Consider the following 118,451-nt stretch of genomic DNA (forward strand, 5'->3'; position numbering starts at 1 on the left):
TGCATTTTCAGTTAAATGCCAGAGGCTGTCTCTTTGGGCATCAGCCTCCCTAGCCAATACTTTAAAGCAATTCTTCTTTGTGAAATCAATGAAATCACTAATAATCAATTCAGATCCATTGCTTTCAGGTGAACTTAGCTATAACTAACTTAAGCTGAACTGAGGACACTGTTCTTTATAAGAAGTACTACAATGCAGAGTATTTTTAAAATGATTTAAGGGCATTTCCAGATTCCTCTAGCAATAGAAATAGAACAAGAAGTACCTCAAAACAAAAGTTTTTTTACAGTGGGCAATTTTTGATGGTTTGACATGATTGTGGTTTGCTAGCAAATCTGGATTAGCCTTAACTATGCAGTTTCTGGATATGGAAACCCCCTATATTAAAGAAGACACACTGATTCCCTTTATTTAAGGCAGGGATGGACACCTGCAGTCCTAGGGCCATGCACAGCCTTGACCAAATTTAATATGAGCCTTAGCTTAATTTAAAATACTCTTTGCAAGCAAGCCATTCAGACTTCTACCCAATATAGAAGAAAGAGAGAAAAGAAAGGTCTTAGCAAGACAGGAAGAGAAGAGATGCTAGAAAGAACAGGGGGGAGGGGATGTTGTAATTGCTGACAGACAATGTAAGATTTGAGAAAGGAGAGAGATGGAAGTCATAGGAAGAATCAAAGCAGCAGCAAAGGAAATGGAAAATAAACCTACAACCAGATACATGCCCCATACTATTTATCCAGCAGCAGCTTGATGAATGAATAAGCCCAGAGAATAGCAGGCTGAGGTTGACACTTGCATACAGTTCAGGGCTGTATAAAAAAAAAAAAAGCTAAGGCAACAAACAAATGGCTTTTCAAACAAATCAATCCAGAGTTCTCACATGAGGCACAAATGACCAGGCTCAAATTGTCATACTCTGGACATGTCATGCAAAGGCCTAGTTCTCTGGAGATGTCTATAATGCTGGTAAAGGTGGAAGGAAAGAGAGGGAGATGACCAGCAATGAGGTAGATTGACTCAATAGCAGCAATAATGGGTGCACCATTGGAAGACCTGAAGGGCCAGGTTGGAGATGGATTTTTTTCCAGATGTGGTTGCTAAGAGTTGACACCATCTTGATGGCATGCATATAATCGTTGTAATAATCAGTTTATAGTACTGGGCCTAAGCAATGGGGATAACAGTTTGTTTAGAATTGCCAGCTAAGTTAAATTATTGAATCTTTTACAACTTCTGATTCACTGTCTGACACACATCTGTTTTGATATATAACCTAATTCACTGCTACTAATTTTTACCACATTATTTCCCCTCTGTAGTTACTCTATAATTTCAACATGGCTATTTCTGAAGGGAGCAAAGCATGTTTATCTCTTTCACTCTAAGCTGAAAATATCTATGCAAATGTGTGATCAGGCATGTGAAAAGCAAAAGTAATTTTTATCTTCCGGTCATTAAGTGTATCTTTAAACAGACTTTTGTTTTATACTATTCCTTGTTCCTGAATTGTCAAATGTGTATTGAACATTACCTAAAGTGCTTTGGTTTGAGAAGCTGGGACTCTCCTGATAATAATTTCTTAATTATGAAGTGTAATTTGTAGCACTGAGAACAATTATTAGAAATCTTAATGTTGGCATATCCATAGGAAAAGGTTGGTTAAACACAGCCCATTATTACTTATGTAAATCTCTTTGTCTCTCTGCTGCTGTTTTTAGAAGATCTGGACCATCAAATCAAGGATTTGAATGCAATGATTGATGCAAATGGAGAAACCTGAGCAAATACAGGAAACAGTTCCTCTTTGTTGCTAGAATTTTCCATTGATTCTCCTTTTAGAAATATATAAGGAAGTTGGACTGCAGAGGTAATTAATGCAGATCTTTCCAGTTTTCTTAGTTCATTGTTACCTGTGAAAAATGTGTTGCTCCTCAGCAGTTTAGGGAGTTTTCCAAATACATTTGGGGTTTTCTTATTTTCAAGACTCCCTACTGCTTCCAGCCCTAGCATTACACAGAACAGGTAGCAAATGTGAAAACATGCTTCATCTTGTTATAACACAAACTCCAACTCCTCTTATATGCTTGTGTGTGATATCATGATGCAAATATGAGGGTGGGGCTTGTCTTGTAGTGTTGCAATGAACACATCCTTATGTTGGTATCATTATGGCTAGCTGCAGATGCCTCTGGTCTGACTTATCATTTTGGCTATAGAGGTGTTCTTTGTTAAAGTTAGCCCTACGATTAGATACCATGCAGAAGCATCTCGATCAACAGATGATGAGGGCAGCGCTGAGGTCTAAGGGGACAGCTGTATGCACCAGGCCACCTTCCTTATAAGTTAGCTTGATATTCTCAGGCATCATGGAGAATGTTGTCCTATCACTAATGTAGAGTAAAATTTAGTCACCATTGTAATTGGCTTCTGGATGGGAATGAAGAGTGGTGGTTCCATTTTGTTCTGCCTGGCCCTCTTATGAAACCTTCTAACTGAAAATTTTTATATATTTACAAACTATTGTAGTATAGCATGTGCAAGTATGGGCTGCAAATCAGATAACTGCCGTTTCAAATCTTGCTTCAACTACAGTTTTAGGCATGCTTAGGCAAGCTTGTTGTATGCTAATGATATTCTGGACCTTTTCAATTATTATCAAAGATCTTTACTGTGGAGATGTTATAGTGATGTCGTAAATACGCTAGATATACAATAAATTGGAATAAATCTCATATTCTGTCAGTTGGTAATAATTCTTGGTTTTAGTTTTTGTTCAGATTCTATTAAATACTTGGTGATAATTATTTTTAGGAAGAATATCCTATTTAGTAGATACTGCATGAATATTTCAAATTGCATAGTGCAAATTAATGGGGATATTAATAGGTAGTTGAAAAGAATTTCTGAAATCTTATGAATTTCTGAAGAATAAATGTAGTGAAAATGAGTTTTGTCTCAAGACGGATAATACATTAACCAGGATGGTTAATATCCACTGGATATTTTAAACAAATTGACAAAATATTGATTAAATTCCCATTGAATGGTAAATAGCAAGGATTTCCCTTTCAAAAGTATGAAAATAGAAGCTTTAAATTTCCTGACTTTAAATTATCTAACTTAGCATATTTATTAGCTTCTATAATGTATTCAGATGAAAACGATACTGAATATGTATGGCTCATGGCCCATTTGGAAAGTCAATCTTTGGGACTGTTGAAATCTTGGTATATATGTGCTTCTAACTATAGTAGGAATTCTATATAATTTCCAATTACACATATTTAAGATAGTTAAATATATTTAGGCATTATTGGATAAGAAATTGAAATCTGACTATAGTTTTCGTGAGAAATTAAGTCTTTGTAATAATCTTTATTTTATAATGTAAGGGAAATTTTGGGGGGAGGAAGTGGGAGGAAAATAGTGTTGTTACTCTTAATCAGTTTGTCAATGATACTTTAAACACTTTTAAAAGAGTACCCAAAAATATCATTTACCAGAAACAGTCAGTTAAAGCCTTTGTTATATTCCCATTTTGTTCCAGATGCCTTGCCTGCCTCCAAAACTCCTGGGTTTTGAATTATTATAGAAGGTTTCTATCAACACTAAAGTAGTAATCCAACATTACCAAAATTTAAAAAGTTTGCAAAAATAAATTTAGATAATGTGCAACAAAACTAGAATAGAGAATTCAAGTTTCCTTATTACAAAATCAGTGGTTTCCGGTCTTAATTTATGTAAAATATGTTTTTTATGATTAAAAAAATAATTTTTTTCAAGTTTATTTGACTCTTTAATGAATGTTCAAATGAGGCTGGTTGCTGTCCTTATGTTGGAGATGCAATACACTTCATTTATTTATTTATTTATTTATTTATTTATTTATTAAATTTATATATGCCGCCCATCTCACTTTGGTTGTATCCATTAGTAATCCTTATTGGTTCTATTTTTTAATGCGGTGAACCAGGGTTTGGGAAGGAAGTTAAAGACATTGATGTGCTGTTACATTATATTTAAACAATCTGGAATGTATCCATTTATTAACAGCTTTGATTCTATCATGCTTGAATAGTTGCCAAAAACATTATGTGCTCCTGGAAAGTTGCTTAAATATTAGATACTAAAAACTGGCTCAAAAATTTTTGCTCTCAGCCTTTGAAGTGGTTCTTTAACAGCAAAAAGAAAACAGCGGACAATGTGCTTCTGTGTGGTCGAGTTTGGTTTAAAACTTGAGTTACAGTAATTTTTATACAGATGTAATTATTCTTGTAGTACTATAGAACAACTCAAATTTTCTTTTTTAATATTTATGTTTAATTGTTTATATTTTGTTTTGTTTGAATGGTTTTTTTTAGAAAAAAGTTTGTAGTTATAAAAAAAGCAATAAAACATATTTTTAAAAAACCTTAGGCAAACTACTACCTCTCAGCTTCAATCTTTCTCTCTGTATTTTGCATGGTTGAGTGAAAGTAAAACTAACAGTAAAATCCTGGGACTTTCTAAAAATGTCACACATTGAGAGCATGACTTGAACCTTGTGTTCCCAACATGAGATAAGCAGTATGTTGAGGTTACAGCCCTGTTTATTTGTTTCAGAAATTTTTATGTTAGCGAGGCAGAGATGAAGTTTTTCACGTTATAAAGGATTCACAAGGCAGCTGGACCCTTGTAAGTTCTGTAACCCCTTTCCTTTAGCAACTGCATATGTGACAAGTATATGAATATATTCATGTAGGATTCATCTACAAGGTGGGTGTGAGTAGGGGAAATGCTCATGTGGAATTCCATATGTATAGATTTATTTTAGTCATCTAACCTGGTAATGTGCCAACTCTCTCTCTCAGTGCTTTACCAGAAAAACAAAGTTAAGTCTGAAGCATTAAACACTGTTTAACTGTGTTCTTAATTCAAACAGACAAGTAACAATAACTGAAATTAACAGATCAAATCAAGAGTTAAAAATTTGTACAAAAAGAGGTATTGTAAGGGCATTTTTCAAAAGCTAATAAAGATATTGGGCCCATCAACTCTGCAGGAAGTACGTTCCAAAGACCTGAGGTGGTAAAGAGAAGGCTCAGTCCTGTGTCACTATGAGATGTCTCATGGCAACCAGGGTTCTCTCCAAAGTGAAGTCAAAAAAGTCAATATGGCAGCCACAAGGGCATTTTATATGCATTGCATCTAAGAAAACTTTTTGACTTTTTTGATCATACCCTGCAGATATCCCTGATGGCAACTCTAGATAAGCCTCTTCAGTTGATCCCAAGCAGCATGGAAGTTCAGAGAAAAAAGGGTGTTCCCTTAGGCAGCCTGGATGTAAGCCATTTAGGGCTTTAAAAGTAATGAACAGATTTTGTGTGTTGCCTAAAAAGGAACAGGGAGCCAGCACTTTAAACAAAGGTGTAATAAGGTCCCTTTTGTTCTTCTCACGATTAGCCCAGCTGCCAAGGTTTATACTAATTGAAGTTTCTAGTAAAGACACAAAGGCAGCCCCACATAGCAAGCGTTACTGGAGGTGATCCTGGGGGTTATCAGCAGGTGCATCATAGCATAACTATCATTGCCTTCCAAAAAGGGATACCCTGGGCAAGTCAACCAAAGCTGATAATAGGTACCCCTAGCCTTGTCTTGATCTGGATAACAGAATGAAAAAATGGGGTCCCAAAGCACTCCCAAAACGGTGTACTTGCTCTTTCTGGTAAAGTGTAATCTACTCAGGTTGATATGCTACCTTGCTGGAATTATGGCCCCTCCCAAGGAATATAATGACCATCTTGCCTGGATGTAGTTTCCCACCCAGCCCTTTACTGGTTTAAATTGGGCCCTAAACGATTTATCACCCCATCAATTGTTTTATAATTAACAACAGAAGTGTCTGCAGGGTGGAGGGGGGAAGGAAAGTAGCATCGCCCCACATTTTTTGTACGTGTGGCATTACATGCACATAAGAAAAGGACAGAGATTGCGGTGCCCGCAAAGAGCTCTGATTAAGAGGGATTATGTTATTAAAAGAAAATATACTACCTGTATTACTGGCTTTTCCACTGTTTAACCCAGAAACTTTGTAAGGGAATAATTGCTTAAGTTCGTTAAGGAGTCAACAAAAGTTCATTAACAGTTTAGCAACTGATTTAATTGTAAATGTATGTGAAAGTAAACATTATAAAGTTGAGCCAGCTGTAATGTTTTTGCTTTGAGTCTCTCCAATATATGATGTAGTACAGCTCCCCCTTGTGTTTTGAATTATATTCAGATTCCAGGTCATATTCCTATGTTTTTTTAGAAATGATGAAAACTGCATTTTATCATGGAAATTGAGAGCATTATTTATTCAGTTAAAATTTATCTTGTTGCTCACCATCTAGTTTTTATTAACACATCCAATGTTCATTCAGCAAAGAATATTCAGAACTAACCAAAACATAACATTATCATTAAAATAGACTCGGATATTCCTATTTACCATGCAGGCTTGAAGCATGACTCTCAACAGGAATATCTGAGATGGTTTCAATCAAATACAGGTTAAAATAATTTTAGGGACTATTTTGTGATTTTGGAGGAGGGGGATAGAGCCTTGACTCTCCTCTGAAATGTTAAAAAATACATTAAAATTGTCATGTTTTAATTAAGTCTTTGATAGCTGCTGATTAATTTTTATTGTTTGTATTTATTGTATTGTGCTTTGAGGGAGATGGGAAGTAAAGCCATATAGCATAGAGCAACAGTAAAGGGGCAGAAAGCTTGAGTTTAAATAAATAAATAATAAATAAAGTTTACTAGTAATAGTAGTTTTCTTGCTTATAGCTTTTGTGATAGCTGTTCCCATTTGTAAAGATACTAAAAGCAAAAGAATCTTATGAAAAATCAGCAAGAAAAGCATTGTCTATTTTTGCACAAGAACAATGGGAATGGCTTTCAACAAAATATATAATGTTCTTATCTTTACAGAGACTGCTACTCTCTAGAAAATATTATTTAAAAGTATTCTCTACTGATTCATACAAAAGTGTAATATTTTGCATACAAACCAGAATGGAAAGGGGGGAAAACCAAATTCTTTTCAACACAACATATTAAAAAAAGTATACGCTGCTTTGACTCTGCAGTAAAAATGGATGCCCATGGGAGAAAATAAACAAGTGCCAACTCAGAGTACATTCCAAAAAGGAACCGGCTGCATAGTATGATTACAGTGAATTATTTCCAGCTGGCTTGAGCTGTTATTTCTAATTGCAAGTTCAATATGTGTCTGTGATTATACTTAGAAACTTTTTGTGATCACATTTGGTGCTTGTATATTGCAGAATATATTCTGTGATTATCATAGAGGTTCTACATTTTATAAATACAGAACAATTGGAAAATCTCAGAAGAAATGGGATTCTGCTCATTTCTACCTCAACCACCTTTCATTTCATCAGCTATAATATCCTTCTATTAAGAGGCATTAAGCTTCAATCATTCTGTTCTAGTAGGTAAAGGCACCAGGCCAGAAACTGGGAGACTGAGTTCTAATCCTACCTTAGGCATGAAAGCCTAGATGACTTTGGGCCAGTCACTCTCTCAGCCCTAGGAAGAAGGCAAACCACTTCTGAATTTTTTTGCCAAGAAAACTGCATGGACTTGTCCAGTTATTCAAAAGATTCAAAACTTACTTGATGGCAGGAAAAAAAACCCCCACACATAACCTACTTAGTTGTTTCCCGAAGATGGTTTGGAAAAGTGTAGACCAGCATATCTAGAAGGCATCAAAATAGGGAAGGCTGCACTAATGCAATCCATTGTGTTGTAGGCTGCCTCTGAAGAAAGTTTAATTAACTTGAAAATTTCTAAGACTCATTGAATAAATACTATGGGGCAGCAATAAAGCATGCATAAGAGACTCATGCTTCCTGTATGATGGCCAGAGCAGAAAATCATAAAGTTCCCTTGAAAAAAGTGTGAATTGTTAAAAGATCCTTATTAATACTGTGCAACATCTGTTATTATCTTTAAGCAAAGGCTTCTGATGTATTGTTTTATGTATGAATTGAGTTTTCTGCTTGAAAAAAATCTGAAATACAGAGAAATACATGGTTCTTACTTCCCAAAGAGACAATACAGGTAGTCCTTGACTTATGACAATTGGGACCAGAACTTCTGTTGCTAAGCGATGCAGTCATTAAGTGAGTTGTGACTGATTTTACGACTTTTGCTGCAGTCGTTAAGCAAATCACACAGTCATTAAGTGAATATGGCTTCCCCCATTGACTTTGCTTGTCAGAAGCCCCCTGGGAAGGTCGCAAATGGTAGTCACGTGACCCCAGGATGCTGCAACTGTTGTAAATACATGCCAGTTTCCAAGTGCCCAAATTTTGATCACGTGACCGCAGGGATGCTGCGACAGTTGTAAGTGTGAGTACTGGTCACAAGTCACTTTTTTCAGCGCCATCATAACTTTGAATGGTCGTTAAACAAATTGTTGTAAGTCGAGGACTCCCTGTATGTTCACTCACGCTATTTCAAGTACAGTTTATGCTTACTGTAGCAACAAGTGCAATCATAATAGATGATTTTGAATTTTATATTTAATTGTGAAATTAGAACAATTTAGGGATTGAAACCTAGTTTTCTTTTTAGATTGGTAAGTTCAGATTTGATTAAGTCTTTCAGTACACATACAACTCCACTATTTGCAAATACTTCCAATTTACACAGGTAAAATCAATGCATATTTACAGTGAATTCTTTGCAATGCCAGCATTCATATCTTTTACTGTTGTACTGCTTGCTTTTAAACACAGTCAGGTTTCAAGCACAATTATAGTGAATAACTGCCTGCATTTCAACGTCAAAATTCAGTTACCAGAAGATGCTATTTGGGGCTAAAACCAAAAATTAAACAGCCATATTTCACTCCTGTAAATTGTACTGTGTCTTCACTATTAAGCACGTCTACTTTTACAGCGGAAAAGCTTTCTCTACACTGACACAGTCACAGCCTTGTTATTTTGTAGCATTTGTGTGTAATTTACCAGTACTGATTTCACCAATTGGTTTAGGAAGCCAAACTTTACATTAATGATTGTAACAGTGGGAAGTATTTCTTCCTTAAATAATAATAATAATAATAATAATAATAATAATAATAATAATAATAATAGCAGCAGCAGCAGCAGCAGCAGCAAGAACTGGTGGGACCACAAAACAGACAAAGTAATAGAAAATGAAGAAGCTAAAGTGTTCTGGGACTTCAGAATACAGACAAGCACCTGCCACACAACACCCCAGACTTAACAAATGTTGATAAGAAAGACAAAAAAGTCTGGATAGTGGATATTGCAATACTTGGAGACAGTAGAATAAAAGAGAAAGAACTGGAGAAAAACACAAAATATAAAGACCTGAAAATAGAAGTAGAATGACTCTGGCAAAAGAAAGCAAAGATAGTACCAATAGTAATAGGTGCCTTAGGTGCAATCCCAAAAAGACTGGAGCACCACTTGAACACCATTGGCATTGACAAAATCACCATCAGTCAATTGCAAAAGGCATCTTTACTTGGAACAGCTTATATCCTGTGATGGTACCTTTAACACCATGAAACAACAATATCTGTCTATCCCAGATCCTTGGGAAGGATTTGATAAGTGGATAAAAATGCCAAATCCAGTCTAAACATCTGGCTGACTGTGCAACCAACCATAATAATAATAATAATAATTTATGGATTAGCCATTAGGCCATGTCAGTATACAAAATATAAAATACAGAACAGTAATAAGACCATATGTTAGAAAATAGAGTAAAAGACATAAGTAAAAGAAATGCAAATATATTTCTGTGTCACCCCTACAATTTACCCCAATCAGATCCACATATGCAGTTCTCAATTGTACTGCTTTGTTCAGATAAAGGGCCATTTTATATGTAAGTTTTGGTTACGTGCATGAAATAAGTTGTTTTAATGTAAGGACCCCAATAGGCCATGTGTCTAATTTGCGGTCCAAGATATTGATCTCTCTCTCTTAAACAATTGACATTCAAATAATATATGTGCTATGTCCTCTGTCTCTGGGGCTCCATAAATACAAGTATGTTCATCATAAGGGACTTTTTTTTTTTATCTGCGCTCAATCGTTACCGACTCTGCAGTGACTGCTTGGACGAGTTCTTGCAGTTTTCAAGGCAAGGTGTTTCGGAAGTGGTTTTGCCAGAGCCTCCTTCCTAGAGCAGAGCCCAGCTGGCGAGCGCAGGAGACGGGGTTTCCGTTGCTTCATGCCCTTTTCGGGCGAGCGCGGTTTCGTGCTTACCTGCAACTGCTCCCGACTCCTTTTGCAAGGCGCTGCCAGCATTTTTCCTCCCACTGGAGTGAGAGTCCCCATTTATCTACTCACATGAGTTTTCGAACTGTTGGGTTGACAGGAACTGGGGAGGAAACAGGAGCTCACCATGTTAACGCGAAGGCTGGACTCGAACTGCTGAAGCGTCGACCATTGCATCCAGCTGTTCAAATCTTGCTCAAGTAAATACCTCCCTAAGATGTTTTTGCATTTGTGCTTAAATACGTAGCAATTTGGAAAGTGTGTTCACTCATCTATTTCAATGTGCCAGCCTTACTTAGCTATATCTCTCTAAGCTTCTACAGTCAGGTCCAGAAATATTGGGACATCGACACAATTCTAACATCTTTGGCTCTATACACCACCACAATGGATTTGGAATGAAACAAACACAATGTGCGTTAACTGCAGACTGTCAGCTTTAATTTGAGGGTATGTACATCCAACTCAGGTGAACGGTGTAGGAAGTACAACAGTTTGCATATGTGCCTCCCACTTGTTAAGGGACCAAAAGTAATGGGACAGAATAATAATCATACATCAAACTTTCCCTTTTTAATACTTGGTTGCAAATCCGTTGCAGTCAATCACAGCCTGAAGCCTGGAACGCATAGACATCACCAGACGCTGGGTTTCATCCCTGGTGATGCTCTGCCAGGCCTCTACTGCAACTGTCTTCAGTTCCTGCTTGTTCGTGGGGCATTTCCCCTTCAGTTTTGTCTTCAGCAAGTGAAATGCATGCTCAATGGGATTCAGGTCAGGTGATTGACTTGGCCATTGCATAACATTCCACTTCTGTCCCTTCAAAAACTCTTTGGTTGCTTTTGCAGTATGCTTTGGGTCATTGTCCATCTGTACTGTGAAGCGCCGTCCAATGAGTTCTGCAGCATTTGGCTGAATGTGAGCAGATAATATTGCCCGAAACACTGCAGAATTCATCCTGCTGCTTTTGTCAGCAGTCACATCATCAATAAATACAAGAGAACCAGTTCCATTGGCAGCCATACATGCCCACGCCATGACACTACCACCACCATGCTTCACTGATGAGGTGGTATGCTTAGGATCATGAGCAGTTCCTTTCCTTCTCCATACTCTTCTCTTCCCATCACTCTGGTACAAGTTGATCTTGGTCTCATCTGTCCATAGGATGTTGTTCCAGAACTGTGAAGGCTTTTTTAGATGTTGTTTGGCAAACTCTAATCTGGCCTTCCTGTTTTTGAGGCTCACCAATGGTTTACAATGTGTGGTGAACCCTCTGTATTCACTCTGGTGAAGTCTTCTTTTGATTGTTGACTTTGACACACATACACCTACCTCCTGGAGAGTGTTCTTGATCTGGCCAACTGTTGTGAAGGGTGTTTTCTTCACCAGGGAAAGGATTCTTCGGTCATCCACCACAGTTGTTTTCCGTTGACTCCCGGGTCTTTTGATGTTGCTGAGCTCACCGGTGCGTTCCTTCTTTTTGAGAATGTTCCAAACAGTTGTTTTGGCCACGCCTAATCTTCTTGCTATCTCTCTGATGGGTTTGTTTTGTTTCTTCAGCCTAATGATGGCTTGCTTCACTGATAGTGACAGCTCTTTGGATCTCATCTTGAGAGTTGACAGCAACAGATTCCAAATGCACATAGCACACTTGAAATGAACTCTGGGCCTTTTATCTGCACATTGTACTTGGGGTACTGAGGGAATATCACACACCTGGCCATGGAACAGCTGAGAAGCCAATTGTCCCATTACTTTTGGTCCCTTAACAAGTGGGAGGCACATAGGCAAACTGTTGTAATTCCTACACCGTTCACCTGAGTTGGATGTACATACCCTCAAATTAAAGCTGACAGTCTGCAGTTAGGGCACATTGTGTTTGTTTCATTCCAAATCCATTGTGGTGGTGTATAGAACCAAAGATGTTAGAATTGTGTCGATGTCCCAATATTTCTGGACCTGACTGTATATCCAAAATTGATGGTAGCTATATACTGATGGTAGCTATATCTCTCTAACCTTCTATATCCAAAATTCTTTCTGCAGCAATTTTTTAAACTTGTTTTCCAAAATCAGTTGGACAAGAAACAGGGAGACCACAGCTCCTGATATAATTTGTCAGTTGTACAATCCAAGAGGTCTCTGAGATTTTGTCTGTTCTATCAGACAGAGTTTTGGGAGTCTCTCAGTTTCCATAGCACTGATTTTGCACCAATAAGTGTATGCCCTGATTTTAGACCAATTTTCTTTATATATTTCCTTTCCAGGAGTTACATAGCTGTTGTATTTATAATTTAGTAAATTAAATAGAACATTTGTCACAATTTGGATGTTTCTTTGGTAAATATTTGCACCTTAAACACTTCTGGTAAATATATCCTAACAGCAGAGTCTCCAGATAACATGCAAATATATATAGTGTTTTATTCATCTTTGTTGTTTCCAAGGACTTTCACTGGGGAAAAAAAAACCCCAAGAGTCTGCTTGAACTGACACAAACACATGTTCTTACGCAGTCCGATAGAAGAATCAAGCCAGCTTTTCACGAGATTATAAAGCCAGAGATGGATACTTTGTCATATTAAAGAAGCCTTTGCGTTTGAATGCCCTTATTAGTGAAAGAATCAAATATCTTTGCAGCAAGCAGGGAAGCAGGGAAACACACTGAAATCTGTGCTAGGTGCATGTTCATCATGTTTCAGTTTCAGAAGAAACTTCCAAACTGTAATGAAACTGATTACCAGATGTGTTAATCACGGAGAGACAGGAAGTGGAACTTAAATTACAAGACGCGCCTGCGTTTGTGATAGGGAAGCCCTGCTGAAAGACGTGTACATTTGGACTGACCGTCTCAAAACGATCTTTTTCCGATAAGAACACCTGTGCGCGTCGACCTAATCCCTTGGCCACCAGGGTGGAGAAAGAGAGCCGAGTCTGCGTCCCGGGGAAGCAAAGAACAAACGTGACCAGCGTTTCCCCTCCCCCGATCCTCGCCCAACTACTCCGCTGCTCGCCATCCACCGGCTTCCTCCCCCGCGCAAAATGGAGAAGTCCTCCACTGCACAGGAAATGTGAGGGTGGAATCTCTTTTCCTCCGTTCTAGCCTTTCTCTGTGGTCCTTCCGCAAAGCTAAAACGTCACCTCCGGTTTTTCCTACGGGCTCTGACCAATCGCGGCGTCCTCTGCCCCGAATTTCTCCGCCCCCTTTTTCCACCAGTGCTGAGTTGCCGTCCGGAGGCAAACAGGGCTCGCTCCCTCCTTCGAGTTGTATGCGTCCCTGGCTCGCTCTTTCTCTTTCTTCCCCCCCGCCCCCCCTTCCTTTCCACCGCCAGACGCCGACGTAGCAGAGGAAAAGAGATGGCGTCGGCTAAAAAAGCCGCGACGGGAAGAGCGCGAGACACCCGCAAGGTTAAGGCAACGTCGCGAGGGCGCCGTCTCGAGCTGTAACCGTTCTTTCCCCTCCCCACGCCCCCCCCTCCCCGCAGCTTCAGCCCGCCAGAAAGGCAGCTCCGACTCCCTTCCTCTTCCGAGCACCTCTCAGTCTTGAGAGGGGCGACGCCGGCCCGCCGAGGACCTTCCATCCCTTCGCTATTATGCCGGTACCTCTCGGGAGCTCCGAGAACGACCCAGCCGCCCGAGACAGATGTTGAAAACCCGTCTGGCTCCGGCCGCCGTTTCTGCCTGCTAGGACGGCGCCGGGACAGGACGCTGGGCTGCTCTCTAGCCATGTATTTCCTAAGTGGCTGGCCCAAGAGGTTGCTCTGCCCCATAGAGGCGCAGGAGCCCCCGCTTGGTATTCAGGCTGACCCTCAAAGGACTTTGTTCGCCGTCTTGTCCCCGTCCCAGCTCAGCATCTGGTACAACAGGGTGAGTAAAACTGCCTCACGGCGTTGTCATCTTATAATCATTTCCCTTTTTGCTACTAGCTCCTCCAGAGGCTTTTTTCTTTTTTTCATCCAGCCAGATTGCTCCTTACGAGGCTTCGGCGAGGCTCTCTTCCCCCTCTCATTTTTGAGTAGCGAGAAAATTGGATATAACATGCCTCATAGGGATGCTGAATTGGGTAATACCTTAGAAAACGTGGCTACTACAAAACTTGTGGGTTTGATTTGTGGCATGGCTATGCCAAATGTATGTTAGTGTTATCCTTTAAAATGTGGGTTCCTTGCCTCTAGCCTCATCTCTTAAATCTTCAAATTCACCACGTAGTTTAAAGGTATTTTTAGTTACTCAGTCATCTTTAGATGTGTGAGAAAGTTGAATGGAAAGGGATGCTTACTTGTGTATCTTCCTTGGAATTCTAATTTTTTTGAGCTTTAAAGTACTGGTATTTCATTGCCTTCAGGTGCAAAGTTGTACTGGCTTGGACACAGGAAAAAATTCCAATAAGCTGTTCACCACTTTTAAAAGGAGTAGCAGAATTGCTTTTCTCAACAGCAGTGCCCCATGTGTACAGGCCCTCCTTATTTTGTTAATAATGAAAATCCATTCAGTGTTTGATATTGTCGAAACTTATACCTACATTTTATGCAGAATGATGATACCTCCTCTTCAATATCCATTTTGTATACAACTGACAGTCACAAAAGGCCACTTAAGTGTTGCATCTGAAGTTTTCATGAATTTGAGTTTATTCATTTCATACCTTTGTAATTCTGTTGGATAGCAGAATCTGTGGAAGGAGCAGGCTGATGATGGTTATGTAAGTAAGTTATATAGAGGTGTGTTTAGAAAGAGCCAACTAATAGTAATGATGAAGGTAAGTTGTTTAAATTTTGCATAAGAGTGTTATGCTTTTCAGTAACAATTTAGTAATGACATTTCTAACATACAGTATACTCAGTTACTAGATACACCATATGGTGTTTATGACTTAACAAATATTTCTGTAGTTGAATTTCAGTGTTTTTTTTTCACATGATATTCTAATACCTCATGAATCTGTTGGTCTAAATTTAAGATCAACACTTTGCTGATTTTGTAAAGTTCAGACAGGAAGTTGAATTCTAATTGTTCCATATCACAAACAATTGCTTAGCTTCTATTTCAGTTGATGTCTATGATGCAACATTGTCTTGCAGAGGCACTCTGTTACTTTCATTAGTAATATCTTTGAGAACATTGGTTTCAAAACAGAAACAGCCGACTAAGTTAGTGTAAGTCTATAATCCCCTGCAAAGTTGAATGTTACCATTCAAGATAGTAACCTTAAACATGTTAATGTGTTTTTATGTTCTGGTTCTATAGAAAACACATTCTAATACTGGAAGGAAATTCAGAAAATAGTGATTAAAATGAAGGTGATTGGAGAACCTCCTCTTGGGATTTCTTAATTTAGAAAAAAGGTAGAGGTGGAGTAATATGGAAGAGAATTTTAAAAAGTGAATATGAAAAGACAATACCAGATATAATACTGGAACTGAAAATTAGTGGAGCAAATGTAATGGAAGGATGAAAAAGAAAATACTAATGTATCATATAATTACTTTAAACAATTTAGAGTGCAGTTCTATATGTACTCTATATGAGAATAAACTTTGAATTAAATACCAGGGTACCAATTTCCAAATGAACAGGGATAAGATTATGTCATTACATAGCCTGTGAATGGCTGCTAGTTGTAAAGTTGAATATAATTTATCTTTGATTTTCATTTTTATGGTGGGGAGGGCAGGCTTATAATCAATTTGCAAACATGCAAAACATATTTATCTAGTACATATAAGGACCTTTGATCTAATAAGACTGTCTTATTTTCTGATAATGTAATATGTACTTGTGATTAAGTTCTTTGTGCGAATACAGATAGCCTTTGTTATCTTCAGTCTTGTTCCAGTATTTCACATACGTATAATTTTTGAGCGTTTTTCTGTATTTTACATGTCCAAAATGGCAGACAGGTTTTTATATATACATTAGGGATTTTTTTTTTCATGATTTCATTATTCCAATGTTTCTGTATGGTGTGCACTGAAAATGTTACCTAGCCGGGTAACGAAACATTTGCAGGAAAACAACCAAGCTCAGAGAACCCCAAGGACTTTACAGTTTCTGTATATGATACCAACTTTTATTAGTGTACTTCATCCTGTTCTGATGTCTTCAGATTTGAATGAGGGGGATGAGCTGATGCTTATCAAGTTAGCAAATAACAAAAGCTGGGAGAGGTAGCTGATACTTTAGAGAGGGAGAAGTTTAAAAAAGATCTAAGGCTTTGTAGCAGTGGGTTGAAATGAATAGTATGGAAATTAGAGGGAGAAACAAATTCTGCATCTGTGTAGAAAACATGAAAAGCACAGTTATAGGATGGGGGAGATCTGGCTTGGTGGTAGGAAATGTGAAAGGCATCTTAGTCTCTGTGTCAACTGAATTAAACATGAGCCAGCAGTGTGATAAAACTGCTAAAAAGGCAAATGCTATCTTGGAGTTCATTAACAGGAACATGGGAACTAACTGTTTCACTGTGCTCTGCCCTGGTCAAGCCCCACTTGATGTACTGTGTCCAGTTCTGACAACTGACAAGTTGCAGCAATTTCAGAGGAAGGCTACAAAAATAAGGGGTCTTAAAAACCCCATGAGAAGGTTAAAGGATCTGGGTATGTTTAGCCTACAGAAGCGACAACTGAGGGAGATTCAATAGCAGTCTTCAAATACAGTGGAACCTTGGGTTACGAACGCTTCTGTTAACGAACTTTTCGGGTTACGACCAGCTCCGGCCGCAAAATTTTGCTTCGGTTTGCGAACTCTGCCTCGGGGTACGAACAGGATACACGGCCATTTTTCCGCCCCTGACACGTGGTCCGCGGCCATTTTCCGCCCCTGACACGTGGTCCGCGGCCATTTTCCGCCCCTGACACGTGGTCCGCGGCCATTTTTCCGCCCCTGACACGTGGTCCGCGGCCATTTTTCTGCCCCTGACACGTGGTCCGTGGCCATTTTCCGCCCCTGACACGTGGTCGTAGGGAGGGGGACTCTCCCTCCAAGCAATAGCCGCCTCCCTGTCCTCCACACCAGAACAGATTAACGGTAATTACATTGAACCTTATGGGGAAATTTGCTTCAGGTTGCGACCAGTTCAGGTTGCGGCCAGAGTCACGGAACGAATTAAGTTCGTAAACCGAGGTTCCACTGTATATGAAGAGTTGTCAACAGAAGAGAGATTAAATGTATTCTCTATTGCCTCAGAAAGCAGGACCAGAACTAGTGGGTTAAAACTACAAAGAAGTAGATTCAGGTTAGACATCATGAGGAACTTCCTAGCTGCCTGTATGAGCTGTCATCCTGTGGAGCTGGCTGCCACATGAAGTTGTGAGTTTTCCTTTGATGGAGTCTTCAAACAGAAGTTAGATGGTTATTAACAGAGTTGTTATAGTAGATACTGCTCTGAGAAGGGGTTGGACTAGATGACAACTAAGGCTCTTTCCAACTCTGATTCCATGACTAGATTGCCAGCTTGTGTAGATAAAATATTTTTAGTGAGACAAATGTGTAGTTTCATGCATGTGTCTATAAACATCAATGCCATTAATAATTATTTGTAACAACTTGTGTAAATTTAGTATCAAAATTGTAAATAATTTTCAATATTAACAAGCATTCCCATTAAAAAAAAATGTAGTTTGGAAACTAATTTTTTCAATCCCCTGCTATCAAACTGGAAAATTCCCTTTTTTATTGCAGTTGGGCTTTTATTATTAACAGTTTGAGCTATTTTATGCATGTGCTTGGTTGTATCTACTTAATAAAATGCCACTGAAATGATTTTGATCCAGAGGCTTTTGTCATTGAAGCAATATTTAATAATGCCTTGTTCTCACTGCAGCCAAATCTATTCTGTGTAGTTGAGAGACCCATTGAACAGTTTGTGGGATAGAAGGATTGCAAGGAGGAGGAGGAGGAGGAGGATCAGTTCAGTGTAGCAGCTAAGAAGCTGGGCTAGAAACTAGGAGATGTGAGTTTTAGTCTTCCCTTAGACATGAGAGCTGGCTGGGTGATTTTGAGCCATTCACTCTCTCAGCTCAACCCTCATAGGACTGTCATTGTAGGGGAAAGAGGATGTGGGAGCATTAGATATGAACGCTGCCTTGAGTTGAACCAAAAAAGGTGGGATTTAAAAAAATTGAATAGAGGAACCTCTTCCATCTCTATTACTGCTAACAATATTTTCTACTGAATCAAAGCATTCCATCAACAGTGTGATTCCAGTTGGTAGCAACAGTTTGCAAACATGTTTTCACTTGTAAATTGCAGTCCAGTTTTATACTTCTAATATTATGTAAACCAGTTTTTCTGAAATTATACTTAGGCATACATACACTATTTTGTTATATACTCTACAATTGGATGAAGAATTGGGTGTCCTTTGTTTGCATTTTTGGAAAAGGCAATAGGATTATGATTCTTTAACTATTAAAAACAAAAGGCAGCAGAGGGAAGGGAATAGGGACAGTGTAGGAGCTAAGTTAAGATACCTAATATGGCTTCCAGGTTTCGGTTTCCAACTCTTTTGGGCCAGTAGGCAGATTTGGAACTGTGCCATAGTTGGACTCAATAAAATGGCTAACATGGGAGAGCTCTTGCCAGTTCACTAAATACTGTTGTAATTAGCATGGCATGTGGCCATTTTTTGAAGACAAGGTAGTCAGGCTAAAGATAATTTTAGCAGAATGGTCCTAAACTGTATGAGTCACAACTGTAGATATGGAAAAAGATGATATAATGAAAAGCTTTTTAATAATCAGTAGCATCTTTGGATAGCTATAGCTATTAAGGGAAAAAGTTTGTTTGTTAGGCTTATATTCCATCTTTCCTTCAGGAACTTATATCTGTTTCAGGCTGCTATATTCTGAGTTATTACAGAAGTGATTCCCCTTATCGAACAAAGGGGTTCAATGAGCTCCTAGGTCCTATACTGTGGTGTCTGTATTTTAATTAATTGCTGCTGCTAAGTCTTGTATAAGGCAAGAGCCCCTTAATTCATGGTTCTTATTTAGCTACGGTTTAGAGCTACTTGGTACAGGGATCAAATTGGGATTCTTGAACCTATCTACATATCCTTCAGAATTCCTCCACTTTACCAAGGGTTCTGCACCTGTTTCCCCCAGGTTTTATATAGTGAGAAGATTTCTTCCTATGAGCATGCCTGTTTCTGGGATGCCAGTGACTAGGGCTACTACTTCCAAAGCTGTGGTTAAACAAGACACTGTTGCCCTATTTAGAGATTTAGCCATAAGAGGAGGTCATTTCAGGGGGTGAGTTTCAACAATCAAGTCATTTTCAGACCAAAGAGTAGCTGCTTTCATAGCACCTTGCCTTTATTTAACAATTTAAAATTCCTGTTCAACAGAGCCTTTTATCATTGAAGAAAAAAAATAATTCTCACAATATGTATGTCATCCTACTGAAGACCGGTTGGATTTGAGAGGCATATAAATTAAAACAGGATCCCTGAAAGATCCTGTTGGTCTTACATAATTTTTTTCTTCCCTACAAAAACCACTGCTTACATTTTTCTTTCCCAATATTCTGTATTATTAATAATTTACAAAACAAAGAAAACATGTCACATATACTCACACACGTAAGGCAAAATATCACAGCAATACATTTAATAGGCCAAATATTTTCTTGTATTGATTATAGGCACTCCTGTGTATTCTCTGCTACCCTAGCTTTTTTTTCTGTAAAATGTACAGAAGGCCATTTGCTAAATATATATTACATATACACACATGAATCAAGAAAAACAAGAAAGGGTGGTAGCATCAGAGGAAACAACCTCTATGTCCACATGCTTTATAAGCTCTTCTTTCTGATTTTAAAAATCTAATGTGAGCTTGATTTTTTTTAATTGACACATAAGAGAATTGGTTGGTATATAACATTATATGATTATATAGGTAGTCTGTTTGTAGGCTTATTACAGTGTTCTGCTACCACTCTGGACTTTCCTGCCATTGATAATACATATTTAATGAATTGTACAATTCATGGAACAAAACAGAAGAATGGGAAAGCTTTTTATTTGTTCTCCAGAATTCACTTGCAGCAAACAGTGGTTTCTGAAATTGTGATAAAGTTTTGTATGTAGCAAATGGGATCAAGGCTTACAGTCTGTCATCCTTACTTTTACAAATGTCTGAAAGTCCTTTAACCCACTGAGTTGAGATGATATGCAACATTTATAATCAACAGGATAGCCTTCAGAATCCAATACATAAGGTGTATGTCCCTTACAGAAAGCTTTTATGCTTCATAGAAACATCAGTGTAACAGTTCTGGCTAATGGTGCCAAGTTTGGGTCAGAGGAGAGATTACCTTGTTGGCAAACTAAGTTATATCTGTGTCATGTGACTTTAAAAAAAAAATCTAGGATTGCTTATAAAGCTACTGAAACCAGGTTGTTAATTTCAGTGCCTATTTCATTTTTTATGACACACAACTATGTTAAAATATTTTAATTTTCTGAGTCTCCAATTAAAGAATTTATTTTAAAAGTGTGAAATACTGTACTTCTGGCATATCTTTCAGCAAGGTCAGAAGACTGAAAATTTAATTATCTTTTAAAACCAGTCAGTATTTATAATTGATAGTAATGTGCTTCAGTGCTATATGATATTCTCTTTCAAACGTTTAAGCCCTTGTGTAAATGATGGAGAAAAATTGCACTTGAAATGATAATGCATAAGGAAAATTAATATTTCCATGTGGTAAATTGAGAATGTTTGAAAGAACTGAAATAATTTTACTGAAGGGCTGAAGTCAAGAGCAATATTGATTTGAGATAGGAACTTGCTTATTGTTCACAGAAAAATGGTTTTGGAAGGCTCTGTCTTCTGTGGAAGGGAACATTTTTGAAATAGCTCTTTCAGCCCCAGTCTTGACACAGTCAACTTCTTTTGTGCCTGCCCCTTGCTGTCCTCTTCCATTTTCTTGAATTCTAAGTTATTTTCCCAGTACATAAAATAAGATTAGTTGGTATTAATACTTCTATACATGTCTATTCAGAAGTAAGATTACAGTAGAATTTTCTCTGAGGTAAATACATATAGGCTTCCATGTAAATAAGTACTTCATCCATAAAAATACTTTCTTGCATCCTTGATACGCAGTGAATTTTTTTTACAAATGTTTATATTAAAATTATAAGACATATTTATAGTAAATTTAAGTCTTGATTATATCCTATATTGTGGAAGAGCAACATTTCAAAATTAATGAATGATCATGGTTCTTGCTGATGCCTGTCTGAAACAAAACAGGATGACTACTGTTTCAGCATGTTACTTACTTGCAGTGGCTTCCTTGTTGACTCTAGCTACTGTGCTTGTGTCCAACATGGTGCATTTGCTTCCATACAATTCTCAGTTTTCCTTGTGTGAAAAAGAGTAGGCATTCTTTCTGTTGAGTCTATGATATTTAAAAGTACATATATTCTTTGAACTTAATGTTTAACTGAATCCTTCTTGAAAAGAACTTGTTAAATGTCCAGATACCACTTTTAGTGTAGAAAGTTTCTGTAAATATGAATAAACTATCTGGTTAAAACGATTTGTATAAGCAGGTATGTTCCCAGGGTGATTATCATATACATTTTAAAAAGTGGTTCTTTCCATGGGGTTCTTATAAGATTATTATAATTCATTGTTTTGTATGGTAAAATATATCTCCTTAATAATACAGATAATGAACAATCTGAGAAGGAAAAAGATTACAGTAGGCCATTCCCATTTTCTTTCAATTTATACAACATTTCCGAGTTAAATGCAGAATATGTATAATAAAATAAATTATAAATATATTTATATAAAATTGCTTTGGAAGATAAGAGAGTTCTAATGTTAGAACTCAAGCTTGCATTCTACTATAATTTCCATTGAAAGAGAAAATAGAGAAATGAAGTACAAGTGTCTCTGATTAGGGGGAAATCAGTACTATTGGCAGTAATCTATACTCCTCTTAGCTGCTGCAACCTTCTTTTCCCATTATGCTGCTTTCCTCAGGAGCACAGCTTCTGCAACAAGTTGCAGTTATCTACTGCCAAATGTTATAGACAAGATTGTGCTCTAAACTCTGTATCAGCCTTTCCCAACTGGTGCCTTCCAGGTGTTTTGGATTATAGTTACCATCATTCATGACTGCAGGCAATAAATGGCAATAGAAGTAGAAGAAATGGAAATTGTAACTTAAAACATCTGGAGGGGCGTCAGATTGAAACAGTTTGAAATAATATTACACTAATATTAGTGGATGCCAAAATACCAGTATCATAATATTCCATAGCATCATTTTAAGATATGACCTTTCAGCTGAATTCCTATCATTATTTAAATATGTTTGAAGTATAAAGATAAGGGAGGATTTATTCATTTTTAATGATGTACTGCTATATTATAATAGTTTTGAGTTGCTTTGGGTTTGACAGGGTTTAAAAACTAAAATTCTCCAAACCGTGCTAAATTTCATGTGTTACAATATGAATGTAAATGTATTATTATTATTATTATTTTATTTATTTAAATTTATTGGCCTCCCAACTCCAGTGGACTCTGGGCAGCGTACAAAACTGGCAAACAAAACTTAAAAACAGCTAAGAAGATTAAATCAGATGGACAGCCCAAACAAAAATGATCTAATAAACAACAAAATCAACAAAACAAAACGGACTTTGGACAAATAATAAACCCCAGGGGTATCCAAAGCCAGGTTTTCAAAGCTTTCCTAGGAGAAAAGGTACTGTCCTTATCTCTGAGGGGATGCTGTTCCAGAGGGTGGGGGCCACAACAGAGAAGGCACGCTTCCTAGGCCCCACAGGGTAACGTTTAATGGAGGGGACATACCCACTCTGCTGGAACATACTGGGCTGGCAGAAACTATTGGAGACAAGGAGTCTCTCAGATATCCATTTAGAAGATTAAGCATGCAAATATTACTCAAGTTGGCTTATTTGAATATATTAAAAACCAGCTTTAGAACAAAATTAATAGTTGAATAATTATTACAGCTTTTCTGTTTTTATTGATTGTGGAATCTGTGCCAGAAATGTATAACACTCTACTAGTTTTTGTTTAGGGAAGTAGCACTGGAAAACCATAAATCTTTTCAGATGTGTCTAAAAACAGTGCAATAATTTGAAAAGTTCAGGAAATTATTGTTTTGGAATCAAAGCAAGTTCTTGAATGGTATTCTAGATTTTTATTCAGATATTCATAAATGAAAAAAGCATAGCTTTGGCATATGTACTATATTTGTTTTACAATCTTTTAATATAAGCCTGGGACCTAACCTGCATTCCCACCAAATTGCTTCTGGAAATATATTTTGTTACTATGGGAAATTTACAAATTAGCATCTTGTTGAACCGCCAACTCACTTCCCAATGTTTCAGAAATGTTTCTAGTATCTTCCAGTGCATTGATTTGAAACTTTATGCTGCAAGTGATAGAAATCAAACCTCATTATAAAACAAATTCCTGAACAAATGCTTAGTCATTTGTTAAACACTTCCAAGCAAGAGCGAATGTTCTGATCTTTTCAAGCCTGGAATTGTGGTGCAACATTAGTTTTTATTAATAGATTGCCCACTTTTGAATGATTGACTATGCTACCTAATTAAATTGTTTTGCTGTATCTTGAATAAGTGTTTGAAACTGGTAATAGTCCATGAGCCATATTTATGAAGTAGAACATTTTAAAGCATTATGCTCAATTTGTTACTTGCCAAGATTATATTTTTGAGGTTTTGAAATATGAAGTCTTAGATTTTCCCAGCCTTAATTCTTAACTCTTTCGCTAAGAGGGAGCTTCTTAAACATGTTAGTGTATACTTTTTGGTATAAAGCCTTGACTCTAGGTATAGAACATCTTAGAAAATAAAAATGAACAATGCTTTTTAAAGCCTGCACTGTAGTCTTCTTTGAAAAGTGTTAGACAGGTGTACTATCACTTAAAGTCTCTACAGATATTTGAAAAAGTTGAATTTGTAAAAGTAATAGCTAGTAGATTTAGGCTTTTTTAAAGGTAACATTGAAATATAAAAGAATGTAACTGTTGTGTACTATCCTTTCTCCATACTCCAGCCCAGTGTGCTAATTGTAAGCTACGAAGAAACACTAAAAGCTGTGTCGCAATTTGGACATTATGACCAAGCTGAATGGAGACCTGATAGTACCATGATAGCTGTTTCGGTAAGTAAAGAAACTTGGACAGTATAGGGATATTTTACGATTCTAATAGAGAAACATTTCCCATAACTTTTTACTGAAATAGATATGAAATTAATTTAAAAGTAAATTTAAAATGTGGATGGAGTTGGTAGCTGTATTTTTCCATACATTTCTTGCTTAGAGCAGCCATGATCTGAGGATCAGATGTCATCTCTTTAAGCTGTCATCTGTTAGGTGCTATTCCACAAGGCTAACACAGAGTCTTTTGGGCACTCTTTATTTCTCCCTTTCTTCCAAATATGTTGGATAAAGAATTTCAGTGTCCTATATTCTCATGGTTCCAGCAACAGCTTAAAGACAATGCAAGTCTATGAATCTGGGGATGCACTGTCTTTCCAAGAATGTTTCTTTTCTTTTTTCTTTTCTTTTTTGCAGCACCTTATGCTTCATAAATCCATTATTATTCATAAAGACATACATTCTGAATTTTTGGTATATCATTCAAAAGTGTATTCACATCTTTAAACTGTATTAATCTTTGTAACATCATATTAGACCTAAATGCAGCAATAGCAGGACAGCCTGTTAGAGGTTTAAACATGCCTAATTCATTTTCTACTAAGATTTGCAACTCTTACTTTCGTTGTTTGGTATATTGCTGGAATTCGGCAGTGCATTCTTGGGGTTTTCCTGGATGGGGGGTTGTGAGGCCACAGTCACCCACCCGTGTTTATGTGTTTGACAGGCTAGTTTTATTTAGAAACATAGTTAGCCATTAGTTATTTTTTGCTCATTACATTCCAAAGCACTATTTTAAAGGCAGTTTTTATATATATTTGTGGCAATGTGTGAAAACATTTTTTTTTTTTTTTACAAAAACAGCTTTATAATTTGATAACAGTTTTTATTCAAGAAATGTGATAAAGTAGATTTTTGTAACATAATTAACCATAATTGTTACTCATTATCTCTCCCTGTATCATAAAAGGAGTTTTTAATGACCAGCCAATTAAAGAAAGCAAACCATATTGATAAACTAATTTGCTTTGAACATTTCTTTATACTTGCATGTGAATTTAAATGTGAGTTTGGATTGAATTGGTATCTATAATTTATCATAATGTGGTTACAAATAGTAATTTAGGGGAGTTGTCTTTATTTTCAAGTTTTAAGTCATTAAAATGGTAAATCCTGACTCTGGTTTTATTATCTTGCTATTGATCTGTTGCTACCATTTTTTCAAAAACTCAACAGATACTGTAAGTTGCAGATTTTGTTATCCAATGTAGCAAATTCTGTTTAAAAAAAAAAAAGTCCTTTCTTATTTAATTGCCTGTTGTTTTGTATTCTTACAAATAATATTTAATTTTTATTTTATAGCATAAAATAGTAAGTTTGGTGTTCTTGTCAGGTCAAAATACATTTTGGAGATAATACATATTCCAGTTAGCATTAACTTACTTGAATATGAATATAAAACACTGATGAATCTGGTAAAGGAGTATAACATTGTGATCTTATGCATATGAGTTGAAACACTGGTGGAACATGAGAAGATGGTCTTTAACCAATCTAGTATTTAAGCAGTTTGTTTCAATGATGTTAAGATTAGTTCCTTTAATTCCTTGGAAGGTAAAGAGAAGCAAGATCCAATGCTGAAATAATCATGTAATTGTAATATGTTTTTGATGATTCATCTCTATCATGAGTTGAAGTACTGGAGCAATCAACTATAATTGGCAATTATCTTTAAATTTTAGTGACACATAAATGTGAAGGGGAGGCATGGGTTTTTTGGTTCTGCTGAAGAGCACTCTGACTAAAGTTTATTGTTGTTTGACCAAGCTAAATTATTATCTGGAAGTTTCAAAACAGAGTGGCATATAGCTTGGACCTTGCTCAGAGAAGATGAGTTGACATTAAGGAACCCTGCAGAAACAAATGTTCCAAGGACATGCAGCACTGAAGCTGTAATCTTCTTTGCTTTTGTTGTGGCCAAATAACAGATGGATACTGGAACAGTGTCACATTTATTAATTATAATAGCACGATATTTACTAGTGAAAGAATGGGGGAGAAAGAAGTCTATTTCTCATTTCTGTGTTTCCTTTCAAACTGGAGAAGTCCAAGATTATATCTGTTCTTAACTTCATTCCCTCCATCAAGTCCAAGAGTAATGCCAGGTACAGGGGCATGAGGCTTTGCTTCATCCTAAATACCTCCTTGAAATCTGTTATAAGATTGGTATCCTGAACCTCATGAGACTTCAGTTTTTCTGTCTAGAGTAGCCTGGATCTTTTACTTGCAGGACTAGGTTTGGAGAGCTCAAAAATCTTGGCATCACTCTTCTGGGTTGCTGTAGCCTTCTATAATAATAATTGCTGTTCAATGTATTGTCGAAGGCTTTCACGGCTGGAATACGATGGCTGGTGTGGGTCTTCCGGGCTGTGTGGCCGTGTTCTGGAAGTTTTGTTTCCTAACGTTTCGCCAGCATCTGTGACCGGCATCTTCAGAGAGCAGGAGCACAGACAGGAGCAGTTCTCTCTGTGCCCAGGATGATGTGACCCTTTTGTGGTTATTTATAGAGATCTGAAGTGGGGGGATTGGGGGTGTGTGGTGGGGGGGGTTACGGGGTGTGTGGGGGTGTGTGGGGTTTGGGTTAACGAGTGGCTGCTTGTTTTGGTGTCAGAATATGTGTGTATCTTCCTGGGGATTAGGCAGGGTTTTTTCTTCTTAACAACTCAAGAGAAGAAAAAACCCCGCCTAATCCCCAGGAAGATACACACATATTCTGACACCAAAACAAGCAGCCACTCGTTAACCCAAACCCCACACACCCCCACACACCCCCACATCCCCTAACCCCCCACCACACACCCCCAATCCCCCCCTCTTCAGATCTCTATAAATAACCACAAAGGGGTCACATCATCCTGGGCACAGAGAGAACTGCTCCTGTCTGTGCTCCTGCTCTCTGAAGATGCCGGTCACAGATGCTGGCGAAATGTTAGGAAACAAAACTTCCAGAACACGGCCACAGAGCCCGGAAGACCCACACCAGCCATCAATAATTGCTGTTGTTTGGAAGAATGTGTATCTAAATCTGTATCCATTTACTTGACACAAATTCCAGTGAAAGTTAATAATAGCTTCTTAAAATTATACAACTTAATATAAAATAGGAGCAAGTTGGAATAATAATTGTTATAGAAAAATGTAAGTTAAGTATGACTAATTCTGTCAGGCCTAGCCCAAGGAACTCCTGGAGACCGTGCAGGTTCAATCAGCAAGGTTTATTAGCTAGCACTTATTTACAGAATCTTCTCAGACTGACCAGTAGTTCCCAGGCACAAGTCTCTACTATCTTCTGGAATGTTTAGGGATGCGCCAGCTTTCTCCGCTTATCTCCAGAGCGTTGCTCTGGAGACGAGAGCACCGTTTTCACCCCCCTTCCTCCATTCCAGTCCATCACAAATTCCAACTTTTTTTGATGTCAGTATATACAGAAACGAGTCTTGTAACATCAACTTGTGTGGGAAATGGAACTCAAGAATGCGCTTCTATGCTGATGTTAGGATGATAGTTCCACATAGTGTTGACTTACAGTTTCTGCCGGTATAACATAGCAAATGAATAAATTATTTAAAGACAGGTAACAGTAAAGAATGCAAGATTAAACAGTGTTATCTTATACCTTTTGTTTGTTCCACAAATATTGAATTTAATTAGAAAATAATCTGGAAATTGTAATATATACTTAAATATATAAAGGCATCTGTTTGTCTTTGGATTTATAATAGTTTTGCTTCAAAAATTGAAGAAGAAAATATCACTAGGTGGAGCAGCTGTGGAAATATACTTTCCTTCTCCCTCATATTATTAACTGAAAAACAGGAAACCATGCTTGGAAAGAAATCTGAAACCTTTATTTTTTTCCTCCTGTCTTTGAGAAGTATATTTAAATAATATTAAATTATTTAAAAGAAGGAATCTAGTTAACATTTTCAAGTGTCTGCTTTTCATTTAGAGTCCATTTTAGTTTTAATACAGAAGGGGACATTTTTGAAAAAAATATTTTCTTATTAATATCTTGGGTAGTTAGTATTCATCTGGTAAACTCAAACTCTATTGAATGGGGACAGTAGGACTAAATGAATAAAACAATATAATGAAACTAAAGAGTGAAAATTAAAAAATCAGGTGCTTGAACTGTGTTGTTCTTTTTTTTTAAACTCTGCCTTTCTCTCTTCAGTCCTTTTCTTAATCTTTCTTTTCTGCCATTAATTTGGTTAAAAATATAAAACTTCAGTATGTCATGGACAAAAAGTATTTCCTGGTTAAAAATAAAACACAGATATTGTTGCTTATCAAGTTTGTTTACTCTAGGAATATGTATTATGGGTAACTTGGAAGACAATGTTGTAAGTTCTGATATATTGTTTTTGTTTTCATAAATGTAAGACTCAATTCAGGGAGAAAAGGGAGAAACCATTGTTTCTTACTTCATGAGTGAACCATGATCAGCTTTAGGTTTTTGTACTTTCTTCTTTTTTCTTTTTAATACAGCAGAGGAGACAATCAGAAGCTTTCTTTCATTTAAAAACAAATGGTTATTCCCCACTAAGTAAGACTTAAGATTGTTTGAATATTGGGGAAAAATTAACAAATTCCACATGTGTTTAGGATTAAGTTAAACTAAGTTAATTTATTTTGTGTGTGTATGTTCAACAGAATTAAAAAAAAAATGTGTTTGATTTATGCTAGTCTATGACCATAATAAATATTTGATTTGATTTGTGAGTTTGATTTTCCTTGAGTACAGTATTCCATATGTTGAAATTTATTTATTTATTTTATTTATTTATTGTGAGAACTTTTAAACCTATGCATTTTTGATTTTGAATATCTTATCTTTCAGACTGCAAATGGATATATATTATTTTTCAATCTTCTTTCTGCAAGAGACAAATACCTGTATGAGCCAGTCTATCCCAAGTAAGTTTTGCTATAAATGCTTTATTTGTTCCACTGTACGGGGCTACATGTAACACCACAGAAGCAAACTTCTAGTCACACAACAGGAATTTTCCTTACTTTTCTTCTCCCCACTTTCCTCCCTGATCTATTTCAATGCTTTAATATTTTATTGAGATTATTACTTCTGAATCCAGAAAGCTATTCATAACGGAAAATATGGGAAAAATAACTGCTTTTTGCATGACATAAAAATATGGTATTCAATTACATTTTACTTCATAATATGAAATTATATCCATTTTAGCTGCAGGAGCTTGAAAATACTATTTAATAAGCGTAAATAAGAAAGAATACATATCTGGATCCATTGTCAAGAGAAGGGATGAGCAGATTTAAGGCCTGTTCAGAAGTGTTATCCAAATTAAGCAACATCTGGTTACTACAACAATTTGTCATGTTAGCCCTTCAAACTGAGAAATATCAACGTTAATTAGGACACAGCAGTGCATCTTCTAAAAAGCTGTATTATTTCAACAAAAATAAAAATATAAAAACATAATAATGCCAATAAGTTGGGGGTTCTCAAACTTTGCAGTGTCATGAAGAAATAAAATTTCAAATAGGATTGACTCTTCTCATCATCTTGATAGAATAAAAGCAAGAATCTGTCCTAAATAATACAGTTTAATTAAAATTAGAAGGAAGTCCTTGGAAAATGAAGTGGTTTGGGAAAGTAAGACTGACAGAAAAAATGTACCGTATAAAGAATTTCCTTTGAACTGGATGGCATTTCTTAATAATAAAAGGAGAGAAAACTTGGTTGTACTTGTTTTTTTCAAATAACTGAAGGCATAAGGAGAAATAGCTTGATATCCCTCTTGAGTAAGGATGGTGAAAATACAAGTGATTAGAAAGATTTTTTTCTTTATTTTACTCCTACCCTATTTTTAAATCTTTGCCAATATATGCCCAGTTAGATAACTAAAACATTTAAAAAGGTTTAGCTAGTTAGGCAGCATCAGCTGAAATTCTAAATTCACTAGCCACACGTCTGCTTAGAACTGGAATGATGTAATACAGTTTTATACCTAAAGTTCTACTGAATTAAATAGGTATGCTTCATCCATAAACCCTAAGTATGTACACAGAGTTCTTTTAAAAAGAATCAGTAGAAGCTATATGCTTCATTATGTGCTTAGCTATCAATGTTTTCAATGCAATTAGAACAGTTAAGCCCAGACTTCACCTTTTTCCTATTCCACCTGTCTGGAAATTCTGAAGCATGATAATGTTGCGGCTGTGGCCTCTGCATGCTCATACATGCTTTGGGCTTTGCTTCTTACTTTGCCTGGTCTAACAGGGAACGTGAGGTTTTGGCTTAGCTCTGCTAATATCTGAAAAAAAATTAACAACTGGTTCTTACACATAGGACCAAACTGGTTAGATAACATCCCCCCAGCCTGTTAGATGCAATAGTTTCCCCCACTCCTGAATCCCGGGTCCATCAAATTGAAGAATAGTAGCATATGTAGAATGAAACACATGTATTTCAGATTAAGGAATATGGCATCTTAAACCATATGCTAAAGTCAGGAATTTGTTTAGTATATAATAGCGTTAAAGTCTTTTCAATCACAAGCTTCTATTAACGGTGGTGGTGGAGTGCTACTGTTAATAGGAAGACAAGAAACTCTTAAAGTTCTGCTGCAAATTGCTAGAAACATATCAGTAGAACACAGTCTACTGTTGGTACATTCCTGTTCTTGAAGTATACATGTACAGTTATCTTAGTGACTGAATAGCCAAACTGCTTTGTGCTTTACATTACACTAAGGCCTCCTTAGTTCAGTGCTTCCGCTTTCAAAGCTAAGATGGCTTTAATGGCGTAGTAATGATACTAAAACACTGTTTTGAAGCAGCTGCATCTAAGACAAAAATTAATCAAAGCAGGGATGTACAAGACTCACCAGTTTGGAAATAGTACTTTCTGGAGAACTTTGGAACATTCTATAATTCCTCCAGATCAGGCTAAACTTCTTCCAGGATCATGCTGTTCCAGGGAAATGGAACATTTAGGAGTTTTCTGGAACTGTTCCTGAAGCAGGTGTGCTTTCAGCATCCTTATCATCACTTGATATTACTTGAATATTTTAATTAATATTTACCACTAAATTCCTTAAATTGTATGAAAACAAGAGAGGTAATAAAGTTTTAGAAATCAATGTGCATTAAAAAATATTACATTTCCATATAATAAGAATTTGACCATTATATTTTGACCTTTTTGTGTCTATTTCATGTTAACTAACAGAATTCTATTAATTTTCTTCAGTCGCTATGTTAAGAGATTACTTAATTGTCAGGGAAGTGGGCTACGATAAATAATGTGAGTATGTAGCAAATACAATAAAGATATTCCTTCCCCATATGTCAAGTTGTGTCCTGTGGTTTTGAAAAAGAGTTAGTTTTCAGCCAAAACATTAAATGCTATTTTCTTTATGCTTTTGATTAAAAAAAACTGTATTCATCTCCAGAAACTCTTCCCATCTCTGCTGTTTCTAGTAGTAATATTCTGTCAATGTTGAAAAAAATAACTTGTAAATCTGTTGTGGAAAAACGGCTATCAACTTGGGAGATAATAATTGTTTGGAAAGGCTTTTGGACTATATATGAAACATACATATTTATGTTTGTGAGAGAGGGAGAGATACACATATAGTTCAGAAAAGTACTCAGGCTTGACAGATAAATTGATTTCCAAGAGTATTATGAAACATTCCTGCTGTCAATCCTAGCTAAGCCTTATTATATCTCCTTGCAATAGAATTATAATTTTTATACATCCCAGCAGTCTTATTGATATGAAACATGTTATTTGGGATCTTTTGTTTTTGCATACTGTGGCCCACTTGTTCTTTAGGAGTTCATCCTCTTCATCTCTCCCAGTTTTTAGACATCTGTGTTAAGAGGCTGCAGAAATATAGCAGTCGTTGATGCAAATGAAGCATTCTTTCCTGCTTCTGTCACCAACTTACACTCAGAGATTAAAGGTCAAAGCTATTGAAGTACTAAAATAAGTTCACAAGGCTATTCTGTGTTTCTGATTGTTTTAAATGAGTGTGATCATTTTATATCTCTAACTTTTTTCCAGTGGCTGTCAAGAAAGGAAAAAGAGTAATTGTGGAACCGTATCTCTTAGTCTAAAAGTATTTAGCATTGCATGGCCTGAATTCTGGCTTGATTCCCCTTGTAATTAGACTGAACAGAAAGCATTTAGATTTAGGCATCTACTGTAGAACAGTATCAAATTATATTAGACATTTGAGATTTTTTTTTCTTAAGACTTAAATATAATGTTTGTAAATGAATTTAAGTGAATTTAATATAAGGCATATGATTGATTGGATTTGTGGCAGGAGGAAAAGAAGATGGAGAGGGTATGGGAATGGAGGTATGTGTAGACAGAGCAGGAAAGAATGATGGATATGACAGCATTGATTAGTTGATCAGCTCAGGAGGCAAAGAAATGAGACTAGGAGGAAGTTTGTGGGGTCGGATTTTAGTTCAATCCTGTTAGTCCTAGAGATACCGTCCTCAGCTTTCTATCTCCCTTGTCTAACTAGATGCTGCAATCCGCAAGCAAATTGTTTGGCAGAACTAGAAATGGATGTGTCCATTTGAAGCTGTAGTGAGCATTATTGGGGTGAGACTTACATGGAGGAAAGTAAAGTTGACAAATATAGAACTAAATAAAGAGAACCCAATTAAGCAAATGAGTCAAAAAGATTATACTTGTTGATTTATTTATTGAGGAAAATGATCCAAAGCTACATGTTTGTTTTAAGATTTCTGTGGAGAACAGATCATGTTTTAGGTCATATTTATGTAGAAATATTGAACATTCAAAAGAGTTCACAAACTTTTAAACACCACTGTACATGTACTGCCTTTTCACTGCTTAGGTGTACAAAATAGCTTACAAATATATACTTATTGCCTCATTCCTTTCATGTCTGGGAATATATATTTAGCAGATTAATTCTGTCTCTCACTATCACACTAAAACCAAGATGAGTAAGAAGTATCAAATGTACAAGGTACCTCATGTTTATCTAGGATTCCATTGGACAGGGATTGCTGCTTGATCTACACAGTGCATCATTTCATAACTTGCTGACATGTTGTTGTTTTTTTTCTGCGGTGCACCCAACATCTTAATTAAGCTTGTCAAGTGTTTTAAAATGAGGTTACCAAGATTTACTACTATAGGTGACTTTGACATGTTTCAGCTCTATTTTTTTCCTTACATCTTATATATAGTTGGCATGTTGCACAGTATGTGTTAATTTAGTCTTTTGTATTGAGTAAAACTAAGATGCTTTTAAGGTGCTAATATTCTGACTATTCAGAGACTAGAGTTTTATCTCAGATTATTTGAAAACCGTGTGCTTATTGCAATGTTCTATAAAATTAAGCAGCTGACTCTATTCATAACTATTTTAACTACTGATTTTTGACTGCTTCTTAGATTATCTCACACATACAGCACTTGCTTTGGCCAAAATGTGAGATAAACTAAAAAAAAAGAAAAAGAAAAGAAATCTGTGGAATAGATCACCAGTGTTCATTTCCTAAGGGATGTAGCTTAGCATACTTATTAAGAAATTAATATCTCTGTGGCTTCTGGCAGTCTTCAGGTGACATTAATTCATTTCATTTTATCGTTGACTTTTTTTTTCCTTTCCAGGTTCTTAAATAACTCTGTAATTTAGCCAGAAAATAAATAAATAAATAAATAAATATCTCCTAGCCTGCTGTAATGACTTTTCTATTTAAAAATCCAATGTAGTAAACTGAAGAGGTGGTACATATTTTGGAATGAATATCTTTCAGAAGTCATTACACATCCCTATTTAATGTAACAATATAGACAATGTTCATCCGAAGAGCAGTGTTTGGTGTCTTAACTATTATGATAGCATTATAATCAAATGTGATAAATCGAATGAGTACAGTTGTCTTAATTACAATCTCTGCTGTCTAGGGAGAGAGTTGGAGTAGCAGACTGCTCTTGGTCTAGATGTTTCTGTTATTTTCCATGCAAATGTTTGATAATGCGAGATAGGAATGAAATTTAGAGTAGGGGGGAGTAGAAAGGGAACAGAATGCTTTCTGATTACAGGAATCCTCTTCCACCTTAAAAAATGCTCTTTAGCTTCTACTGAAACATTATTATTCAGTATTTGTGCTGTGATTGCATTGCCTTATCCATTTGGCTTCATTTTTTTGTTTGATTTATACATTTAAATTTCATACATAATTTGACTTTAATACAAAGCATTAATACATTGTACTTCAAAGTGGTCAATTCTTATGATTTGATTATCTGACAAATAATCAGTGCATGAGAAGAAATTATTACAGTTCACAGTTAATTGTAATGGTTTTTCTACTGAAACAGCTTTCTTCATAAATTATTTACAAGTACGATTGGTATGGTGTGTCAAAGGAATGTGGTATCTGAGAAGTGGGATGACAAGCCTTCCATGCTCTGTCTAGCAGACCTTAGTTTATATGTGGGGCAACTGTAACTTAGGTTTTTTGTGTTATTTGAACGTTTCTCACAGTGTTGTAAATCTTTTCAGTATAGAATATTTTATACATTAAGAGTTATTGTACTTTATACTTAATGTAGATGAAACATTTTAATATCTCAGGGACAACAAAATATCCCTGTTTTCCTGATAAATATTTAAATATAATTTTGTCTATCAAGCAAACATAATCTCAGATACACTTTTAACAAAGCGTTTGCATTTCAGACAGTCTGAATAAAGAGAGAAAAATACAGACAAAGTTAATTTAGAGCCCATTCCAGCTGGACTGACTCTTCTCCCTGAAAGGATCTTTCCCATTACTCTGTGGGAGGAGTCCTGAACATTTGTTAATTTTTGAAAATACTGTATTTTTTCATCTTTATTTTATTTGTAAAAAGTGTGCCTTTGATGGTTTTGTATCATGAAAGTCATGATATAAATAATTGAAATAAACAAATGTACACAGATAAGCTTTTCTTGATGAAAATCTGAGCTCTTTCAGATTGCAACACACAACTATTGTTGATTAGATAGTATCTTTCTTAGCATAAACTAAGTCTTCAGCTTTTGTCATTTATAACTAGATTGTGATCTAGTTATAAAAACTGTGGGAGCTATTTCACATAAAACAACTCATTCTCACGAAGATAATCTTTCTGGGAAGCTATGAATATTTGGTTGACTTAGTACCATGTATTTGATTATTTCTGTGGTCAAAATCATTTTTAAGAATTTTGCACAGAAATATATCTCCATTGGTAGAGGAATCTCTCAATGGCATACAGCAATTTGGGGTTGAAGAGCATTTCCTATAGCTTGTTTTGTGGCTGGAGGAAAAGTGTGAATTAGACTGAGTATTGGTGTCCTCATGCCCTTTTTGTACAGAATTGTTGTCAGGACCACAGCTTGTAATATAAATGTGGATGTTCAGAATGTTTTATTTTATCATGTATCTTCCTTTCAGGTCAGATAGGATTTATTTTAAGAACAGACCAAATTAGTATGTTAATATTCAGAACTTGAAAAAAAATGAATTAAGTGCTCTTGATTCTTTTTTTAAAAGAGGAAGTCCCCATCTGAAAGGAACACCACATTATAAGGAAGAACAGTGCATTCCATCATTAAATCTAGAGAAGAAACAAGTGCTAGACTTACAAGCACCTATTACCAGGTACAGTGACTAATAATTTATATATTTAGATTCCTTACCAGAACATCAGGAAATAAGGTGATTAATAATGCAGCATTATGGAATTATACTATAATTAAGAGCAGAAGGTGAATAATGTCATCTTAGAATATTAACTTTCATAGCAGTTCCTCAGTATCTTAGGTGGTAGGCATTCTCATCATTTGCTACTTAATCCTTTTAATTAGAAACTCTAAGGATGCCCCCATTGAACAATTTTTAGAAAGAAGCTTACATATTTTATTTATCAGCTTGACTGCCATCTCATTCAGGAAGTGACTCACAGTGATTACAGAATAAGATTAAAACACCAAAAAATGTTGCTATATTATTTCTAGGCAATGAATTTTTATACTAAGTGTACCGCACATATTTTGGTTTTAGGGATGCATAAATACCTTTTATAATAATCATTTTTATGGTTATATGCCTAGCTCAAATATACCTATTTTTATTGTTAGATAACATGAAACTTTATTTTAAAATGTGGATTATTCATCTTGATTTTTCATTGAAAATAATATACAGAAGTTCACTCTGTGCAAGAGATACAAGATTGCAAAATAGCTTCCTTAATAGTAAGTAGAGTTATATTTTAGTGGAATAGGATTGAATAGTAGTAGCATTAGGATGATAAACAATAAAAAAAAAGATGGCAACATTTAGGATTTTTAAGTTTCTACCATTAAATCATTTCTCTGCCTATAACTGCTAGATGCAAATGCTGCAGCAATGAAGTAATGTGTTATTGTAGAATGGAGTGAATTAAAGAACTTCCCAGTTTCATCGTAAATATGAATTTTCTGCACTATGTATTGAAATTGAATTGTTGTGCAATACATTTCAAATGCACCTAGAATGTCTATTTTCAGACCGTCTGTTTCTTTTTTGGATTTTCAAATCACTCTGAATTCATGAAATTATTTTCAGGCAAATTTAACTGGCCACTTTTTTCTTATTTCCAATTTTCTGTTTAATTGGGAAATTGTGATTTTTTAATTCTGGTAGTTCTGTTCAATGTATTTGTAATGAGAAGTAGTGTAGAAACATTTTTAATAAATAATAAAATAAAAATTGGAATAAATGTTTCCATTTATTCCTTTCATCCCAATGCAATATTTTTTTCTATTATTAAATTGTTTTACCTTGGAAATTCAGAACTAATTCTCCAAATATCTCCAGTCATTCTTGACATATTGAGGTGAATAATTGTATGGTTGGTAGCAGTGGTATCCATAAAGAGAGTAAAAATAGTCAAAATGGCAGTTGTGCCCCCCACCCAGATGCTACTGGTTGGTTGATAGTTAACTAAAATAAAAGGAAGGGTGTTCACAGATTGGCATCAATTGCCAGGAGCTCTAGTTTGCCTAGAAATAAGCATGGGATTGCTTATTAACAGTCAGGGCACCACTGATGCCAGCAATAATACTTTTGTAGTCTAGTACTGGCTGCAGTTTGGAACAATATCACCTCTTCCGTTTTGTCCTGTGCAGTTTAAATTCTATAAGCATACTATTACAGAACTACTACAAATTTTTGTTATCTTTCAAGCATTGTAGTTCCATATCATTTCACACATTTTAACATTGCAACAAATTCATAACAAAAATAGCTAGTAGTTTTGGTTTAGAATGTATGTAATTTTAAACTAAGTTTTTTTTCTATATGTTTTCATCATGGCATTTCCTGAAATAAGGTCAATATATTTGGTGGGTTTAAGAATGTCCCATCAATATTCAAAGTACCTAAAGAGAATTCTGAATCTGCAAGTAATGTAGATTCTTCAAGAAAGAATTTTTTGAACTTCTGAATGTTATTTCATGTTAATGTTTTTATTTATATATATATATTTTCCACTATTACTTGCTACCATGAGCAGATATTTAGATCATTTGGTATTAAAAAAAAATCTATTATCTAATAATGGTACAATATAGAAATACTTACATTTCTAAGTGTATAAAGGACTCTGAGAGCTTAAGGACAGGTGGGCTGTATATACTATTTTGACAGATTCTGTATATCCCTTCCTACAACACAACTGAGTGCCAGGATGTGGGTACTCGTAAAGCTATTGCACTGTACAGGTAGTCCTCCTTTACCAACCACAATTGGGACTGGCAGCTCCGTTAAGCGAATCACTGCGGGTCATTAAGAGCGATGTCACGTGCCTGTCACTTGGGACTTCCTGCCAGCTTCCCCATTGATTTTACTTGTCGGAAGCTGGCTGTAAAGGTTGCAAATGGCAATTACATGACCATAAGATGCTGCAACCATTGTAAATGCACACCGGTTGCCAAGCACCCAAATTGTGATGACTTGACTGGGGGGTCGGTGTGATGGCCACAGCTTTGAGAACCGGTCAAAGTCTTGTTTTACAGCAGGATCGTAACTTTGAACGGTCACTGAACAAGTGGTCGGTAAGCGTGGACTACCTGTATATAGTCTGTATATATAGCCATCTCAAGTGCAAAGGTCCATGAGTTCAGTTGCCAATAGAGGGTTTGAACCCCATACAATACCAACTGGCTACCTTTGTCTGACAAGTCCCAATAGGACAAACCTGGTCATGTAGTGCCTTCTAGTGGTGATCAATGTAACTGAAAACTATACACTGTATAAAAATAGAAAATTTTCCTTTTCCCTTGGAGTAAAGGGGGGTAGAAATCATGTAAAACCTTGTACTTGCAGGCATGAAATAATGTAACATCTGTATCTCTCTCTGTTCTGAGAACTTAAGAGAAGGTGGACTGTGTATACTGTTCTGATAGATTTCAGATATTTGGGAAACTCTACAATAGTGCTCAAAGGCTTATTTCTGATTTATTCTGCTTTTATTAGCAGAATGGCAGGGACTCCTTTCAACAGTCCTTGTCCTTCCATCTCCACATCCTGCTCCAGAGGGTTGGAGAATTATTTAGAGCAGATCTAGTGGAAGGAGGTATGGGGTCATATGAACAAAAATGTTAAAAGTTCTAAAAAGAATTTATATATTGATAAGATTGACATCTCATTTGCATTAAGTGTCTGGTGAAATATTATGCTTGCTTATAGTTTACAGTCCATGCTAGAGGATCTGATCGTTGCTACAGCTGATGGACTTCTCCATCTAATTCACTGGGATGGTATGATGAATGGAAGGAAAGCCATAAATCTCTGTACAGTACCATTTTCAGTGGATCTACATTCATCTAGAGGTATTTCTTATATGTATATAGGGTTGGAAAGAAGGGGATTGTAAATTAAAAGTTAGTTGAAAAATGCTGTTTATTAATTCATAGCAATAATCCCCATTTCTTGTAGTATTATGTGAAAATAGAACTGATGAAGAGAGCTTGCACTGTAATAATGGCAGCTTTTAATAATTGTGTTCATTACCAGGTTCTTTTTTGGGTTTTGAAAATGTACACATAAGAAATATGGAATACTGTGCTACTCTTGATGGATTTGCTGTAGTGTTTAACGACGGTAGAGTTGGTTTTATTACACCAATGTCAAGTGGATTCACAGCAGAGGTAAGATTTCTCAGCAGTTCATTAGTAGTTTGCATGGCTTTTCCAAGATATATCAAAATCTTTGCTCATCTGTCATAAATTATTTAATTAATAATATTTACATATGCCAGAGAAATTGTGGAAATTTACAGAGTTAGCTTTGTTTACTAGAAAACAGAGTTGTTTTATAGAAAGATTCTAAATAAAATGAGTTATTCACTTTTTTTGCAATAGGATATTAATGCCAGGTTATCTCTTGCAAGTAGAATGTCTTTTCCAGTCACAGAATGTTCCTAACCAAGGGGCATATTTCTGCTAGATGAATAGATGATAAGGCAATCTTAAGCTATTCAACCTTCACTTTCATTTCTCCTGAAAATCTATTTCAGAAGAATAGTAAATTCTTCAGCATTGTGTGGGAGATTCTGCTGAGGGCTATAGAGGAAGGGGAAAATAGACAAGTATTATTTCTAGAATATCACCTTGTTTCCTAATCTCATACTATTATATTTTGCTAATAAATTTGAGCTATATTATTTTGTTCCTGTAGATTTATTTCCTTAAAAATATGTTGTTTCCTTGTGTATCATTTATATATTCTTTCTTTAAAAAGGATTGTCATTTAGCACTATATAAAACACAAATATTTTAAAATGCATGATATTTTTTTCTGTTTATTATACAATAAAAACTCAGTTTAATGGCCATTGTAAGAAATGGGTATCCATTAAACCCAAATGCCTGTTAAATTTGAATTTACCTAATTTGTATCATTTTCGTAGTTACTTAATTGACACTTCTGCACAAAAGATTTGAATTGTTCCAAATTATGTAAAATATCAATTAGGACATAGCAGAAATAATGTAAATTATATCAGTATTCTGGCCAGACTTTGGAAACAGTAGATTTATACATTTCTTTGGAGTTAAATCCAAGAGCAGATTTGATCTGTTGCATCTGAAGTCTATTAAATCAAACGTTCACAGTAATCTGTTAGCAGTTTCTTTTCAGTACATATTTAACATTTAGAAAATTGCTAAATTTCATATAAATTAAGAATAAGAATCACGGTGTGCATTGATTATGCCTTGAACATACTGTTCAAAGGAATCCTAAACAATTCAGTGTGTTGTGAGATTTTTCAACCAAAATATGATTTTGATTAAGATTTGGAAGCTTTGTCACAGACATCAGTGTAAGTAGGCTTCCCATTACATCTATATGAGTGTTGAGGATCACTTTGAAAATACCTGTTAGACTGTATTTCCAGTAGTTTACAGTATTGGTAAATTAAAGAGGGTATGAAGGCCACGCCTCATTTTAAGGTGTAACACAGTGTGTTGAAAGCTAAACAGATAACTTGGATAAAATTCTCCTTGCAGCAGCTCCATGGTGTTTGGGCACAGGAAGTTTTGGATGGGACCTGTGTGGCTGTAAACAACAAATACAGATTAATGGCATTTGGATGTGCAAAGTAAGTTGAATATATTAACTCAGAATTTGGGTATATTCTTTGTAGATTATCTGAGAATAAAACTGCTGCTGCACTAAAGTCCCTGAATTCCTAATTATCATTCCTTCTGTAGGAGGGCATTACATGAGTTTTTAAATCCAAATCCTAAGCTTACCATATCTTGGGGAAAACTATATTTTGTTAATAAAGTCATTAATTAATTAAGTAGTTATTGATGATGTTAGCTGGAAGTAAATGTTTTTAAATTCTGCTATTTTTAAATTCTTTGATGGAAGTTAATGGGTTCTATCATTGTGCTTCCATTTGTTGCTATAATGTCAAATGTTCAGGTTGCCAAATGCAACAAATCTGTTGTCTTCATTGAGTGATATTAGATGCAAAGCTTGTACCGTACAAGCATGGTCTTAGAAAAAAGCCTCAAACCAGTAACTATAGAAGTGTATTTTTGCTGCTGTTGTAGTAAAAATAGACTTGAGTTGAAGCGAATCCATCCAATATTACTTCTCAGTTCTATGGCTGTTTGCCCAGACCAACCAGGCTTAGTCTGTAAAAACTGTGGTTAACCATTGTATCCATTGTTTATTATGGAATTAAAATTATCATCATCATCCCTGCAGCTAAGATGTGTGGTAAATAGCACTCAAAATGGATTATCAGCCCATGTTTTTATGCTTAAGGATGAAAAACAAAGGAGCAAAAGGCTTGCTCTGAATTGCTTTTTTTCCCCTGTGGTAGAATGCTCAAAATATTTTAGAGTGATATTATTGAAATATAGCGTGTTGCTCTGACATTTGGACAGGTTTTCCTTACAAGTTGCCTTGCTATAAGTTAAACTGATTATTATATGCCTTATATTCTGCACTGATGTGGAACATGTTTTGACCTTCATCCTTCCAGATATTTGAAGAGGATTGTCATATTCCCTTCATTCACCTCAAGGCTAAATGTGCCAAACTTCTTCAATCCCTCTTCATAAGACTTAATTTTTAGTGCATTAAATACCCTTGTTGCCCTTTCCTAAATGATTCAAGTTTTCTGAATCATTCATAAAGTGTCGTGCCCAAAACTGGACTCAAGGTGGAGTGTGGCCCAACATAAGAATGTTTTTTCCAGTATTGTAATATGAAATGGCAGTGTGGAAGTAATTGTACCAGATCTTATATCTTTCTGCTTTGTTATAATTCTGTTGGCATCTAAAAGATTTTCATATTAATTGCATTTCTAAGTTATCTGCTGCATGGTATAAAAGTGGTGATCCTTGAAGAATGTATCACTGCCAATGGTTAATTGTGGTCTTTTGTATTTTGGGCTGAATTTGTTTTATTTTTATGATTATTTTAAATTTGGTTCATTCGTTAGAACAGTGCTTCTCAACACTGTTGAGGTTGGTTTCAGAGGTGTGGACTTCAACTCCCAGAATTCCCCAGCCAGCTAGGAGTTGGACTTCTGGGAGTTGAAGTCCATACCTTTGAAATGTGCCAAGGTTGAGAAACACTGAGCTAGAAGGAGATTCTGTTTTGGAGGGAAAAAGTAGGATATAAAGGAATAAATAACTAAGAAAACCAACCAATCCAACCTAACAGCTACAGTGTATATTTATTTGTCTAGTAGATCCCAGTGGATTCAGTTGGATGCAGGGTGTTTATATAGCACCCATCAGCAATTCTTTTAAGAAGTCATATCTTAAACCTGGAATTGGTTTAAGGAGATGCCTGCAGATGCTACATTCATGCCCAAATTACCTTTTCCCCTCTTGAATCAAAACAGCCCTATTATGATTGTAACATTTGTTTCCCTCTGAATGTAATTGTCTTTGAATTAATTATGTGAAGTGGGATTCAGATTCTTTAAATTCAGATTCTTGTGTTATTAGTTTATTTTTAAATTTCTTGTCTCAGTATTGCTTGTGTTCTTTCTTTTCTAGTGGTTCTGTGCAAGTTTATACAATAGATCATTCCACAGGGGCCATGCAACTGTCTCACAAACTGGAACTAACACCCAAGCAATATCCTGGTAAGCCCAATCATATTAAAGTTCAGGTTGAGTTGTTTGTCTTTTTTTTGGTGATATCCCAACTTGATTCATTTATAACAAGTGAACAGTATGGCATACAGTGGCAATCCAAAAGGCTGAGCTACATATCCAGTCAATTGGGTCAATGTACATTCAATTATGTACATCCCATAAAGTTCTCTAGGTCAGAGTGATGTTTTCCTGACTAATTTAATGCCTTTGTTAAAGGACAATATGTCCTTTAACCTCTCATAAAGTACAGTCAGGTTGGCAACATTGTGCTCGTGGCAGTACCGTCTCCATAAAGACACTGTAACTTTTTTTTTTAAGGAGTCAACAGCTGTTTGTTAACCAGTAATAGACCTAGCAGATGTGAGCTGAAAAAAATGCAAGTAACCTCTAGCGGTCAGGAAAGAGCTGGGTTTGACATAGTTCTTTTCTTTCATCAAGTGGCCATAATGATTTTGTAGCCCAGATTTGTTCTTCTAGTTACCCAACATGAATGCATTGCTTGCTTAGTCATACAAAGAGAAATTGAGTGGCTGGTTACGGGGAAAAAGGGTTTACTTTGCACCAACATTTATACATCTAAGACATAGTTTAGAAAGTTATAAATCTTATTTTGTACTTCTGGGTATTATGCTCTGACTATAGGCTTGTTAGAGAAATCAAAGCTGCTTGGAAACAGTTACAAGGTTTGTGGAGTCCTTGGGGTTCTCTGAGCTTGGGTTGTTTTCTTGCAGACATTTTGTTACCCGGCTAATGAAATGTCTGCAAGAAAACAGCTAAGCTCAGAGAACCCCAAGGATTCCACAGTTCAACCCTGAGCTATGTATATTCTCTTCTATTAGTTATAAGGTTTGCTTATGCTGTTCCAGTATCTTTTACTAGCCTGAAAGGAATTGTGGCAGGGTTCCAAAAATCTATGACAACTGAGCTAAGAACTCTGCCTGGTGAAGTTCTTCATATCCTGAAGCAAGAATAACTTCTACTAAGGAAAGAGGGAGGGCAGAATGGAGATGTGCATTTTCCGTTCATCCTGATGACTTCTTACTCTGCTTTAGTGTACTATTTCTAGGTATCTCATGAGGAGGATGAAACTGTGTTGAGTTTAATGAATTAAATTGCATCCTGTGAGGGTTAATGTTTTTTGTGTGTGTGTGCACGTGCGCATGTGTGTGACCTACTCCACAGAGCCAGTATACTAGTCCTCTCTTTACTTTGTAGTTTAGTCTCTCTTTCTCAACACAAGAGAATAGTGTTTGCGGGACTGAAATGATTCCCTTGTGTGCCATTTTGAGCTCCCAGAAGAAAAGTGGGAGTTAAATATACTAACAACAAATAAATCAATATTATTCAACTACTGCCCATCTTCAGAATAATTAAAGAAGCTGTACATGTTCTTTAATCTGCCTACAATTTCTGTTTTTCAAAAGATATTTGGAACAAAACAGGAGCTGTTAAACTAATCAGATGGTCTCCTGATAATTGTGTTGTTATGGTGACCTGGGAATGTGGAGGCCTGTCTTTATGGAGTGTATTTGGTGCCCAGCTTATTTGTACTCTAGGAGGTGACTTCATGTAAGTAAGTTGTGTTTCATATTAGAAAATTTAACAGAAAGGTGTATCTGTTATTTAACTTTTTATTTACTCCACATAAAGTTTTGAAAACTATTTTGTTTTCTTAGCTGTTTAATATCTCATGATATACTATCAACTGAGTTAGTAAGGTAAAATACTCATTACCTCCTACACGTTATTTTGGCAACTGAAATGTTCAACAACATGTCAATGAGAGGCTTTATCTGCAACTACAGTTTCTCCCTTTAGTCTCTGTTGTATAAAACGTAGATCTATGTTTTTTGTGCACTGCTTATACCCTCTGCATTCAGAGTGGGAATACTTTTAATAGCTACAGGAGAGCTTCCTCATGGCTGTATGGCTAGTATAGTTGTTGGAGTTGACAAAGTTGATATGATGTGATACTGTTAAACTAGTAGAAAAGTGCAAATGATAGTAAAGATCTCTAGAATAGGAGTGGGCATATATTTGTTTTGTCTCATACCTATTGTTCTAAAGATTGGCTATTTTGGTTTATATATCAAGGATGAAAAGGAGGGGCTTGGAAATAGGGAATTTAAAATGCCTCCTTATTAGCACATATGTATTGAATTAAAACACCAAATAGATTTAAAGCCTGTTTAATATCCAATGTTTAATATCCAATCTAATATTTTGTTTGTGCTATTTATTTTAGTCACCGAACTGATGGTACTAAAAAGGAACCTCTAAAAATCAGCTCTATGGTGAGCATCATTTATTATTATCTTCCTAGTCTCTCTTTCTCTCTCATGTAGGCACACACAATTACATTTTATTCTAATATTTTCCCAATAATTAACCTGGATTTACCACTGTAATTATGTTAAAAGTTCATCTTCATCAGCTATCAGTTGGTCCAGAGTCAATATCCCTGCTTCCATCCAGCTTTTCCATATCACCATCTTTTTCCCAATTTTTAATGTTGGGTTTCCCCATAGAGTCAATTTAGCATGGGAAAAAGGGTCAAATCTTTTTTTATTAGACATTCCATTCCATAGCTTTCTAACTGACATAATAGTTTCCAAAAATATTAGAGTTCTATTGTATTTAGATCCTAATACTGTCCATCCAACCGAAGGTGCTATATATGTATATTCCAATGTTGCCCAAATTGGAAAATTAACACCAATTGTTGGCTTCCAGTATTTAATACTTGACAGTAGGTAAGCTTGATGATATAGCTCCAGATTCAGAAAGCCAAATCTTCCCTCATTAATTGATAGTTGCATTTTCTATAAAGATATTCTTGGAATCGAAGAACCCCATAAAAATTTTCTAAACAAAAAAATTATTTTCTGAAAATAATTTCCAGATATTTGAACAGGAATTCCTCTCAGAATATAAATTAATCTGGGAATAATATTCATTTTGAGAGCATTCACCTTTCCCCAAAGGTTGAAGTTTACTAACTCCCATCTATCCATATCTAAAGAAACCTCTTTACATATTTTATTTATATTAGGTGTTACTAAATGAGTTATATCTTTTGGTATGCACAAACCTAAATGTTTAATAGATTCAGTACAAATACAAAATTGATATTTCTTAAATGGATGAGTAACTAAATTTTCACCTATTGGCATCAATTACAATTTGGACTGATTAATAGAATATCCTGCTATTTTACTAATGGCAACTCATTTGCATCAGTACTGGAATAGTAGTATGAGGTTTAGTAATAAGCAAAAGAATATCATATGCAAATAAAACCAATTTGTGTTCAACTGAATTATGTATTACTCTGTAAATCTCCCTAAGTGCACAAGCCATGGCACTGCACTTATGTTGAGTTTTTTTCTGCATTAAAGTTATGACCTAAGAGTTTTCAAGTTACTTTCTTTACCTAATTTAGTTTACCTAATTTACACAAAGATAAATATTTGGGTTCCTAAGGCTTATCAAATTATATATCTTGTCTGGGACAGATCTTAGAAAATCACAGTATGTAGTTTCTTCTGTCAAAATAACAAGGCTATTCATTCATAGGAATTGGAATATGTCTAGGATACCTGTGCTCAGCAAACACTATTGATATTTCAGAGAACAAGGCTCACCTTTGGGCAGGGATTTTGTCTGCTGTTTCTCTTCGCATATGGCTCTGTGTAGTATATGGAACGGTGGAAAGATCTGAAAATGGTGCGAACGGGAGATATAAAGGAGGAGATTTGTGCTGTTCATCATATTTATTGTTGTCAATATTTATTTGACAACTTTATTTTAGACATTCATTGAGTTGGAAAATTCTACACAGTATTTCTCCATTCTAGTGTTTCAGTTGTTTTAAATGATACACTCTATTCTTTTGTTTTTCTTCTTAGAGCTGGGGATCAGAAGGTTATCATTTGTGGGTAATTGATGCAAACAACTCTGGGAATTCAATGACTGAGAGAAAAAACAAAGGGAAGCATTTTGGTATTTTGCAATTTCAGTTCATCAAAAGTGCACTCACAGTTAATCCTTGCATAGTAAGTATTCGTGTTTAGGATTTGTAGTCCTAGGTCACTTTTATTATCTTTTTGGTCAAAACATTGCCTAAGTTTGATTGCATTAAAATTGTTTTTTAAAAAATGTAAATAAAATAGTATATAATAATACTGCTGTACAAACATTATTTCAAAAATGAAAGTGGTGCCACTCTTAAATAATCTTTTTCCAGCTTTGTTTTCCTTATTTTCCTTGAAAGTTTATTTATGTTACTGTTTACTGTCTGAAGTACTGGTTTTATTTGTTTATTCACAGAGCAGCCAGGAGCAGGTCCTCCTTCAGGGAGAAGATCGCTTGTACTTGAACTGTGGTGATGTAGTGCAAGCTCAAAATCCTAGAAGTTCCTCAGCACATGCTGAACATAAAACTGTTAGAGAAAGAGGACAATTTTCATATGGGAGCTTAGATTCTCAGGGTTTAAGCACTTTATTAGGGCACAGACATTGGCATGTTGTACAGGTAACTTCCTCTCTTGGCACTTTACTACTTCCTTTTTTCATATCTTAGTTTTTGAATGCCTGCCAGCATTTGCTGTGAGAGAAGATCAAATGAAAACTAATGACTTCCCAAGACTACCTCCTAAACTGCTTGGAACTTTGAGTGTGACTCTTCCATATTAAAACCCTATGCGCAGCTCTGTAATAGCCATTGTCTACTAAGATCAAAACATCTTCACTGTTAGAACTTCCTAACTGAAATCTTTTGCTTACATTCCTTATAGAAAAATAGAATACACATGCCAATCAATTTTGTTAATGGTTTGAGTATGCTGATCTCATATAATAGTGTGCGGCTATATAAAACCTAGTAAAATAATTATTATTTCTCCACTCAGGCTCAAGTAGGTCATTGGCTGTTCAGCTCACAAGTGGATTGGCTAACACATCCACTTAATTTCAAGTGTTCGTGCTTACAAATGCTGGTCTGTCAGGCATGCAGGAGAGGGCCTTGTCCTTGCATCAGTACATAAGCTATGGAATTTTAGTCACCAGTTTAGTTTCCAATCTTTGCATTTCAGAAAAATTCAGCCAGTCTTTTGATTTATAGTATTATTTTAGTTGTTTTATTTGGCTTTTAATTGTTTGTTTTAGACCATTCACTTCCTTGAAGGTAGGGGTGTAAAATCAAATAATAACAAACCAAATTGGTTGTTAATGTTCCACCAAATCATTAAACATAGGAGGACAGACAGTTAATAAAAGTCATTAGCTGTCAGATGGGTAAATATCTGAATTTTAAAATCTAATTTCTTTCAAGATTAAAGTGTTTCTAATCATTTAAGTCAACCTCTCAACAGAAAGAATTCCAAAGACTTGATTTCCTTAAGGGCCAAACCACACATTAAACTGTAGCTCCATGTTTAGAGCTCACCTTATAATATTTCTTGGGAACCACTGTAGGAAAGTTCCATTTTTACTGAGGTTAGGGAAGAGACGGGTCCCTTCTATCTTTTGGCTTCCATCTAATTGTGGCTTTTACAAAAAGACCTTCATGGAGAATGCTGGTTTTAAAACAAAGTGAGAGAGTAACAGTGAGGGGAAAGGCAGAAAATAAAGAATAAGATAGATAGATAGATAGATAGATAGATAGATAGATAGATAGATAGATAGATAGATAGATGATAATTTTATTAAAACTTTAAAAAAAAAGACTAATGCAAACTAATATAAAGTAAGAAAAATAAAGAGAAATCAAAGAGAAAGCTAGAAGTGCAAGAAAAGAAAAAAAGTAAAAAAAAATAGAAAAGAAAGAAGAGATACAAAGATGTAGCTTCCGATTTTCTTTACAGCAGTTATAAGTATGTTTATAAGTTTGCCTCTTACTCTATGGTTACAACGTACCTCTCTTCTTTATATAGTACCATAAATCATAAGTTCATTTTTTGTTTGTTTCATGCAAAAGGTCTATAGGGGGTTTCCAGTCTGCAATAAATGTAGATTTGTCTTTTCTCTGATCAAAGAAGTCAATTTAGCCATCTTAGCAAGTTCCATCATTTTCACCAACCATTCCTCCATTGTGGGTAATGTCAGATCTTTCCATCTTTGTGCATACAATAATCTCACTGCAGTTATTATGACTTTTTCCCAGCTATTTATCCATCAGTCCCAAAAGAAAAACCTCTGGTTTCAATTGTATATTCATCTTTAAAATTCTCTGAATTCAGTATATGTATTCGAATCCAGAATTTTCTAGCTTTTTTACACACCCACCAAACATGATAAAATATCCCTTCTTGTTGTTCACATTTCCAGCATAAATTTGAAGTGCCTTTATATTCTAGACAATTTCTCTGGTGATATATACCAATGATACATCATCTTATAAAAATTCTCTTTAAGGTTATAACATAATATAAATTTCAATCCTTTCAGCCACATATTTTCCCATTGTTCCATCTGTATATTATAACCAAAATTTGAGCCCACTTTATCATACATTCTTTCACTTCTTCTGTTTCAAATTTCAATAAAAGGTTATACATTTTAGCAGTTATATGTTCATCATTTGTACACAATTCTATTTCAAACTCAGTCTTAAAATAATCAGAACCATATTTTTTTTCCTCTACTTTAAATCTTTCTAATAATTGTATCTAAGAGAACCATTGACAACTATATATCTCTCTGCCACCGGTTCTCTGCCGCTTTTTTGGTTGTCATTATAATATTGTAATTCAAAAAGGAAAGTGTCTCAAACAAAGGGAAACTAAAGGGAAACTTCCCCTTTCTCTCTCTCTCTCTCTTTTGTCTTCCTGTGCCTTTAATACCTTCATTTCTAATGGCACTCTGTAGTTACAATCAGCATCACAGCTCATATTACCTTTATCTTTTGCTTTGTAAAATTCGCCAATTGTCTGCACTCTCTAATAGTAAACAGAAAATGTTCCCATAAAGGTCTGGTTCATTTGTCTAATTTAATTCCAGTTTATTCAAAAGCATTTTCACCAAAAAATAATCTCTCAAAATAACTGTCCCCTTTATCCATTTTAAATTTCCTTACATTGGCTCCTTGTTAAGCTTTTTGCCAGAAATATTTAAGTTCTTAAAACCCTTTTCTTTCTTTATTCCTTTGTAATCCAGAAAGAATTATAACTCACCAAGTAGAATCTTATCCTGCCACTTAGAAAATCTCTCCTGGGCTATAAATTAATTATATCCAAAAGTGGTTAAGAAATGAGGTTTGGCTGAACTTTGTGTCCATATAATACGCTGCAGTTATGGCTGTGAGCGTGGTTGAAATCCTTTGACTCCTAGCCACTCGGCTCATAAGATGACCACAAAAACCTCAGTTCCTGCAGTCTACTCACAAGGAGCAGCTGTCTGGAGTGCAAGTGGGCGATCTCACAATCTCTCCTTTATCTGGAAAGACTTGCGCCATTGATCTGGCTGCTGAACTTCACAGTATTGCCATCCCCGCTCTTTCAGGGACATCTAGTTTGCCGTGATCCTCACCAGAAGCTCCAATAATTTAGATAGATTCAACAGCTGATATGCATATAAAAATGTAACCATAGATCAAGTCTCTCAGATTTGGAGACTGAAAATTTGTATAGAAGAAACATTATACACTTGATAATATAAGAGACTGTAGGTAATAAAATATGCAATACAAAAGGATCTGTGCTGGATGATGATTCTGACTGGCTTGCATAGTACGATAAATTATTTGTATATTTGGCATACAAACTCATAGTGTTTCCAACCTTAATTTCTTTTTTTTTAAAAATACTGTACATAATTATTGTGGCATATATGGTTCCTACCAAAATTTATTCATTTTAAACATTTTAAGATAAGTTATATTCAAACGCTATTGTTAATAGTTATCGTTGGACTGACCTCTTATTTTAAACAAGCTTATTCTTTTCAGTCAGTCTGATATTCTAAAGATTGTTGAATATCTAACATAGACATACTGACCCATAGATCACGTATTGAAACTGGGAATAAGCATTTGCAATTGAAGCCATGTAATATTTTATACATTGACTCTGGTGAAGTGTGGTAATTGTAGCAAATTTTGATAATGCTTTGTTTTCTTCTTTTAAAGATTCACAATATATATCTAGAGATTAACTGGCCTATAAGGGTGAGTTGTTTTAAAATGTCAGTACTTTACAATTTTGATTGTATTGAGATATAAACTTCACATTTTATAGAAATGAATTGGATAGAGCAGCTTGTATTAGAAATCATTATTAATGAAACAGGGCAAATAGTACAACAATTCCTCTCTTAATAAGGATCTGACAAGTTGCATTTGTTTCCTTCCTAAACAGTTTTCAGCCATTGATAAAATGGGGCAGAATGTAGCTGTAGTTGGCAAGTTTGGTTTTGCACATTACTCTCTGCTTTCCAAAAAATGGAAACTGTTCGGAAACATTACCCAGGTGAGTGGCTGATTATAATTTAATCAGTGGGGAAAGAAACATTATTGTCTAAAAATATTATTGCCAGTTTATAGAATGGCATTGACGTTTATAGACTGCTACTAATCTGTTGTGTGTAATTAAAATGTATTAAATATCAAACATTTAGAATGATGTTCATAGAAGTAGTTTCTTGTCTCAACACTCAGTGGTTGATATGAGATTTCATGTTTTAGGAGGAAGGAGGAAAGTGTCCAGTAAAAATATATCTTTCCTGTAATACTATACTTTAAAGGATTCCTTATAATTTTGCTGAAAAATAGAACTATTGGCTATTCTGGCAGAATTCATTTTGGAGACAAGTGAAGCTGTCTCTTTTCCCTTGTTTATCAACTTTGTGAATGGAGGCGGTGAATTATACTAAATAAAAGAGGGGGAGGAGGAAGGCCATGGGCAACCCCCAAGAAATGGATTAGCTGGAGTCTTTCTTCTGCCAAAAGCAGCTACAACCCGTAGCTCTGTAGGAAGAATCCTGGAGGTTTTCTGTTTGTTTCTCAATAATATGTATTATATTTTTTATTTACATTGTCTATTAGCTGGTTTGGAAGGTTCGTTATCCTGAAAGGTGGGTTCTAAATAATGTAATAAATAAATAAAATAAACTGAGTGAATCGGGAAAGAAAACAAAACTTGCTCTGCTTCTGCTCTCATGCTCATATTTTTAAACCTTTAAACCTCAGCTTGAAGGAATATTTGGCAGGGGGGATGGTAGATCCACTCTGTGCACATGTCACTTAGGTAAAGTTAATCCCCTCATTCAGCCATCTTGCCTTATAGAGACATATCAGGTGTGGCTCTTAACCAGGGAAATTCTGCTTTCTGGAGATTTAAGACAATAGCATTACTCTTTCAGTAGCAAGGGAGGTATGCAAAATATTTCAAATGTAAAAAAGCTTGTTTTGAGCTCAAAACAGCTGTTTTTAATTGAAAATGGGCTGCTCCAATACCACTCAGACTTCACCGAAATCATTAAAACAATTCCAGCAAGTTCAGAATAGCATCAGAATATTTCCTGTGGGATCAGATCAGTCATCTTGAGCTTGAGGTGGCTCTTTCGAATTCAAAACAGGGCATTTCTAGCTCGAACTGTTTCTAGTTGGATAGCATGTTTCTGTGTGCTATTTTCTCAAGCTCAATCCCTAAAGATTATACAGTGATGTCAAAGCCCCTTACCTGCAATTCTTGTAAATTAGGCAAATATAACATTTAGGATTGACTTCTAGAAATACTCAGGGCTGTGCAAGAGTCAGTAACATTAGTATTCTAAAGTTTATCCCTAAATGTTATTAGCAATGTTACTAACATCTTTTTATTGTTACAGAATTGTATTAGTCTCGATGGATAAGCTGTTAGAATTAACAGTGGATTTTTAAAAAGTTGAATAATTCTAGCTCTCCTTTTAATTTTAGGAACAAAATATGACTGTTACCGGAGGCTTAGCATGGTGGAATGACTTCATTGTTATTGCGTGTTATAACTTAAGTGACCGCCAGGAAGAGGTAAGGCAGACCTTGAATATAAAAGATTGAAATTCTCCTGTTGGTGCACTTTTTTGGCAGCATTAAATAGAAATATGCCTGTGACATAGTTATGTTAAGACATTGTCACCTGCATACCAATAACAATGTCTCCAAATTTCAGCTACTTGTTATTTTCATTTTTTTTTCTGTACTCAGAAGGTGTTAGGGTTAAAACAGTATTCCCCAAAATTCTATTATTTCTGTAAATGGATTTTTCTATCACAACTGATGTTACCATATTGAGATAAGAAATGCCCAGTGATATTTTTCAAACAAAATCAAGAGAAGAATGTAGACTTATCCTACTACTCCAAGGACATTTTATGGCAGGCTATATTGGAATATACTTGGGATAAGAGAAATTCCCTAGGTTTTTATATGTGATGTTAATTCAATCTTCCTAATGAGTTTGATGGTTCAAAAATTGAATTCTCCCTCTAAAGATGGTTAAAGGGTTGCTTCCATGAAAGTTATATTATGTGTTCATATTGTAGAATTAATTGTTCTAATGTCTGCCTGTTATTATTTTTGCATTGTGCTTTAATATGTGGATAACAAGAAAAGCTGAATTCTAAAAGTTACATTTAGAATGTTCTTGCTTGTTCATCCCAAGTAAGGATGAGGAAAAGAATAGTGAATGAAGAGGGTTAGTATCACGATACAAATGAAAAATCCATTCTATGAAAAATCACCCAGTCAAAGTGTAGATCAGCCAGGCTGCTTTGAAAGGATGGGGCTTGAAAATTAGTTTAAATTCTCCTTATATGATCAATAATATTCATTATTATTCTTTCAGCTAAGGGTATATTTACGAACAGCCAATCTGGACAATGCATTTGCTCATATCACCAAAGTGCAGGCAGAAACATTATTACTCAGTGTCTTTCGGGACATCATAATTTTGTTCAGAGCAGACTGTTCCATTTGCCTTTATAGTATTAAAAGAAAATCTGATGGGTAAGTATACTATGAATATGTTATTGCATAATTTGTTTTACTCGTTGTTGCTTTTGTTTTAGAGTATGGGTGAGGGAGAAGGAAGTGCAGGTAGCCTCTGGTGGAACCCTCTGAATCAGATTTGAGTGGTGTCCATTTCGCTTTTGTTCATTCTGATCTGGCCCCCTTGTAAACAGTAACACAGAGTTCAGTATTGCAGGCATTAAATCATGTTTAGCTCAGCAGGTACTTCATGGGAGGACACCCAAGGAAGCTAACCTTAAATATGAAAAACATTTTCATTAACAGTAGCATTAGAAAATTGCCAAAGGAAAATCTGGTTACGAATTCCGTGTATAGCCTATTGTAATCTGACTTGTTTTCATTACTGTTTGGTTTACTTGGTTACATGGAGTATTTGCAATACCTTGGTCTTGTAAGGGTTGTTTTATTATCTGAAAATTACTAACATACTGATAAAGACGTTGAGTATCTTTTTAAGTTCAGCAGATGGTTATTTTGGGCTATTAGGAGAATGAGCACTGGGTTTTGCTTTGTCTTTCAGCCCTAATCCTACTACTAGTATTCAGGTTCTGCAAGAAGTTTCTATGTCACGTTATATTCCTCATCCTTTCCTTGTTGTGTCTGTTACTTTGACATCTGTAAGAACAGAGACGGGCATCAGCTTGAAAATGCCACAGCAGGTATGTACAGATAGAGTATTTTAAGCTAGAGAAAGCAGATTTTCTACTTGGGAAGAGTATACGTAAGACAACACCATCCCTCATTTAAATCTGCCCAACCATTGGGGCAAGGTATCTGAGAGGGATGTGGCTGATCAAATCATATTGCTTTGGGATGAAGGCAGTTTTCTGATCCTTGATTTTTTTTCCATTTAATTTCAGCCTAGTGGTAATATTTGCTTTGTGACTGAAAACAGTATGGTCCCTCTCTCCTCTAAGAGAGGAGAGAAATGCATGTGTTTGAATTAACACTGATTTTCCTGAGCATCCTGGCAACTTTGAATACTAATGTACATAATAGCTTTATGAAGGAGTGGTTTGGATTGCTTCTGTTTTTGCCACTTCCTGTAAAGTAGGTTTAAAAAGTGATGCTATTGAGAAATTGCTGTTGTTCTGAATGGGAGTTTGCCTGTAAGACTCTTGGGGATTCAGTATGATTCTGGGATGATCAACATTAAAAAATAAATTACTGGGAGAGATAGGGGATATAAAGTTTAATGTTATCAGTATGCTGAATGATAGTCATCTTTACTTCTCAGAGGAGGCAGCTGGGTCACCAGGTTTATGTCTTATGACCAGTGTGACTGAATGAGACTAAATAGTATGCTTTTATAAATACAGTACTGATAATGATGCATTTGAACTTTCAGAAAAATGGTAGATCCTGCAGAGATGAAAAAGAATAATAAAGTTTTGTTTGTTTTTTTAAGGCCTGTGAAGCAGAGAGCATTATGTTAAATTTAGCAGGACAGTTAATCATGGTGCAGAGGGATCGATCTGGTCCTCAGATACGAGAAAAGGACAGTAGTCCCAACCAAAGGAAACTTGTGAGTTAACTTATGGGAAGATCTCACTGAAAGGAATGCACATTGTGAATTAATATAAATGTATAATGCTTTGCTGATCTTATAATTAAAGCAAGTGGAATTCTTTGTTAATAAATGGCTACAATTTTTGTATATTCTTGACTTTGCTTTACACGCAAATTAGAATTTGCTTCAGTTATTATTTTCAAATAGTAATTGCTTATCCAACATTGTATGATAGTGATTAATATGCAAGACTGTTTTCAAACACAACTAACAGTGTGAATCATGGCAGTATATTCATAAATGTCGAAAGGAAGGGAGCTAAAAATGAATGATTTAATATCTGTAGCAAATATAGACAGTTTTGTAACTCTAGATTACTTTTAAATGAACCTTTCCTTCATTTCTGTGCTTTGATAACCAATTTATATTAATACAGAGTGAAGAATAATAGACAATGAGCAGTGTTGTTGATTATTTAAAAATAACATGGGAAAATATCTTGCAGTAACAGGATAATATAAAAAACTGTGAAGGAGAACCGAGAGAATTATATTAATTTAGTAAACTAACGTTTGATCATGCTTATAGTAAGGAAGAATGACGTGTCAGCAGAGTTATTGTTTGTGTGTTGCCATATAAAACTTTATGAAGAACTTGCATAAAGGGACAAGAGAAAATAGCTTAATTAATATTATGTCTGTGTTTTCAGCTGCCATTTTGTGCTCCTGTTGTACTTGCCCAGTCTGTAGAAAATGTTTGGACAACATGCCGTTCTAACAAACAGAAACGGCACTTATTGGAGGCTCTGTGGCTCAGCTGTGGGGGATCAGGTATGAAAGTCTGGCTTCCTTTGTTTCCCAGAGACCATCGCAAACCACATTCCTTTCTTTCAAGACGGATCATGCTGCCTTTCCACATTAATATCTACCCCTTGGCTGTTTTGTTTGAAGATGCCTTGGTTCTTGGTGCTGTCAATGACACTGTGCTTTATGACTGTTTATACACTCACAGCAGTGCTATAGAACATTTAGAGGTCCTCTTCCCCTTCTGTATTGTTGAGAGAACATCTCAGATCTACCTCCATCACATTTTACGCCAGCTTTTGGTGAGGAACCTGGGCGAACAAGCCTTGCTTTTGGCTCACTCTTGTGCCACATTACCATATTTTCCTCATGTACTAGAACTGATGCTCCATGAAGTGCTGGAAGAAGAAGCTACCTCACGGGATCCCATTCCCGATCCTCTCCTTCCCACTGTGGCAAAATTTATTACAGAGTTCCCCCTCTTCCTACAGACTGTTGTTCATTGTGCTAGGAAGACAGAATATGCCCTGTGGAATTATCTCTTTGCTGCTGTTGGAAATCCAAAAGACTTGTTTGAAGAGTGTTTAATGGCCCAGGATTTAGACACAGCTGCATCTTACCTTATTATACTGCAGGTAATTTTATTCACTCATCTTATTCTGAAAGTGATATGGTGTGCTAAACATGCAACCCAGAAGGATGCAAGCATATTATTTTGAAAGAACCTCCTCTCTTACAAGCATGCATTTATTAAATAATGACTGAAATAAAAAATAAGAGAGATGGGATGATAATTATCTTTTTCTTTGGGAATGAAATATACCTATTTGCTACTATGCAGTCATCTGTGTAAGTACCCATATAGAGGAGCTGATTCATATAATAGGTGTCTCCAGGCCATTTCCAATTGGCAATCCTATCATAGTCATGGACTGTAAAACAGGGCCATGATTATTGAATTCTCACAATGAAATGAAAGATGCACAGTTCGATGCATGCTTTTATCTGCAGGTTTTTCTCTTGCTTATTGATGTTCCAAGTAAAAAGTGGCTTCTGTGTAAAAAGTGTTTTATATTGGTTCTAGAACATGGAAGTTCCAGCAGTTAGTAGGCAGCATGCAACTCTACTATTCAATACAGCTTTGGAGAAGGGAAAATGGGATCTTTGTCGGCACATGATCAGATTTCTGAAAGCCATTGGCTCTGGAGAATCAGAGACACCTCCTGCTACACCAACGACTCAGGTTTGAAAGGGGCATAATTCTTCTATCATAAATGTGTTTGATAGTAATCCAGATGTAATTTGGAAAAAATATTCAGTCATATGTGGAACTTACTAACTTGCATGTTGTCTTATCAGATATTTTCCCCAATGGATGGATTTTAATGGTACACTAAATCATAGTCCTTTTTATTAGTTAATAACTAACACTGTATGTGAACATGATTATTTGATGGTTAAGGGTAACAAGAACTTGTAACCTTTATTTGGCATCTTAAGCAAAGGGTCTGCTTAGCTTTGTTTGTGAATAGTGTCACAAGGCTAGTTTAGGTATATGTGTTGTTTTAGTCCTCTTAGAAGCAGAAGTGTAGCAAAAGTATTGGAAATCAAAATGACTCCATCAGACCCAATCGTGCTAGTGCTTTTGCCATTTCTAACTTGTTGCTTCTAAATTCCTTGTAGCTGGATGGTTGGGTATTTTGAGCAAAGGGAATAGGAGGAAAGAGTAATATTCTCCAAACTATAGCATAGCATTCTCAGTTTCAGCAGGGCCACCATTTACTTTCAGTCAAGCAAAGAAATAAACCAGGAAGTTTGCAGGATTTCCAGGCTTAGTCCTATGCTGTTTTGGTGGCACATGGCAAGATACTTGGACAGGTGGTTGCTTCTGTTAAGCTAAAAGAGTTTTTGATCCTAGAAAGTTATGAGTCTTTTTGAAAAATAATAAAATATAGCATTAAGCCTGTCTGAAAGAACACCCCGCATTAATGTCATAATATAGCAAATAAGCAAGAAAGTTATATCTATTGAGTTTTTGAAGTCATTACTGCTAGATGGATACTTTTTCATGGAGCACATGTCTGATGGAGGGTTGCTTGAATAACTCAATATTCTGAAATTCATTAGAAATATATATATCACTATAAAACCTGCTCTCTACTTTTCTAGTTTCAGCCAGCCAGCTCTATGCTTTTAATTTAATTTATTCAGTGTAGACACTGCCCTTCTCCAACCAGTCTATTCTTGTCCCTTTCTTCCATGTAGGAACCTACTTCAAGTGGTGGCTTTGAGTTCTTCAGACATCGCAGTATTAGTTTGTCTCAATCTGGAGAAAACCTTCCAGCTGGCAAATTTAACTTGCAAAAAACTCTGAGCATGCCATCTGGCCCATCTGGCAAAAGGTAGAAGAGGATATATGTCTCTTGCTGTCTATTTCATTACATCAACCCTATATATATTAAATTGCAGAGATTATACTACAGTACTGATTTTACTTGATGCTGAAATCTCACAAAATTCCAATTTGATTCCTAGAAAATTGGGCCAAACAGATAAATAAAATGGAAACTACTCTTTGGTTTTAACCATCTTTTTTCCCCACTTTTGTAGATTGAGTAAGGAAAGTGATTGTGCTGAGAATATGTACATTGACATGATGCTGTGGAGACATGCTCGACGTCTTCTGGAAGAAATCAGGCTTAAGGACCTTGGTTGCTTTGCTGCGCAGCTGGGCTTTGAGCTGATAGGCTGGTTGTGTAAAGAGCGTACCAGAGCTGCCCGTGTAGAGGATTTTGTGACTGCCTTGAAGAAATTACACAATGATTTTCTTTGGCCATTTCCCATTATTCCAGTGTGTTCCATAAATTCACCTCTCAAGAATGGAAAATGTAGGACAGGTATCTTACCCTCACTCTTGTTCATGTTAGAAGAAACTAAATGTAGCTTTAGAGTAAATGGAACAGAAGTGCAGTTACCTTTTACTCTGTGTTTCCAGATTGATTGCATGATTACTTTCATATTTGTACAAATCCATTGTTGATATTGCCATAGAGGCAATTTACATTCAAGTTATGTTGCACTTTAGTGCATTAAGATTAAACATGTTTAATTCAATCTTTGAAATCAAATTGTATTTAAGCAAAGAATAAAAACCTGCAGCAAATAATTATTGGAAGAGGATACTGTGTAGCTGATTAATGTTACAGTTAAAGTGTTCATAGGAAAGAACAATGGTTTGGTTTCATTCTGAATGTGCAGGCACTACTATATGTGGCTTTGTTAATATATACTGAAGCTCATAGCAGACATTCTGAAGTTTTAGGATTTGATTCCAAGTCCTTGAAATGAATTAGGCATGAAATCTTAAATAATAGGTTTAAGGTTGGAACAACAGCTTTTTTGCATTTCTCATTTCCAGAAATAGGAGAACAACTCTTAAAATCACAGTCTGCTGACAGCTTTTTGAACATGGAAATAGACACTGGCATTCCAGATGTGCCAAGGAGTCATACCTGGTTTGGTGCTATCAGCTCCTCCCAGAGAGAAATGGATACAGCATCTTCCCATGGCCCTCAAATGCAGGAGGCATTCCTCTCACCTTTGTTAAGTAAAGTGGGTGAGTTATTTATTCTGATATTTGGCTTTCTTTTAGCTTGTTCTGAGCATTTTATCTGAAAATAAAAATATACTTTGTATATATAAGGACTACCATCTGCTTCTTCATCTTTCTTAGGAACTCGTAATGCAGAGGGTAAATAGCAGAGGAAAACCAAACCAATAATACAGGTAGTCCTCATTTTATGTCGACAATTGGGACTGGAATTTCTGTCGCTAAACAATGCGGTTGTAAAGTGCGACTTCATCGCTTAGCGATAGCAATCCCTGCAGTCCCGGTTGCTGTCGTTAACTGAATGCCACAGTTATTAGGCAAGGCAACTTCCTGCCAGATTCCTGCAACCAAAGTCAGTGGGGAAGCTGGCAGGAAGTTGCAAGTCCCAGGCTGGCAGGCAGGTAAGTGGCTGCTGCCAGGTGGAGGAGGGAGTGAGGGGGTGCGGGGGAGGGTTGAGGTTGCGTGAGAAGTGCCGCACGGGTCAGGGAGAGTGTGTGGTGGTACTCAAGAGGCACTGCATGGGTCGGGAAGAGGGTGCAGTGGTATGGGACAGGCACCATGCAGGTGAGGTAGGGTGCACCAGGGTGCAGTGCGGGTTGGGGTGTGCAGTAGCCAGCATGAGCGCAGAGGGGCTGGGGAGGGTGCGCAGGTGGGGGAGACTTACCCGAGTGACTTGCAGCCTTCCCTTCCAGCTTCCCCATTGCCTTTCTGGGGAAGCCAGCAGGGAAAGTTGCAAATGGCGATCACATGACCACAGGGTTGCTGGGACAGGCATAAGTCCAAGGACCATCCATGTCCACCATTTGTTCATCACTGTTGTAACTTTGAATGGTCGCTGAATGAATGGTCGTAAGTCAAGGACTACCTGTATGTTCATATTTAGAAGTAGAATGAATTCAAAATAGGAATTCTATTGGCAGTAGCAATCTAGAACTCCATTGCAAGATAGCATACATGTATGCATATTGACCATGCTAGTCTCTTTTGGGGTAAGCAGTATTCACAAAGTGCAGAAAAAGAACAAGAAATATTAAGTTGGAAAAATTAAATGCCTGAATAATAAAAAGAATCACAGTTAAAACTAGTTTAAACCAACACCATTCAGTATAACTGTCCTTATGTTTCTATCCTTATAAATCACTTTTAAACTTCTTAACATGCTGTTTTTGAGGATCTCATCATCTCATCTAATCACAACTTACTGAGTGTACCCTTACCTGCAACAAGTTTACTCTTTCTTTGTATATTTGCTTTGTACTAGATTCACAATCATCCTCTCTGTATAGGTAATCATCACTTAACAATGGTAATTGGGACCAGCAACTCCATCGCTAAGTGATGCAGTCGTAAAGCACAACATCACATGACTGCGCCAATTTACGGTGGCAGTTGTGGCAGTCCTGGTTGCTGTCATTAAGCAATCCTGCATGGTCATTAGGCACAATGTCATGTGATTGCCATGTGTGATCTCCTGCTGGCTCCCCATTGACTTTGCTTTTTGGAAGCCGGCAGTGAAAGTCACAAATGTCAATCATGTGACCATGGGACACTGCAACCATTGTAATTGTGAGCCAGTTGCCAAGAGCTTGAATCGCGATCACATGATCATGGGACGCTGCAACAGTCACAACTACGAGGAGCAGTTTAAGTCTCCTTATTCAGTGCTGTTGTAACTTCCCAACAGTCGCTGAATAAGTGGTTGTTAAACTAGGACTACCTGTATGACTAACTCACCTCACATGGTCGCCTATTTTGTATTCAGTTCACTGTTATTTAGCACCAATTCATTCTTACTCTGTCTGTTCTTGTTTTACCACATACACTTCTTAAGTACCCCCATACTACAGTCAGCTTACTTTTATGTTTCTCCTGTCAGATCTAGCTTTCATTTCCATGTTACAAGTTGGGAAGAAGCATGCTCCCACACAACCATTTTCACTCTTTTCATTAAACAACCATTCCTTGCAACAGAGAATATGCTGCCCTTTGCCTTTCTTCTAGCATTTACAGATCTTAAATTTTGTTTCTCCATTTTCCCATCCTTAGTAAATGTTCTTCCAGGATACACAAAGTCACTTACTTGCTTCTATTTTTGCCATTTATGTATACCTTGTAATTATTCACTCAATTTTCCCAGTCAAATACAATTACCTTGTTTTGATACATTATTTTTTTAGATACAAATGCTTCCATACATCACATAGTCTAATGTTCACTGCAGACCATTCTGGTACTTGAAAACATGACATCATCTACATATAAAAATACATGCAGGTTCACACCTTTAACATTACCACAAGCATTCCTTATACATTTATCCATAAAAACATTAAACAACCTGCTCTATACTTCCCAGATTTTGCTCATCATCATCTCTCATACCATTTGGATCAGAATCCTGCCAGACACCTTCCCAGGCATATTTAACAAATTATTTTGTAGTTTTTGCATTCACTCTTGCTACCTTTTCCTTTGTATAGTGGAACAGTGACTCCATTCTTCCAGTTGTCAGGCAGAGATGCAGTTTTTACACACTTTAAAAAAGTCACAGAGGCACTTCAATTTTTTTTTAAATTCTGTTTCAAATAGCTTCCACATCTTCTCTCTTTATGAATGAAAATCCATATCTTCTTATGAAATGAAAATCCACTTTCCATTCATTCTTTAGAAAATTAATTCATTTTCTAATACTTTTTCATATAGGATTATACTTTCTCTTTCTGCAGCCATTCATTTCATTCTGGTTTGTTTCACTTTTTTCCTTTTCTTTCATATCCATTTTTCCCCAAGTTCCACTCATTGATACTTAAGAAAATTATCCTTTATTCAAAATCTCCCATCACCCTTGTATTGCTCGCTAATTCTTTCAGTCTTTTGTCACAAAGAATTAAATCAGTGATGCTTCTTGATTTATTTATTTTCCAGGTATACACACAAACCTATACTTAAATCGCTTATTTGAAACGTATCTTGTTTTAAGCAGATACTCATCAGGCAGTCACTATTCTCATTCATTCTTGGGTATTTGACTGACCCAATTACTTTTTATGTAGTTAACATCTCATTCTCAAATATCCATTCACACTTCCTAACATTTTTTTCCTGGGTTGCATTAATTCTGAATGTTGCAAATATTTTCCCAAAACTCACCCCTAGTTCCTTATTTTTATATATTTTTTGTATTTATTTAATGTATATATGCTCCCAGCAGAGTTGGCCTGCTTTGGGTGATAATGTTTCTTTTGTTATCACTGTTCACTGAAGTGTAACATGTAGCTGTCACTAAGCTGTGACTTTATCTTACTTTCATAACAGCAATTTAGATGACACCAGTTCATACCATCTGACATACATCTTGTCCCTTTCAATCACAATTGAACCAGCCCTTTCACTTCCATGCATGTATTCATCAGCTCCACAAAATTAGTCCCCTTCATTCAGATCTAGTACATCTTTCTCCTTTCTCTAAGTTTCACAACATACTACATATCTGGTTTTTATTATTTCATTTTGTTTGTTATTTTTTTTGTTCTTTACTATTTACTTGTCTTACATTCTAATTTGCAAACTTCCATATACCAGGGTCATCATCTGATGGATCTGTAAATACTGATATCCAACATCCATCATAGCCTTGGTCAGTCAAGGGTCTCAGGTGTTGCCTTTCAGTAGTAGACTAGGTTACCAGTCTTAGTCTTAGTTTCATTTATTTATTACAAACTATGACCAGGAAAAAACAACAACAAGAAACACATTACCCAGCTGTGGCATACTTTGCCCAATATTCCCCAGTTACAACTAAATGCCCAGTTTTCTCCTAAACATGCACACTCTGTTTTGTACAAGCTGTGATCATTAATTTAGAGACTACCTTGCCAGCCAATATATTGTTGCTTGCATCCCACCAACTAGGGGGTACACTCAGGATACCTGCAAAATAGAAACTACTTTAAAAAGTTAGCCTTTAGAGTCTGAGATCTAAAAAATAAAATCTTTTTTGAAAGAGATGCATGTTTGAAAAAGCTCCATAAGAAAGGAATATCTGATTTTCCTATCAACTCGCGCATCAAAAAAGAAGGGATTAATGACAGATGGTCTAAAGAAGAAAAAAAAAAATGCAAGAACGAGTTTCTGAAAAACAAGTGATTTAGGACATTATATAAAAGATTAAATAAGGACATTATTGGATTGGATTTAGCATCCAATGTAATAATGTCCTTATAGCCATGCTCTCCATTGCTAATCTACAAATCTTCATGGTTCCAGTTTTACAGCAAAGTATTGAACAGTTGCTAACATAATCTGTTATGGATAACAATCACAGCTGTTTTATTTTTTATATTAAAATTAGACAAATTTCTAGCTCTGATGTTGATAGGAAAAATTCAGAAAAATTCATGAGCCATACTGATTAAAGAACTGTTAGCTCATTCTGAATCCTCCAGTCACCATGTTCATTCTTTATACACATACCTTTCCCACATATGCCCTTGTCTGCTTTGTTGTTGACAACATTCTCCAATTTATGTACTTGAGATATCTACATGTTATGTGTTTCTGATCTTTGTGTCATTGATTATGTGCCATCATGTTGTTTTCAACTCCTAGCAACCACATAGATTTTCTCCAAGACGATCTATCCTTAACCTGTTCTTTCATGTCTCCCAACGGTGCACTCGTCACCTTTGTAACTGTAACAAGTCCATTCACCTTGCTCCTGGTCTCTTCTCTTTCCTTCTACCTTTTCCAGCATTAGGGGCTTTTCCAGAGAGCTGAATCTTGCATAATGTGTCCAAAGTAGGATAATTTGAATCTGGTCATTTGTGCCTCACTGGGTTAATTTCTTCAATGATCCATCAGTTTGTTTTTTTGGCTGTTCACAATATTCTCTGGAGTCTCCTCCAACACCAAAGTTCAAAAGCATCAATACTCTTCCTATCCTGCTTCTTTGAAGTCCAACTTTTGCTTCCGTAGAGTTTCACAGGGAATACTATGGCTTGCACAGTTCTGATCTCTGTAGGTATAGACACACCATGGCATTTGAATATCTTTTCCAAGACCTTCATGGCTGCTCTACCAAGTGCTAGTCTGTGGCTCATTTCTTGACTGCTTGTTGCTTTACTGTTGATGGTTGATCCTAAAAGGCAGAAGCTATCCACCACTTCAATATCTTTGTTGTCAATTCTAAGGCTGGTTGTTCTACCTGTTGCCATTAATTTGGTCTTTATATTTAGTTTTAGTCCCAGTTTTTTCACTGTGCTCTTTGACTTTTAGTACTAGGGCTTGCAGTTCCTTTGCACTTTCAGCTGTCAGGGTAGTGTCATAAGCATAGTGCAGGTTATTGATGTTTCTTCCTCTAATTTTAAAACCATGCTCATTTTCTTCCAATCCAGGTTCTCTTACTATATATTCCATATATAAGTTGAATAAATAAGGGGAGAGTATGTAGCCTTGTTGCACTCCTTTGCCAACTTGGAGCCAGTCTGTTTCACCATGTTCTTATATATATCCAGGCTTCCTGACCTGTATGTCAGTTTCTCATGAGGACAATGAGTTGTTCTGGGATTCCCATTTTTCTGAGCACATTCCACAACTTGATGCTATCAACACAATCAAAGGCTTTTCTATAATCAATGAAGCATATACTGACTTCTTTTTGGTATTCTTTGGCTTTTTCAATTATCCATTGTGAATCAGCAATAATGTCTTGTGTTCCTCAGCCTTTTCTAAAGCCAGCTTGAACATTTGGCATCTCTTTTTTCACGTAGAGCTCTAATCTGTGTTGGATGATCCATTATTTGGCTAGCATGTGAAATTAAGAATATTGTACGATAGATTGCACACTGTTAAGTCTCCTTTTGTGGTATTGGAATGTAGACTGATCTCTTCTGATCAGTCAGCCACTGTGTCATTCTTCGGATTTGTTGGCATAGTTTGGTTAGAATCTTGACTGATTTTTCTTCTGTTGCTTGCCATATTTTAGTGGGTATTCCATCAGTTCCTGTAGCTTTCGGACTTCGTAATGACTGGAGTGCTGATCTGACTTCATCTTCTTATACTAGAGGTTCTTGTAAGTAAGGAATATCTTCTAAGGTATCTTGGATGTTGACAGCTCTACTGTATAGTGTTTCAATATACTCCTTCCATCTTCCTTGACCTCCTTTGAATCAGCTACTATCTGTCCATTGGCCTCCTTTAGCATACCATTCGAGATTGGAACCTCCTTCTGAGTTCAGAGATCTTTTGAAAGACTTTCCTTGTTTTTCCATGTTTGTTTCCATCTTCAGTGTCTTTACAGAAGTTGTTGTAATACTGCTTCTTGTCTCTTCTAACAGCTGTCTGAAATTCTTTGTTAAGTTCCTTTCTGAGATGTTTGTCTTTCTTGGGTTTGGCTTACTTCTCTCCTTGGCAATTTCCACAGTTTATTCTGACATCCAGTTTGCTCTCTTCTCTTTCTTCATTTTTGGCAGTCTCTTTTCACATTCATCCTTAACAACTACTTTAAGTTCATTCCATAATTCTTCTGACTCCCTATCAATGAGAGTCAGTACTTCAAAGCGATTCCTGATGTTCTCCTTGAAAATAGTGGGTATATGTTCAAGATCATATCATGGAAACTGACTGGCTTTCTTCTTCTTCTTTAGCTTAACTTGGAGCTTGCACATGAACAGATCACGATCTGTTCCACAGCCAGTACTTGGCTATGTCTTTTATGCTATAATTTAGCTCCTCCACCTCCTTTTAGCAATAATATAGTCAGTTTGATTTCTGTATACCCCATCTGCTGATGTCCATGTATAGAGGCATCGTTTTGATTGTTTGAAGATGGTGTTAACTATGAAGAAATCATTGGAGTGGCAGAAATTGATAAGTCAGTCTCCTGCTCCATTTTGGTTTTCTAAACCATACAATCCAACTACATTTTCCTCTTTCATGTTTCCAACTTTGGCATTCCAGTCACCAATCACAAGCAGCGCATCTTGCTTGCATGTTCTGCAAGTTGAAGAACTGAGGTTGATTATGGAAGTATCAACCTCCTCCTCTTCTGCATCAGTGGTTGGAGCATAAACTTGAATGATCATCATATTAAAGTGTTGTCCACTAAATCTAATCAATATTATTTGGTCATTGATTGCATTGTAGCCAAGTATTGTTCTTGCTATATCATTCCTAACTATAAAAGCAACACCATTTCTCCTTTGTTTTTCATGCCCAGAGTAATAAACAGTGTGATCTTCTGACTGAAAGTGTCCTATTCCAGTCCATCTCAATTCACTGTTGCCTAAGATGTCAATTTGTAGTCGTTTCGGCTTCCGGGGAAGAAATGGCCGATTGAACACGGCTCCGTTTTTTGTGGAGCCGACGCCCACAGCAGTTAGAGGAGCTGGCATAGATTCAGCTCTTTGGAATCCTCTCCAGATAAAGGAGTTTGACAGGATCGCCCACAGATACTCCTTACAGAGAATCCCTGTGAAGAGATTGCAGTCTAGCAATCTCTAGCGGGTGGAGTGCTCTGGAGTCAAGGGAAAAACACCGAACCCAAGCCGTGGTGTGGAGCCTTCAAAAGGATGTTAGATTTGCTTTACTTCCTCTTTTAATTAACACTGTAAACTGCCTATTTGTGATTTATTTGCCAATTAAAAACCTCCTGAAAGACAAGTTGCTGTACACTGGGAGGATCTCCTACTATCCTGAAAGAAAAAAGATTAAAGTAAGTTTAAAGATTAAAAAAATATGTATTTTAATGTTTGGAAACAGCCAAAGGGAATTAAGAATGTTGACTGGGGACAGCTAAGAGGCTACATGATTTTGAAACAGCTTTTTTTTTAAGGATTGTTTTAAATGTTTAAGAAAATATAGTAAGTGAATTTGGATTTAATTGCAAGAAAATCTGTCCTGGGAAACTTTTACTTCTGAAAATAAACCCCAGATAAGACTGAGCTGTCAAGGTCAGAGGAATGGAGACCAATTAAAGGAAAATATCTCTTTCAACATGATGCAGGAGTATCCTTCTTTCAAAGAAGAATTTTTAGCTGTTTGGAATCAATGTGCCCAGGAACTATTTTTAAAACTGGGATTAACAGAGGTTGTAGAAGAAGAAATGACTTCACTGGATAAAATAGCAGTTGAGGATGACTTGAATAAGGATTTTAAAATGGACTTTAAAGAAATGCCAGATTATAAGAGAGACATGGAAGATATGGAATAAGATGCTGTGGATCTGAAGATGGACTCAAAGTTGCTTGATTATGAGAATGATATGGAGAGCAAAGCTGTAATGGACTGGAAGAGTGACTCTGAGAATTACCCTATTTTGGATATACAGAAGGCAAATACCAAATCTCTCAAATCTTTTCTTAAAATAGATAAGAAAATGGTAAGAGATTGTTATTTGGGTTTTTATTTGGAGAAGAGACTGAAGACTGAGCCTTTCAAAAAGAAGAGAAAGGAATTCAAAGTGGACTTAGCAGATCAAGATTAAATTGTCCATGTTTTGATCTTGAATTATTAATATTGAATTTTCTTTCTCTGACCAGGACTGTAAGACGATGATTTATACCTGTAAAAGTGATTTATTTGCTTTAGTCTAAAATACATATGTGATTATTATTGGTCTTTTGTATGCTTAAGGGGACAGATCTTTTAGGTTTTATTTTTTGAAAAAATTTAGAAGTTAAAATGAAAAATAGAGTTTAAGCTTAAAATGTATAGTTTATTATTACTGGCACTCTTAGTGCTTTTGCTGATTAGATTGTTGAATATTTTTCATAATTCAGTTATTGTTTAGGGATGAGAAAGGGGATGAAGAGGGCTTTTTTTAGTAATATTAGAGAAGGTGTTAAATTACTGTTAATGCATATACTTGTTTGGAGGGAGGAGGGAGTCATCTTTTATATTTCCTTCTTTCTCTTTGCTCCTTTTTTTTCTTTCTTTTTGTTGATCTTTTAGTTCTGTATTAGTTTTTATATATATAAACTTTAATAAAAATATATATTTAAAAAATTGGTAGTTTCATTCCAACTTTCTCTGTGTTGAGTTTTCCTGTGTTTATGCTTCTAACATTCCACATTCCTACTGTAATTCTATCTTTGCAGCTTCGGATTTTCTTTTCCTGTATGACATCAGCAACTAGGCATCCTGAAGGCGTTAATCTAGGAATGTCATAAATACCATTAGTACTCCAAAAGTTCCTCAGCTTTTCCTCAGTAGCACATTGGGTGCCATCTGACTTGAGGGGCCCATCATCCAGCACTATATTGTCAGTCATTTTATATTTTCTATCCTTGTGGTTTTCTTGATAAAAATACAGGAGTGGTTTACCATTGCCTTCTCCCGCACAGTATGAATTGATGCCTTTGCCATTGTCACTAAGGTGATCATCTGTCTCCTGCATCTTCCTATATTGCTGCTTTAGCTGGGCAGCTGCAATGACCTTCACGCTTTGGGTGACCCTGCTGGTAATATACACTCTTGGCATACACTCCGGACGTTCTTCACTCATCCCTCCCAGGAACACCTCCCCTGCCACAATGAGGCAGGACTTCGGGTGGGTGGGTTCTGATCTCATTAATGTTAAACCACACAATTAAACTTCCATGGGATTTGTTCAGTAGTAAATAATGGGGTTTATAGTATAATCATACCTTAAAAAAAGAAGACAACTTCAAAGTTCTAAGGAAAACTGTTTATGGTTTCTTGCCTAATCCATTTGCTGTATATTCTTAATAGTTAGGGTTTATTTCCTTAATGAGTTGATTAATTTTATTTTCCCCATATAATCTATTGAGTTTTTCTTGGCTTTACTGGTCCTAGCTTTTCTCATTGTATGTATTTCTCTTTCAGACTGCTTTATAATATTAATGTATAAATGTTCGCATGCTGTCTTAACATTCAAATGACTTATGGATTTTTTGCATGTATTTCCAAAAGATTTGCTCTACTAATTCCCAGACATGTATCTTTGTTCTTCAATAAAGAATGATGTTGTATGAAAGCATCATTCTTGAAGGATTATTAGCTTATCACTTTGTTTTGGGTTTGTTGAACAAAGAAATGAGAACCAAACCCAGTCTAAAGCTCTAAACACTAAAGCTCTGATCTTCCTAATTTGGAAAATAAATTTCTGTTGGGCAATGGAGGAAGTAACAGAGTTTAAGTAATAATAGTTTTCATGCCTTGGTCCTAGATATTCTTAGTTTCCATCAAGTACTGGATGTCCTTGGCCAGAAGGCGGCAGTAGCAAACCATTCTGTACTGTTGCCAAGATGACTGTGTGGACGTGTTAGTGAAATTGGCAGATGTTGAATGACCTTTAGTAGGTTTACATTGGATGAATTCTAAGAATAGCCTCCTGGGACCCCCACAGTAGATTGTGTTTGTGTTGTTGCCTTGTGCCAATCCCTTGTGCCTGCAGATTTGATAGACAATGCAAAACATCATCATGTAAGTAATATGCATGTCTGCCAGAGAAACTCTGAGCCTCAGATCCCAAGCTCTTAATATGGAGGCTTCGGGGGATAGTCCTGAATCACTTGGGGCACTGGCAAGGGTTATAGGACTTCATCGTTAACCTAAAACCTGAAGATGGAACATTCATTCTAATAGACCAGCTTTCTTTTAGGGAAGTTGTTTGCTGTTCATGATTATAGAAGGGAACCCTCTGGCCAATATACTTTGTACTCTGCCGGGCTTCCTGTGTAACTTCAGTAAGCATTTTTTCAAATTTCTATATTCTGTTGTATTCGACAGGTGACGAAGGGAGCATTGGCTCTGCAACAGATCTGACAGAAACAAGCTCAATTGTGGATGGAGACTGGACTATGGTGGATGAAAATTATTCCACCTTGAGTCTGACGCAGTCCGAATTGGAACATATCTCTTTGGAGCTAGCCAGCAAAGGGCCACACAAATCACAAGTTCAGCTACGGTAAATGAGCTTGGAGTTTGTATCATTTGTGTCATTGGGATTTTTTTGAGTGGTTCTTAGAAGATGGGGACCAAGGATAATTATCTTGTGAGAAAACTGAATGTTTCTCTTGCCTTAGAAAGTCACTTTGGGTCTTTTTGTAGGTATTTGCTTCATATTTTTATGGAAGCAGGATGCCTGGACTGGTGCATGATCATAGCCCTTATCCTTCGAGAATCTTCAGTAATCAATCAAGTGTTTAGTCTAGCACAGTCTTCAGAGGTTGATGGAGAGACGTTGCAGAACATTAAGACAGGATTGCAGGCAGTAGAAAGATGGGCTTCTACCGACTGGTGAGTTTCATGAATCTCCTTTCACTTTAACATTGGCTATCTGAAAATAAAACTGAGCTCCTTTACTTGGAAGAGCAGTATACAAAATAGAAGCGATAGCAAAAATTAATCCTTAATATTTAATCTCTTCAAGGAAGGAATTCTGTATGTTGAAATATAATGTCTGATATAATTGGTCTTAAAATACTGTGGAATCATTTCATAACTATCTGTTATAACACTTTTAACACTTTTCTGACAACAGATTTCTTATTTCAGCATTTAAAGATATGTAATGTGAACAGAGATGTATCCATCCAATGATATGCACAGTATCTTGAATTAGCATATTTCTGATGGCAAAGCAGCAGGTTGCAACACCTAACTCTGGCTTATCTTGAAAAAGCTAGGGAGTTCCAGGGCCACAGATTAGTCTGGAAGAAAGACAACCACCACCACCACCAGAGAAAAGTATTGAAAAATCACTTGCAGGTTAACATTAAAAAAAACAAGATAGGTATATCCATGTGATCACTAGAAACCAAGCTCAACTTAAGGGAAACCTTGAACACCATATACATTTTGCTGAATTTGCAGTCTTAAAATTATTGAACTAATTCCTTATTTTCTTATCTCATGTTCTTTAGTCCTGGCTATAAGCCATTTTTAGCTGTTATCAAGCCTCAACTCCAGAAACTGAGTGAAATAGCAGAGGAACAAGTGCAACCGGAAGCCTTTCAGCCTATAAACCTTTCAAGGGTGGCTGAACAAGCCAGTCCAAGGGCGGAGGAAAACCGGAATTCAGCTAACCATAGCACTGGTCCTCAGAATGATGCTGGTCCTAATGCTACAACTCGACTTGATGAGGACATGGTTGGACTGGAGAAGGAAGATGATCACCTTCAGGAAGGCAGTTACGATTGCACGGTCTCCTAATGGCACTGAATAAGATAACTCTTTTAATAAAGCTTCATAATGATGGCGTTCAAGGATACTGCTTTTGGAAGAAAGTAATCAAATCTTGCAAACACACCCATTTAGTTTTGCTTTTTGTTTTTAATGAATACTTTTCTTACATGCAATGACTAGGGAATCTCCTTGAATTTGTGAATGCTTCCCAATAAACTTTCTCACTTCTTTCGTTTACCTGATTATATGAGAAGCAGAAATATTAGCTTGTATTCAAAGATGATTTATTTTGAAACTCTTGTTAAGGCTTTCTCTGTTTTCCCCTTAATCATGCAGAAGAACACCTACTCTATCAGTGTATATGATCTTTATTTTTATTTTTTTAATGAAAGAAAAAATCTTGGAGACAATTCTAAATTTGCCCATCTGCACCACCCCACCTCAATTTTTGAACCAAAACTTGAACAAGTTGACAATGAAGCTAGCTGGGATGAAATGTTGATGCATTCTGCATAGTTTAATTGCCTAAAGGAAATGATGGCCAGATTAAGCTAAATTCTGTTCTAAAAATCATGCTGTTTGATATCACCAAATGTTATATATTAAAAATTGTAAAATACATTGTACCTTTTGTGAATACTCTTGTATATTCTCAGGCTTACTGCTTATGCTTTTGGTCCTTGTTCACAGTGTAGGGTAGCTTTACCTATCTTGCATGTTTGTACTTTTAACTCCAGGAAAACTAAAAGTAAAGTTGCATTTCTATCAGGATGCAACCGACTTTCATCTGGTATTATTTGCAGCTTCATTTTGTCATTTGGTCTGTTCAGATGTATTCTGAACAAAAAGATTTTAAATGAATTACTGAAACTTTATTTATTTCACTTGTAAAGATGCTTTCTTCAAGATTATTTTTATGTAAATAAAACCACCTTATATATTACTGCTATTAAGACTTTGTAATGACAATGTACAGTGTATATATTTAAATCTCACCTTGCTAATATTTTATAATGCATATACTTGTAACTAAAAAAAAGTTTAACTTTCATACAATAATATTATGAAAAACTGGCTGCAGCAGAATCTCATGTTTGCTTTGAGGTACTTATTATTTTTTTCAATCTGCTGTGTCCAGATTGATATTATACATACTGATGTGTAATATTAAATACCTGTAACAGTATTAAAATTTAAATATTGTTTGGCTTGTACTGTGCAGTTGGGAAAAAATGCAACACTACTACTTTTTCTACAGAAACCTAGCACTTATTTTTATAATATGGGTGTAATACATACATGGACCAAAATAATTTATCTTTTAGGTAATATGAGAATCAGTGTCAGCCACAGTCATAGTTCTTGAAGTTCTCTATGTGAGTTCTGAACTAATAAATTATGAACAGTCAAAGGGTCAACAAAAAAATAATACTGGTTATGACTTTATATATTTGTTTAGAAAGGCACGGTTAAAATGTCTTTCTGTTGATAAATGTAACTAAACATATTTTATTGGTGTTGTATAACCTTTACCATTGGTAAGACTATAAGTGGTACATGTGCAATAACTTTTAAATAAAATGAAAAGGGGTGGGGTGGAAAAGACCTAATTTTCCATACTTCTGACATTGTATTTTGCTGTCATTAAGGGTGCAAAAATAGCCATTTTTCTTACATCACAAAGAAGAGCCATTACTTTTGTATACTGTATTGTTGAACATGTTAATGGCCATTACCACCACAAGTTTAAGCAGCATACCTAATTCCAGCCTAAGCAGCATTTTTTTTAATAGCATTCATCGCATGCATTATCTCCACCGCTCTTAATTCTGTTACTCTTAATAAGCCCTTTTCAGATCTCTACAATGAGGACATCTTCCTGCTTTGGGAGTTCAGCAGGTTCCTTATCTTACTTAATGCCTGCATTAGAAAACTGGTGCTGCCCTGAGGCAGAATGAGTCAAAATTGGCTGGTATTTTCCTCTTAATTGTCCAAATACTACACAACATTGTTAAAATTGGAGGGAGTTTAAATTGTTAAAATGGATATAAGAATAGTGGGAAAGACATTCCACATTCAGTGTGCAGCAGATCTCAAATCTCATAGAAACTGGCCACGAGCTACTTTCTAATGCTCCAGTTCAAGAGAAATGTGCAAGAGTCTTACGCAATGGTACAGGTTATCATATAATGAGCATCCCATTTAAAGCAGAAATTGACTTATGGTTGGTCTTTTATAGTGGAATGAGATCTGCACATGCAGACAATTCTGCTCTACTTCAACTGAGTTTTAGAACACAATTCTTCCTGTTGCTAGCAGACAATGCAGTAGAGGTGGTTTTGTTTTGCTTTGCTTTGTTTTGTTTTGCTTGTACTTCCCTCTTTCCCCCAGCTCTCAAATGGGAAGGAATTCCATTTACCTAATAGATTAAGCAGTAAAGACTTTTCATCTAAATCTGGTGGAAGAAGTTCCTGTTGCATATTGTTCACTTGGTTGAGGAGGGAATTACCATTGATTGGAAAGCATACAACTGCCTGGTCTAGCAAGGGGATGGTACAATTACCGTATTTTTCCGACTATAAGACGATACTTTTTTCTAAAATCCTTACCCTAAAAACTGAAGGGCGTCTTATTCAAGGAAGTCAGCTGAGAATCGCGGTTGCAAAACTGCCAAACTTTGTTTCTGCAGAGAGGCTTCTTCCTATTGCTAGCCTCCAATTCCGAGTGAAATAGCTTGTCTCCCAAACAGACTTCCTCCAATCACGAGCCTGATGTAACTGACGTCAGCTGATGCTGAACAAACCAATTGGAGGAAGGCTGTTTGCAGAGAGAAGCTATCTGCAGTTTCACTGGTGCTTGAATGTAATCAGTTAAGCAAAAAAGCCTGGAAATAGAGCTGCAGAGAGACCATTTGGAGCTCCTCCCACCGAGTGTATCAGGTAAATGTTAACTAATTACTAAATAAAAATGTGTTCTGCACTATCTTTAAAATACTGATTTTTAAATTTTGGGCTAGAAAAGTGGGGGGCGTCTTGTACATGGGGGCGTCTTATTGTCGGAAAAATACGGTAGCCTAAGTAGGGAGCGTCTTCCTTTCAGCTAATTGCAGAACTGAGTACTGTATTGAAGAATTCCTGCAATTCAAAATCTTACTTGGCAGAGAACTGCCATTTTGAGATTGTACCAGCCAGTTACTGCAAGAAGCAAAAAATGGGTGTGCTCTCTTCCCACAAACCACTCTCATTCTCTGCCCTCGCTGGAAACAGCAACATCAGCAGCTTGAAATTTGAATTTAGGAGAGCTGAACATTCAGATACTTCTGTGACTTGCCTCTAACAATATCAATGAATCTTCAACGGAGTGAGAGCTGTTAATAATACATTGTACCTGGTGTTTCCTATGTTTTCCAATCCTTTTTTCGCCTTAAAAAAAGGCAAAACTAGTTTTGGTGGTATCTAATTCAGCATTTTTTCCCCTTCAGCATCTACTTTCTACTTTCTAATCTCAGGCCGCTCTGCTATAACCTGTTACAGAATGGATGTACTTTGTTACAGTACTTCTTGGAGATCTTGGGCTAAAACGAAGAGATAGTGGGCAGTTTTAAACCCTAAAAGAACATTGCACTTCTCTTATTTTTGCTCATAAAGCAACTATCTGGATTTCCTTCTATTCTTCACTCCTAAAAGAGGCCTCTCCTTCCTTCCATTTGTCATGCCCCGGTAGATTCTTTTCAACATTTGAAGCTCTCAATCCCCAAGTGTTCATTCTACCTTATTTCTCTCCCTTCCCAACCAATTTTCTTAAACCTGCTTCATCAGGTTCCCTTGATTCCTAACTGCACTCTTGATTCTTTTTTCTTAAACTGTTCTCACTTTGCTTCCAAACTCCTAGTGTGTTCACTGTTTTAATCTGCTACTGTTGTGACCCATGATGTTACTGTTCTTGGAATATATACCATGATCTGGCTGCCAAACCGAACCATCTCACTTCTTTACTTCCTTGACTTCTTTGCTGCCTCTGATACAGCTGATCACAGTTGCTGCAATATCATTCCCTTAATGTCTCAAGTTTCATGACACAGATCCCTGCTGTTTTTCTGCCAGTCTGCAACTTGAATTATTTAATGCTTCCATTGTTTATTATTTCTGTGCCTTCCATCTGTCTGTAGATGTCATCCCTTGCCCAATTCCATCATTGTCTCCTGTTCCCCAAAATAACTGGTCTTCTATATAGTTTTCCTCTCCACCAAATAAAACACAATCATCACTTTCCAAAACCAATTACCATAGATGGGCCTTTAATCTTCATTCCTGCATATAGTTTTCCTCTCCACCAAATAAAACACAATCATCACTTTCTCTCCAAAACCAATTACCATAGATGGGCCTTTAATCCTCATTCCTGCATTAAATACATGCAGCTATTTGTCCACATCCTTCCTTCCCCACGTGCCCTCTCCTCTTTTCTCTCTCTCTCTCTGTCTCTCTCTGTCTCTCTCTCTCACACACACACACACACGTTTTAGTTGCCATATATGTAGATGGTGCTGAAGATGTTATTTTTCAAGATAAATTGAAACAATGAGGCAAGAACTATTTAAGTTGCCAGGAATGATTTGTTTCTGTACCCAATACCTACTTCTCTTTTTTGCAAAAACCTAATCCAGCAGCTAAGAAAATATTTATCTGGAAACTGTTTCTTCACTAAAATAACAATGCAAATTAACTGTACATGTCTTACTTGTTCCTGTTTCTGAAATTGTGACACTCTCTGCTATCCCAAATGCAGCGCCCTGCAGATGAACTAGACTCCAAAGCTTCCAACCAGCATGATGACTGCCATTCAATTTGCCAGAAGGTTCCAAGTTTAGGAAGGCTACATTCGCTTACCTGGGAATAAGTTTCATTGAACTCAGTGGGACTTACTTCTGGGTAGGCATATATAGACTTGTATTGCTAATGCACTACTTTAGGACAGCAGGTGCAGGCTTCTAGAAGATTTACTCTTCAAAAGATATGTCATTGGTATAGCATACCTGAGAGAAAGCTAAACTAAAGGACCTCTCTATCTTGTCTATTACATGCATGGAACCTAAAACTATAGTTTAATCACAGTTTTACTAAAACTGTGTTTCTCAACCTTGGTGGCTTTAAGATGTGTGGACTTCAACTCCCAGAATTCCTCAGCCAGCATGCTGGAGAATTAACACATCCTAAATCCACCAAGGGAGAGTATTGGATGAATTCTAAGAATAGCTTCCTGGGACACATACACACACCCTGCATTGATTGTGTTGCTGTCTTGTGCCAATCCCTTGTGTTTGCAGACTTGACAGGTAGTTGTCAACTCATATGCAAAGCATCATCATCTAAGTAATATGCACGTCCCCAGCAGAGAAACCCTGAGCCTCAGATCCCAAGCTCCTAATATGGAGGCTTCAGGGGGTTAGTCCTGAATCACTTGGGGCACTGGCAAGGGTTGCAGGACTTCATAATTACCCTAAAACCTGAAGATGGAACATTCATTCTAATAGACCAGCTTTCTTTTAGGGAAGTTGTTTGCTGTTCATGATTATAGAAGGGAACCCTCTGGCCAATATACTTTGTACTCTGCCGGGCTTCCTGTGTAACTTCAGTAAGCATTTTTTCAAATTTCTATATTCTGTTGTATTCGACAGGTGACGAAGGGAGCATTGGCTCTGCAACAGATCTGACAGAAACAAGTTCAATTGTGGATGGAGACTGGACTATGGTGGATGAAAATTATTCCACCTTGAGTCTGACGCAGTCCGAATTGGAACCTATCTCTTTGGAGCTAGCCAGCAAAGGGCCACACAAATCACAAGTTCAGCTGCGGTAAATGAGCTTGGAGTTTGTATCATTGGGATTTTTTTGAGTGGTTCTTAGAAGATGGGGACCAAGGATAATTATCTTGTGAGAAAATTTAATGTTTCTCTTGCCTTAGAAAGTCATTTTGGGTCTTTTTGTAGGTACAGATAGTCCCCAGTTTAATGAGTTCCGTTCCCAAGATCTGTCCTTAAGTCAAATTTGTATGTAAGCTGAAACCACAGTATTATAATACTGTATATGTAGTATTGTGTAATTAAGTCGAATCATCATGTATTTCACTCAAATTTTGCTATAATAGGCTCTCTTCTTAACTATGGGTTGTAACCTGGCCATTCTTAACCTGGGGACTACCTGGATTTGCTTCATATTTTTATGGAAGCAGGATGCCTGGTGCATGATCATAGGCCTTATCCTTCAAGAATCTTCAGTAATCAAGTGTTTAGTCTAGCAGTCTTCAGAGGTTGATGGGGAGACATTGCAGAACATTAAGACAGGATTGCAGGCAGTAAGAAGATGGGCTTCTACCAAATTGTGAGTTTCATGAACCTCCTTTCACTTTAACATTGGCTAAATATTGGCTATTGGCTAAACTGAGCTCCTTTACTTGGAAGAGCAGTATTCAAAATAGAACCGCTAGCAAAAATTAATCCTTAATATTTAACCTCTTCAAGGAAGGAATTCTGTACGTCAGAATGTAATGTCTGGTATAATAGGACTCCACAATATATTAAGACCTATCATAACTAATCTGACTTCCTATTTAAATTATTGACATTTCATTCAGCCACAATAAAAGATATATCCTGAGTTAATCAATGTTGCTTTTCTTTCAAGCACAAAATGGTTATTGTTTTCCTGAAGTTTCTAACATGTTCTTGGATATTTTAGTGTTTCACAGCATGTATATACATCACACAGAGTTTAGAAACATAATACAATATAGCTTGATAAGTGTCTGTTGATTCTTAGTTTACAAAGTTCTCCAGTTAGGTTTCTTGGCAAATACAAACTATGTATGCACAAAAATATTTTTCAGAAGCCTACACTGAAGAATAATACTTTAAAAAGGAAAACATCAGTATCATTGCATTTTTCTTTGTAGAAAAAAAGTCTAATTATGCAGGAGATATTACATACAAGCCTAGTTATTCAGGGCCAAGATTTCAATAATCTCTTAGTAGAGGCTATGCACTGTATTGGTTTTTAGTATTTGGGTTTGAAAGTAAAGCAGTACTGTGAATTAAGGCCAAATGGCAAATTGGACAAATACACAATTCCACCACAACACCTGGACATCTGAATCTCCTGCTGACAGGTTAATCTACATTTCCATCCTACTGACAACTACGAGAGCAAAAGCACTTTTTGTCATCAAAAACACTAGTTCTACCACACATTATCAAGTGGGACATTATTCTAACATGTAAGTTTTGCATTTCTCTAATAGCTTATGAGTTACAATTATCCAATATACTCTAAGAAACTGAGTCAATATAAGTCACTGCTTATCTGATTTAGAATTACAAGTAATTTTTACATTGTCATGCCAAATATTAAAGCTTGAATGTTGAAAAAATATATCCCGTTGATCTATCACCTTTATTTAGAAGTAAATGTGAATAGAGCCCATATCAAATTAATTTTTGAATGATTATAAACTAGATGTTAATTCTACTGATCTTATCATGTTTATTACTTTCTTCCATACTCATGATTTAGTATCCTGTAATTTGATATCCTAGCAGAGCATTCCAGTCTGTATGAGTTCCAAGGAACAGCATAAGATACCACTGCAATTTAACTAGGTAATGAAGATGCTTCCACAACATTGCTTTCTACTTCAGATACGAATAGCAGCCTTCCTTAATCTGGCCTCCAGTACTATTGCAGCAACTCTCCTAAATTCCTGATAGCATGACCTCAAAGGCTGTAGATTATGCAAACTGAAGTCTAGCACATCTGGAAGGAGGGTTCAAGATTGAGGAAATCTGTGCGTGGTACATAGAAGAACATCTCTGAGATTTAGGGCCAGCTTTATATTTTCTAACACTGAGGAACAGTCCAGTTTACGATGATGTTGTTATTGCAATTTATATACAGCTTCATTTCTGGCGATTCTCAGTGTCTTACAGCATTAATATAAGATTAAAAACAAAAATTAATTACTAGAATTCTACTGATAGAATCCAGCGTCCACCATCTGGAGCTAGCATTATCTGACCCATTCCCAAATGCCTTTCTGAAGACCCTTCTAAAAGGAGTTTTTACAGCTCTCTGAAAGGGGTTATCTGGATATTCAGGGTAAGCTGTTCCAAAGAAGGGGACCGTCACTAACATGTCTCAAACCCCGGGTTGCTTGAAATTGGCATTTTCTAGATGATGGGACCCCCTTTCTCTCTTACTAGATAATCAGATTCAACCTGAATAAGGTGGACAGATTTCTAGGCCCTGAGTCACGTAGAGCTTTAAAAGCGGCAAACAGCACCTTGAACTGCACTCAGAAGCCAACTGGGAGCCAAAGCAGTTCCCAAAATGGTGGTTACATAGGTGAACCTCACTCTACCCATAACTACTCAAGCTGCTGCATTCTGTTCATCTTTTACCAGGGTTGCTCTAAGCAAGTCTTCTGTCACTTCACCAACTAGAGCTCTTTTAGTTTTTTGTTTGTTTGATGTATTCAGGTCAAGTTCCTGCAGTTTTCTTGACAAGATTTCAGAAGTGGTTTGCCATTGCCTGCTTCCTAGGGCTGAGAGAGAATGACTGGCCCAAGGTCATCCAGCTGGCTTCGTGCCTAAGGTGAGAGTAGAATTCACGGTCTCCTGGAATCTAGCCTGATGCCTTAACCACTACACCAAGCTGGTCTTGCAAGCTATCGTGTTAAAATTTATTATGTTTTCTAAAAACGTTTTTCTTAAATAGACTCACAGAGGAGAAAATACAATGAATCAAATGGCTGGGGTAGCTTCCATTTAATATTTTCTATAATGATTTAAATGGTATCTCCCAAAAATTCAAGAAACCTCTAATTAATAGGATCTGAAATTTCTATCCCAATTTCTATCCTTTCCTCCTCTCTTACCAAAATAATTTACTTTAAAACATACTTTCCATATGCCCTGAGGTTTCTAATCTTTGAACACTGTTCAGTTGTCTTGATACAGTGTAATAATAATAAATTTAGTGTATACAGTGTATAAAATAAAAAGTTTCTGTAATAATAAATATATATTAACAGAGCAACTATATAGCACAAAGAAGAATTAGATGTGGGTAATCTAACTTCTGTTCTACAGAACATGGAGGGAATGGCATTTACCATTTCCTTTTTTTACTTTGAATTCTTCATAAGAGCATTCTTTTCCTTATTTATTTATTTGTAAAATTTATACAGATAAGTCCTCACTTAATGACCATTCATTCAGCAATTGTTTGAAGTCACAATAGCGCTGAACGAATGATATTAGGGTTACGGCCATCGCAGCAGCCCGCAGTCATGTGATCAAAATTTGGGAGCTTGGCAGCCTGCCTGCATTTACAGCTGCAGGGGCACTTCAGCTCCACCCACCCACCAGTCTCCCCCCCATCTCTGCCCTTTTGGCTGCCCTGCACTCCACTACTCCTGCTGCCCTTCCTCTTCCTAGTCTTCAAGTCTACAGCAGCAAAGTTTGTAGTGAAGGTATTTGGGGGGGTTGGAGCTCTTTCTCCAAGAGTGAACCTTCTCCCCCTGGCCAGAGGGAAAGAGTGTCAAGCTATTCTGTAGCTCCTGGAGTGTCCTCTCCAGGACTTAGAAAAGTCTATGAAAGGACAAAAAAACCCAGTGCTTTTCTGCTGAGAGGCTTGTGCCACCTTTACAGTTCCTCTGGCTCAGTAGTTGTTTACTCTTATGTCTTTGGTAAAAACACTTTTTTTACACATAGACAAGAAATCAGTAATGCATCTTGATGTCCCCTGAGCTTTTCATAATTTTGTAGAAACTTGCAGCTTTCATTGGATTATGTATGACCCACTCATGAAAAATCAGATAAATAATAAAAATAATTGTTAGTAACCAATTCAGTAACTGTCACCAAAATACAAAATGTACATATATATGTGTGCAGGAGGCCCGAGTGGTGACTCGGTGCTTAGAAGTATAGTGCTAGATGCTTGCATTGGATGCATATGTTTCGCCCTCACACTGCTTGATTGCCATAGAGAAGTTAGCTAAATATGGACTTTGCTCTACTCTGGTCTAGTCAAGCAAAAGGATCCAGAAAAAGAAGGAAAAGCAGCAACGCCAGAACACACAAACTTAGGAATTCAGTGAGATTGGCCATCAAGTTCTTTGGCATTATATTTTAAAGAGCTTTGCTTACAGAGTGCATTCAAAATGAGTACAGTATCATTATTGCAGCAATTACCATTAACAGCTCCATATTCTCCATAATGGATAGTCTTAACAGTGTCTTAAGAAAACACTTCTTTAGTTTATTAGAACACATCAAAATATTAAGGACAAGGCAGCATTTGTGTTATTTAAAGACAGTAAGGTATGTTATATTGTGCTTGCAGTTCCTCCACTAAAGCCCCTTTTATTGCAAAATGCCAAGGAGGGCCATTCTAAAGCTACTTTCCAAAAGGCAGCTTTCATGTTCACCTAGTCAAACAGGTGAACTGGTTATTCAAGTGGAAGAAATAGGTGGGGGGTTTTTTGCATTAAAGAAATACAACAAATTTGTCCTTTTCCCCAAAGAGGACTTACAATACCACCATTCCTTCATAGCTTTTCTTTCTGTGAGTAATGCTATTTTTTCCACTTCACCCAAACTCCCTAATGAACAAAAGTGGCATCCAGCAATTTAGAGACAATTGACCTTCGCAGAATTTCTAGATTAAAAGATAAACTGGTCATAGGTAGAAGCCCAGCCTGAGGTATAGGTCCAGTTGGGAAATCTTTCCATTAAAGCACGTAACTGAGATGACTTTTGATCTTCTCCAAAGAAATAATGGGTAACTATAGCAAGGGTGACCATTCCTTTAGTGGATTTATCCGAACCCTAAAAATCAAAAAGAAGAAAAGCATATAAGCCCATGTCTGATTATTTGAATCCCATTCCTACTTAGCACTGTGTAATGGTAGAATTCAAAGCTTGCAAAATCTGGACCAAAGACCATATGCAGCTGAAGAAACCAAAGGAATGAAAGTTTTAAAGAATTCCATAGATGGTGACTGAAACATTGTTAAAGTGTCTGTTTCCAAAACAAAATCTGATTTAAACCTATAGCAAGCTTCATAAGCACAAATTCTGGCAAATAAAATTGAGGAAACAGATTAAATTCCTGAGCCTATGTTAATTAAAGCTTCTGGGGAATTGTTAAAGTGAATATATAAAAAATAAGAAAGAACGTCTTCCCAGTGCAACCAGGAGATGGACTGGTCCTTTTCAATTCTGTATCAAGGAGAAACACAACTATTACGTGTCTTGACTGCAACACATTCCGTGTGTGGCTGCCCTTGAAAAGTATCAGGAAATTGCAATGGGTGCAAAATGTGGTAGCTAGAAGTTTAAGTTACAGGGAACATACAATCCCCTTATTGAAAAATCTGCACTGTCTGCCACAATTTAAAGTGCTAATGTTGACATTTAAAGCCTTAGATGGTTTAGATTTTGCTATCTGAGGGAATCCTCCACCATTATGAAGGTCAGTAGGAAAGGGCTTTTTGAAGATCTTCCAGCAGCTAATATGCCAAACAGCGCCTTCCCCTGTGTACCTCCATCTCCCAAGAAAAGGGATAAGGAACATAAACTGGACAACTGAATCACTAATTTCTAAGCTACTAAGAACATTTACCAGACTATTCTTTAATAAGTATGCTCAAATCATAGAAGCGAAAAGTGAAATCAGAAGAAAAAGATAGGCTGTATGGAGGGCAAGTCAGTTTATGTACAGGAGGATGTAGAAGGCATTTTCTCTACATTAAATAATACTGAGGAAGCAGAACGCTAATTCAAACATTTAGAGCTGAACATCAAGATACTCTGTTGCTTTTGTTTTGCCAGTATGAGTCTACATCAAAATATAATTCAGATACTATATATCTAGATTAAAAAATTACTCCTACTTTTTGGAAGCAATATAAAAGCAATTATTTGGGATTTTGCAGTTATATACAAGGAGACTTCTCAAGAGCCACTCTCCAGTACTAGACAAATTCTGATTTTCCTTCTCTGGTTTACTTCAATCATGGTATCATTAATGGTACTTACATACTACCTTGTCTTTATCTAACAATACAACAATATCGGTAAGTCAATGACAGGTAATTTATACAATTTTAAGTGAGTATCTGGAAACACCACATGCGTTCAGTGAGTTTCAAGTAAGCAAATACAAGACTACAGATTAATTTATATCCACTGGTTTGATTTAATAGCAGGAACCTAATATTCATGTACAGCTTTGATTTAATTTATTCTTGACATGAAAGATGTAAAAACTTGTCATGTCAAGGACATCTCGAGAAAAGAAAATGCATATTCAAATTAATAGCATTAGAAGGCAATTGTGTGTTATCTTCAAAAGATGAAGATGAATCAGCAACTGTTCCCAAAAGGCAAACCATTTAACAGAGTAGGAGATGGAGTTCTAAGAAATGAATGTGATGCTTATGGAATAAACTCACCTTCAGCATTATCCAGAAGCGCCAGGGCACAGCCTGGAGCCCATGTGAATAATATACAAAGTAGTCTCCATTTCTGTTATTAACAGTAGGAGTTCCATCTCCAAGAGACCAGGTGGACAGTGTTGAACCTTGATGTAGTCGAAGATATAATGCCATGTGACTTGGACCTGAAGCATATGATAAAGATTTCTACATGAATTCAGAAGAAAGGATGGTGGAGCTGCCACATTTTTTTTCAATCTAAAGCAAACTTTTTATATACACCAACTGTTTATTTAGTTTTCCTAATAACCTGGAAAGGATATTTTCCCAATATCCTGATTAATTTGCAAACTATACTTCTAAAAGCACCCAGGAAATTTTTAATACTGTACACCTTAAAGACTGGCACATTTCTCATAGCATAATTTATCACAGTCAAGAATTTGTTCAGGTACACTATAACGTGCATGTTTTATCTGTGATATCTGCATTCACACTGATTGGCTATCTCTGAGAACTTGGACTGAATGCCCCTGAGGTTTAGATAATTCACCTTAGCTAGCTACTTGCTAAGTTCAAACAAACCCCTACTAAAACTCAAGGCAAAGAATGATGAGATGTTCACCCACCTATTACTTCAAAGGTTAGCTTTGTAGAATCCAATAGTGTTTGCTCTTTGGAAAGAAGCTGAAAGCGAATAGGATTTTTGGGGGTAATTGCTGGAGCAGGAAGATACCATGATTTCCTATTTAAGAAAGGGATTTTTAAAAAATTATCAATGTAATTCACCATAAGAATCCTTTAAAATATTTCAAATTACTGTTTCATGCTAATTTTGTTTGACAAAAATTTTTGTACAATATGGCTGAGTATATCAGAGCCTAAAATGCCACTGAATATGCAAAAATGTTATAGGCCTATATGCAAAGGAATTCAAAACGATTAGCCTTTTTTATCTTAATATAAAAATAAAAATATACAGTACTGTGCAAAAGTTTTAGGGAGGTGTGAAAAAATGTTGTAAAGTAAGAATGCTTTCAAAACTATATATTGTAATTGTTTATGTTTATCAACTTACAAAATGCAAAGTGAGCGAACAGAAGAAAAATCTAAATCAAATCAATATTTGGTGTGACTACCCTTTGCCTTCAAAACAGCATCAGTTCTTACACTTGCACACTTTGTACACTTGCACAAAGTCAGGGATCTTGTAGGATTAGGTGTATGATTAACCAATTATACCAAGCAGGTGCTAATTATCATCAATTTCATATGTAGGTTGAAACACAGTCATTAACTGAAACAGAAACAGCTGTGTAGGTGTGATGGACTGGAATGGAGGAAGGGGGGTGAAAACGGTGCTCTCGTCTCCAGAGCAACGCTCTGGAGATAAGCGGAGAAAGCTGGCGCATCCCTAAACATTCCAGAAGATAGTAGAGAGTTGTGCCTGGGAACTACTGGTCAGTCTGAAAAGATTCTGTAAATAAGCGCTAGCTAATAAACCTTGCTGATTGAACCTACACGGTCTCCAGGAGTTCCTTGGGCTAGGCCTGACAGTAGGAGGCTTAAAACTGGGTGAGGAACAGCCAAACTCTGCTACTAAGCTGAGGTTCTGGAAGGCAGTTTCATGTCACATAGCAAGACTGAGTGCAGCAACCAGACACAAGGTAGTGATACTGCATCAGCAAGGTCTCTCCCAGGCAAAAATTTCAAAGCAGACTGGGGTTTCAAGATGTGCTGTTTAAGCTCTTTTGAAGAAGCACAGAGAAACAGGCAACGCTGAGGACCATATATGCAGTGGTCAGCCAAGGAAACTTAATGCAGCAGATGGAAGACACATCATCCTTCCGTCCCTTCGACATCGGAAGATGTCCAGCAGTGCCATCAGCACAGAACTGGTGGAAGCCAGTGGGACCCAGGTACACCCATCTACTGTCTGGAGAAGTCTGGCCAGAAGTGGTCTTCATGGAAGAATTGTGGCCGAAAAGCCATACCTCTGATGTGGAAACAAGGCTAAGCGACTCAACTATGCACGAAAACATAGGAACTGGGGTGCAGAAAAATGGGAGCAGATGCTCTGGACTGATGAGTCAAAATTTGAAATCTTTGGCTGTAGCAGGAGGCAGTTTGTTCACCGAAGGGCTGGAGAGTGGTACAATAATGTGTGTCTGCAGGCAACAGTGAAGCATGGTGGAGGTTCCTTGCAAGTTTGGGGCTGCATTTCTGCAAATGGAGTTGGAGATTTTGGTCAGGTGTCCTCAGCGCTGAGAAATACAGGCAGATACTTGTCCATCATGCCATACCATCAGGGAGGCGTGTGATTGGCCCCAAATTTATTCTGCAGCAGGACAATGACCCCAAACATACAGCCAATGTCATTAAGAACTATCTTCAGCGTCAAGAAGAACAAGGAGTCCTGGAAGTGATGGTTTGGCCCCCAAAGAGCCCTGATCTCAGCATCATCGAGTCTGTCTGGGATTACATGAAGAGACAGAAGGATTTGAGGCAGCTTACCTCCACAGGAGATCTGTGGTTAGTTCTCCAAGATGTTTGGAACAACCTACCTGCCGAGTTCCTTCAAAAACTGTGTGCAAGTGTACCTAGAATTGATCCTGTTTTGAAGGCAAAGGGTGGTCACGCCAAATATTGATTTGATTTGGATTTCTCTTCTGTTCGCTCACTTTGCATTTTGTAAATTGATAAACATAAACAATTACAATATATATTTTTGAAAGCATTCTTACTTTACAGCATTTTTTCACACCTGCCTACTTAGTACAGTACTGTATATCTGGCAAAGTAGACTTTGTCAGAATAAAAAAAAAAAAAAACTTATCACATCCCCAGAAAAAAATGACAAAAAGGTCAAAGTTTTGCTCAAAGCTGAAAACTTTCACAAAGCAGAATGACAAGCAGAAGAGGCGCTATCGCACTGGGTCAGGAATATCCAGACCTACTGCAGCTCTGATAGTATTACTGAAAGATGAGGCCAAGCCCATCCAGAAAACATTAGGATTCATTAGGACTTTTTAAACATTTTAAACTTAAATAGAAAAGGGAGCAAAAACAAAAAACAAAAAACCCAGCTTCCAAATAGCCAGAGTACTGTTGCATGGCACTGAGGACTTTTTTTTTTTGGTGCCTTCGAGTCAGCGTTGACTCCTGGCGACTGCCTGGACAGGTCCCTGCAGTTTTCTTAGCAAGATTTCAGAAGTGGTTTGCCATTGCCTGCTTTCTAAGGCTGAGAGAGAGTGACTGGCCCAAGGTCACCCAGCTGGCTTTGTGCTTCAGGCAGGACTAGAGCTCACGGTTTCCTGGTTTCTAGATTGGTGCCTTCATGCTAAAGACCTATTTTACTTCTCAAGATTAAAGAAACTAAAATAAAAACCCTTTCTTCTCCATACAGGAAGTTTTAGAAAGCCCCATCAGTCCAGCAAAGGATAGGAAGAGAGAAAAATGTCACTTCTCCTATCTTTCAAAGTTCTCACATATGCAAATCCCTTCAAGCCCCAAACCGCATCATAAGACTCTTTCCAGTCTGACTGTGGCTTTGAGCTGAAGCGACCCTTTGTTAGGGGCACTGCAATATTTTGCAATTGGTCTCCTTCTCTGGGTATTGGCTTAAAATGCAACAAGTTTACTGATTCACTTGAAAAGACCAGTTTTTGAAAAGTACAGTATTACATCAATTGATACTTCTATTAAAAACTAAATGGTTCATTAGGTGAGGTTACAACCAACCGAAATAAGTAGTCCACGGGTAAGACCCAAGGAAATCCACAGAGGGGGGATCCTTCCTCACACTTGGCTGTAATAGAGTCATTGAGCTCAGGTAGGTAGGGCATAACATGTGATATTCCACTGTAGTCCAGCCCGTTTATCCATATTCCAGAATCACTTTTTTCCAAGTGACCATCCAGGCTATGAAATCGTCTGTTTAAGTGCTGGAAAAATGACAAAACAAGAAGTTGCTAAGGGTTTGCCTGCTGTCCACGAAGCAGATAAAAAATAGCTTGCTGGGGCACAGGGCGTCCTTTCTTCATGAATGTCTATTAAATGCAAAAATATCATGATATAATTACCCCAATCATGCTTGCACTATTTTGCTATCAACTATGTGCAAGTTTTACAAGCTGCGAAAACAAACTTTGCAACAGTGAGAGTTACCTTGAGGAACTTATGTGCCAAGAAAAAGGTGTTAGTAGCTCTTTATGTACGTCATGATGGAAGTTATGATGCAAAAAAATATGAGTTCATGTTTCAGTATTTACAAGGGCAGAGCCTTTCTGCATATGGGACTTTATGAAATTTTCCATCCAGCTGATGGTATAATATTGAGCCCTAATAATGTAAATGCTCACTGAAATGTATTGTTTGTAAGTTGATCTAGATACGAGGCTGCTTTGAAGGGTGCACTGCTATGGCCCAGTTGTACCCCAGTGAGAGTTTACTATATTCTGTTTGCTATCAAAGATCCTTCGCTTAAGCGCCGCCTTGCCTGATCTTGCCCCAGGAGCATGAGTGTCTCCTTGAAAATGAACCTTTAGCTAATATTTCAGCACACACAGTCCTGCCCTTATTTCAAGGTTTGTAAGTTCCGCTTCCAACTGCAGAGCAACATTAGGCACGCATTTCGCCACTTGCAATAGCTTTCTTAGGAATTTTGACTGTACCCGTTCCAAGTTCTGATAATTGATTCCTGGGTTTATGGGATAATGTCTTGGCTTCAATAAGTTTGAGGGCAGCTGCTACATACTGGGTACCTCTTGAGATGAAGAACAAGAGTTGCAGCTGAATTCCTCTGGGCCGTTTCCATTTCACCCAAGGGGCAGATTGTAAATGGTTAATTATGGCTGTGCAAGAAATAGAACTCTCACAAAAGTTAGTCAAAATGGCTAGAGGTCTGTGATCATAAGACTTGCAGATCCAACATTTGGATTGTCTTTCCTTATATTAGGAACCAAATTGCCAAGACACTCTCTTATATTAAACCATGAGGTAACTGGGAGGTGTCAGCATCAGTGCAGATTTCTCTCTCTCTTGTTCCTCTTCAATGACCATTTCCCCATTCCAGGGATGACATGATTCAAAGGCTGAGGAACATAGCATATTAAAGAGTGTAAGATAAACACATCTGAGAATGAGGGTTGATAAAAATAAAGCTCACATATTAACTTCAAACCACTGGATTTAAGGCAAAGTACTCATCCTTTCAAAGCAGAACTTTAAAAAAACAAAAAAGAAGCTCTCCTGCAACTTCAGAAACACTTTTTACCTGAAGAATGATTCGCTTAGGCCTTGGGTTTGCCGAATCTGAACTGAAAGGGAAGAAGATTCCACTGCAAACAAGGATGAATGTAACTGTAAAAATGGTTGTCAAAGATACTAATGTCATCTTTGTGCTTCTGGACAGATAAATGAACTTGAGCTAAAAAAACAAGAAACAAAGGAAAGGGATTACTTTTATGGAATCATTTCTAGAAAACAAGCATGCAAACTTTAAAAAAAATACATAATTTAATTTTACTTTTCTAAGTTCGTGGCAAATCAGAGATCATATTGAAAACTAGTGACTTCCCCAAGGCCATCCACAATCCTTCTTCTAGTACAGACATTTGGTCCTGTGCTTTCCTTGACTAAGAGATGGATGAAGTAGGCAAGCGCATTTCCTACTGTTCTATAGAACACGCTTTTCTGAAGATCACAGTTTAAAGAAAGTAAAAGGTTTAGTCTTTAAAGCTGCAGAGATATCTTGTGAAATCTCAGAAGCAGAGGGGGTCAGGAAAATTTCCAGAAAATGAAATTTTAGTGCCTTGCAGTTTTTTATCTTTCCATGTATTTTTATCTTTCCATATACAATAAGCTGCAGAAAATCTATTGATTAATTAAGAGGCTAGATGTAATTTTGCAACAAAAAAAGGCACAAAACTTTATTTTCTGTTACAGAATTTTGATTTAATTCTACCTCCCAGCACTTTCCATAGATTGTGAACTCCACCAGCTGCCCCGCACAAACCAAAATTCATGAAGATGGAGGACACCAATATTTTTTTGGTGGGAGGAGGATGGGAGCTGTAAATGATTATTTTGAACTTCAGGATTTGATCATCTCAGTACATATGAAGGAAAATTATATATTTAAAGCCAAGATTAAAAATGACCTGTGTGTTTGTCTCTGTGCATGTATAAAATAAATATTTTCCTTAGAGTCTTTGTCATTTAAGTCATGAAATGGTTGAGAAATGCAAACTGCAGAATGGAAAAAGAAAAGTGAGCCCTGATGATCACTGACCATCTAGAAGGATGATTCCTCTTGCTTTTAAATGGACACAGTATTTTTGAGCTTGACTTCTCTGTGCCCTTCCTGTTTTGTTTTGTTTTTTAATTTCAAATTTTTGCCCTTGGAAGGTTTCTGACTAGATATTGTATGGAGGAAGAGACCTTAATTGGGCATTTGCAAATGAAATTGATAGAATAAGCAGTCCAACCACAGACATGCTTACGGAAAAGTAAGATTGCTTCAGAATGTCAGAAGGTGATGCCTGTGGCTAGAATGAGAAGGGAAATATTGCCTACTTGTTTATGTCCTCTCCATTGTGTAACAGAACATAGCAAGATATGCACTTCGAAATAGTCCTAGATGCCCCAATCAACTGCAATTCTGCTTGTAGCAAAAATGTCTTTTTTGTGTGAAAGCAGTCACCATCATACCTGGTCCTTTGTAGCAAAATTCTGCATGCAAATGATGCTTTCTTTTCTCAAATAAGAAAACTTACAGAGAGCACACATGCTTAAATCTACTGTTCAAAAGTTATTAAATAAGCTCAAATCCACAGAATGCAAGTTTTTAAAAGTATCTTACCAAATAGGAAGACAGAAGTATACACATTACAACAATAAAAGCAGCCACTAGTATATCAGGTGGAATTTCTGAACCACTGCGTCCCATGATGGGAACTAGCATTTCAAGTATAATCCGGCTTAGGTATAATAGATAGAGGTATGGAATAAACATTCCCAGGAGATAAACTGTTAAAAATTTCATTGTGGCACCTGTAAGAGACACAGAAGCAGATTATAATGTAGAATTGTAGATACTGACTTTTTACCATCTTCCTCAACTCAGTGCCTTCTAGATGTTATCTGGTTACAGTATTAACTGTCTATATACTACTAAAACTCTCGTGTCTATAACCTTCAACTGGGTGAAACGGTGTGTCATGGGGCAACTATTCTTGAACAAAGATACCTCAAATGGGCTAACTTACAGAATGTGTCCGAATCCTGGGACCCATTACTCCTGTGGAATTGAAATTTGGGAAATTTGTGGCCACTTCAGCACTGCTCTTCCCTCTTTCCCACCTCCCTCTGTCCCCTGCGCCCAACTGGCTGGTGGCAAGGCCCAACGGGTGAGTGGCAATTGACTGCTTTGGAAACAAGGCAGCAATCTGAAATCTCTTAACGGCAGTGGGCATTGAGGGAAGGATGAGGAAGCAACTTGGATGCCTGCTGGCAAGGTAGGTCTGGCTGGGGGGCACCATGGTAGGCAGGTGAGCCCTCTACCTCCCTTGAGGGAGGGCGCCCTTAGGGACATGCCAGAGTGGGGAGTGGGGGTTTCCTCACAGTCTGTGGCTCTCTTTGTTCCCCTCCCCTCAGCAAAGTGGCAGACATTTCTGTGGGTCAGCCAAGGAGGAGGAGGAGGAGGCTTCACCGGGGCTCTCCTGAGGGTTCTGAGGAAAGGGCAAACAGCCAAAGCCCATATTATATGTGGAAAGGAAGGAAGGAAGGAAGGAAGGAAGGAAGGAAGGAAGGAAGGAAGGAAGGAAGGAAGGAAGGAAGGAAGGAAGGAAGGAAGGAAGGAAGGAAGGAAGATTTCTGACACTCCCTGCCAGCTTCCCACAACAAAATCAATGGGGAAGCCAGCAGCAAGTCACGAGTCACTCCTACACCCACTGCTTTTTTGCCCTTGGTTTCTCTGTTTAGGTAAGGAAATAACTCTGAAACGATAACCCAACAGGTCACAGGTTGTCTAGTGGAAGTATAAATCTAACCTGTCTGAAGGCAAACATACTGTGATTTTCTTATGAAACAGGTAAGATCACCAAACCATTTAAACAATGGCTTAAAAAGCAGGTCAACCAGATTTTGTGTCAATATAAATCAGCATAGATCTATTAGTGATTGAGATTTTCTTACAAAACAAGTAAACTAATTTTACATACCCACCAATCACAGTAGTTTAAAAAGCAGATCAACCAGATTTTCTGGCAATATGAATCAACATAGGTCTAGTAGAGTCATTAAAAAAAAATTAGCTACTTGTGCAAGTCTGCACATCAAGGCATGCATATCCAAGACAGAGGCACAACAGGCCAGGGCAAGTCTGTTTATGCCTTCTTTAAGTTAAAGTAACAAAGATACAGGGACAGAGACCAGTAATCATGTGGAAGAAGGGAACAAAGATAATTCAAGGTTCTCATTAAAAAAACCCAAACCTGCCAAAATTGGGCCAATAATTCCCATGGAGAGGGCCTTCTGGATTGGGAGGTTTAAGGGGCAAAATAGATGCTGTAAGCATTCCAAAAAGTGCTGAAAAAGTTGGTCTTACCCAGACTGAAGTCATCATACTATCACCATTTACATCCCCAGCTCTCAGAGGCTATAAAAATATAGCCTTGGCTGCAAAGATGCCTACCCCTGCTTTACCAGAACCTATGACGATAAGCATTGTTGTCATACCTTTTTCTTTCAATTCCTTATAGGTAATTAGTTTTGTGAAAAGTGGAAATGCTACCCATATTGCACTAACAAATGCAGAAGAAATTCCCAGGTAAGTAAGTAGAGCCACTGAAATAGACCAAAATACAACTGGAACATCAAAGAAGATCTCTCCTAGCAACTGTTCATTTGTATGCTGGGAAAAGAAAAACAAAATAAAAATGTAAATCCTCTTTCATTTAAATTTGGGGACAACGTATCAAGCATTTTAAGAGCAGAAAATTGCTTCTGAGTAGACATATATAGGAAGTCCCACTTCCTGTGGAAACAAGAACCATGCCAACCAGGAATTGCCTACTACTTCTGACTACAAATATGAGGGATGCAAAAGGAAGTCTTTGAAAAAGCAGAGCTATAGTAAGTATGAAGAACAATCTAGGAGAACAGGGAAAGACAGCTTTCTAAAGCAAAATTTTATCACATTTTTGGACAAGTGTGGATCTACTAGAAGTTTAAAACAGCTATTTTAGGCTTTCAATTGTTAAGAAAGAGTCAGCATCATCCTGTCAAATATCACCATTTTATCCCTGGCTTCTGATAGCCCAACTTCTAAAAGGTCTATTTAACTATTAAAATGATCTGGAGTTCACACAGCCTGAGAAGTGCCTAGTCTGTTATAGTGAAGTCTACCTAGAAATTTTGCTTCATTAAGCAATTTAAAGCATTTTTTAATTTAAAAGGATCAGATAAGAGAAGTTGAGACAGACAGCTGCCTAGAGAAAAGTTATATTGAGCTAGGCAGTCTGACTCATCTAACAGAATCTTTATATTTATATTGAGGTAAGGGAAAATAATAACTACTATGGTCAGTCATGTAATAAAACATAATAGTACTTACTTTATAATAACATTTCTTGGCTAATGTATGCACAAGAATCAGTACAGCCAGAGCTGCAGATCCGTAGAGAAAATAGGAGACATAGTAGTGGGTGTACCAGCAAAGAGATCGTCCAATAAGACAAATAAACACTGCTACAAGAAGGACACCAATTAAGGTGACAAACCAACTAAGTATTGAAAAGCCTAAAGCAATGGCAAATTCCTTCAGATAATTAATTGCTGAAAGAAAAGGAAAAAGATATTAAAATCTGACTAATACTGTACTATTTCTTTTAGGTGGATCTAAAGTAGTAAGAAGACATGGTTCTTGATGATTTCATTAAAATGAAAATGGCACAAAAACCCACAAGGCTTTTTCCTTTCAGGACTGAGTTGTGAGTTATTTCCCCCCATCTTTTTCCTATTTACATTCTACTTATAGTATTTCTGATCTGACTTAATTCCAACACAGCAAGGCTTTCACTCCTTTATGGAAGAAACTGCTAAAACCAGCAGAATGCTCATTTTGTTTGGTCCCATGTCCCTCAACTCAGAACTTAATATTTTTCTCCTACTCTATAAGGTACATTTCCTCACTGAGTAGCATGTACTGTAGACCAAGAAGTATTTCATGTCATCAGAATCATTGTATCATGGTTATGTGCTGAGAAAGAAAGGCAATGATTATTACAGCCCAATGACTATACAGTAAGACATATTGATTTGGGCAAACTGTGTCCCTGACTGACTTTGTGGACACTCTTTTAACATTCTCTGTATAGGGTCTTGGGACTAACAGACTGAACTTCTGTGCATGTACCATTATATCCTTGCTCCCACCTATTCCAGAAACTTAGGCAATCCTAACTTCACACATCTTCATGCTAAACAACTGACAGGGAAAATGCATAAAGGCTTAGTTGATGAAAGGAACTCATAAGCATAGCTCAAATGTCTTGGTTTCTTTTTCATGGGTTTTCAAACATAGTTCTTAACTTTTCTTTAGCTCTCCCTAGGCTACTGTTTACAATTCTGAAGTAGCTTCTTTTGTTGGCTTCTTCTGGTGGAGGTACAGACGCAGAAACTAAATTGTAAAGCTCTGAGAAATGTATGAATTGTGATATGGGTGTAATGGAAGAAAGGATGATTTGAAAGAATAAGGTTTGGAGAGGCATTGTGAACCCCCCTCAGGGTCTTCTGCCTACTTTTCCCCAAAACCAGGACTTCCTTACCAGCAGCTGGTTCCCTCTGTGCCCTCTAGGGTCTTGGGTGAAGCCGCCACCTGCAACAAGCTGGATCCCTCACAGCTCTCCAACTTCTTGGGTGGAGCTTGTCTCTCTGAGTCTTTGCTTCCTGACTTCCAGGGAAACCACCCCTGGACTGTTCTTCTCCTCTCCCCAAACAGGAACCAACACTTGCCCTACACACTTCAGTTCAACTTCTCTCCAGCCTTCTCTCTACAGCATCTCTGCTCACTCCAGCTACAAACTTTTACTCTCCTTTCCTTCTCTCTATTCCTCTCTCTCTCCCTCTCTTTCCAACTTTTGGTTCTGTCCTGTGGCAACTGAGGAGGTGGGTGTCCCCCCAGGCTCTAGTCCCCAACATCTATATACCTTGTTGCCCTAATGGGACTGCTGGCTCAAAATCTCCCCACACCAGCCCTGGCTAGCAGCCAGGTCAGCTCTTCAGGCATTGTGACAGCATAGCTGCCCTTTAAAGCCAAAAGTGAGCCTTTCTTTTTTCTCTTTTTCCTCACTCCAATGTCTGGCTTACACCAGCAAAACAGCAGCCCTGCCAGGTCACAAAATCCATATGCCACAGTATGTAAACTAGGGTTAATTAGATATTCTTTTTAAACTCCTGTTTCTAATGTATTTTGCTTCCTACTTTTTCTTTGTATTTTATATAAGGTTGCTTACCCTTAAACAGAACAGTATGACGGGTATGTCTTTCTGTGACAGAACATGAAGTGAACTTACCTCTTTTTCTTGGTTGCAGAACTTTTTTTCCTAAATAAAGCGTGGCAAGTGACACAATGACACAGTTCATAATGACACCAATGCGAGCTGGGTAAGCCATAACAAACATGCCAAGAAAATCAAAGTAGACAATATTTCCATGTCGATACTCATGAGATTTGCTTAGTATATCTGACTTTGCTAAGTATTTTAGCACGGCTAAAATATTGTCACCTTAGGAAAAAAAATGGCATACATTAAGGATCTGTCTTTTCCAAAGCATTTCATTAAGAATATTATATCATGAAACAATTGGAATTTGAAATTATTTACTTCTTAAAACAAATAAAAAATGGAAGGGAAATAGTAAATGGGCAGGACAAAATTCAATATACTGAAGGCCTGAGTTTTTAAAATATAGTTATGTAACCTTAAAATAAATAGAAAAATAATTTGGTGTTCCTATGTGAACTGCAGGGCCAAGAATGATAAATAAGTAGGTAAGTTGTAACCAGGGAAAAATTCAAGGAAAAGTGTATAAAACTAGGCTGTGATATCTAAATTTTCTTTAGTAATTAAAATCAATTTACTTTACCCAGACTTTTTAATATAGGAGGAACAAAGTCAATTTACTTGGTTATATTTATCAATGAACTTTTTATTCTCAAAGCTTTATTATCTTTAGGGTACTGAGACTTTGGGCCTATGAGTTTCAATCTTCATTATTAACCCATATGGAAAACAATGATTTAATCTTGCCTTGCTGTTAAAAGTAATGAGAAACTTTGAATACTAACCTGCTCTCTGAATAGAATCTGTCAAAATTCGATCCGCCGTGTCATATTTTGTATGATAGATGTAACCATTTTCAATGAAAGCCAGGTCTATTCCTATCGGTATAATTACATTAAATCATAATGTTATTTAATTTAAATTTACAAAGTATTCCTAACTAAATTAATGTATTTATAAATAATCTTAACAATAACTAAATATTTATGAACTGTTCTACTAAACAGTCATATTTCAGTATTTGCCCACAGCTTCATAATTTTGGTTGTGCGTTTATAATTTATGCTATTCTTTCTTGCTGTCTCACATGATGGCGTGGACATGGAGAATCTCCCCTGTATATAAACATAGGCCCCCGTTACGGCTGGGCCAGTGCATTCTGAGTTAATGTTGATTTATCAAGCAGGATAATAAAGAACTGTATAGCAATGCTTTTCTGAAATGTTTCAATGTGTCTGATAAACAATCTACTTCTTTATTAATTTAATAGATGGCATTTCCCAAACAATTTCATTAAGAGTGGCAGATTCCTATTGTGCCATACATGTGCTGACACAAATGGTAGAACTTTAGCCTTTTCTTTGGTGCAGCAATTTGGATTCTGTTTTTACAGATTTTAACGTATAGGTTAAATAACACTAAAGTCTGAACCAACAAGGATTTCATATTGTGCGCCAGTAAAAGCCATGACAAATCCTTCACTGAAACAAACTAAAGTAAAAGAACCAAAGTATCACTTAAAATATATGTTTGTTTTTTCCCAAATGGTGTGTTTTTCTTAAAAGACAGATTCATACATTGTATTAAGTCACAGGCTAAAGTTCTACCATTTGTGTCAGCATATGTATGGCACAATAGGAATCTGCCACTCTTAATGAAATTGTTTGGGAAATGCCATCTATTAATATTGATTTGGATTAACTTGTTATTCCAACTCAGCCATTGTGATTTGTAAACCGTGGGTTATGGATTAGTGTGCTGTGCAAATGCAGTAGTTAGGATACAGCAAAAAAACAAACAAACAAAAAAAAAAACCCTGCTTTGACAGTGACTTCTAGATACAGGTTTCTGTAAGAAAGGGTAACATATGTCCAAAGTTGCAATGATAATCAATATTTCAACTGTCACAATACTTGAAGGAGAAAATGGTGTTAGCCAAGCTAAAGGAGATCAATTCCCCTCACCAGTCATCTTTCCTGGGCAAGAAAAGTGCCAATTCAGCCATAAAAATACTTAGAAGGCAAAGGAGGGAGGGAGGGAGGGAGGGAGGTGGGCAGGCAGGCAATGGGAAGCAAGGGCAAAGAAGGTAATGGGGATAGAAACATCAAATCGTAACTTTTATTTTAACATATAGTCTCTGTATTCTTAATAAAACCATTGTCTTTGTAATCTCATCTTTGTTGCCTCACTACCTCTGAACTCATGGATTGTAATGATGCTTTGATTAGCATAAACCTGTATAAAGGGGTTGCATCCCCACACCTTTTTGGGCTTGCTACTGCAGCCTCCAGTACTGAAATAAATGCAACCTTGCTTTTATTGAACAGTGATCTGGTCTCCATCATTAAACGAAATCATAAAGGAGAAATTTCTCCTGCATATGATTGTGCTGGAGTTTATTGTTTTTGGTTCAGAAAATCTGCAATGTGTACATCAACATTAGACAAATACAATACTGGACAGCTCCATATCACAAGCTTTTCCTTTCTTTTATTGGCTTGACAATCCTCCTACCTACTTTGCACTGTGCATCCAAGTATAGGCCCAAATACAGATCCTGCTAAAACTATCCAACAAACCTGGAACATTGCCAAAATCTCTGTAAATACGGAAATCTGTTTCTGCGGGGATAATACCACTCTGAAATACCTCTTGAGCCACGATAGAACCAAAAGGGTGCTTAGCAGCAGAGATGTACGCTTGTACCAGCCAAGGGTTTTCAGGCCCTGTAAGAGTTAGAGAACAATTATAAAATATAAATAATTCAATTTTAATTTAGTGTTACGCATTTTTACTTGTGATTTGCCATAACCAAAACACATGGCTTTGATTCTAAATAAGGTTACTAAAGCAAATTCACAGGAATTTTAAGTTCTTCTTTTCCCATTCACTTTCCCACATTTGACTTGACACACTTCAGAGTGGCTTTTCAGAGGGCACACTCTACCTGACCCAGGTGGAATAAAAGAAATGTAACTCTGTAACTCAATGACTGAAGTCAAAGATGTTTTAGAAATTTGCTCAACTTTAATTTCCAGTTACCCACAGGAGCTCCAGATGGAGTTGTATGCCTGGTTAATCAGCAAATTTAATTCAAGAGGAACTACCCCCTTTACCTGTACAGCTAAGATCAACAATGATTTGATTAGGAATGTCAGCTGCTCACAAGGAAATTTAAGGCCATCTATGTTGTTTACAAATGTTATCCCTCTGAGGCCACTTATCAAATTATGTATGACCTCAAATCACAATATAAATTAATCCTTAGGGAGAAGAAGCTGAAGGCTATGCATGGCATCAACTCATCCTTTCTGTCAAGCAAAGGAATACTTCTTCGTTTTGGTGAATTTCTGCCCAGGGCCAATTGGGTCCCTGTTCAAGCTTGGGAACCATATTATAAAGCTTTGTATACTGACCCTAATTACAATAGGAAAGATGCTTAAGAAATGGGGTAGCAATAAACGCCCCTATTTACAAGAAAGTTAATGAGGAAAACCTCACTAATCATAAACCTATCACCTTACTACATGTCCTAAGCAAATTATATGCAAAGCACCTGAGTAATAAAGTCTAAGCTTGGATAGAATCTAAGGAAATTTTAGAGGACAAACAAGCTGGCTTTAGAGAAGGTTGGTCAACTGTACATCATATTTTGATATTGTACCATCTTATCCAGAAATATGTGCATAATCAACCTTATATGAGGCATTTTTACCGGGATGAGGTGGACCGGCTGCTTTCGTGGTGCGGAGACAATAATTTGGCTCTTAATATCAATAAGACCAAGGAGCTTATAGTGGACTATAGAAGGAATAGATTAGATGTCCAGCCCCTGGTTATCAATGGAGACCGAGTGGAGCGGGTGGCCAGTTTTAAGTTTCTGGGTGTTACCATAAAGGAGGACCTGACCTGGGGCGCTCATATTGCAGCATAGGTTAAGAGGGCCCAGCAGAGATTATACTACCTGAGACTTCTCAGGAAACAACAACTGAGTGAAAAACTGCTGGTGACCTTCTACCGCTGTACTATAGAGAGCATTTTAACCTACTGCACCTGTGTATGGTTTGCTAACTGCACAGTGGCAGATAGGAAAGCGCTCCAGAGGGTTGCCACCACTGCCCAGAGGATCATTGGTTGCCCTCTCCCCTCTTTGGAAGAACGTTATAGTTCCCGCTGCCTTAAGAAAGCTCAAAACATTCTTAAGGATCCATCCCACCCGGGACATTCTTTTTTTGAACGATTACCATCTGGCAGACGGTACAGGATAATGAAAACAAGGACAAATAGGCTGAAGAATAGCTTTTATCTTAGAGCTGTAACTATACTGAACTCTACTGTATAGTGCAGTATTAATGCAGCACCAGGGGTTGTGCAATGGTGAATGGAATGTGAAGGTTGTGTTTTATGTGTTTTATGTATTTTATGTGTTCTATGGTTTTTATATTTTTAAAGCTGCACTGGAGTGGCATTTAATTTCATTGTATGAGAAGTACAATGACAATAAAGATTACTTTGACTTTGACTTTTAGACTTTCAATTTGCCTTTGACTCTACAGCCAGAAAGATTCTGTGGAATAAGCTCAGGAATATCACCATGGATAAATGTCTTCTTTATCTGATCTAAAATTTATATGTTAATTCCTGCCTGAGAGTTAGATTTAATAACGAGGGGTTGCTTTCAGAAGTGATACTCATACAGAGGTGTCAGGGATGTATTTTGGCCCCTACCTTGTTAATTGTTCCTTAACTCTATGACTAAGACAGTGAACAACTCAGATTGTCACTCTCCCAAAATAATGCAAGATCCCAATAGTCCTATATGTAGATGATGTAGGTCTTATCTCTTGCTCTCCTATACAGCTTAGAAGGGCAATGAGCTCTGTAGTTCAGTACTGCAAACTGAACAGGCTGGTACTTAACTTCCAGAAATCTAAAGTCATGGTATTTGCTAAAAGGGCCAAAGTCCAAAGATGGAACATAGAGTGGAATCCAACTTAGCCTAACTAAATATCTAGGAGTGATTTTCCATCCCACAGGAATTTGGAGGGTTCACCACAACTTTTGTCTCCCAGTTGGCATCAAGATTTGCAACAGCCATCAAAACACTTTTTTACTAATGGAAGTGAATTAGTATCAGCTGCTTTAAAACTCTTCTAAGCTAAAACTTTGTCCCGAGTGTAGTATGGCACTTATTTATATATTTATAAGGGTATTTATATAAGGAAGAATCTTCCTGAGGCAGTTCAAACCAAATTTCTGAGCTATATACTTACTACACCCAGAGGGGTTTCTAATGGCCTTCTTAAATTATAAACTGCCTAAAATTGCGATCAGGACATGGAGGTTTATGTTAACCTGGAGGTAAAGCTCCAGTTCTTCACTTAAGTTTGATCCCATTAATACTGGCAGATAACTTTCCATTAAGCTGGAACAATGTCATAGAACAAAAATTAATGTCACGTCAGTCGTAGATATAATCCCTGGGATACAACCATGCCAAACATATATTTCTGTAGAGACTAAACAGTATTGAGTTCCAGATGGAAGCAAACAGTTTAGCATAGGGAAGCACAACCTGGGTCACAAAGGGTTTCTGGAACAAGGCCAGCTATCTCTTCTCATTTACATTTCTCAAGTGAGGAGAGCTCACACTTTTGACTGTATTTGAACCAATTACCAAACATGCCAATGAAACTTTATAAATGTATTTATAAATACAATAGAAATTCATCCCCCTTTATCCCAGTATAGAATCTGCTTGTTTTTAGAAAGCCATAATAAAAGCTCTGTGGTAACAATGGGATAGTTATGTAACAATGAGACATTTAACAATTAGCCAGGCTTACAAATCCAATAAAAAATAAATCAAGCAGCAAGTACTATAAGCACAACAATTCTTTATCAGAAATGAAAATCTTATCTGCATCTTCAACATTCAATTGAAAAGTTGCATCAGAATAAAGCATTGTGATTTTTAAATGAAGTTGTCACAAGACTTACATGAATGGTACTAAAAATCTTACCTGTCTGAAACACAAGTTCTTTCCCTCCTACTCCAGCAGCCTCCAGATTAATAAACGCTCTAACCGATTTAGCCCATGGGTGTTGGGTAATGAAGCCATGACTAGCCTGGATAAAAAGTAAAGATAATAGACAGAAAACTTATAATATATTTGAACTATCTTCTGATTACACAAAGGAGATTCTAGTTCTGGAAAAATGTTCTATTGCTCTCTTTCCTTTCTTACTTAATTAGTTAAAAGTTTATTATGGTACAGACCAGCATCATAAAACTAATAAACACATATAAAATTTTATATATATACAACATGAAACGTAAAAAGAGTAAATAATATAAAAATTCACTAATAAATGCTAAACAGGCCAGCTTTTTCATAATGTTGGAAGTGTGTGTGTATTTGAAGGGTTGAGTAATCTAAATGATTAGTCTCTGCAGGCAATAGCAATTTACATAAAATTTAACAGTTTATAAGCTTTCCAGGTGCTCTGATCTTCTTTCATAAGAACAGCTCGCTAAAACAGTTTTCTTAACTCAAACAAGCCAATGCAATTTTAAAAAATGCACTGTTACTCCCTGGGCATTGAAGAAAAAACTATTATTTTATTAATTGCAACACAACGTTTCCATAAAACACACACACACACACATACACACAACCAAAAACAGAGTAAGAACTAAATTCAGTCTCATTGCCATGATGGGAAAGTGGAATAAGACTTTATGAATAGCTACAGGTAGTCCTCAACTTACGACCATACATTTAGTGATTGTTCGAAGTTACAAAGGGGCTGAAAAAAGTGACTAATGACTGGTCCTTGGACTTATGATGATCGCAGCATCCCCTGTGGTCATGTGATCAAAATTTGGGTGCTTGGCAACCAGCATGTATTTATGACAGTCGCAACATCCAGTTGCCATGATGGGAAAGGAAAGAAAAAAAAATCTTACTTTTATTCAAGTATTTGTCAAATATTTCAGTTTTACACACCTTCATAGCAATTCGGTTTCATTTTAATGAACATCAAAGGACAAAGCAGCATCAACTTATAATAAAAATAAACTCTTTGGGTCTCAGTCCAAGTGTTCACTCATATTAAAATATTAAGGATCTACTGACTGCTTTCTTACCTGTAAGACATTTTCTTCTGCTCCATTAAACAGGAATATAACAGAATGCTGCAAAGGTTCAGATGATTTTGAAAGTGTGTACAGTATTTCAAGCATTATAGAACAGCTGACAGCATCATCACTAGCACCTTAAAATAATGAGATAATTAGCACAATAAGTTCTTATGTTTGAAACATAATTATAAATATTTTAAATATCATATTATAGAAATAACTTCCTCTCTCAAACAAAAATTGTTCAGAAAAAAAGTAGGTTGTCAAAAATATTATTCAATCCTTGGTTCCCAAATATATTTATCAAAATATATATGGGAGCCAAGGTGGTATGATTGCTCAGAATTTATTGTTAAAATTTTACAGCAAAATTTCATTTCTAGTCACAATACAGATGTGAAAAAGTTAGTGGAAAAAGACTTTATGAATAGCTACAGGTAGTCCTCAACTTACGACCATACATTTAGTGACTGTTCGAAGTTACAATGGGGCTGAAAAAAGTGACTAATGCACTTTTGACCTTGCACTTATGACCATCGTAGCATCCCCGTGGTCACGTGATCAAAATTCAGGTGCTTGGCAACCGGCATGTATTTACAACAGTTGCAACATCCAGGGGGTCACATGATCACCATTTACAACCTTCCCAGGGGGCTTCCAACAAGCAAAGTCAATGGGGGAAATTTGCTTAATGAACACAGCAAAAAGGTTGTAAAATCGGGTGTGACTCACTTAACAACCACATCATTTAGTAATGCAAATTCCAGTTCCAACTGTGGTGGTAAGTTGAGGACTACCTGCATAAAGCATTAACCATTTCCTGTTTAGGAAATCTACCTTCCAGAAATGGATGAACTCTCTCCAGAGTCCCTGGATTGATGGGTTTCAGGAAAAAACAGAACATTTCAGAAAACAATAAAATGATATGGGAATAGACCTGCGGTTATTCATAACAAGTTGACATTTTTATATACCCTTCTGTACATATTCTCCACAAAATATAAGCCATTTAATATAAAAAAGTAAAATAAGTGAACTCCTTTTACTGTACATTACAAACAGGAACCGTATTGAATCAACCTCTGCCTCATTACCTACTTTCAGTTTGATGGACAAATATACCAACAAATCAGAAGAACACTCATGGGATCCCCCCTCCCATAACATATAGCAGAGATGATAATGCAGCATCTAGCAACTATAGCACTCCCAAAGATACAACCAAAAGTATGGATCCAGTATGTAGAGGACACCTTTGTCATAATAAAAAAAGAAAAACTAGAGAAGACACATGAAACAATCAACAACATCTTCAAAGGAATAAAATTCACAAGGGAAGAAGAAAGCAACGACACACTACCCTTCCTGGATATCCTCATCAGCAGAGGAAACGATGGCAAATTAGAAATACAAGTCTATCAAAAAAACAACCCACACCAACCAAGTACTCCATTACCAAAGTAACAACCCAACCTCCCACAAGAGGCTGTGTAAGAACATTATTCAGACAAGTACAAACACATTGCAGCAACCCAGAAGACCAGAAAAAGGAAACAGACCACCTATACAACATCTCCCAACAAAATGGCTACCCACGCAACTTTATCAAAAACTGCCTGACTACTCAACCCACTATAGTACAACCAACACAAGCTATGAAAAGGATAACGCTACCATACATCAAAAAATCTCAGAAACAACCAACCTACTATTACAACTACATGGCATCACCATAGCGCACAAACCAACTAGAGCCCTTCAAACAGTCTTAAGTAAACCAAAGACCCAGTGGCCCAAGAAGAAAGAACAGGAGTCATCAACAACATACAGTGTAAGGAGTGTAACAGCCACTATGTAGGATAGATGGACAGAAGACTAGCAGAGTGCATCCATGAACACCAACTAACAGTCAGAAGACACAATGAAAATTCCTTAATCTCACAACACATGGATAGACTCAACCATAGTTTCAGCTGGGAAACTGTGAGCATCCTAGACCAAGCTAAATCCAAAAATACTAGGGAATTCCTGAAAGCTTGGCATTCAGACACATCAGTCATCAATAGACACATAGAGATAAACCACATTTACACACCATTCAACAGAGACAATAAACAAGCTAAGAAGGAAACAAAAAGACCAGAACACATCCTCTCCAGCAGCCTACACTCAGATAAGCAGGGATTAACACCAGACAAACAATCAAGCAAAAAACAATATGGATCAAGGAACTACCAAGGAGAAAACCATACCCCCACCAACACTGGCAGGGCAAGCTACAGTATATAAACAGGAAGCAAACCTCATAGCATGAGCACTGACGATGTTACCTAGTAACATCATCAATGCTCATGCTATGGGGTTTGCTCCCTGTTTATGAATGAAACGTTTGCAAGCAAACAACCAAGCTCAGAGAGGACCAAAGACTCCACAGTTACTATATTCAGTTACACTTTATTTATACAAGTTCCAAATGTGCTATGACCATCTTTGATGGCTAGAAACACAATGGAATTAAAAAGAATTCAACAGTTATTAGATTTGCAAAACGTTTTCATTGTAATGAATGTAATGAAGAATTACTTCTGGGTATTATACAAAGAAGATTTGAAACGTAACTAGACTTCATCTTTTAAGCAGAGAGGAAACATCATTTTTCTGTGAAACAATAATTATTTCTCCCCTTTGTAAAATGTTTTTGATGTACTTACCTAGAGTATTTGGTACCGAGTCAAAGTGACAATTCAACATCACTGCATGTTCAGCTCCACTTCTGGGTTCCAGTTTAACGGCAACATTAGTAATATTGTCATAATAACTGGTGAATCCTCCAAGAAAGTCAATACTGAAAGTGCCTGTTGGCCTCTGTATATTTACAGAGATTGTATGGACATGATTGCTTTTAATTTCAATAGCTTTAACTTGTTTCAAGAGGTAGTCAACAGTGAAAATTTCATTTTCTGGACTTCCAACACTTCTTGGACCAATTGCAGTAATGTTTTCTAAATATGCCCTGTGGAGCATATAAAATAAAGCATTAGAAAATTATTTTAAAATCTTTCATATCATAATTCCCAGCAATCACTCTATTAAAGAACTTAGGTCCCATCACGGTAGAAACAAAAATTTACCCACTTTTTGCTAAGAAGAACATGTAATGTTTATGTAATTTTGTTCCTATATTTATTGTGTATGGTACATTTTAAAAGACTAAATGCAGGCTCAACAATTTATCTTATATCTCACCTAAACTATTTTAGAGTCCTGCCAATGGTATACAAGCCACTAGTTGAAAATCACTGACTTAAAACACAGTAACCTACAATTATGGATGAAATGTACAGCTCTTACAGATAAATTATAAGTCAAGGATCAAATCAACTGGTATGTACTGTGACATAATTGTAATAACTTTTTTTCATGCTTTGGAGGTCATGGGGTTCACATATAACATTCTACTAACTATAAGAAAAAAGTTACTGTAGAAGACATCAACATCACAGCCTATTCTCCATACGATTATATGTGACTTGCTGATTTCTATACTTCAGATTTATTAATAAGAACCAAGTCACAAAATTATGAAAACCTACACGCTTTTATGTTACATTATCATAAGAGTCTACCACATTTCCTTCAGCATGCATCATGCTGCACATGTGGAGTTATTCTATTAATGTACACAATACAAAATCAATCTAGAATATAATTCAGGTCCAAAATATTCTAAAGGTGAGGAAGTTTATTTAAATGTTGCTGGACTCCAATTCTTATTTTCCTTGATAAATGACCATGCAGCCTGGGACTCAGGTGTTTCTAAGCAGAAACTGAGATATCTGGTTCTTCTGATAGCAGAGCTGTAGTCTGCAATCTATCTATATACAACAGGGCTGTGCATGTTTTGAAAATTATTTGGAAGGGCTTCAGACCTCACACGAGCACAGAATCTCCCTGCCACTAATTAAAGCCACCTCAACTTTTTCCCCTCTGGAGAAGACTCTAATGCTGGGAAAGTGGAAGAAAGAGAGGAAGAGGACAACCAGAAGCAAGGTGGTGTGAGAGGAAAAATGCGAGTAGCCTAAAACTTATTTTGATATAGATATATGTTGCTTAATCACATTTAAGAATAAAAGCAAGGGCTAGCTTAGAGATGACCTGTGGGGCACTGACAGGAAAAATCCTTGCCAAACCAGTGCAAATAGTTGAATAAGCAAACTTGTTGATGGGAACAGACATGACAGGGACAAAGGGAACAGGAAAGTGTAGTGAAATTAGCTCTGTGGACGTTATGACAATCCTAAGAGTCATGATTGTGGTTTGCGGTTTTAATGGATAAAAAGGATTGCAATTTGGGGGTCTGCACCCACACGGGTTAGGCTGTCCCAGTGACGGCCTGCTCCTGTCGGTCCGCATTGCAATGTGTATCTAAGTAAGTACCTTGTATGTAATTGATTGCATTTTACTTTCCTGCTGAACTAACTTTCAATAAAGCTCTTAGAAGAACTTAGAACTTTGAGGTGACTTGTTTTATGGTGTGTCTGTCTCCCGTGTTTCATGAGTTTTTTTCCCTGACACTGGACTGACTCAGTTACATTGGCAATGGGAGCACTACTGGAAGATCTGAAAGACCAGGTTAGGGAGAAAAATCATTCCATGTAGTCACTAAGAGCTGACACCAACTTGATGGCACATAATTAATTAACTTTTTTTCAGGATTGCATAGAAACCTGGAAAAAAAATGGCCTTTTTAACTTATTGCCTTTTCCCTGTATTAGAAGGCTACAAGGAGAAATTTTACTCATCAGTGGGGTCTGGCCCTGCTCTGCTTACGGCATGACCATTCCAGGGAAATACATCTGCACCTGCATTAAAGTGTCTTCGCCCAGGCATTTTTAGAGTTTTGTATTCATTCAATTTGATTTAAAGTAACCACTCTATATTAGAATAGTGTTTTATTGATTATTTGAATTTTACTGTTTCAGATTTTTAAAAAATCATTTAATGTTTTCATGATAAATCTATAATGTACCTAAAGAACTTTAGTTACTGAGCAGATTTGTAACACAGTAAATAGTAAAAAAAATCATACTAATCTCCTTGTAAAGTAAGTCCCAATTATATTAGGACTCATAATGAAATATGGTGAGTATGTTATTAAAAATTCTAGGACTCAGAATTAAATTATAATGAAATCAATATGAGTTAATTCAACATAAACATGGTTTAGGGTAGATGAAGGATCATTGCTATTTGTACATATGATGAATATGTTGATGAAAGCCTGAAAAAAAGGAAGTTCAAAAAACTCAAACCTTGCAGAAAAATAAATGATAGAAGCTCAAATATGTATTTCACTTAAGAAATTATGAAAAAGTAGCACATTCCAATATTAGCTACTTTTATTAATCAAAAGAAATGTTTTAGTTTCACTATTCACTCCTATTTTTAAAGTCAAGAGTAATCTACAAAATAACAATACACATAGAAAACTAGAAAAATTGTTTATTCATACAAAGTTGGTATAAAAATGTTGATACTTCAGTATATAGATCTAAGAATAATGAGAGAAATATTCAGAGGATTAAAGAAATAGAAGTAGTATAAAAAAGTGATATCCCTCTCCCCCCCACCCCGTTTCATAACTTTCAAAAATATAAAGAGGGGCCTTATACAACATTGTAAGAAAAAGCACAGGACCATTGTATACAGATCATTTGTCTACATTACACTAAATTGCCTATATGGTTCCCATATCAAAAGAAGGTTGCACATTTTTTTATCCCGCCTTATTATTTTTATAAATAATTCAAGGTGGCAAACACACATAACACTCCTTCCTCCTGTTTTCCCCACAACAATCCTGTGAGGTGAGTTGGGCTGAGAGAGAGTGACTGCCCCGAAGTCACCCAGTCGGCTTTCATGTCTAAGGTGGGACTAGAACTCCCAGTCTCCTGGTTTCTAGCCTGGTGCCTTAACCATTAGATCAAATGGCTCTATGCCAAATTTAGACCAAAGGTTTAAACAAACATCAAATTCTCAGTAGAAAAGCAAAAGATAGGTAAGACCTACAAAAGGCTGTTTACCTATAGTGACTCATTACTGGCGTGGTTATTCTTCCCTTTATTCAGGTACTGCAGGAAAGAAATTAAGCTACCTACTATTTAACTGCCTGTGGATGCCTTAACTCACTCCAAGTAAAACATGTTCACCTATATGGAGAAGTATTGCCTTTTCTGCAACTGTTTAAAGGGACTGTTTATTTCTTAAGTTCATTATGCTCATCCTGGCTTCTACAGAAGTTCCATGTAAAGTGACATAGACTGACTGACCTCACTTCTCTTCAAATCCTCTGCACATCCAGCGGACCTGAGGGAGAATCAGTACAGCTTGCTCATGTGAGAACTGTTTAACTATATCTGTAATCCATTAGGACTGAGGCAGTGTGATGAATTGCATAAATAAATAAATCTCACATACACACAAACTCTTCCGCCTCGAAGAAGAAATGGTTGATTCTGAGCAGCAAAATATTATTTATGTACTTTTTAGATTTATATACCATCTCCTCCCAAAAAAGATGATATATATGGCAGCTTACATGGGGTTTTCCCTTCATTTTATCCCCACACCAATTCTATGAGATAAACTGGACTGAGAGAGAGTGACTGTCCTAAACGCACCCTGTAAGTTTCTATGGCTGAATCTTGCTTTTCCCATTCTTAGTCCATCATACCACAGCCCAAATAGCAAATGAAATTAATTTTTCAAAGAGGCATAAAGGAAAAAAAAAAAGGCTTTTGGTACCTTCCTTCTCGAATCAAAGTAAAAACCAATGGACCCTTACTGTCAAGGTAGGCCAGGTCAGAAAACAGAGCAAGGATTCCACAAACCCTTTACTGCTGTAGGGTATAATAACAAAACTTTAAAAGCCTGCCAGTTTCCTTCTGCCCCCTTATGCCAAACAGACTCAAGGGAGGGCTATTTTGAGTTTCTTTCTCATACCTCCTCTGTTCCCAGGACTGAGTTGTCTCTTATTTTGCCTTAAATGTTCTTGCATCCCTGGCTCAAGGTTATCTATGTATTCCTCTACACTCAGTTGGAAATGTCAGAGGCCACTATTCTCCTTTACGGACAAAATGGAGAAACTACAGCTGTGGTGAGATAAACCAGGAATTCAGGAGAAGACCTTTTTTTAATTCAGAGTTTACTGAAGGACTTCATTGGCCCAAACCTAATCCACTTCCAAAGATCAACCAGTAAAGTTTCACATTTGGCAAAAATGTGATGGGAAAATGTGAACACCCTTGTGAATGTTATTATTAACTTGGAAGCAGCATCACTCTGATTCCTGTCATATTGGAGACAAATGAAAACAAGCCACATTTGCTAAATCCACACAAACACTTAAGGTGGGTGAAAATCCAGTCTTTGACAACAGCAGAAGAGCACAAGGTGCCTGCATATCGAAAAAGTCCATTTTTTCATAGGACCTCCTCATATAATGGTAATGACGAAGGTTTTATATTGTCACGCAGGTGTGGAGTCTGCTGCTATCTAACACTAGTGAAGAAATTGCCGTAGTAAACAGACTAGATGCAAGAGAGGAAAGTTCATGTACCACGTATGCAAAAGGATAACTAGGAACCAGTGTTTCTTATTCCAAGCTGATAAATTACATTTACTAAATTTGCAACAATGTGCAATTTTAGGGACCCCTACGAAGGAAGCGGGGGGGGGGGAAGGTGCCGGAATGCGCGAGCCTCGCTGTCAATTACCTGGCGCGCGGGGCGTCGAATTCCGTAGGGTCGCGTGTCGGCTGTACCAGCTGCTGGAAGGAAATCTGCACAAGCCCGCGAAGCCCCAGCAAGTACAGCAGCAGCACGAGCGCCGTGAGCATCTCCGGAAGAAGGCTCGCGCTTCCTCCTGCAGGCTTTTTCTTACTGTCCCGTCCATTTTTCTCCTTTTCCCAGCGTTGCTGCTGCTGCTGCCGGTTGTGATTCTGCAGCGGTGGCGGCGCCTGGGTGCGGAGGCGCCTCACGGCACCTACTACCGCCGAACTCCGCTCCATAAAATCCTGAGCCTGCCCTTACCAGAGATCCTGTCGGCGCTGCCGCAGTATACAATCTACGGCAGCGAGAAAGGCTCAAAAGTACCTCGCCGCGACCTGCCCTCTTCTCGAAGGGGAAGGAGAGCGTAGAGGAGGAGGATCTTCCTCCGGTCCGCCAATCGCCGGTGATACGGACTGGATGGGCCGAGGACGCTTTAGAAGCTGTTTCATATCGATGAATCGAAGGAAACAGCAAACTCTAGTCAATAAAAGATTATGCTGGACTTGACAGGCTGGTAACAATGAAGGTTCCATCTTAATTATTGTTCATTTTCATCACTGAACTATGGAAAAGCCAAGCATGCTGCTAACGACGGTTCTGCCCAACCGTATGCACATTTGCAGTAAGCGGGAACGACTGAGTCTTCATCTCCTCTTCTTGCCCCTTCGCCTTTTACTTACTTTATATGTGCTGTTGTATAAGTCCGGTTTAACACGAGTTTCCTTTTTGTTATGGTGTTGTTATTAAATGCCTGGACAAGTCCCTGCAGTTTTCTTGGCAAGTTTTTTTCAGAAGTGGCTTGCCATTGCCTCCTTCTTCCTAGAGCTGAGAGCGAGTGAGTGGCCCAAGGTCACCCAGCTGGCTTTGTGCCTAAGGTGGGACTAGCACTCCCAGTCTCTAGCCTGGGGCCTTCACCAGTACAGCAAACTGGCTCTCTGTTGGTCATTATTGCCCACTTTTTGTCCCATTTTTCTTAGCAGACTGCACCTGAACTTGTGCCTCTGACAGATATCCTATATAAAAAAGGTGTTGCTTTCTCTCTATCCCTTTTGTTTTTATTCAGAGGAGAACTAGATTGAACAATCCCTCTCCCCTCTCCCTCTTACTTTATCCAAAAGAAGCTAAGCCAGCAGACAAGGACAGGTAACTTTTTTTTTCTTTTCTAAGTGATCTGGAAACTAAGCACTGTAACTTCTCTGCATGTCCTTTTCATAACTTTTTTTGTCACATACTCAGCCTCTGCAAAAACCTGTCCTCCTTTCTCTTAAACTTGTTTTATCCACTTATTTTCCTACTTTTCCTGCAATAGGGCACTGACCATTGTTATCCAAACTCATTTCATGGGTTTTCAAAATGGGATTTCCCAGTTTCTGTCATATTACAGATTTCAGTTCATGCAGCTAAGTTCCATATATATGTTACAAAAAGAGGAGGAATAGCTGAAGAACACGTGAGATCAGGAAATGGATAGAGGATTTAGAATGATGTATGAGAATGCAGGGATCTTCTGGAATATGGATGTATTGCTTTTAAGGAAAGTTGGTGAAATTCCAGTTAATGAAACCAGAATTATATCTAAGCCTGTCTATCTTCATAGGCGTCCTGTCTAGGTTGCACATTCATTGAACTGTCAGAAATGCTAGTTTTCTTAAGCTGTATCCATGCTGTATGAACATGGGGTTCCAAGAGGATGTGAACAGTTCAAAATTCAAGTAATGCAAAACTTACATTTGAGTTAGCAAGCTGAAACATGTCTAATCAAAAGTGTTAAAGGAAAGTTAATTCTATATCTTAATGTATTTTATCAACCTAGGCCTCCCAGAAATGATACTTTCCATAGACTTCTATGTAATTCTGTATAGAACACTTACCAATATTTCCAAATGAAAAGAAGGGCACCATTTCTGTGGAATTGCTGCTTAACATGCAGAAGGTCCAGTAAGATTTTAAAAACTCCTACCAGAATCATTGGACAGCTGTTTTCAATAGATGTTAGTGAGGTAGGGGGTCAAAAACTCTATAACTTTTATATTCCTATTTTAGTAGGACTACTGTAGCTGAGCTGCAAAACTCCAGGCAACCACTAGATGGCAGCAGAAATGTATCTTGGCAGGTCATTTGATGAATCCAACAGGATGTCAAATTTTGTTGTTGCCAAACAAAGCACACATGCAAGAAAAATGTTTGTAGCTCTGCATGCAGAGTTTTCAAATGATAGTTGCTTTCTATTCAGTTGCTTCAATTATATATGAAGATACAGAAAGTTTCTCTTCTGTTCCTTCCATTATGAGGGGTGAAAAGGTTTGCACTATAGGTTATTTATTTCAAATGCTTCTTTAGTCATTACAACTCTAAGTAGCTCACAGCAGCAATATGGTGGCAACACAATCATAAAAACAATCATAATCTTTAAATATCAACATATAAAACTGGCTTTAGCAATCCATCATCCCAGAAATCATCAGTATCTCATCTGTGCCAGGTACTTCCCACTACTCATGTGTCATTCGTCAACACTCTTAGGAAGAGCCAGGTTTCCACAAGTTTTCTAAGAATTAGGAATGAGGGGAAGCTCTTATATCCAGGGGTACATACCATAAGAGGGGAGCCCCTGTGGAGAAGGCTTGCTCCCAAGTCCTCTCACATTGTACCTCATGGGATGAAGACTCTCAGCAAGACCCCTCAACTGGCACATCTTGGGTGGGCAGATTTTATTTGGAGTAAGTAGCCTTGGAGGTAACCAGGTCCCAAATCATGTACAGCTTTAAGAGTTATAACTAGCACCTTGTATTGCACTCAGAACTGCAACCAATATAGCTCTCATACTGGTGTTATATGGCAGTAATGGGTTGTCCTTTTTATTGGCACCACAGAAGATTGGTGAGGAGACAGTGATGTGAATTCCTTTTTCCCTTTGCACATATACAGTATTAAGAAATACCTGTGTAGTGTAGTGTAATTAACTGTGAAATGTTAATTCAAAACCCATGAGGAGGAAAGAGGATTCATTCCTACCTTGTGGAGAGCCATGAGGAGAAGAGAAGAAAATGAGGGAAACAGGAAAAAAAGGCGGGCTCCAAGTCCCTCCCACACAAAGCAGCAAAGCTAGGCCGCAGCAAAGCCACCCCTCCCTTTGTGCTTGTGTGAGACAGGCTTGGTTGAAACCCCATATTTTCCAACATGTAGGAAGTGTTATTTAGCCAACTGAGGCAATATGTGTATGAATTCCTCCACAAGCTTAGAAGAAGCAAGCTTTGCAGATTGCATCATTGCATTGTTAATCCCTTTCACTTGAAAGCCTCTTACCTGTATTCCTCCTTATAACAATTAAGTTAAAGAGGATAACACCAGCTCCTTAATCTAACACTGCTAAGGGAAGGAAGAACAATAGTGGCATTCTAGAAGCAATGTTCTCATAAAAATGTTCTTGGAAAAGAATTGCTTATCTAGATTTCCAAGTTATTGACCAAGAATGTCATCAGCTGTCCTCAAGTGTTATCTGTTAGTGATCCTCTCTTCCCTAAAAATATCCCTGGCAGAAAATCCACTGTCTGAAGTTATGACCAATTCCCTGATAAGATGTGCTACTAAGCCAACTCAGGTGTTACTGCTTATATTTCTTGTCTCTTAAGAAAAGTATGAAAAATTGGCAAAACCCATCAGACAGTTTGAACCTCAGTACAGATCCAAAGCCCTAGGAGGATGTTGTGCATTTGCTAGTTCCAGGGTGTCCATCTGCTGCTATTGGAGTTCAAGGCAAGCTGAAGGAATCAGACTGGTATATCTTTCTTTCTCTGTGATTCTCTTAATATTTATTTGGTAAAATCCTTTTTTGTTTTTCACCCTGGTTTGAGCCTATTGTTTCTGAATCCTAAGGAACCTGCTGTATCTTGGCTGACTACAACACATGTTCTCAATAAGCAGTCTTAAATTTTGTATAAGTTGGTAGTTTTTGGATGACCTTCAAAGGCAGATGCATTGCAGTTGACTGTCCATGAGCTAACAAGGGCATGAGTGGCCACTGCGTTTTGTTCCAGAAATGGCCACAGCTGGTACACCAATTGAAGCTGGGTGAAGGATCCCCTGGCCACATGCTCCATCTGTAGTTCTAGTAATAGCTGGGAGTCCCCCTAAGTTGCAGACCAGCTCTTTCCAAGGCAGCACAGGTCCATACATAGTGAAAATTGGTATTACCCCAAATTCATTTAGAAATAGGATTTCTAAACCACAACATAATCACAGTAGTCTCCTTTAAAAGAATTGCTTACTTTAGAAGACATTTATGTCCGTGTGACTATCTGTCAAAGTAGGACAATCTAATTCTATATGCTTACCAATATCAAGCATGTAGAACTAGCTTAACAGAAATGTTTCTGTATCAGAAACATAGGAAGTTGCCTTATCCTTAGACCATCCAGTTCAGTACTATTTATTTTGAATGGCAAGGGCTGTAATTACAGTAGTTGATTTATACTCCACCTTTCTCCTCTGGTGAGCACTCAAAGTAGCTAACAGAATTTAAAATAAAAACAGTATAAAAGTTTAAAATACAGATTAAAAATAACAAGATAAATACTAAAATCTAACAATAAAAAACTTGGTTTTCCAAGTTGCAGGCAAGAATCTACTTGGATGCCTGTGTGATCTTGTATGCAAATCGTGTATTCAGTCACACTATTAATAGCCCTAAGCCAATAATGGCATATTGAACCATAATTAAATCATGCCCCAAAGGGACAGTGCTTGCATTATGAGGCTGCTTTTGTCATACTAATGAGAGCAGCGAGTTCCTACGGATGGCACTGTTTTTCGCTAATCAAGAACAGCTCTGTCTTGTCTAGGTAAAGGTTCAGTTTGCTCTCATTCAGTCTATTACCAGTACTACCCACATCGAACTTCAGAAGCTTCTTTAAATTTCAGTCAGAAGGGAGATAAGGTGAATATTAGCAGTATACTTCAAAATTAAATATTCCAGATACCCATTCCCCACAATTTTATGTATATATACTCCATGGGAAACAAAACAAAATCCTGTGAAACACCACTGGATAATGGCCACCATATTGATTATGAGTTTTCTAGGGGTAACTTCTTAAATCTTCTCTTCAAGGACAAGAATCAATATAGAACAGTTCACTCATGTTCCACCCCAACCAGGTAATTGAGAAGGATACCAGGTGTGTAAAGTAAGGAAGATGAAGTCTAGAATGTCCAGATAACATCTGGAAGCAGCTCAGACGCCTCCCTAATTCACTGAGTCACCTTGTGTGGTTGGTGGAACTGAAATTTGCTGAGTTAATAATGTTTGATATTGCTTTCCTCCTCAGTACAACTGCCGCTTATTGTTATTGCCTTAATCTTGTAAATCTCTGTAAGCCACCCAGAGTCACAGGCAAGTTGGCACCTTAGAACATAAACACAAAAAACAAATCCAGTGTGTTCCCTCTGAAGTAGTATGGCCAGGTACCAAGTGGGATAGTCCCATGGAGGGAGTCTATACAGGATAATCTCCATGTGTTTCTTGTAATCACCCAAGTAGCTGAAGAAAGAAGATGGATAGGCACTGGGGAAGAAATCCTTCAATTGTCCTGACTCCCCACCTTCAGATATTGAAAATGGAAGACTGCAAGGACATGGCACTGAGCCAGGAGATACTCTCAACAGACCACTTGCAACTCTACGTCCTCAGTCCCAAGTCTTCCCACACCTATAGTGAACTGTATATTTGAAGCCCTTTTGCCTGTTACAACTTGGACCATATTTCTTCAGTTTATAATTTTTTTTTTTTTAATTTAGATACCATTGAAAATTGGATAGCCTGCTTTGACAACAAAATTTAATTGCCAGATCTAACCTATAGCCCTGTATTTCTCTTTCTGATACTGATTAGAAAGCATTTGCCCATCAAGCTTGAACTGATTGGCAGCCAGTCTCCAGTTTCCTCCCTCAGTACAGGCTTTTCATATTCTTCTGTGAGTTATTCCATTTTTAATTGAATTGTTGCATTCATTGTGCAGATCATATGTTCTACGTATCACCTCTCTGAAATATATAAACTGATGGAATCTTTTGTTTGTATGATCAAGCTAATTTTCTGTTTTTCTGAAGAAAGAGAACAAAGGACCAAATTAATACTGTAGAAGAAGAGGAACAGATCTTTGCTGCTGACACATTTTTCACAAGCAAAATTTTAAAATACCTGAAGCTAAAAAGCAAAACATATTCTAATAAATTCTAATACATTTAGCCTCTAAAATTGTTTTTAATGGTTGACACAATCATTTACTTAAAACAGTGTTTCTTAAAGTGTGGTCCAAGGATCCCTGGGTGTCCCCCAAGAGCATTTCTGGGGTCCATGAAATCAAAATTATTTGCCAAATATTGAAGATATTTGCAAAAATTTGAAACAATGACACTCTTCTCATTATTATTTTTTGTTTTTAAAAATAGGATTTTTCATGAAAAAATATTTTATACGTTAATATCTAATGGGTTTAATATTGTTATTTTTATGATGCAATAAATATTCTACGAATGCATCAATTTTAATTTATATATATATATGTGTGTGTCTGTGTTTATTTTATATATCAAATGTGTCACCACCCATCTCGTTGAATGACTCTGGGCAGTTTACAAAACAATTAAAATCAATTAAAATTACAAGATTACAATAATTAATAGAAAATAAATAGATCCAAGAATAATTGGCAATCACTTAGGGAGTGTCATCGAGGTGCTAGCCACCCCAAGGGTTGGGAACAGTTGTTATCACCCCACACAAGCTGGCAGAGCCAGGTCTTTAATTCTTTCTGGAAGGCCAGTAGGGTAGGAGTCTGCTGCACCCATGGGGGGAGAATGTTCCAAAGGGCGGGGGCAACGGCAGAGAAGGCTCTTCTCCTGGGCCCCGCCAGTCCACATTCTCTCACTGACAGGACCCGCAACATGCCCTCTCTGCCTGATGGGGTGGGACGGGTTGATGTGACAGGTGAGACAGTCCCTCGGGTAACCTGGACCCATGTCATGTAGGGCTTTAAAGATGATAACCAACACTTTGAATTGGACCTGGAAGCAGACTGGGACCCAATGTAGCTCGCGTAG

General features: G+C 36.9%; 2 protein-coding genes across 4 annotated transcripts; one reads left to right on the forward strand and one right to left on the reverse strand.

Moving 5' to 3' along the window:
- Window positions 1–13,553: 13,553 nt before the first annotated feature.
- Window positions 13,554–74,897, forward strand: RIC1 (RIC1 partner of RAB6A GEF complex). 3 transcript variants are annotated; one of them, XM_088130513.1, is made up of 27 exons: window positions 13,556–14,186; window positions 24,398–24,505; window positions 29,403–29,479; window positions 36,122–36,229; window positions 39,302–39,444; window positions 39,629–39,762; window positions 41,125–41,216; window positions 43,141–43,229; window positions 44,666–44,810; window positions 45,487–45,535; window positions 47,150–47,296; window positions 47,571–47,774; window positions 51,366–51,404; window positions 51,595–51,705; window positions 53,154–53,243; window positions 54,061–54,221; window positions 54,766–54,904; window positions 55,654–55,770; window positions 56,465–57,193; window positions 57,643–57,801; window positions 58,824–58,960; window positions 59,169–59,455; window positions 59,977–60,174; window positions 66,152–66,238; window positions 70,918–71,095; window positions 71,239–71,427; window positions 72,054–74,897. In XM_088130513.1, exons 1-27 carry the CDS (start codon window positions 14,046–14,048, stop codon window positions 72,340–72,342), a joined length of 4,347 nt encoding a protein of 1,448 aa, XP_087986639.1. In that variant the 5' UTR covers window positions 13,556–14,045; the 3' UTR covers window positions 72,343–74,897. The 3 variants fall into 3 exon arrangements, with proteins under 3 accessions (XP_087986640.1, XP_087986639.1, XP_007428187.1); XM_088130514.1 differs by lacking the exon at window positions 72,054–74,897 and having other exon boundaries at window positions 13,554–14,186; window positions 71,239–71,431; XM_007428125.4 differs by lacking the exon at window positions 66,152–66,238 and having other exon boundaries at window positions 13,558–14,186; window positions 72,054–74,884.
- A 7,565-nt stretch (window positions 74,898–82,462) lies between these two features.
- On the reverse strand, window positions 82,463–112,144 carry ERMP1 (endoplasmic reticulum metallopeptidase 1). The gene is made up of 15 exons (XM_007428123.4): window positions 111,297–112,144; window positions 106,233–106,534; window positions 103,528–103,655; window positions 102,401–102,506; window positions 98,957–99,103; window positions 97,163–97,255; window positions 96,387–96,599; window positions 94,427–94,647; window positions 93,550–93,724; window positions 91,673–91,863; window positions 90,086–90,238; window positions 88,552–88,754; window positions 85,440–85,555; window positions 84,829–84,995; window positions 82,463–83,200 (listed from the first exon to the last, which is right to left on the reverse strand). Exons 1-15 carry the CDS (start codon window positions 111,587–111,589, stop codon window positions 83,036–83,038), a joined length of 2,673 nt encoding a protein of 890 aa, XP_007428185.1. The 5' UTR covers window positions 111,590–112,144; the 3' UTR covers window positions 82,463–83,035.
- Window positions 112,145–118,451: the final 6,307 nt, after the last annotated feature.

This window comes from Python bivittatus, unplaced genomic scaffold (genome assembly GCF_059951505.1).
Source record: "Python bivittatus isolate LINGU-HERP-01145 unplaced genomic scaffold, Pbiv_v1 ctg000850_np1212, whole genome shotgun sequence".
In the NCBI taxonomy this organism is placed as follows: Eukaryota; Metazoa; Chordata; class Lepidosauria; order Squamata; family Pythonidae; genus Python; species Python bivittatus.

Coding starts and splice junctions, on each gene's coding strand:
- ERMP1 (XM_007428123.4), bottom strand. CDS start 111,589: ATGGAGCGGAGTTCGGCGGTAGTAGGTGCCGTGAGGCGCCTCCGCACC. Junction 93,725..94,426: donor CCAAGAAATGTTATTATAAA/GTAAGTACTATT, acceptor TTCTTTTCCCAG/CATACAAATGAACAGTTGCT. Junction 90,239..91,672: donor TACTTCTGTCTTCCTATTTG/GTAAGATACTTT, acceptor TTGTTTTTTTAG/CTCAAGTTCATTTATCTGTC.
- RIC1 (XM_088130513.1), top strand. CDS start 14,046: ATGTATTTCCTAAGTGGCTGGCCCAAGAGGTTGCTCTGCCCCATAGAG. Junction 47,297..47,570: donor TCACAGTTAATCCTTGCATA/GTAAGTATTCGT, acceptor GTTTATTCACAG/AGCAGCCAGGAGCAGGTCCT. Junction 71,096..71,238: donor AAATCACAAGTTCAGCTACG/GTAAATGAGCTT, acceptor GTCTTTTTGTAG/GTATTTGCTTCATATTTTTA.